The sequence below is a fragment of the Salmo salar genome, chromosome ssa13, assembly GCF_905237065.1.
Source record: "Salmo salar chromosome ssa13, Ssal_v3.1, whole genome shotgun sequence".
NCBI lineage: Eukaryota > Metazoa > Chordata > Actinopteri > Salmoniformes > Salmonidae > Salmo > Salmo salar.
The window spans coordinates 42,723,720-42,866,820 of NC_059454.1; the positions used below are offsets into that span (position 1 = coordinate 42,723,720).

The 143,101-nt window shown below is 43.8% G+C and overlaps 6 protein-coding genes and 1 non-coding gene across 16 annotated transcripts in view; 3 read left to right on the forward strand and 4 right to left on the reverse strand.

Moving 5' to 3' along the window:
* Nucleotides 1-2,772, reverse strand: part of c1ql4a (complement component 1, q subcomponent-like 4) — a 24,918-nt gene extending 22,146 nt beyond the window's left edge. The window contains exons 1-2 of the mRNA XM_014135842.2: nt 2,295-2,772; nt 153-815 (exon numbers count right to left, since the gene is read on the reverse strand). Of these exons, the coding sequence (XP_013991317.1) occupies nt 153-701 (549 nt within the window). The 5' untranslated portion in view covers nt 702-815; nt 2,295-2,772. The remainder of the gene's footprint in view (nt 1-152; nt 816-2,294) is intronic.
* Nucleotides 2,773-28,420: 25,648 nt separating this feature from the next.
* LOC106567033 (proton-transporting V-type ATPase complex assembly regulator TMEM9) lies at nt 28,421-43,908 on the forward strand. Of its 2 annotated transcripts, none has more exons than XM_014135839.2 (6): nt 28,421-28,504; nt 28,892-29,049; nt 31,071-31,162; nt 36,032-36,140; nt 41,733-41,864; nt 42,186-43,908. In XM_014135839.2, exons 2-6 carry the CDS (start codon nt 28,954-28,956, stop codon nt 42,336-42,338), a joined length of 582 nt encoding a protein of 193 aa, XP_013991314.1. In that variant the 5' UTR covers nt 28,421-28,504; nt 28,892-28,953; the 3' UTR covers nt 42,339-43,908. The 2 variants fall into 2 exon arrangements, with proteins under 2 accessions (XP_013991314.1, XP_013991313.1); XM_014135838.2 differs by having other exon boundaries at nt 28,449-28,537.
* A 1,257-nt stretch (nt 43,909-45,165) lies between these two features.
* LOC106567031 (dihydropyridine-sensitive L-type skeletal muscle calcium channel subunit alpha-1) lies at nt 45,166-95,442 on the forward strand. 3 transcript variants are annotated; one of them, XM_014135835.2, is made up of 45 exons: nt 45,166-45,774; nt 48,432-48,537; nt 56,715-56,854; nt 61,738-61,871; nt 62,188-62,340; nt 62,915-63,120; nt 63,676-63,779; nt 64,111-64,256; nt 64,840-64,915; nt 65,203-65,363; nt 67,930-68,155; nt 68,599-68,806; nt 68,889-69,009; nt 69,532-69,646; nt 71,464-71,563; nt 71,957-72,026; nt 74,367-74,499; nt 74,785-74,914; nt 75,619-75,678; nt 75,804-75,910; nt 76,353-76,440; nt 76,563-76,670; nt 79,458-79,510; nt 79,744-79,890; nt 80,440-80,641; nt 80,887-81,045; nt 81,253-81,363; nt 81,520-81,603; nt 82,298-82,345; nt 82,916-82,942; nt 83,069-83,194; nt 83,444-83,509; nt 83,590-83,681; nt 84,122-84,281; nt 84,368-84,495; nt 84,758-84,854; nt 85,044-85,155; nt 85,262-85,363; nt 85,674-85,813; nt 86,307-86,432; nt 90,267-90,481; nt 90,803-90,879; nt 91,208-91,263; nt 91,621-91,758; nt 91,921-95,442. In XM_014135835.2, the coding sequence occupies exons 1-45, from the start codon at nt 45,578-45,580 to the stop codon at nt 92,230-92,232; spliced, it is 5,667 nt and encodes a 1,888-aa protein (XP_013991310.2). In that variant the 5' UTR covers nt 45,166-45,577; the 3' UTR covers nt 92,233-95,442. The 3 variants fall into 3 exon arrangements, with proteins under 3 accessions (XP_013991310.2, XP_013991311.2, XP_013991312.2); XM_014135836.2 differs by having other exon boundaries at nt 85,044-85,146; XM_014135837.2 differs by lacking the exon at nt 82,298-82,345.
* A 637-nt stretch (nt 95,443-96,079) lies between these two features.
* Nucleotides 96,080-112,457, reverse strand: smc1a (structural maintenance of chromosomes 1A). The gene is made up of 23 exons (XM_014135833.2): nt 112,072-112,457; nt 110,548-110,736; nt 110,178-110,290; nt 109,077-109,280; nt 108,628-108,866; nt 108,151-108,409; nt 107,781-107,921; nt 107,487-107,669; nt 107,111-107,218; nt 106,494-106,679; nt 106,151-106,330; nt 104,718-104,864; nt 103,081-103,218; nt 102,614-102,837; nt 101,566-101,707; nt 101,128-101,273; nt 100,707-100,860; nt 99,954-100,064; nt 99,536-99,692; nt 99,240-99,394; nt 98,801-99,022; nt 98,406-98,513; nt 96,080-98,205 (listed from the first exon to the last, which is right to left on the reverse strand). Exons 1-23 carry the CDS (start codon nt 112,178-112,180, stop codon nt 98,125-98,127), a joined length of 3,696 nt encoding a protein of 1,231 aa, XP_013991308.1. The 5' UTR covers nt 112,181-112,457; the 3' UTR covers nt 96,080-98,124.
* A 35-nt stretch (nt 112,458-112,492) lies between these two features.
* On the forward strand, nt 112,493-120,903 carry ribc1 (RIB43A domain with coiled-coils 1). The gene is made up of 8 exons (XM_014135834.2): nt 112,493-112,738; nt 112,831-113,051; nt 113,159-113,382; nt 113,871-113,985; nt 114,282-114,400; nt 119,789-120,031; nt 120,329-120,495; nt 120,723-120,903. The coding sequence occupies exons 2-8, from the start codon at nt 112,853-112,855 to the stop codon at nt 120,802-120,804; spliced, it is 1,149 nt and encodes a 382-aa protein (XP_013991309.1). The 5' UTR covers nt 112,493-112,738; nt 112,831-112,852; the 3' UTR covers nt 120,805-120,903.
* trnar-acg (transfer RNA arginine (anticodon ACG)) lies at nt 115,534-115,606 on the reverse strand. Its single transcript has one exon. It is a non-coding gene; the product is annotated as a tRNA-Arg (tRNA).
* Nucleotides 120,904-123,942: 3,039 nt separating the features above from the next.
* l1cama (L1 cell adhesion molecule, paralog a) overlaps nt 123,943-143,101 on the reverse strand; it is a 79,447-nt gene continuing 60,288 nt past the window's right edge. For 4 of the 7 annotated variants that reach the window (XM_014135828.2, XM_014135831.2, XM_014135826.2 and 1 more), the window contains 13 exons: nt 142,545-142,615; nt 142,117-142,342; nt 141,343-141,458; nt 140,811-141,030; nt 140,329-140,451; nt 139,656-139,832; nt 139,248-139,361; nt 137,689-137,838; nt 136,782-136,913; nt 127,398-127,470; nt 127,213-127,224; nt 126,967-126,978; nt 123,943-126,629 (listed from right to left, as the gene is read on the reverse strand). In XM_014135828.2, the coding sequence (XP_013991303.1) occupies nt 126,356-126,629; nt 126,967-126,978; nt 127,213-127,224; nt 127,398-127,470; nt 136,782-136,913; nt 137,689-137,838; nt 139,248-139,361; nt 139,656-139,832; nt 140,329-140,451; nt 140,811-141,030; nt 141,343-141,458; nt 142,117-142,342; nt 142,545-142,615 (1,700 nt within the window). In that variant the 3' untranslated portion in view covers nt 123,943-126,355. The remainder of the gene's footprint in view (nt 126,630-126,966; nt 126,979-127,212; nt 127,225-127,397; nt 127,471-136,781; nt 136,914-137,688; nt 137,839-139,247; nt 139,362-139,655; nt 139,833-140,328; nt 140,452-140,810; nt 141,031-141,342; nt 141,459-142,116; nt 142,343-142,544; nt 142,616-143,101) is intronic. The other 3 variants (XM_014135830.2, XM_014135829.2, XM_014135832.2) reach the window with 3 other exon arrangements.

Sequence of the window (143,101 nt, forward strand, 5' to 3'; positions counted from 1 at the left end):
TACAGGGGAATGTGATGTGAACTGGAAGTGACCGATGTTGTATAGCAAAGGTGAAAGTGAGTCAATTAGTGACTCTGAGGTAATGGTCAGTGGAGATGTGTTGCTCGGACAAACACACATGCACGCACACGCACACTCTCTATCTCTCCTACCTGTCCGTTCTTCTTCAGGTCGGCCCACATGCTGGTCCCGTCTCCACCCCTCATCAGAACATGGTAGGTGAAGTAGTAAATACCTGGTAGAGGACAGGTGAACTTCCCAGTACTAGGCTCATAGTAGTTCCCTACATTGGTCACCACATCATCAAACTTCAACACCTCGCTGCCCTCATGCTGTTTCCTTAGCCCTGCATAGAAGGCAATCTTAGGGCTGTAGGAGGGGACGTAACCATTAGGTCCAGGGCCGGGAGGCCCCTGTGGGCCTGGCTTGCCTGGTTCCCCAGGGGGCCCTGGGTCTCCTGGAGGACCAGAGATCCCAGGGACCCCGCGGTACCCCATTTTCTTCCTCCCAGGGTAGTCCGGTTGGGGGGACACGGCTGTCAGCTCCTGGCCTGGTTGGGCAGTACTATATGGATCACAGACCATTCTGCAGCTCCCCAGCATCTCATAATGGGTCCCCCCTCCGCCACTTCCTGGGTTAGCTCCTCCACCTTTGGCGGTGTGGACCAATAGGGGGATGGCGATCAGGAGGAGTAGGACCATGGCCACGCCCACGGCGGCTCCGATGACACACTTCCAGCGGCTGAGCCGAGAGGCGGCCAGGGTCAGAAAGTCCTCCTCCCCTTTAGACGGAATGGTGCCGGGTGCCAGGGTGGACTATAGAGAGACAGAATATGAAAGAGTGGAATGAGGGATGGGTGAATGAAAGACTAGAAAGAGTGTATGGAGAGGTTTGGCTGCTGTATGAATGTGGTGCTCTCAGACTAGGACCACAGGCAGCCAATAGAGAGGGTCCGTTGAGACACCATGAGTAGAATGTGGGCGAGAAAAGGAAGATGGCGGACGGAGAGATCAATGACGAAGGGAAGAGAGGAACAACAGGGGACAGCAGGGGATGACGAAGGGAAAGGGGTGGTGAAGGAGCAGGATTCAACTCTTTTAAAATCAGTGTTCAGACAACACTGTGTTGTAGTTGATCTGGACAAAGATCTGGTTTGGATTGTGTTGGATAGGTTATAGAAACCATCATTTATTTCATTAAGCCTCTTTCACCCATTTATTTTCCCAGTTCTTGTCTTCCAGAGGTCTTCTAGTCTCTGCTTTGATCAAATTCCTTCTCTTTTCTGTGCATCAAACATCAACCAAACCCAGCCCAAGAGAGGGTACAATAGTTAACTTATGACATCAGAACTTATCCAGAGCTCAATTTATCGACATCAGGTGCCAAATTTCAGCTAATTATGTACTGCAGTTGGCAAATGTTTTTTTGTTTAATAAACAGTCATTCACAGTCTCTTCTTAGATAGAACACTTCTGCTTTACTTAATGTCCCCGTAAGAAGGACTGCATCTCACCTAATAGAGGCGTCTGCACTAAATGTGTCATGGCTGAGAGGGAAAAGACGGGAAGAGAAGGAAAAAAGAAAGTCGATGTGTTCAGAGTTCCCTTCCTGTCAGAATAATTTTAGTCCTCTGTGTTTAAAGGATGGTAGTGGTATTATAAGGTGTCCTGGTCTAATTGGAGGGTGCCGAGGTAGAGAAACCAATAAAATCTTTATTTTGTGATCCAAGGTATATTCCTCTATTCTAGGACGCACAAAGTCTGTGGAAAGATGAAGGGAAAAAATACATTCATGTAGTGTTTATATTTCTATTCTTTTATATTATCCCATCCAATTAATATAATTATCCAAGCTAAAAATCAGACGCTCCTTGAGGTTTGACACTGACCACTCTCATTTAAAACAACTGGTATTTTCTACATGGAGGACACTGTTTAATTTTCGGTCCTCTTTTCAGATTTGATAAGATAAATGCACAAATAAGGCAATTATTGAAATCGTTTATGAGGTCTTACTAGGTCAAAATCGTACAAAATCTGACAAAATGTAGTTTTATGTTCATCCCAAGCAATCCCTAAATATTTAATTAACAGCATTTTTTTAAGAAATGTAATTCACTTCCAATTATCAAGTAATGTTATTTGTTATATACTTAATCGAATTATTAGTAGCTTATAGGTAGCCTACAGTATTTCTATTCGTTTGTATCACTGTTCAAAACATGTCTCCATGATAAATCTGGGGAACGGACACATGAAATCAAAAAGCATGCACTGCACCGTATTTGAACTCACTCTCTGTCTTCCTACTGTAATGAAACTGGAGTCAAGAAGATTTCTCCGCCAGGCGTCTTTGAATCGAGTCTATCCAGGTACGAATCCTCCCGGTGCGATGAGACTCCGCGAACAACTTCACGTGTCAAATAAATAGCCGAGGGCGCTGGCACTTTTAAGCAGGAGAAGCCCAGGAAGTGAAGAGAAGGAATAAGAAATCACTCCCCACCACCACTTCTACGGTAATTTCCCGTTTCGACTGAGATCAATGCGGTTACTTATGAAGTCCAACATAGATCTCAATAAATTAGGGAAATAACCAACCCGAAGTTGCTAGAAATGTTTTTTTTTTTGTCGCCCTCGTTAGCTTGTCCAAGTTGCTGTTGAGTGTTGAACATTGAGCATCCTTTTGTTTATGAAAACCGAGTTACTTTGAGGGACTGATTTTGTTCTATCTCCAACAAACCGCGTTAAAAAGCTCCCACTCCCTCCCTGTGTAGGCAACACCTGTAAGATCTCTCTCGCTTTCTCTCTCTCTCTCTCTCTCTCTCTCTCTCTCTCTCCCCCTCTTCCTCTCTCTCTATCCTTGTGTTTTTGATTGCAAGCATTTTATTACAAAATATAGCCCTTGGGCTATTATAGGGGAAAATAATGAAATGTCTTTTATATGGAAGCCCATTCCCGCCTCCAATTATTATTTTTTATGTCGAAACTATATAAAAATGTCGAGATACTATCTAAAAATGTCAAGATACTAAGTTCAAAGTTTGAGATACTTTTGTATATAGAGTGTATGTGGACACCCCTTCAAATTAGTGGATTCGGCTATTTCAGCCACACTCCCTTGCTGACAGTTGTATAAAATCGAGCACACAGCCATGCAATCTCCATAGACAAACATTGGCAGTAGACTGGCCCGTACTGAAGAGCTCAGTGACTTTCAACGTGGCAAAGTCATAGGATGCCACCTTTCCAAGTCAGTTCATCAAATTTCTGTCCTGCTAGAGCTTCCCCGGTCAACTGTAAGTGCTGTTATTGTGAAGTGGAAATGTCTAGGAGCAACAACGGCTCAGCCGTGAAGTGGTAGGCCACACAAGCTCACAGAACAAGTGAGCTCGTGCTGAATGCTGAAGCGTGTAGCGTGCTGAGTGCTGAAGCTCGTAGCGCATAAAATTGGCTAGACGATTCTGTGCTTCCATCTTTGTGGCAACAGTTTGGGGAAAGCCCTTTCCTGTTTCAGCATGATAATAACCCTGTGCACAAAGTGAGGTCCATACAGAAATGGTTTGTCGAGATCAATGTGGATTAACTTGACTGGCCTGCATAGAGCCTTGACCTCAACCTCATCAAACACCTTTGGGATGAATTGGAACGCTGACTGGGAGCCAGACCTAATCGCCCAACATCAGTGCCTGACCTCACTAATGCTCTTGTGGCTGAATGGAAGCAAGTCCCCGCTGCAATGTTCCAACAGTGGACACTAAGTTAAAAAAAAACTAGAAAACAACTGCGATGGACAATAGAACTAACCCTGCATAAATCAAGCTCAGCTCTGTTAGTTCTTTTATCCAATCACAGTTGTTTTTTTACAATATGACCTGATTAGAAAAATCTGGCCCCATCATAGCCCATATAAAAGCGTTTTACAGCTGCTTTATTACCATGTCCCACCCTACAGCTAGGGTTCCGAGTTTTACCTGGTTATGTTAACCTACCAGATTAGGGAAAACTCTGGGCCCCAGGAAAACACTCCTGTGGTACCGCCTCTGAAATCACCACAAAATGTTACAAATTAAGAAACATATCCTATAAGTATAAATTCAATTTGTACTTACGTTACTCAACATTTTTACTAACTATCTTGAAATGTTGAGATAGTATCGACATAAAAAAAAATGATGGCAGAGATGGGCTTCCATAGTTTTGAACCATTTTTCTTTTCAAACGGACACAAAATAGATGGGATGAATGGCAATGCTAATGGTTCTATTTTCACCTACCCTGATGAGAGGGGAGGAAGGAAGCAAACAGCTAAAGGATGTTGTATAAAATACCTATAATTTCCCTGCTTGTTAATGCTTCTCTGCAACTACATCACATGTCCTTAACCCACCTGTTGTTACCTGTTGGTAAGACTTCTGTGGCAAAACCATTAAATGGTAGGCACAATCCTGCAAGAAAGAGAGGTAGAAGGAGGAAGGAACAAGGCAAGGATGACTAAGTATAATTATTGTTGTACATATGGGTGAGGAATGTAGAGAAGACACTAAATGTTCCCTAGACTTTTGTCTGAGTGACACACACACACACACACACACACACACACACACACACACACACACACACACACACACACACACACACACACACACACACACACACGCATGCCTAGACTATTGTCTGTCTGTGTGAGTGAGTCGCTTTCCCTCGTTATCAGGCCTCATTAGGAAGAGATACTGAGCCACACAGAGAACTGTTCTTCTCTTACACACACACACACGCATACACCCATACACACAAACACACGCTTTTTTCCAAGATCCATGTTTTTGCTCTCCGTTCTTTTTGTTATCAGGTGTTATTATAGTTATATGATAATAAAATAAATAACTTCAAATAATTGCAATAATAGTCATTTACAGTAACTGCATCTCAATTGCCCAGTTCATTCACTAAACAATTGTGGTCAAAACAGTATAGGGACATAGTTGTAAAATAAATGTATGCATAATTATAAAGGTATTAGTTTATTTAATGGCTTTAATAACTTGTTTTTAAATGCAGGTTTTACCTCTGTATCCTCCGAGACTTGTGTCTCTCTTCATGACAGGCGTAATCACACCTCTGCATGTTTAAAGTTTATTGACTGAGATGGGAGCTGGTGGGAGGCTCTGGGGAAATACATATTGATGATGACTCTTTTTCATCAATTGCCAATCGTTCTACCTCTATCCCTCTTTCTTTAGATATGACCACTGTCATTGGAGCGAGGGAGAAGCCCACCAGAGAGAAAAAAACAGAGATGGTAAAAATTGTGCCTAACAAGCGTTACGCTTTCTCGCTATTAGCCTACTGAATATGTCAAAGTCTAGGAAGTATGACAACGTGAGACTATTAGCCTACTGAATATGTCAAAGTCTAGGAAGTATGACAATGTGAGACTATTAGCCTACTGAATATGTCAAAGTCTAGGAAGTATGACAACGTGAGACTATTAGCCTACTGAATATGTCAAAGTCTAGGAAGTATGACAACGTGAGACTATTAGCCTACTGAATATGTCAAAGTCTAGGAAGTATGACAACGTGAGACTATTAGCCTACTGAATATGTCAAGGTCTAGGAAGTATGACAACGTGAGACTATTAGCCTACTGAATATGTCAAAGTCTAGGAAGTATGACAACGTGAGACTATTAGCCTACTGAATATGTCAAAGTCTAGGAAGTATGACAACGTGAGACTATTAGCCTACTGAATATGTCAAGGTCTAGGAAGTATGACAACGTGAGACTATTAGCCTACTGAATATGTCAAAGTCTAGGAAGTATGACAACGTGAGACTAGATTCGGATGGAACGTTAAGAGAAGGAAAAGGGTGGGTGTGGGGCTAAGATAGATTAGGTTACTAGGGCTCCATGGGGTAATGTTTGAGAACTTAACATGTGCAATACAGTCCTATCCAACACAGGTATGTGTTGTGTTAAATGGTGTGTCAGTCTCATTTTGTGGCTTGGGCAGTCTGCCAGTGCCATTAAAACCATTAGAATGCTAGAACATTACAACATAGTAGAACACTCCTCAGAGCTCTAGAGGCAGTCTCAGTCACCGACAGGACAACAGATAGATAATCATGGCCAGCAGTGAGAGGCAATATAGTCCGAATTGGATTTTTAGGGGCTGTTAAAATATTACTGAGCTCATTAATATTGAAATTTGCATATGTCTCTGAGCTGTCTGTCTCTCTCTCACTCCCTCCTTCTGTCTTTCTCTCTCTCTCTCTCTCTCTCTCTCTCTCTCTCTCTCTCTCTCTCTCTCTCTCTCTCTCTCTCTCTCTCTCTCTACCCTTACTTGTCCTTGTTATATTTGTCACGTTCTGACCAGTAAAGGGGTTATTTGTTATTGTAGTTTGGTCAGGACGTGGCAGGGGGTGTTTGTTTTATGTGGTTCGGGGTTTGTTGGGCTATGTACTTATGTAAGAGGGGTGTTTGTTTTATGTGTTCCGGGTTTTTTGGTCTATGTTCTAGGTTAGTGTTTTTCTATGTTCAGTCTAGTTTTCTACTTTTATGTTTAGGGATTGTTGATTGACCTTCAATTGGAGTCAGCTGTTCCTCGTTGCCTCTGATTGAAGGACCTATGTATAAGGGTGTTTTTGTAATGGGATTTGTGGGTAGTTGTCTCCTGTTTTGTGTCTGTGCACATGACAGGACTGTTTAGTGGCGGTCGTTGTTTTGGGTATGTGATTTGTTTTTTTTTCTCCCTTCTTTTGATTTAATAAAGAAGATGAGTATGCACGTTCCCGCTGCACCTTGGTCTAATCCTTACGACGCCCGTTCCAATATTTGTATTTATTGTGAGAAGAGTTCCTTTTATTTGCGTTATTGAGCAGTGTGCATCCATGCTTCTGGTTGCAGAGGTGTGAACAGGACATTCCATTTACTGTAGCTAGGGTCGGGAGACATTTTGAGTTGTTTGTTTAATAGGCCTCATATATCGTGGTGCAACAAGGAGAATCTCTTTCTCTCTCTCTCCCTCTAACCAAGGATTTAGGCTCAGTCGTTTCTCTCCTCTTTGTCTAAAGAGAAAGAGCAGGAACCTATTTTATGGTCACATAACTCATGGAATATTTCTCACATTTGTCTGTGTGTGTGCTTTCTTGACTACACTACCGTATCACGATTTGAATTTAGCCACTGTGAATTCAAGGCTCGTTTCATATTTAATTGAAGACGATATCAGAACCTCAATTTCAAAGAAGCAGGCCACAGAATGCAATAGTCTTACAACTTGCATTGTAAAGACAAACTATACAAACCTGCTTGACGATACAGCACGAGGTAGATTCCAGCGAGAACGCTCCGCATATTGGATCAGCATCAGTTGGAGTTCCAGTCTGAGGCGATGTACGGATGGTGTTGGAGAGATGGGTGAAGGGGATGGTGGAGTGATAACATCAGAAGGATGGTTGTTGGATCCCCTAGAGGCAGGTCACAGCTGGATGTCTGATGGCCACCACTGCTACTCCCTAGGGTCCCACTCCTCAGCAACACAGCTACCCACAGCTCGACCCACACTACCACTAAACACAGATCCAACTATCTAATCGTCATCCACTGCCAGGGGGACAGATAGCAATCAATCTGGGGGTCATTAGGATACAGAGGATACACCGGCTTCTACAGGGTTGTTTGAGGACAGGCCAGAACGACACACACACATGCACGCACGCACACACACACCGAACGACGGACAGGAGAGAGTTATTACTCAATATAACGATTGTGGGAGCGGGGGTGAGAAAGAAACAGAACGTGGGGCATCTATACTACAAGTGGTTAGTGATAAAAGAAAGTAAGTAAGGAAGGCATGACCTGACCTCCAAATAAAGATGGAGAGGATGTCTTGCCTAACTTTGATATGGTGTTAGTTAGAAATAGGGTCAATAGCTCCCAGGTTGGTATGGCCTCTCAACAATGAGATCAACGGTACGGAAGGAAAGAGAATTCTTAAGGCAGGAAAAGGGAAGGTATACACTTGCCCGCACAGCACGTGTGTGTGTGTGTGTGTGTGTGTGTGTGTACAACATGTTTGTGCTGTGCTGTTCCATTAGACTCTGATTAGAATGCCTGATGCAGAGTGACAGTGTGCAGATTGAGTTGCACAGCCACTCTCATTCTCCCTATTAATAATACCAGCTACACGCCCTGCTCTCTCTCTCTCTCTCTCTCTCTCTCTCTCTCTCTCTCTCTCTCTCTCTCTCTCTCTCTCTCTCTCTCTCTCTCTCTCCCTCCCTACACACTGCCGGCCCAGACCACATTTATTAATCACTATTTGTCACCTGTCCAATGCTCCACCCTCTCTCTCACTTTCACTCTCTCCCTTGGTCTCGGTCTCTCACTCTGTTTTTTTAACTCCTCTTTCTTCAATCGCTCCCTGTCTCCCTCCTGGTCTGTCCAGTTATCCCTTGCTTTCTCCCTCTTCCTCCATTCCAAGCTCTGAGACATGGTCAGGCATACTGAGAGATGTTCCACTCTCTCTCTCTCTCTCTCTCTCTCTCTCTCTCTCTCTCTCTCTCTCTCTCTCTCTCTCTTAAGTCCACATACATTTTTGGTAAAAAAAAAAACTAACTTTTCTATTTAAATAACATAATTTATGGTCGCATTGTCTTTACAAAAAAAGTCTGATGTATAATGAATACTTATATTTCTGACCCACATGATCACACCCCCATCCCTAGTGCCTGTATTATTGTTTGCCATTTGGCCTTAAATTGTACTAATTCGTTTTTCATGGGCACCCATTCTATTTCAATATTTAAATAATAAATCATTTTATTTTTCCATTATGTTAATGATGGCGGATTGATTGATTTCCAGGTTGTTAGTATACGTTTTTCAAGATGAGTGATGAGAAGACAATCGTCCAGCCCATTGGGTGTCTCACTACACCCCCATATGAAACTACACCACCATATACCATGTCTTGAAATATGCAGAAAGACGGAATAAAAGTTTGTTTACGTCGTAAAACTTATGACAGACAACTTTCTAACTCTGCCCATAACTTTTAGATTTTATAGCATTCCCAGAATGCATGGATTATTGAGTCATTCTTAGTTTTACACTTAAGACATGACTCTGCCGTTGTGCTGTAGAATTTGTGAATTTTGTCTCTTGCATAATAAATTCTATACATTAGTTTATACTGGATTAAGCATATATTTTCCTTAACTGTAATTTTGTTAGTTATGCTTCAACATTCCTTCAATCTTGTGCCAACATCAGTTATTTTGAAGTCTTAGTTCCAATAGTTTATATTTATTTCTTAGAGATTGTCAGTTGGATATGCTCTCTGCAAGGTTTTGTATATCTTACCTATCATATGAACATTTTCTGGCTCAAATAAGATACCCTCAGGGAGGACCGACTTTAGAAATCAGTGGAATGTCCGGTTGAATTAGAGTATGATAGCTAAGGAGATGGAGAAAATTCTGGCGTTTGATTGCAAATATGCAGAGGGAGTTGAAAAGAGAACACACAGAAGGCTGTTTATAAAACACCTGTCTCCGGATTACATCTTCAAACTAAGGGCAACCATGGCAGGGAGAAGCATCCATCCATGTAAGATAGTCTAGCTAGCTACATTTTCAGATAGTATACGTTTCTAATTTTGTCAAATAGTAGTTTTCATTTCAAGTTAAAGGTTACTATTAGCTAGCATGTGGATAGCTGTTATTTGTCTACACCCATTCTAAAGAGGGTGTGAACTATGCTGGATGGGTGTAGACAAGGAAGAGCTCTCCAGTAGGTTTACCAAAACATTCAAGACCATTTCCTCAAAAGTGAGGTTACCAGTTTATCAACTTTCAAAGCAGAATTACTTTTCCAATGTTCCTCAACTGTAGTGTATGATATACTGTACAATTTTCTAGCTCTGAGTCTCTACTTTTTGCTACATAAGACCAAATCGAGCCGGTTGGACAAAAATTTATTATTTCAGCTAGAAAGTTGAAAGCTTCCAAAGTTTTTAATAGAAAAGGCCATTCAGGAGCCTCCCGAGTGTCGCAGCGGTGTAAGCCACTGAATCACATGCAATGCTAGAGGCGTTACTACAGACCCGGGTTCATTTCCTGGGCTGTGCCACAACCGACTGTGGCCGGGAATTCCATAGAACGACGCAGTTGGCACAGCGTCGTCCGGGTTAGGGTAGGCTTTGGCTGGTGTGGCTTTACTTGGCTCATTGTGCTTTATCAACTCCTAGTGGCGGGCCGGGTGCCTGCTGACTGACCCCGGCCGCCAGTTGAACGGTGTTTCCTCCGACACATTGGTGCAGCTGGCTTCCGGGTTAAGCTGGCGGTTGTTAAGGAGCGCGGTTAGACGGGTCATGTTTCGGAGGACGCATGACTCCACCTTCGCCTCTTCCGAGCTTTTTGGGGGAGTTGCAGCGATGAGACAAGATCTAAAAAATTACGGAGAAAAAGGGGGTAAAATACAAAAATCAGGATGGTCAAAAGCCTTATCGGCATTAACAGCCATTTTTAATAAATCTATATCTTGTTGCGTGTTTAAAAAAAAAAAAATTGTATTCGTTTTTTGCTGTGGATTTCAATCATATAGAATAATGTATAACCACCCTGATCGTTAGCTACCCACTATTGACATTTTTATGATGCTCATTTTGAAAATCAGTCAAGTTCAAATTAGTCAAATAGGTTAAAAGATTTGGACAAGGAGTGGGCACACTAATAAGGGTTTGGTCTCAGAATGGAATTTAATAGGATAATAATACTGTATTTCGGGAACATTACTTGTAACGGCCGTCGTCATAATGAGACCAAGGTGCAGCGGAGGATGTGTTCATCTTGAAATTTAATGCAAAAATGAACACTTTACAAATGAAACAAAAATGACAGCCGACAGTTCCGTCAGGTACTTACAACTAAACAGAAAGCATTCACCCACAAACCCCAAAGGAAAAACAGGCTGCCTATGTATGACCCTCAATCAGCAACAAACGACTTACACCTGTTCCTGATTGAGAGCCATACACGGCCGAAACAAAGAAAACCACCAACATAGAAAAATAAACCTAGAACGCCCACCCATGTCACACCCTGGCCTAACCAAAAATAGAGAACAAAAAACCCTCTCTATGGCCAGGGCGTTACATTACTAAAAGTTCTGTATGCGTTGTATTTTTTTACTCGATTGATCCCCTCTAAAATGATCTCCCCAGTCACTTAGTTTATCTTTATCATAGAGTAGAAACAACTCTGGTGTATATTTAAAACTGTTCCTCACTACTGTACTCAAGTCGTGGCATAAAGTAGAGGAATTTTGTATGAGCAGTTTTTAATTGGATTCCACAAGCCAAGAGTTCTGACTGGTTTTTGATTGTGAATGCGGGTGAACTCAGATTCAGAGAAGGAACTTCATATGAAGAAGATGAGGCCATGCTTGTATCAAACAGAGCTGATACCCATAGAGCCATTTGAACTCTGCCCACATAATGTGTGTCCCTTGATGTGTTATATGAAGCTTCAAGGGGAACTACAGGAAATCCTAGCATGTTGGATGGAAACAAACAGACAGACAGAAATCCACATGCGCCTCACACCGTCACATGGTGAGGGGGTGAGGGAGAAAAGCCGAGAGAAATGTAAAAACAGAGAAATGAAAGGAGCCATGGAATGAGAGGTCGTGTAAATAGCTGGAGGGAAGGATGGAACTTTGTGTTGGAATTAAAGGATGGGATGTAAGCTTTGGTCTCCAGTGAGACCTGCCAGTAGGTTTAACATGGTTTGGTAGGAGGGTCGATAAACTGACAGCCATTCATGTCCACAGCACAATCCCAATGACTAAACGGCTGATTTATAAAGCTGGAAATATACTGAATACTCTCATTCTATCTGGGGGTTTGAGTAGCACTCTTTAATTATGAACTCAGGAACCAATAGCCTTTGACAATCTTTCACATGTCAAAAAAATGTGTGACACACCTTTTCTATGTCAGCTTCCTCCAAAGCATTGTGGGTAACATGCTAAGCCATCAAAGGTCATTCAGAGGTGTTTGTTTGGTAAAAGCCTGACAGATGAGAGAGGAGAGACAAGCATGCTGTCAGTTCTAATTCTACATGGGGAACCACACCTGGGGAGTGTGGGGGTTTCCCAACATGCCCCTCATTGGGGAGGTGCTGTGTTGAGCCCATAAGCATCCTGGAGCGTCCTGGAGCCCCCTGGAGTGGCAGAGTTTGATCCAGCTGCTCCAGCTGCGGCTCCAAACTGCAGGCATTGAGGTCTGCAGGCAGACAGGTCTCCACCGGGGCTCTCCTCCAAATGCCACAGTGAGTCACCCTCCTCTGCCTCCACAGACAACACAACATTATCAAACCTGGCAGCTCTGAAAGCGCTCCACACCATCCTGCCCTGTGTCCCCTAAAACACTCAGAGGGATACGTGAGAGAGTATTGTGGCTATTAGGGATGGTCTGGAGTAAGGATTTTCTATTCCCATAGGACTTCTTATTCCATATGAAAAGTAACAAGCCTGTTTTGATTAGGAAATACAGCTTTTAGTCACAGAAAGAGACAAGCTACTCACATAAATAAATATAGTGCATTCGGAAAGTATTCAGACCCCTTTACTTTTTCCACATTTTGTTAAATTACAGCCTTATTTTAAACTGGATTAAATAGTTTTTTTTCTCTCATCAATCTACACACAATACCTCGTAATGACAAAGCGAAAACAGGTTTTTAGACATTTTTACAAATGTATTATTATTTTACTTTGGTATATTTTATTTAAGTTAGTATTCAAACCCTTTGCTATGAGACTCGAAATTGAGCTCAGGTCCATCCTGTTTCCACTGATCATCCTTGAGATGTTTCTACAACTTGATTGGAGTCCACCTGTGGTAAATTCAATTGATTGGATATGATTTGGAAAGGCAAACACCTGTCTATATAAGGTCCCACTGTTGTCAGAGAAAAAAACCAAGCCATGTGGTCAAAGCAATTGTCCTTAGAGCTCCGAGACAGGATTGTGTGGAGGCACAGATCGGGGGAACGGGTACCAAAACATTTCTGCAGCATTGAAGGTCCCCAAGAACACAGTGGCCTGCATCATTCTTAAATGGAAGAAGTTTTGAACTACCAAGACTCTTCCTAGAGCTGGCCGCCTGGCCAAACTGAGCAATCGGGGGAGGAGGGCCTTGGTCAGGGAGGTGACCAAGAACCCAATGGTCACTCTGACAGAGCTCCAGAGTTCCTCTGTAGACATAGGAAAACCTACCAGAAGGACAACCATCTATGCAGCACTCCACATATCAGGTATTTATGGTAGAGTGGCGAGACGGAAGCCACTCCTCAGTAAAAAGCACACTCCCGCTTGGAGTTTGCCAAAGGGCACCTAAAGGACTCTCCGACCATGAGAAACAAGATTCTCTGGTCTGATAAAACCAAGATTGAACTCTTTGGCCTGAATGCCAAGCGTCATGTCTGGACGAAACCTGTCACCGTCCCTATGGTGAAGCATGGTGGTGGCAGCATGCTGTGGGGATGTTTTTCAGCTGCAGGGACTTGGCGACTAGTCAGGATCGAGGGAAAGATGAACGGAGCAAAGTACAAAGAGATCCTTGATGAAAATCTTCTCCATAGTGCTCAGGACCTCAGACTGGGGCGAAGGTTCACCTTCCAACAGGACAATGACCCTAAGTGCACAGCCAAGACAACATAGGAGTGGCTTCGGGACAAGTCTGTGTAGCAACGCTCCCCATCTAACTTGACATAGCTTGAGGGGATCTGCAGAGAAGAATGAGAGAAACTCCCCAAATACAGGTGTGCCAAGCTTGTAGCGTCATACCCAAGAAGACTCGAGGCTGTAATTGCTGCCAAAGATGCTTCAACAAAGCACTGAATAAAGGGTCTGAATACTTATGTAAATGTGATATTTCCGGTGTTTTTTATTTTTGATTAATTTGCAAAAATGTCTATAAACCTGTTTTTGCTTTATCATTATGGGGTATTGTGTGTAGATTTATGAGGGGGAAAAACGATTTAATCCAGTTTAGAATAAGGTTATAACGTAACAAAATGTGGAAAAAGTCAAGGGGTCTGAATACTTTCTGAATGCACTGTACAGTAGATATACTCACACGAGTGCACACACAACATTGGGACCAGTCTTTCGCTGAGAGCTGAAAAAGTGCTTGCTGTGAATCAAATGTAAACAAAAAGGGTGATCTGAGACCATAGTTGTCATCTCACAGCTTCAAGAATCAATATAGCCCCACTTTCACACTCTAATCCTCCAGCACGTGTAGAGCGGTTTGGCGGCGGCTGGGACCTGCAGAGCGGTCTGGGAGGGAGAGAGAGGGTACACTCTATCTTCAATGTCCTCTCATCTTTACCAACTGACGTCTTACAATTGTTGTACATTTATTGTAGAGTAAACATAAGCCTAACCCCTTTGCTGCATTTGAATTTTGTTACAATAAAACAAATCTGTTGCCTCTCTCTTATGTTATTCTCTCTCTTCCCACCTCTCTCTCACTCTCTCCTCTCTCTCTCTCTCTCTCTCTCTCTCTCTCTCTCATTTGTAATTCTGTGCAGCCTTTGGCTTTCTTATTAGGAAGCATCTCCTTGGTTGAAATTCATTCCCACTGCCTCTCACTCCTCTGCACCCAAGTAGTACACAGCTTCCCCACCCTGTTTTATTCCATCCATTATGTCTCTCTCACATCCCATCTTTCTCTGTCTTTCTCCCTTATTGACTTCATCAGGTTCTTTCCTAACTGGTGGAAGAGTGAAGGCAGTTTAAAGCAGAGGAAGAGAGACCGAAAGAGGCTGTAGGAGAGAGAGAGACAGAGATAGAAAGATGGTGGGAGAGAGACAGACAGAAAGAGAGCGAGATAGAGGTGCGTTGGGGTGGGTTTAGGGGGAGACACTCCAGTGCTTGGCTGACAAACAGAAGGTCCCTCCAGAGCAGAGCAGATGAGAAGAGAGGAGCGAAAGAAACGGGTGCGAGAAAAGAGAAGGAGGGGAGTTTGATGTGAGCATTCAAACCCCAAACCACCTTCTCTCTCTTTCCCCAACAGAAAGAAAATCTATGGATGCTTTCTTAGTATTCCTCCCATCCCCTACTGAAGCCTCTACGGAAGGAGAACGCAGACCAGCGGATTGCTGGTGAGGCCAGGGCCGGCTCTAGCTTTTTGGAGGCCCTAAGCAAGATTTGGTTTGCCACCTCATGGCAAAAACATTTTGTGGCCCTCCTCTTGACGGGGGAGAGAAAATGTTATGTTTTAAAGTTCATTTCCTGCAATTCTACACATTTTGTCATGGGGCGTAATGAAAACGTTGCTGTTTTAAAGCTAATTCCCTGCAATTCTACACATTTTGTAATGACTTATGCCATGTTAATATGATCTGAGTGAGAATGACTAATATATTTAATAGGGGCTCCTCTGGAGGTCAGGGCCCCTGTGCACAAGACCTTCATGGCCGGTCGGTATTTGGCCATGATTACTACACGTTTAGATAGCTGGCTAGACCAACTACCTATCTAAAAGTTTGGACACACCTACTCATTCAAGTTTTTATTTTTTTTACTATTTTCTACATTGTAGAATAATAGTGAATACATCAAAACTATGAAATAACACACATGGAATCATGTAGTAACCAAAAAAGTGTTCAACAAATCAAAATAGATTTTTGATTCTTCAAAGTAGCCACCCTTTGCCTTGATGACAGCCTTGCACACTCTTGTCATTCTCTCATCCAGCTTCATGAGGAATGCTTTTCCAACATTCTTGAAGGAGTTCCCACATACTGTATGCTGAGCACTTGTTAGCTGCTTTTCCTTCACTGTTCGGTCATCCCAAACCATCTCAATTGAGTTGAGGTCGGGTGATTGTGGAGGCCAGGTAATCTGATGCAGCACTCCATCACTCTCCTTCTTGGTCAAATAGCCCTTACACAGCCTGGAGGTGTGTTTTGGGTCATTGTCCTGTTGACGAACAAATTATAGTCCCACTAAGCGCAAACCAGATGGGATGGTGTATCGCTGCAGAATGCTGTGGTAGCCAAGCTGGTTAAGTGTGCCTTGAATTCTAAATAAATCCCTGACAGTGTCACCAGCAAAGCACCCCCACACCATCACACCTCCTCCTCCATGCCTCACGGTGGGAAGCACATACGCTGAGATCATCCGTTCACCTACTCTGCATCGCACAGTTGGAACCAAAAATCTCCAATTTGGACTCCTCAGACTAAAGGACAGATTTCCACCGGTCTAATATCCATTGCTTGTGTTTCTTGGCCCAAGCAAGTCTCTTCTTCTTATTGGTGTCCTTTAGTAGTGGTTTCCTTGAAGCAATTCGACCATGAAGGCCTGATTCACACAGTCTCCTCTGAAAAGTTGATGTTGAGATGCGTCTGTTACTTGAACTCTGTGAAGCATTTATTTGGGCTGCAATCTGAGGTGCAGTTAACTCTAATGAACCTTATCCTCTGCAGCAGAGGTAACTCTGGGTCTTCCTTTCCTGTGGCAGTCCTCGTGAGAGCCAGTTTCATCATAGCGCTTGACGGTTTTTGCGACTGCACTTGAAGAAACTTTCAATGTTCTTGACATTTTCCAGATTGACTGACCTTCATGTCTTAAAGTAATGATGGTCTGTCGTTTCTCTTTGCTTATTTGAGCTGTTCTTGCCATAATATGGACTTGGTCTTTTACCAAATAGGGCTGTCTTCTGTATACCACCCCTACCTTGTCACAACACAACTGACTGGCTCAAACGCATTAAGATGGACAAAAAAATCCACAAATTAACTTCAACAAGGCACACCTGTTAATTTAAATGCATTCCAGGTGACTACCTCAGAAAGCTGGTTGAGAGAATGCCAAGAGTGTGCAAAGCTGTCATCAAGGCAAAGGGTGGCTACTTTGAAGAATCTAAAATAGAAAATATATTTTGATTTGTGTAACACTTTTTTGGTTACTACTTGATTCCATATGTGTTATATCATAGTTTTGATGTCTTCATTATTATATATATGTATATACAGTGCATTCGGAAATTATTCAGACCCCTTCACTTTTTCCCCATTTTGTTACGTTACAGCCTTATTCTAAAATGGATTAAATAAAACAAATTTCTCTACAATTTACACAATACCTCATAATGACAAAACAAAAACAGGTTTAAAGAAATGTTTGCACATGAATTAAAAACAAAAAACTTAAATATCTTATTTCCATAACTATTCAGACCCTTTGCTATGAGACTTGAAATTGGTGCATCCTGTTTCCATTGATCTTCTTTGAGGTGTTTCTACAACGTGATTGGAGTCCACCTGTGGCAAATTCAATTGATTGGACATTGATTTGGAATGGCACAACCTGTGTCCCACAGTTGACAGTGCATGTCAGAGCAACAACCAAGCCATGAGGTCGAAGGAATTGTCCATAGAGCTCCGAGACAGGATTGTGTCGAGGCACAGATCTGAGGAAGGGTACCAAAATATGTCTGCAGCATTGAAGGTCCCCAAGAACACAGTGGCCTCCATCCTTCTTAAATTGAAGAAGTTTGGAACCACCAAGACTCTTGCTAGAGCTGGCCGCCCGGCCAAACTGAGCAATCGGGGCAGAAGGGCCTTGGTCAGGGAGGTGACCAAGAACCCGATGTTCACTTTGACAAATTATCTAGAGTTCCTCTGTGGAGATGGGAGAACCTTCCAGGCTTTTATGGTAGAATGGCCAGACAGAAGCCACTCCTCAGGAAAAGGCACATGACAGCCCGCTTGTAGTTTGCCAAGAGGCACCGAAAGACTTTCAGACCATGAGAAACAAGATTCCTTGGTCTGAGGATACCAAGATTGAACTCTTTGGTCTGAATGCCAATTATCACGTCTGGAGGAAATCTTGCACCATCCCTACAGTGAAGCATGGTGGTGGCAGCATCATGCTATGGGGATATTTTTCAGCGTCAGGGACTGACAGACTAGTCAGGATCGAGGGAAAGATAAACGGAGCAAAGTACAGCAAGATCCTTGATGCTGGAGCGAAGGTTCCCCTTCCAACAGGACAATGACCCTAAGTACACAATCAAGACAACACAGGAGTGGCTTCGGGACAAGTCTCTGAATGTCCTTGAGTGGCCCAGCCAAAGCACAGACTTGAACCCAATCAAACATCTCTGGAGAGACCTGAAAGTAGCTGTGCAGCGACGCTCCCCATCCAACCTGACAGAGTTTGAGAGGATCTGCAGAGAAGAATGGGAGAAACTCCCCAAATACAGGTGTGCCAAGCTTGTAGCGTCATACCCAAGAAGACTCGAGGCTGTAAATAATCGCTGCAAACGGTGCTTCAACAAAGCACTGAGTAAAGGGTCTGAATACCTGTTTTTGCTTTGTCGTTATGGGGTATTGTGTGTAGATTGATGAGGGAAAAAAACAATTGAATACATTTTAGAATAATGATGTAACCTAACAAAATGTGGAAAAAGTCAAGGGGTCTGAATACTTTCCGATGGCACTGTATATATTGTGTCGGGGGCCCTCTAGCGGCCAGGGGCCCTAAGCAACAGCTTACATCACTTATGCCTGGAACCAGCCCTGGGTGAGGCCCAGGCCAGCTTTGTGTGATGCTGCTGCTGGGTGGTGTGGTTGCGTGCGTGACAGGTGTTTGTTCAGGCCTGACAGAACAGACGGGAAGACTAGCGACTTGAAAGCTCCTCACCAGGGACTTGGGCTGGACAAGTACTCCCTTTGCCTCTCCTTTTCGCTCATCTCACTTTTCACCGGTCCTGCTCTAGTCCTGTATACTCTGTTCTCATGCCAATCAGATCAACATGAACAGTCCGAATCCCATCAACAATTCTGTGATATATTCACTTCTGATTTCCAACACTCGGTTGAAGTGCATGTCATCTATTGTCTTCTTTAGAAGCGCAAATGGCACGGAAATGCTATCCCATCAATCATCTCTACCACTACTACCACTAACCAGACACACAAAATCTTTGTCCGTTCCTCTTCCTCTCCCCCAAATTGTTCCTCGTCTGTTACGTTGGGCCTGGTAGTCATGCTTCCCTGATCATTCCAAAGGTCACAGCTTGTAGCCACTGTCATTACCTGTCACTCTTCTCTCCCTCCCTCCCTCCCTCCGACCCTCCCTCCCTCCATCTCTCCCTCCTGAAGACACTCTCTGTCATGCATTTCGTTCCTTGGCTCTGGAAGACAGATCAAAGTGACATACTTAGTTGGGCTTTGAAGGTTAAGAGAGGAGAGAGTGAGAAGTGATCCAACTACAAAATGAGCAGAGTGTGTGGAGTGTGGACAAGGGAGGGAATGGATAACGCGCGGAGGCAGACAGGAGAGTCAAGGTGATCAAGGTTTGCTCTCAATGGAACCTTGTTAAAGTGTTCCATAAGTGTTTCAGTGTATCAGACAATTACAGTTTTAACTGATGCTCAGTCTATCGGCGTCTAAGGATTCATCATTCTGAAGCAGTTGGAGGAAAATATAGTTGTCGTTCAGCACTAGTCTAGTCAGGGTTCTTTATTGGCCTGAATTGTGTTACTGTGGGAGGAACCAAATGAAAAGGAGGCACTGCAGACAAGTAACTGTCTTTCATATAACCACAGAAACAATCGGAAAACAAAGCTACTTTAACACCCTTTTTTAATTGAAACTAGCTTGATTGAGAGGAGAAGGGAGCAACTTAAAGAGACAGGGATGTGAACACAGGCAGCTGTTGTGTCATTTCATCAACCAGGAGAGGTGAGGTGAGGGGGTAATCATGGCGAAACTTTAATCAGATCAGATCAATTATTCATGTTGAGGGGCCTGGCGACGCGCACGCCCATGCACACAAACGTACACACCAACACACCAACACACACACACACACTCCTGACAGACAGACTGGCTAGAATGAATAATGCAAGCAGCATTTACACTGGGAAGTCCATCTCTGATCCCTGATCAGCCAGTTCAGGGAATGACAATTAGACAGAGAGGAAGTGTCTCCTGATAGGAACAGGATAAAAGACAAAACCCTGAAGTAAATATGCATCTAAAATCAGCATAGACCTACTACACAGTGCCCTACTTTTAACTTTGGTCAAGCAGAAAAGTACTGAGACAAAATGAGTGCGCTAGGGAATAGAATGTCATTTCAGACATTCTGAAAGGTGTGCCGTCATACATAAGTACTTGGAGGGCTTTATGACGTGTCGTTAGCTTACTCTATACACCACAGTGATGAATTAACAGAGAGAGAATAAAACAACATCAGCCACAGTGTTTTTAAAAGCAGTGTATTAAACACGTTAGGACACCTGAGGACGTATCACTCCAAAAAGGCCATTGCAACTACGCTGAACAAAAATATAAACGCAACATGTAAAGTTCACATCCAGCTTGTTCCCCTGCGGGATCGTCTGAGACCAGCCACCCGGACAGCTGATGAAACTGTGGGTTTGCACAACCGAAGAATTTCTGCACAAACGGTCAGAAACTGTCTCAGGGAAGCTCATCTGCGTGCTCGTCATCCTCACCAGGGTCTTGACCTGACTGCAGTTTGGTGTCGTAACCGACTTCAGTGGGCAAATGCTCACCTTTGATGGCCACTTGCAAGCTGGAGACTTGTGCTCTTCATGGATGAATCCTGGAGGAATCCCGTTTTGCTGATGTCAATGTTGTGAACAGAGTGCCTCATGGTGGCAGTGCGGTTATGATACGGGCAGGTATAAATTACGGGCAATGAACACAATTGCATTTTATCAATGTCACTTTCAATGCACAGAGATACCGTGACGAGATCTGTGACCAACAAATGCATATCTGTATTCCCAGTCATGTGAAATCCATAGATTAGGGCCTAATACATTTATTTCAATTGACTGATTACCTTATATAAACTGTATCTCAGTAAACTCTTTGAAATTGTTGCATGTTGCATTTATATTTTTGTTCAGTGTATGAACTTATTGGTGTGAAGGAAGGGAAAAGACAGACAGAGGGGTTGGGGGAGGCAGGAAGAGGGGGAGACTGAAGAGGACGATGAGGCAAGGAAGGAGGGGGAGAAGGGATATACATACAGTGAAAAGGAGAGTGTCATTGTTGGCTGCCACCATTTATCGTTAAATCCCAACCATAAATCACCAAATAATCCCTCATGTCCTCCTCTTCTTCCTGATGCCCTTGGTACCATCACAGCATCAGATCAAACCACTGGGCATTGAGGCACTTGTCCGTTCCACAGTTTGGGCTGTTGTTACATCATTTTTATGTCCAATATTTTGAGGCGCACTGATGATATTTTGTTATTTTCGGTTCTTCCCTTGTTTTATTTTGTGGACCCTTTTGAAAACGTCCTCAAGTTCCTTGGTTGAGAAACACTAATGGCTGCATCAGGGAAGTACACAACATGTCAGGGTACAACAGCAGACAGCGGAAGAAAACAATACATGCTGTACTTTCCCTACAAGGCATCGCTAGTGATCCTGCATGTCAGAGGCTGCATTAACAAGGCAAACACTATCTTGGCATCTCCATGGAAACGTTCCATTGCATTACTGATACCCAATTCACCTGTGTTCTCTTCACATTCCATTAAAGCTTCAGATATTTGAGAGACACAGGAAGAGTATCCTTCTTCCTAAACATTTGACATCTTTACATCTATGTACACATGGTTACAATAAAATATGGATTTAGCCTCACCGATCTATAGTATTTGTCAATATAAATCTTATGAGGATAAAGAGCATGGATGGTTGCATATACACTATGGTAAGGAAGAGGTTTATTGGTATGGTAGTTTCAGGGAAACAACTGACTAACAACGCTTCTAAATGATCATTAAAACACCGAATAATACAGTTAGCATGCATAGTTTATAAATTATAATAACATAAATTGTTATGTTATATAAAGTGTCCAATATGTCACGTTTACGTGCTTTAAATCTGTTGATTGTTTTTGTTGGACAGCACCGTCTGTCCTTGTCATGTCCCGGTCCCAGCTGAGGTGTAGAGGAGAGATGAGCGCTCTGGTCTGATGATGTACGGTGTCTCACTTTGACAATGATAGAAAGGTAGCGCAGGTCAGATGGACGGAGAGAGGGATCAGTTCTCCCCTCTATCCTCTACCTCTCCATGTCTCTCCTGTCATCTCTTGATGATGATCTTTATCTACTCTCCTGAACGGTTTCTAATGTCTCCCTCTCTCCCCCTATCTCTCCCCCCTCTCTCTCTCTCTCTCTCTCTCTCTCTCTCTCTCTCTGTGTGTGTGTTTGTGTGTGGGTGTGTGTGCGTGCGTGCGTGTGTGGGTGGGTGGGTGTTTTTATTACAGGCAGGGATTAGCATCGACTTGGGGGACGTCTATGAAAATGTCATTGTTTAGTTGTGTTTTTGTTTTATGACACTGTTTATACAGTGTGGATGATTGTTAATACCCAATGGGGAGAGAGAGAGAGAGAGGAGAGAGAAAGAGAGAGAGAGAGGAGGAGAAAAAGAGAGAGAGAGAGAGAGTGTGTGTGTGTGTGTGTGTGTGTGTGTGTGTGTGTGTGTGTGTGTGTGTGTGTGTGTGTGTGTGTATGGTCGTTGGGGAGAGATTTCTGTCATCACTTTAGAAGGCTGTGACCCCAGAACACAGGGCACTGAGCTGCTGTTTTATTCAGTCCATGTCTCACCCCTCCGTGATTGCTGGGAGCTGACTGACTGACATTTGCACATGTAAATCGGTTCCGTTCCCCCCCAAAAAACATACGCTGCTTAAGGAAAACATTGGAGGGACCAGGGTCTCTATGTGTGGAAGTGGTGGGATGGTGTGTGTGTGTGTGTGTGTGTGTGTGTGTCTGAGAGAGAGTGTGTTTGTTTGTTTGTTTGTGTGAGTGCGTGTCCTTATGTGTGCACGCACTCACGTCCATCCGCGTGTGTGCACGTTCGTCCGTGCATGTGCGTGTGTCCATCATGTGTCATGGTAGCTCCTAGGGTTTCAAATCCTGCCTGGCTCAATATCCTGCTCTGCTCCAGTGGTCAGTCTCCTCTCTGTCTCCTCACCGAGCATCTCTGTCCCTTAGAGGCAGGCCAGGCTGGAGGAGCTGCCACCTCAACTACTACTCTGCATCTATTTCAGGTGGACTCGCCTCACCTCTCCTCTTGGCGCCACACTCACCAGACACCTCCTCCTCTCCCCCTCCTCCTCTCCCTGGGCTCAGGTGGGTGTGTGATTGACAGCTGTCTTCTCAGTCGAGGCAGGAGAATACCACCAGCTGTCTCGGACTAAACAACAGAACAACAGAACAACAGTAGTTATCAGATTGAGCCAGTGTTTTCTTTTTATCGGCTGTTCATTTGGAATGATTTCTCACTAACACCTCTATAGTGCACGCTTTCCCAGAATTATCCATGGGGCTTCTTACGGTTACAGAGATTCACAGTTTATATAAACCAAAATTAGAGAGTAACTGTACTTCTTCGATCCATTAGGTTTCACAACATCATGTTGTGGCGTCCCCCTGGGTTTGAGGAAGCCTTTAGCATTTTCAATTAAATCTATGATTCAAATGTACAGTACCAGTCAAACGTTTGGACACGCCTACTCATTCAAGGGTTTTTCTTTATTTTTTACTATTTTCTACATTGTAGAATAATAGTGAAGACATCAAAACTATGAAATAACACATTTGAGATTCTTCAAAGTAGCCACCCTTTGCCTTGATGACAGCTTTGCACACTCTTGGCATTCTCTCAACCAGCTTCATGACGTAGTCACCTGGAATGCATTTCCATTAACAGGTGTGCCTTGTTAAAAGTTCATTTGAAGATAGCCCTATTTGTTAAAAGACCAAGTCCATATTATGGCAAGAACAGCTCAAATAAGCAAAGAGAAATGACAGCCCATCATTACTTTAAGACATGAAGGTCAGTGAATCCTAAAAATGTCAAGAACTTCGAAAGTTTCTTCAAGTGCAGTCGCAGAAACCATCAAACGCTATGATGAAACTCGCTCTCATGAGGACCGCCACAGGAAAGGAAGACCCAGAGTTACCTCTGCTGCAGAGGATAAGTTCATTAGAGTTAACTGCACCTCAGATTGCAGCCCAAATAAATGCTTCACAGAGTTCAGGTAACAGACACATCTCAACATCAACTGTTCAGAGGAGACTGTGTGAATCAAGCCTTCATGGTCGAAATGCTGCTAAGAATCCATTACTAACGGACACCAATAAGAAAAAGAGACTTTCTTGGGCCAAGAAACATGATCAACGGACATTACAATTTCAGATTTTTGGTTCCAACTGCCGTGTCTTTGTGAGACGCAGAGTAGGTGAACGGGTGATCTCCGCATGTGTGGTTCCCACCATGAAGCATGGAGGAGGTGGTGTGAGGGTGTGAGGGTGGTTTGCTGGTGACACTGACAGTGATTTATTTAGAATTCAAGGCACACTTAACCAGTTTGGCTACCACAGCATTCTGCAGCCGTACGCCATCCCATCTGATGGGACTATTTGATTTTCAACAGGACAATGATCCAACACACCTCCAGGCTGTGTAAGGGCTATTTGACCAAGAAGGAGAGTGATGGAGTACTGCATCAGATGATCTGGCCTCCACAATCACCCGATCTCACCCCAATTGAGATGGTTTGGGATGAGTTGGACCGCAGAGTGAAGGAAAAGCAGCCAACAAGTGCTCAGCATATGTGGGAACTCCTTCAAGACTGTTGGAAAAGCATTCCAGGTGAAGCTGGTTGAGAGAATGCCAAGAGTGTGCAAAGCTGTCATCAAGGCAAAGGGTGGCTACTGCATAATTCCATATGTGTTATTTCATAGTTTTGATGTCTTCACTATTATTCTACAATGTAGAAAATACTCAAATAAAGAAAAGTAGGTGTGTCCAAACTTTTAGACTGGTACTGTATGAAGTGCTCTGTTAAGTGCTCTATGGTAGAACATTAAGCTTTGAATAAGGTCTAAAGCAGCAGTTGCTAAAATAACTCCATGTTTGATAACCATGGCACTGGCAGCAAATTCAGTCATGCCCAAAACAACCCTACTACTTGATGAAGACAAATGTGCAAACCCAGGTTGGCAGGATTGCTCTCTCGCCGAGCGTGCTCGGCTACAGTTGGGAGGGCGGAACCATAGCGTTGTGATTTATAGTTTTGTGTTGTCCCTGGTCGATGGATCACCACTCTCTGCTGCCTTCTAGCCACCAATGTAATTACAGTGTGTATCTATTAGAATAGAAATGTCAGGAATCCCAAGCACGTACACACGCACACACACATGCACACACACACACACACACACACACAGTCGAGGCACCAACCACCATAATTACCATGTGTGTCTATTAGAATAGTGATAGTCAAACTACCCAAAGCACATCACTGAGAGGAGAGGAGAGGAGAGGAGAGGAGAGGAGAGGAGAGGAGAGGAGAGGAGAGGAGAGGAGAGGAGAGGAGAGGAGAGGAGAGGAGAGGAGAGGAGAGGAGCAAACAGTGGGGAAGTATCACTTACCAGTGTTGTTGCCTTGTTATTCAAACAGTGTACTCTGCAATAACATGATAGAGAGAAAGAGAGGACTCCACAAAAGGAACTACAGAAGACGTAAAGGTAAAGGTCAAAAAAGAAGAATGGTTAGAAGTAGTACTGGAGGGAGTGGGAGAGGTGGAGTGAGGAGTAATGAAATGGTAGAGAAAAAGGTAGGCTACAATATTGTGTTTCTAATTGGAACATTCATTTCACAACAAATCTTAACAGACTTTCTTTTCATTTTGTCAAGCAAGCCTTATATTCCAAATGGATGCACAATATCTAACAGTCCTGAGAATATCTGTGCTTTAATCAGTTGTAAAGGTTACATGAATACGTGCAATCGATTGAATTGGAGGTTCCAAGAACATACAATAGCTGGTCATTAGACATCAAGGCATATTGAAAGCTACTATTCTTCCTCAATGCCTCTGACATCCTACTACAGGGATGAGCCCTATTATAAAGTATACGTATCATGGATGAGCTTATGCCACTGGGTCGTCAGTGACTGTGGACTTGGAACCTTGTAGCATCACCTAGTGGTCAAACTGACTACTTTTTGCAACAACAAAACATGTCCTCAAAAGGTCTTCTTACATTCTATTTAGATGATTGAAATGGAAAGAAGATGTAAACTCGTACTACATTTTTGACGTAAAAATATGAAAATATAATGGTTCTGAGTGTTCTGTTCTAACCTTTCAGGTGATGAAAGGCCAGTGACTGTATGCCTCAGTGGGCAGAGGTCGGTGTCCTTAAACAGACAATTAGCCTTTGGGTGTAAAGACCCTCACTGTGCAGGAGACAGGAAGGGTTACTGCTGAAGAGAAGAGGCTAATAATGGCAGAGCTGGTGAAGCGTAATTTCTCACAGCCCAGTCTGGCGAGAATGACACGTGAAAGCAGGATATTGGTGGGAATTAGGTCTCAATGTTTCGGGGCTGATACCAGGGATGCACCATGATGTCCACTGTACTCAGTACTTACCTAGCACATGTATGACATAGAAAAGGTGGGAAGGGGGTTGCACTCTTGATCTGTATAGCTCCCCAACAATTCAGCTGTATTGAATCTGAAGTGTGCAGCATTATAACCTTTCGTCCTCAGGTCAAGAAGACCCTCCAATAGGTCAAGAGGGAATCACACCATAATTAAAAAAAACACAGATCAGATTCAGGTGGCGAGAAAGAGGATGACAAGCAAAGAATACAGAGTAGCGTTCACACTGATAGCATAGCTCGTTACAGAAGTATCAGTGTCTCAAACTGCCCTTTCAGTTGCTTGTGTGCATTATTGGTGTGTATGGCTTATTAAGGGTAGCCTGGAGTCTAGGGTGGGTAGCTCACTATAGAGATATTCATCTTCGATTTTTTTAAATAATATCTATTTTTTTTCTTCTCCACTCCAGATACAAACGTATACATATGAACAACAATTTACAGACGCACACAAACAATGACTACATCTCATCTGCCCAGATCTACATGATCACACCCCCCCATCCATAGTGCCAGCGTTATTGTTTGCCGCTTGTCCTTAAATTGTACCTATTTGTTTTTCTCGGTCGCCCATTTCAATATATATATTTTTTTCATTAGATTTTTCCATTATGTTAATGATGGCGGATTGATTGATTTCCAATTTGTTAGTATACGGTTTTTTTCAAGATCAGTGATGAGAAGAGAATCAGCCCATCGGGTATCTCACTACACCCCCATATACCATATATTGAAATAGGTAGACAGAAGGATTAAAAGTATGTTTACATTGTAATAGAGTAATACAGCTTTCTAGCCCCACCCATAACTTATTTTGCTCTTTATATCGTTCCCAGAATGCATGGATTATTGAGTCATTCGTTTTACACTTAAGACACGACTCTGCTGTTGTGCTGTAGAATTTGTGAAAAGATTTTAAATCGAAATTTCGTGATATCTTGGTCAGTCCAAAATTACTTTTTAATTCTGTCATAATAAATGAAATAAATGTATTTCCTGTTACCAAGTCATTTATGTTTTTTATGCCTTTAGTTTTCCATGTGGACCAACTTATTAGTGAATTCCAAAAAGCTTTCCAAAGATTGTTCCATAAGGTTGTGTATTTAGGGCATGATATTGGTTCTTGTAAAATACTTTTCGTTTTCTTCCATGTTGTTATAGTGTTCTTAACTATGAAGTTGTTCATGTTCGTAGCTTTTAGCCTTTGAAAATAGACACGTAAAAAGATTCAGGGGTTGAGCATGAGCATCTTCAATATGTACCCATTGTTCCTCTTTAGTGCATTTAACTGTATGTCACAAGTTAAAGCCTTGGGTGGCAGGTTGATACAAATCCAAGTCTGGAAGGTTTAAACCACCCTCAGACTTAGGAAGATGTAAAACTTTCCATTTGATTCCGTGAATTTTATTTGCCCATATAAAGTATGTTATGAACGAGTGTACTTTTTAAAGAGAATGTCTGCGGTGGGGAATTGGTATTACCGAAAATAAATACAAAAACTTTGGCAGCCATGCCATTCTATAGAGTTTCTTCTACCTGTAAGATTTATGGGAAGATGATTCCATTTTATTAGACCTGCTTTCATATTGTTGAGTAATGTAATACAGTTTTCTTTATATATGACTCTATATGATATTGATATGACTACCAGGAAATGGAGCTATTGATCGGGTCAAGAAGAAGAAGCAGGGGTTAACCTTATACTTTCCACCAGAGTGAGAGAGGATACACCTTTTTAGTCAGAGGACACACATTTGTCAATAGATTACACACACTGGACTGAGGCTTTTTCCCAACAGACATCAAATTGCATGCAATGATGTACACAAATTGTATAATGCCAGGGATCCTAATAGGTCACACTTTTGTTTTATTCCAACCCAGTAGGTGGCGATAATGCGCCATTGAAGCTTGTTGCCAACAACGGTTAACACCACGGAAGAAGAAAATCTAAAGTCATCTTGTGGTATGTGCCAAGGAAATAAATAACGTTTCAAAGGTATTTACTAGCTAATAAGTATGTCGCTGGTGTGGTATTTTTTCTGTTTAGTTTGCAACATACACATATACATCAATGGCACGAATGTCTTCGACTTAGCTTCCGTTTTAAGCCCTGTTGACAGCCTGCTAGCTGTTACGTGCTATCAGATTACCGTTGACAGCAGTTGTAAATTAATTTGTTTATTTCAAAATGTAGCCAGAGAGAACATGTGGGAGACAACTTAATGGAATAATATGTAGTATCTAGCTATGTAACTAACAGCTATCCATGTAACTAACAGCTATCCTTGCTAAGACTTGCCATAAAGAGTGTGTTTGTGGGTGCGTGGGTGCCCTCTTCCTCCACATATAGGGTGGTGTTCTTCCTCCGGTCCAGGGTAAGGAGGTTGCTACCTGGCGGGTCTGTCTGTTAGTATGTCGTCCAGGAGAGAACAGAGTTCCAGGTCCCTTTTATTCGGCCTGCTGGTTGTACTGCTCAGTGACGCCATCTCCTTTGCACACGCTAGTAAGGTATATCAATTCCAGGACCATCAACTGTGGTGTGTTCTAGCCGGAGTCCCAGATCCGTTTCTGCTGTCTTGCAAATTCCGTTGCCGGCAACTTTTGAAGAAAGCTTCGAGTGATATTTGCTATTGTGAATTTCATTGCCCAATGGCACAACCCCTAGATGGGGGTCTGGGGGTCCTGTTGTAAAGCTAATTTCCTGCAATTCTACATATTCTGACATGGTTTAGGCCTATGACCAGAGTGGAAGATAATTTATTTTTGGACAACTGTTACTTTGAGTATGCACATTATTTTATTTTATTAAATAATTATTTGTCTGTTTGACACTTTATTCAGACAGTAATTAAATGAGATGGGGAGACAGGAAAATGGGAAGGTTGGATGCAGGGATTGATCCCTGTTCTCAGGTGGAAAGCTGAATGTGACGTGCCGGGGAGTGTTACCACTACACCAAAACTCTGCACAGTAAATACTGATATTAATGGTTAATGCCAGTGGGGAACCAAATCATAAGATTGTATTCTCCTTGTCCATAGACTTCTTTCAAGGTAAGGGCACAAACATTTTGTTATTTGGGTAAACTATCTCTTTAAAATAGGGCTGATAGAAAATCCTGCTTGCTCTCCAGGAGGGTTGGCCACCCCTGATGTTTCCCAAGTGCTGGGTGTTTGAAAATGTTCTTGTTATAACAATTAATTTCTCAAAATCACCCGACCTTCAATAAAAGTCTAATGAATTTCAATATTCAGGAGGTTTATTCCATCTAGTTTAATATCCTTTTCATTGTCTTACTCTGCATAGACGCAATATGTGTTTTATGAGTTGTGAGTCCCCCTAAAATGTCCAAAATGTTATTTGATCCCTGGAGCATATAGGATATAATATCCAGTGACTATTTGTATGACTTAGTCAAAACGGTCCATTGATGGCTGAAAAATACATTATTAATTTTCAAAGACCCAAGTAGGCATATCAGATTTCAAATATGTGATTACACTGGCAAAATAATGACGAAGTGGAATAATAAAATACGTGTGGGGAACAACAGTAGTGTTTTGCTGACAAGCACACTAATTAACCTATATTGTTGCTCATTGTTAAGAATGAGGATTGTTCCACTGATCAGACTAAATAAAGTAAATGGGTAATACGATCTCCTGAAGACAAGATGACATAAATCTACACCCTAACCAAATAATCTTTATATTTATTGTCCCCTCTGTAGCATAAAATCAGGTCACCCTACCGAAATTCCCTGCTAAAACATACTGTAGGTCTGTCTGCTGCTGCCTTTTTGTTGGCACAGCCTAAATGTCAATCACCAAACCAGGGGACAAATGCAAGTGTGGATTTAACACGCTGTCAAAAGGCTGCATTCTGCAATAGGGGCGGGAGCAACAGCAGCCTCATTTTGTTGACATTGTACATGAAACTGCGCTACCGTGCTACTATTTTTTCTAGTTATATATATATGGATAACGTTCTCTCTTTCCATTCAGTTCCACTCTAATCCTGAGGGGCGTTTCTTTAAAACATGCATCCAATCCACTTGATCCCTAACATAACTAGACCAATCCTATGCTTCAATGTTCCGCGGTTCACAGTGCTGTGGCGAGACAGGACGATGATAGAGGTTCCGCTCGTGATGTTAACCTGCAGGCGCAGATGCTCCGATTTCAAAACGATTTGGAGCACAGTTGAAAAGTTAATGCGCTGACTATAATGGACTAATTAGGGAAATAAAAGCAGTACTTTTCAATTACGTGAGATATTAGAGATGTGCCGTGAGAGCGTGAGAAGAGGGTCAAACGCCTGTGTCTCACAGCCAATGCGTAGGATTTGGCAACTCTGCATTGCTGTGATTGCCTATAGCGTTTGGCGTGACAAATGACAATGACAGCAATGGCGTTGACAAGACAGCACAAATAGATCTGGTATAAGCTAGTGTATAGGGCTACTACTGTCATTTCTTTGGTAATGCACATGTCACTGTATAGTAATAAGGAGCTTCTCTATATTCTCAGAGTTTTGAAGATGTGCGCTGCAAGTGTATCTGTCCACCCTACAGGAACATCACCGGACACATCTACAGCAGGAATGTCTCCCAGAAAGATTGGTGAGCGATTTTCTAGTGCATAACATGTGCATGCACATAATGCTGAATTCACAATCTAGTCTTCCAATCTAGGGGTGGTGGATTTCAAGTTCCATACCAAAAAAACCCATCCTAGACCACTTTTACTCCACACACAGAGCTGCATACAAAGCTCTCCCCCGCCCTCCATTTGGCAAATCTGACCACAATTCTATCCTCCTGATTCCTGCTTACAAGTAAAAACTAAAGCAGGAAGTACCAGTGACTCGCTCAATACGTAAGTGGTCAGATGACGCGGATGTTACACTACAGGACTGTTTTGCTAGCACAGACTAGAATATGTTCCGGGATTCATCCAATGGCATTGAGGAATACACCACCTCAGTCATTGGCTTCATCAATAAGTGCATCGACGACGTCGTCCCAACAGTGACTGTACGTACATATCCTAACCAGAAGCCATGGATTACAGGCAGCATCCGCATCGAGCTAAAGACTAGAGCTGCCACTTTCAAGTAGCGGGAGACCAATCTGAACGCTGATAAGAAATCCCTCTATGCCCTCAGACGAACCATCAAACAAGCAAAGCGTCAATACAGGATTAAGATTGAATCCTACTACAACGGCTCTGACACTCGTCAGATGTGGCAGGGCTTGAAAACTATTACGGACTACAAAGGGAAACCCAGACGCGAGCTGCCCAGTGACTCGAGCCTACCAGACGAGCTAAATGCCTTTTATGCTTGATTCGAGGCAAGCAACACTGAAGCATGCACGAGAGCACCAGCTGTTTTGGATGACTGTGTGATAACGCTCTCGGTAGCCGACGTGAACAAAACCTTTAAACAGGTCAACATTTACAAAGCCGCTGGGCCAGACGGATTACCAGGACGTGTACTTAAAGCATGCGCGGAACAGCTGTCAAGTGTCTCCACTGACATTTTCAACCTCTCCCTGACCGAGTCTGTAATACCTACATGTTTCAAGCAAACCACCATTGTCCCTGTGCCCAAGGATGTGAAGGTAACCCGCCTAAATTATTACCACCCCGTGGCACTCATATCGGTAGCCATGAAGTGCTTTGAAAGGCTGGTCATGGCTCACATCAACAGCATCCTCCCGGACACCCTAGACCCACTCCAATTCACATACCGCCCCAACAGATCCACAGACGACGCAATCTCAATCGCACTCCACACTGCCCTTTCCCACCTGGACAAAAGGAACACCTACAGTTGAAGTCGGAAGTTTACATACACCTTAGCCAAATACATTTCACAATAGTAAAAATTCCCTGTCTTAGGTCAGTTAGGATCACACCTTTATTTTAAGAATGTGAAATGTCAGAATAATAGTTGAGAGAATGATTTAGAAGGGCTATATAAATACATTTGATTTGATGGTATCTCTGTGCATTCAAATTGCCATTGATGAAATGCATTTGTGTTCGATGTCCGTAGCTTATGCCTGCCCATACCATAACCCCACCGCCACCATGGGGCACTCTGTTCACAACGTTGACATCAGCAAACAGCTCCCCCCTACACAACGCCATACATGTGGTCTGCGGTTATGAGGCCTGTTGGAGGTACTGCCAAATTCTCTAAAACGACGTTGAAGGTGGCTTATGGTAGAGAAATGTTCTGTCAACAGCTCTGATGGACATTCCTGCAGTCAGCATGCCAATTGCATGCTCCCTCAAATCTTGAGACATGTGTTGTGTCACAAAACAGCACATTTTAGAGTGGCCTTTTATTGTCCCCAGCACAAAGTGCATCTGTGTAATTATCATGCTGTTTAATCAGCTTCTTGATATGCCACACCTGTCAACTGGATGGATTATCTTGGCAAAGGAGAAATGCTCACTAACAGGGATGTAAACAAATTTGTGCACAGAATTAGAGAGAAATACGTTTTTTGTGCATATGGAAAATTTCTAGGATCTTTTATTTCAGCTCATGAAACCAACACCTTACATGTTGCATGTATATTTTTGTACAATGTAGTTCTACACACAGACAGTGCTTTTAACATAGTGTTTTCAACTTACAGTTGAAGTCGGAAGTTTACATACACCTTGGCCAAATACATTTAAACTCAGTTTTTCACAATTCCTGACATTTAATCTTAGCAAAAATTCCCTGTCTTAGGTCAGTTAGGATCACCACTTTATTTTAAGAATGTGAAATGTCAGGATAACAGTAGAAAGAAGGATTTATTTAAGCTTTTATTTCTTTCATCACATTCCCAGTGGGTCAGAAGTTTACATGCACTCAATTAGTATTTGGTAGCATTGCCTTTAAATTGTTTAACTTGGGTCCAACATTTCGGGTAGCCTTCCACAAGCTTCCCACAATAAGTTGGGTGAATTTTGGCCCATTCCTCCTGACAGAGCTGGAGTAACTGAGTCAGGTTTGTACAGTTGTACTCCTTGCTCGCACACGCTTTTTCAGTTCTGCCCACAGATTTTCTATGTGATTGAGGTCAGGGCTTTGTGATGGCCACTCCAATACCTTGACTTTGTTGTCCTTAAGCCATTTTGTCACAACTTTGGAAGTATTCTTGGGGTCATTGTTCATTTGGAAGATCCATTTGTGACCAAGCTTTAACTCCCTGACTGATGTCTTGAGATGTTGCCTCAATATATCCACATAATTTTTCTGCCTCATGATGCCATCTATTTAGTGAAGTGCACCAGTCCCTCCTGCAGCAAAGCACCCCCCCACCATGAAGCTCCCACCCCCGTGCTTCACGGTTGGGATGGTGTTCTCCGGCTTGCAAGCCTCCCCCTTTTTCCTCCAAACATAACGATGGTCATTATGGCCAAACAGTTCTATTTTTGTTTCATCAGACCAGAGGACATTTCTCCAAAAAGTATGATCTTTGTCCCCATGTGCAGTTGCAAACCGTAGTCTGGCTTTCTTATGGCGGTTTTGGAGCAGAGGCTTCTTCCTTGCTGAGCGGCCTTTCAGGTTATGTTGATATTGAACTTTTTTTACTGTGGATATAGATAGTTTTGTACCTGTTTCCTCTAGCATCTTCACAAGGTCCTTTGCTGCTGTTCTGGGATTGATTTTTACTTTTCGCACCAAAGTACGTTCATCTCTAGGAGACAGAACGCGTCTCCTTCCTGAGCGGTATGACGGCTGCGTGGTCCCATGGTGTTTATACTTGTGTACTATTGTTTGTACAGATGAACGTGGTACCTTCAGGCATTTGGAAATTGCTCCCAAGGATGAACCAGACTTGTAGAGGTCTACAATATTTTTTCTGAGGTGTTGGCTGATTTCTTTTGATTTTCCCATGATGTCAAGCAAAGAGGCACTGAGTTTAAAGGTAGGCCTTGAAATACATCCACAGGTACATGTCCAATTCACTCAAATAATGTAAATTAGCCTATCAGAAGCTTCTAAAGCCATGACATTCTTTTCTGGAATTTTCCAAGCTGTTTAAAGGCACAGTCAACTTAATGTATGTAAACTTCTGACCCACTAGAATTGTGATACAGTGAATTATAAGTGAAATAATCTGACTGTAAACAATTGTTGGAAAACTTACTTGTGTCATGCATGAAGTAGATGTCCTAACCGACTTGCCAAAACTATAGTTTGTTAACAAGAAATGTGTGAAGTGGTTGAAAAACGAGTTTTAATGACTCCAACCTAGGTGTATGTAGACTTCTGACTTCAACTGTATGCGAGAATGCTGTTCATCGACTACATCTCAGCGTTCAACACCATAGTGCCCACGAAGCTCATCACTAAGCTAAGGACTCTGGGACTAAACACCTCCCTCTGCAACTGGATCCTGGACTTCCTGACGGGTCGCCCTCGGGTGGTAAGAGGAGGCAACAATATGTCTGCCACGTTGATCCTTAACACTGGGGCCCCTCAGGGGTGTGTACTTATTCCCCTCCTGTATTTCCTGTTCACCCACGACTGCGTGGTCAAACACGACTCCAACACCATCATTAAGTTTGCTGACGACACAACAGTGGTAGGCCTGATCACCGACAACGATGAGACAGCCTATAGGGAGGAGGTCAGAGAACTGTCAGTGTGGTGCCAGGACAACAACCTCTCCCTCAATGTGAGCAACCCCTCAGGAGACTGAAAAGATTTGGCATGGGCCCCCAGATCCTCAAAAGGTTCTACAGCTGCACCATCGAGAGCATCCTGACCGGTTGCATCACCGCCTGGTATGGCAACTGCTCGGCATTTGACCGTAAGGCGCTACAGAGGGTAGTGCGAACGGCCCAGTACATCATTGGGGCCAAGCTTCCTGACATCCAGGACCTATATACCAGGCAGTGTCAGAGGAAAGCCCAAATAATTGTCAAAGACTCCAGTCACCCAAGTTATAGACTGTTTTCTCTGCTACCGCACGGCAAGCGGTACCGGAGCGCCAAGTCTAGGACCAAAAGGCTCCTCAACAGCTTCTACCTCCAAGCCATTAGACTGCTGAACAATTCATAAAAATCGCCACCGGACAATTTACATTGACCCCCCCCCCCTGTACACTGCTGCTGCTTGCTGTTTGTTTGTTACCTATGCATAGTCACTTCGCCCCCACCTACATGTACAGATTACCTCAACTATTGTGTTACTTTTCATTATTACTTTTTATTTTAGCCTACTTGGTAAATGCTTTCTTCTTCTTGAACTGCACTGTTGGTTAAGGACTTGTAAGTAAGCATTTCACGGTAAAGTCTACACTTGTTGTATTCGGCGCATGTGGCAAATAAAGTTTGATTTGATTTAAATGAATATATATTGGTTTGTTGTTTATGGTAGTCATGGAAAGGCTCAACTAAAAATGTAGACTACATCTTGGCCCAGTCCATAATGTCATCTTGGATCCATCATAATATGTTTATTTATCGGTCCCCAGTAAGTGCCTCCATGTGGTGGAGCCCATGCCAGTACCGGGCCATGATGTGGAGGCCTACTGTCTGCTGTGCGAGTGCAAGTATGAGGAACGCAGCAGCAACACCATCAAGGTACCGAGTCTGATCCTTCCACACAGTCCATCAACTGTTATTAACTCATGTTGGGTGTGGTTAAATTCCACGTGCCCATAGGGACAATTTTTGCCTCTTAAATAACTCTCCCGAGGTTAAGGGTCACCGATTGTAACTCAGCTATGGTGGTCTGGAAAGTGACTGCTAAGGACTTACTGTCCGCTTAGCAGATGGTTTATAGCCTTAAGTTATGTTATGGCATGTGCTGTGGCACTGGGAGAATGGAACAGATAAGGAAGCTTTTAGGTTTTTTTTTTGTTTATTTTTTGGGGGTTTATGTTAACCTCTCTGGGCTAGGTATCGTCCCACCTACGCAACAGCCAGTGTAATCCCGTGGCGCGATATTCAAATACCTTAGAAATGCTATTACTTCAATTTCTCAAACATATGACTATTTTACACCATTTTAAAGACAAGACTCTCGTTAATCTAACCACACTGTCCGATTTCAAAAAGGCTTTACAACGAAAGCAAAACATTAGATTATGTCAGCAGAGTACCCAGCCAGAAATAATCAGACACCCATTTTTCAAGCTAGCATATAATGTCACATAAACCCAAACCACAGCTAAATGCAGCACTAACCTTTGATGATCTTACTACAAGACTACAAGACCATGGTGATTGCCTACGGAGCTGTGAAGGGAACGGCACCTCCATACCTTCAGGCTCTGATCAGGCCCTACACCCAAACAAGGGCACTGCGTTCATCCACCACTGGCCTGCTGGCCCCCCTACCTCTGAGGAAGCACAGTTCCCGCTCAGCCCAGTCAAAACTGTTCGCTGCTCTGGCACCCCAATGGTGGAACAAGCTCCCTCACGACGCCAGGACAGCGGAGTCAATCACCACCTTCCGGAGACACCTGAAACCCCACCTCTTTAAGGAATACCTAGGATAGGATAAAGTAATCCTTCTAACCCCCCCCCTTAAAATATTTAGATGCACTATTGTAAAGTGGTTGTTCCACTGGATATCATAAGGTGAATGCACCATTTTGTAAGTCGCTCTGGATAAGAGCGTCTGCTAAATGACTTAAATGTAAATGTAAATGTAATGTAAATGATCTTCATCAGATGACAATCCTAGGACATTATGTTATACATGCATGTTTTGTTCAATCAAGTTCATATTTATATCAAAAAACAGCTTTTTACATTAGCATGTGACGTTCAGAACTAGCATACCCCCCGCAAACTTCCGGTGAATTTACTAAATTACTCACGATAAACGTTCACAAAAAACATAACAATTATTTTAAGAATTATAGATACAGAACTCCTTTATGCACTCGCTATGTCCGATTTTAAAATAGCTTTTCGGTGAAAGCACATTTTGCAATATTCTGAGTAGATAGCCCGGCATCACAGGGCTAGCTATTTAGACACCCACCAAGTTTAGCCCTCACCAAAGTCAGATTTACTATAAGAAAAATGTTATTACCTTTGCTGTTCTTCGTCAGAATGCACTCCCAGGACTTCTACTTCAATAACAAATGTTGGTTTGGTTCAAAATAATCCATAGTTATATCCAAATATCGGCGTTTTGTTCGTGTGTTCAAGACACTATCCGAAAGGGTAAAGAAGGGTGATGCGCCCGACGCGTTTCGTGACAAAAAAATTCTAAATATTCCATTACCGTACTTCGAAGCATGTCAACCGCTGTTTAAAATCAATTTTTATGCCATTTTTCTCGTAAAAAAGCGATAATATTCCAACCGGGAAACCGTGTTTTAGTACAAAGAGAGAGAAAATAAAAACATGGGGTCGCCTCGTGCACGCGCCTCGGTCTCATTGTCCTCTGATAGACCACTTACCAAAGGCGCTAATGTTTTTCAGCCAGGGGCTGCAATGACATCATTCAGCTTTTTCCCGGGTTCTGAGAGCCTATGGGAGCCGTAGGAAGTGTCACGTTACAGCAAAGATCCTAAGTTTTCAATAAAAAGAGTCAAGAAGCCCAAGGAATGGTCAGAGAGGGCACTTCCTGTACAGAATCTTCTCAGGTTTTTGCCTGCCATATGAGTTCTGTTATACTCACAGACACCATTCAAACAGTTTTAGAAACTTTAGGGTGTTTTCTATCCAAAGCCAATAATTATATGCATATTCTAGTTTCTGGGCAGTAGTAATAACCAGATTAAATCGGGTACGTTTTTTATCAGGCCGTACAAAAACTGACCCGCTCCCTTAACAGGTTTTAAGGACTCTCTGGAGAACGTTTCTGTCTTCACCTCCTTTTGTGCACAATTGTTTTATGAAACCTTTGAAATACAGTCGTGGTTCACTTTATGCTTTGAATCCAGCGTTTCCACACCTGAGCAACCAAAGATTCCCAACTGGGGTATAAACTGACAGGGGGTAATGCTAAAGAGGAAATGGTAGAGGAGGATGGTGTTCAAAACCATGACTAAAATAATACATTCACTGACTGTCCATACAGCATATACTGTATGTAAGGCCCGACTCTAATTGTAAATACCAGATTGTACTGAAATGCACGCTTTTTTTATTTACACCTCAATGTTTATCAGTAAAATTCATTACAATTTCATTAAGGTATGTGATGGCCGAATGTTGTGTATTATGGCTGGTTTGCTGGTAACTGATGTTGTGCATTATGGCTGGTTTGCTGGTAACTGATGTTGTACGTTATGGCTGGTTTACTGGTAAATGATGTTGTACGTTATGGCTGGTTTACTGGTAACTGATGTTGTACGTTATGGCTGGTTTACTGGTAACTGTAAGTGTAGTAGAAGGTTCCACTACTCAGACCACGTTACGCTGTGGGTGCCAGAGCGGAGCTTAGTGGTACAGGTTCCCAGGTGGTCATCGAAGTTCAGGTCCTTCTCCCAGATCTCAAACTTCATAAAAGCCCTGGATGCCACATTTAGAAAGTTGAATACGGTACTCCAGGATGGGTTTTGAGTATGCTTGTGCCAGTTTGTCATGCCACCACACCAAACCTTGACATAGGGGTCAGAGCTAATTACCAGTAGGGTCCCCTCTAAGGCCACTAGCATACAGGCCTGATCGTTTGCACCATGGACGCCAGCCAGCATACAGAGAAACAGCAGTCTCAAGGACAGGGAGAGGGAGGAGGCCATGGGGGCGGGGGGGTCAAAAATGTTACCATGACAACAGGATGACCCTACTTAAGCCACGTGGGTCAGAAAAAACCTGAGTCAATTCGCAAACAGTTTTCACTAGTGATGGAGGAAAAAAATGTATTTGGTTACATATCGCAATATTATTTTGCACAATATTATATCAATACTTTGAGTCAAAGTATTGATTTCCCCCTCCCCAAAATGATGATGATAATAATAATAATTTTGCTAGCTAGCGCTAGTTGGCTGTACCTGCGCCAAAACTCCTGTGTTTTTCATCCTATAGCTTGTTTAGAACATCAATAAAATGACAGTATCGAATCACAACACATCGAAAATCTTGAGAATCGCTATACATATCGTATCGTCACCAAAGTTTTGTGATTATATTGTATCACGAGTTCCATTCGCAATTCCCAGCCCTAGTCTTCACAGAGAAGAGTAGATACAAATAAATAAATAAGTCCACTACATTCCTAAAGAAAATATGTACTTTCTACTCAATACATTATCTCTGACACCCAAAAGTACTCGTTACGTTTTGAATGCTTAGCAGCACAGGGAAATGGTCTAATTCACGCACTTATCAAGAGAGAATCTCCATCCCTACTGCATCTAATCTGGCGGACTCATTAAACACAAATGCTTTGTTTGTAAATGATGTCTGAGTGTTGGAGTGTGCCGCTGGCTATCCATACATTTTTTTAAATTGGTTTGGTTAGTATAAGGAATTTGAAATTATTTATACTTTCACTTTTAATACTTAAGTATATTTTAGCAATTACATTTACTTTTGATACTTAAGTATATTTAAAACCAAATACTTTGACCTTTACTCAAGTAGGATTTTACTGGGTGACTTTGCTTTTACTTGTCATTTTTCTATTAAGGTATCTTTACTTTTACTCAAGTATGACAATTGGGTACTTTTCCCACCACGGAATACTCACCTTCGATGGCCACTGGCATGCTGGAGAAGTGTGCTCTTCTACGGATGAATAGACAGCATGTATGGCCTCGTGTGGGCGAGCGGTTTGCTGATGTCAACGTTGTGAACAGAGTGCCCCGTGGACAGCAATTAGAATGCACAGAGATACCGTGACAAGATCCAGAGGGCCACTGTCGTGCCATTCATACGCCGCCATCCATCACCTTATGTTTCAGCATGATAATGCACGGCCTTGTGACGCAAGGATCTGTACACAATTCCTGGAAGCTGAAAATGTCCCAGTTCTTCCATGACCTGCGTACTCACCAGACATGTCACCCATTGAGCATGTGTATGGATCGACAGCGTATTCCAGTTCCCGCCAATATGTGGAGATGTGTCGGGCTGCAAATGGTGGTCACACCACATACTGAATGGTTTTCCGATCCACGCCCCTACCTTTTTTTTAAGGTATCTGTGACCAACAAATGCATGTCTGTATTCCCAGTCATGTAAAATCCATAGATTAGGGCCTAATTTATTTATTTCAATTGACTGATTTCCTTATGAACTGTAACTTTAATCTTTGAAATAGATGAAGGTTGCATTTTATATTTTTATTCATTTTAATTTGGTAACAGAATTTTGAGTTTAATCACTTAATTCCAAATATATATTAGTAAAAGCACTATAACTAATTGGTAGACCTACCTTTACTTTTTATATCTGTGAACTTTCATTATACATCTGAACTTTCATTATTGTTCACCTAATACCTTTTTTGCACTATTGGTTAGAACCTGTAAGTAAGCATTTCACTGTAAGGTCTACACCTGTTGTATTCGGCGCACGTGACAAATAAACTTTGATTTGATTTTGCTCCCTCATGAAGGAGAGAAATTAGAAAATATCTTTGGTAATGGAATTTCAAGCCACAGGGCAATGTTTTTTAAACTTCCACAAGGTAAATAATTTATCCTAAACTAAATATAACTGTTGATATTATTTGGCAGGGGTCTTTAGGTCAACAGTCATGTGTTTTGATGTATTTCTAATACTTATTAAGACTTTTTCTGGTAGATGTTTTCTAAGACCCTTTTCCATCTGACCAGAAATCAAAACCTTTGCATGTTCCTAATATTTAGGATAGAAAATAGCTGCTAAAATGTATATATGCCTTAATTTCAACAACCAAAAATATCTAGACTCTTAACTTTAATTTGACACTAGATTTGACATGCTCCTATGCAGTTCACATGTTGGTGTTCATGGGTCATTTTACTTCTTTTAAAAAAATTTTTTTACATGCCATGCCTTTTTAGATACTGTATTTGCCAATAATGTTTATAATAAATTATATATTTATAATATAGAAATGTGTGAAATATCCCTCTCCCTCTGCTTTTTTTGTAATAATACATATTTTCTTCTCTTTGTATTCCTGCATATGTTTTAATGTTTGTCTTTGCATTTCAGAAAGCAGCCAAAGGCCTTGTCTACCGAACGTTAATCAAAGCTGCATTATATCCTCTGTCCCAGGTGACCATCCTCATCTACCTGTCAGTGGTGGGCTCCCTCCTACTCTACATGTTGTTCCTGCTGCTGGTTGACCCTCTGATCCGTAAACATGACCCCTACATCCAGCCCCTTCACAACGAAGAGGACTCTGAGGTAATACACATTGGCACACACAAATGAATGAGTTACTTTAACTCTTTGAATTTTGGAAGGTCAGCTATATACAGGAGCTCTTTTTCCATTTATCAGTTGTAGAGTGCCAGCTTTGCTCTTCCACACAGTCACCACACAGAGGGATCATAAACTCACATTACCTATCAGTTAAGCTTTGTGCTTTGATGATGATAGTTCTCTCTGATACCACTAAGTTTTGTTGAGGTCAACCGGGGAAGGTCAACAGGTGAAGAACACAGGAGTGTGTGTGACGTCCTGTGTCTGTAACGTCCTGTGCTCTGTCTCTGTCTCCCCTCACAGGACATGCGGCCGCAGCCTGAGGGTGCCAGTGCTGCTCAGGGAGGCAGAAGTAACACGGTACTGGAGAGGGTAGAGGGGGCACAGCAGCGGTGGAAAAAGCAGGTCCAGGAACAGCGCAAGACTGTCTTTGACCGACACAAGATGCTTAGTTAAACCCCAATGGCTGACTTCAGATCAGAGAGTAGTCACCTCCTGAGCTTTGTTCACTGCTGCTATTATACTGTCATTAGCTACTTCGTTATTGTCCAGGATTTCAATTCCTTTGCCATTTCAATACATTCCCAGCACCTTTAGGACAGTTTATGTACAGTAATGCTGTTTGGAATGATGGCTGGCCCAATTGTCCTTTGTTTCCAAAATGATGGTTGTAGTCATGATTCCAAAGCTAAAGAATACAGATGTGATAGATGTGTACCAAATGAGCAGTATAACAAAACAGCATAATGCAAGTTCCATCTTCATCTCTGCATCATACACTGAGTGTACAAAACATTAAGAACACCTGTTCTTTCCATGACACAGACTGACCAGGTGAATCCAGGTGAAAGCTATGATCCCTTATTGATGTCACTTGTTAAATCCACTTCAGTCAGTGTAGATGAAGGGATGGAGACAGTTTTAAAGAAGGATTTTTAAGCCTCGAGACAATTGGGACATCGATTGTGTGTGCGCCATTCAGACGGTGAATGGGCAAGACAAAAGATTTGTGCCTTTAAACGGTAGTAGGTGCCAGGCGCACCAGTTTGTGTCAAAAACTGCAACGCGGCTGGGTTTTTCACACTTAACAGTTTCCCAAAGGACATCCAGCCAACTTGACACATCTGTGGGAAGCATAGGAGTCAACATAGGGGGCAACAACTCAATATTAGGAAAGTGTTCCTAATGTTTGTTATACTCGGTGTATACCGTTAAAGGAAACTGGATATGTTGCAATGACGTCATAAAAAAATAAGCTTGAAAAAATAGGACTGATTCAGAATGTCTTAATATGCTTAAGCTCCTTTAAATATATATATCCAACCCTCATTGTAGCATTGTTGTGTTGTGAAGCTACCTCAGTACCTCAGTTTTATTAAGCCTTGTAATAATGAGTCATGGTTTTGCCGACTTTGTTTTGAGAGACTCTGAAGTGGCGACTTGGGTTTATTGAAACCTCTGAGGTAGCTGAACGTGAATGGCTTGGCTTGTAACGCTCTCTTATAATGTAGTTATTAACTGTAGAATCACTGGTTAACGGGTTTTGGAATTACTGGAATGCCAAATGGCTTCGAATGATTCCAGAGTGGAATATTGCGGTCAGTTGGATTGACTCTCACATTATTAGCGAGGACTGATACTCTGTGCAGGGTGGGGGGGGGGATTTCCATTCACAAGGTGGCGTTTTGCTGGCCTGCTTTTACTCAGATATACATGTTACGGAATGATGAAGATGTCTGTTGAATTATTATTTCTTAATGTATTTTTTAGCTGTTGTATTTAAATGCAGATGCACTCTTTTTTTTTTGAAATTGACGTTGTTTTGAATATAATTTTCATCATGTGAAAATGATCGGCCTGTATGTTGATTTTTTAAGACATCGACTGATACGTTTGAATCGGTTGTTACATTTGTTTATTACAGTTATCATATCTTGCACTGTTGAAAGAATGTCTGTTTGATGTAATTGTCTACATCATGCTTGGAAAACAATAATAAATAAAAAAAATCCCTTGGTTGAGCTTATATTTATCCTGTTGAAGTTATTTGGTGAAATCTGTGTAAAATAGTTTGAAGCCGCTTTTGTCTTCATTCATGATGTCAGAGCCCTTGTTGTCGCTTGCATTGCTTACCGCCTTTTTCTGAAGCCGTAGGCCTCGTCTTCTGTTGTGCTTGTATTACTTATGACCACTAGATGGCAACACATCATTTGGTATTTTATATAGGCCTATCTATGTTAGCTGGGCCTGGGGGGAAAATACTTCAAAGAACATAATTACCAACCGCACATTTTGTTAACAGAACACTTAGCTTAGTCCTTTTTAACAACATTGCAGTAGCTAGAGGACTTGTGATAAGCTGTTTCACAGCCTTTATGATTAACCTTACAAGTTTAAATTAAACGCTTGTGTGTTGTAGTGTTTTTTTTTGTTTGGTATAGGAAGTTACATGTCGTGAATGGTATTCTTTTGATGCAGTTTAGACATGCCACCTGCCCTATCCTGGAGAGGGTTTCTGGTGTCGAGATCAATGTCAAACAGGTAAATATGTTGTGTAACACTTCAGAGAAATCATGACAACATGAAGACTCTTAATCGTCGCTAATTGTCCTATTCCCTATATATCGCACTACTGTTGGCCAGGGCCCTGGTCAAAACTAGCGCACTAAATAGGGAGTGAGGTGGCATTTGGGATGTATCCTTTGTGTTCCTGCCTGCCAACTCACTGTACTGTTCAGATGAAGAATGTTTATACTGTAGACTAGTTTGGGTTGGTACTATGGTATAAACACTCTCCTCCATCTGCACTGTGTCACAGAAGCACAACAAGTCAGCCTGCCCTGGCCGCTGAAGGCAAGAAAGAACATCCACGCCTCTTTTCCTCCCTCTCTCCTCCCTCTTTTCTCTTGTTTTTCATGTGTTCAGACAATGCTGCTACAAGTAGCTCCTTCCTGCCTCCCTCTCTTTCCTCTTCTTCATGTTCACAGATTAGTGTCTTCTTTAGATCTCTAGTCGGTAGGGGGACAACTGCACACTTTCTGTCTCGCTTGGGGACAGGCTGTTTTTTCTGCTGCCCCAGGAGGACTTCCTCTACCCTGACTGATCGTGCTTCCCCCTTCCTTCCTTGTGCACACCGTCCCCCACACCCTCACCCCCCAAAACCCCCTTAGCTTCCCCTACACCCTCCTCAGCCACCTTCCAACCCCCCCACCCCCGCTGTCATTCCCCTGACCCTCCACCTCCAGCCTGTTAGCCATCCCCAAGCATGGCTACAGTCAGTCCGTCGTTAGCGCTCTATATTTAAATCAGGGAGGCGGCCGGGCCAACTGCTGTTCTTCAAGCAGCTCACAGACAACTCCTCTAAGTTTTCCTCTCCTGGTCTGGTGCATTTTTTTCCTCTAACAGGAGCCTGGGCCAAGTGGATAACTCTGTCCTGTCCCTGTTCCTGTGGCTCTGAGAGAGCGAGAGCGAGACAGAGTCAGGAGGACAGAGAGAAGGAGAGAGAGGGAAGAGCACAGAACTGAGGACCTAAGGATTGTGGAAGTTCTGGAACTTAAGTGGGGGCCACAGTGGAGTCACAACACAAAGTTGTGTAGCAGATACAACCGTTTCTGGAATATTTGGTGGTGATTAGAGGAGAGGACGTATCTTTCCAGGATTTAGAAGCTTTGTCCCGGGCGGGACAGTAGGACAGTATGGCAGCCAACGGTGAGCCGGCGATGGCTGCGTTGACATCGTTCATCATGAACGAAGATGAGCTGAAGAGGAAGCAGAGGGAGAAGTTGAAGAAGATGCAGGCGACGGGGGGTAACCCTCGCCCCGCCCGATCCCTCTTCTTCTTCACTCTCACAAACCCCTTCAGAAAAGCCTGCATTAACATCGTAGAGTGGAAGTATCCTTTATGGGACCACACAGTACACAGAAATGCATGCGCACACACACGCATCCTGCGGCGCTCTTTAACACAATCCTGACTCTTGCTCTTTGGTTCTGTTGAAGAAATGTTCCGTGTGACTTATTTAAGTGATAATGCCCGAGAAGCCCGGTGTTTGTTGGATATGTTGGCACGGGTGTTGTTAGACCCGAGACGAAGCCGAGCGTTATACTCTCTGTATGCTCTCTACTCATGTCATGCCTATATTCTCTGCAGAACATTTGTGTGCTTGGTGGTTGAACCTTCTATTCTACAGTATCACTCTCGTTTGGACATTTCAGAGACTTTAAATGTGTTACTTGCCAAATGTTTTTTTTTAGACCAAGTACATATGCAAAACCAATCTGCCTGCTTGCCATGCTAAAAGTGTACGGATAGTTGAACAGGGAACTTCCCAGCTGGTGCATTTAGTTCCCAAGCGCAGCCATGTCTATAATCATCTTTAACATCTCTGTTGAGGAACTGCTGTAGGTGTTAAAACTCTTGTTATGCACCCTGCCTGGGTTGCCCACCCAGAGTCTATGTGAAATATTTAACCCCAGTCTTTTCACTGTCCAGGGTGCTTGTCCACGGGTTAACCCTGCACGATTTAAAAAACCCAACAGTTAATGAAAAGTGTCTGGCTGACTTGGCTGCTTTTATGTGGAAAGAGCATTGTTGAATTGTTAGGGCACAGTTAGCCCATAGATATATATTTTACCAGTATCATATAGTTGAGTACCCATAATATCTACTGTATTATATACGGTGTTGTATATCTACTGTATTATTGGATGCACTTTCAAATTGCCATGTTCTAAGCTGAGGGGCTTTCCCACCCATTCTAGTTATTCTATGTCTATGACAGTTAGCTTGATCCTGAAGACAGGTTGTTGAAGGATGTTTTCCTACTCTGGGGTTTCCACCCTGTTTTCGGATCAGTCTCGCATACTATAGCTGTCTGCTGGTTATACATTGGTAAAAACATTTCATCTAGATTTCATCTAGTATTTGTCGACACTATTTCTCCTGGCCAGAGGCAAAGGCTTGTCTTCAGTTCAGAACTTTTGATGGTGGAGATGGAGATTGTTATTTATTGGATCCACTGCTTGTTTCCATCATAGATTATGGTTTGTAAGATGATTTGCCAATTGACAGGATGTCCTGTTCATAGATTAAAGATAGCACCTACTTTTGTTTTTCTGCAGGCATGTTCTGGCATTGTCAGTTGTTAGGATGAAACATCCTCTGAACGTTCAACCGTAAAAAGAGAGAGATTGATTGTTTACACATCGCTTTGTGCTCACAGAATCCAGGCCTCAGGTACTCAGAGCAGAAGAATGTTCTAGAAATAGAAGGTAAAAATATACACTCTTTACAACACTTGTAAAATTGACTTTTCCTATGTGCCACACACAACGAGACTGACCTTAGTAATTCATCAACATAGGCAAAAATGTAACTTGGGGCTTATTTGAGTTTGTGTTAAGTGTGTTTAAAAGGTTTGATAATATTCTGGGCTGGTGGTCAGTAGTGCAGCTGTCCTGTGGCATCACACTGAGACACTGCTGCTGAGCTGGCAGGGGATTTCTGACATAGCTCCCCTTAGAGGTGGGAATGAGCAGGGTGGGCAGGATTGGCAGATTCATGGTCCGTTTATATTCGTTTTTATTTTCAATTCAGTTTCGTTTTAGTTTTCAGACCTGATTTGCTAGTTTTTATTTAGTTGAAGTTTTATGAAAAACATTTATTTCATTTTTATATTTTTTTAGTTTCAGTTAGGGACAGAAAGCATGCGTGGGAGGCTAGAAGCCATTGGTGTTGTATAGTTTTTGTGTTTTTTGGGATGTCACTTTTTGCCACTGGGGACAGTAATACATAAGATGATGGTTCAGGTCCAACTTTATATGAACAAAGTGATTGATGACGTCACACCATTAATTCCTATGTGAAGACTCAATGGCCAATTTGAAGCTCAGGAAGTCGGTTTTAGTTTGCTAAAATTGTGTACAGTACAGTATGAAGATAGGTAGAAACTGCTTCCCCAATAGAAATCCCGGATCACACTTGTTTTCAAGGCGATGTTCGCTAGCTAAACTCATGCGCAGAAATACGTCATCGGGTCTAACTGTCACCTCGCGTCGAACTACGCATGTGCAGGCTATCAAATCAAAGGCACTAATTTGGTATAAAGTTGTTTTTGACGAAAATGAAAATGTCAGTTTTTCACTTTCACAAAGTTGGAGTAATAACATGTTCAACTACTTAAAAGACATTGGCTCGAATCTGTTGTGCATTTCGATTTAGAGGCTAGCTCAGTGCTGCGCCCTCACTGAGTATCTCAAGTCCAACAGGGTTAATGCAGGCTGCCAGTAGAAACTTAATTACATTTAGAACTTTTTCTGCGTACGATTTTAAAATAATCGGTTCAAGGACATGCAGACGCAAAAAAAATAGGAAATCACTTGACTGTTTTCACCATCAAGGTCTATCTCAGGAAGCATCACAGTGAAATCCACAACAAGAGCATATCTCTCAATAGCTCAATGTTCCCATCTGGTCCAGTCTCATATTTTTCAATATTAGCCCTGTGTGTATCTGCCTGGTTTGTTGTCTTCCTGATCCGTCCTCTCCAGACCCTTTGAGATCATCATCCTGCTGACCATCTTTGCCAACTGTGTGGCCTTGGCTGTGTTCCTACCCATGCCTGAAGACGACAACAACGCTACCAACACCAGCCTGGTGAGAACCTACTGACCTGATCTTCAGTTTGTGTGTGTAAAGCTGTTCTGATTGTAACATAATTATGACATGCACTGATTATACCATACATTAGGAATATCTGCTGGCCCACGTTGACTCCAATGACCCCACAGTTGAGGCTACATTTGGGGTTTTCCCAGTGGAGTGACGTCACGTCAACATGCAGTAAGAGGGTATTTTGTGGCTGATGGCAACTAAGGCATGTTGAACAAGCTGACGGTCATCAGTTGGACAACAACAGCTGTGTCCTTCTATCCTTAGCGTATGACTGGTAGGCTAATACATGGTGCAAATGCTTGAAATCCAAGTAATCTCCTTTGAAACAAACAAAGTGTTTGGTCATAGTCAGTTGGTTTTCTCAGTGCTTTCGCTTTCGAGTCATCGCAAGGTCAGACTGTCCTGTCCAGCAGCTTACCGCTCCAGCTATAGTACATCGGCCCCTTGAGTCCCATCCTCATCCTCAACATGCCTCCAGAGCTAAGACAGTGCTATATGTAGGACAACGTGGAAATATACGGACAAGGAGGCAAGGGAATCAGTGAGAGGGTTTTAGTTTACATGCTGAAAGTCATATTGAGGTTTTTTGTTTTCAGAGTATGAGGTTGAGATTTTGGAGCCTTGGTTTTTGACAGTGTCACACCAACATGGTAAATGAGACCGTGACATTAGTTTGGATATAGTCGCTCATGACAGACTGTTAGCTGGAGAGATTTGTTTCTGGCTTCCAAGATTAGCCAGGATGTGATTTCCGTCCGCATACGCTGGACAACAGCCGCTCATCATCTTAACACCGGTTCGGTATCAACTAGACTGGGTGCCAGTCTGACTTGCTCCCTTACCAGCTCAAATCCATAATGAAATGGACAGGCACCCAGGCTAAGTACCAACAGCACCTAATAAAATATCTGTCGATCAGATATAGTTTTAATAAATTGATCACACTCTACATAGCAGGCGACTCTTAATGTCTCCAACGTTTATCACACTCAGTGACTGTAAGGCAAGACAGGCGTTAGGCAGGTGTTAGCCCTCCCTAGCCTGGTCTGTGGAGCGTCCTAAGGCTTTATATTTAGGCCTGTTCTCATAGGTGTGTGTTGATGTACTGCTGTGGGTGTGGGAGTACGGTGCAGGCCGTAGTTCTGAGTCGGAGGGTTATACTTAACCCCACAACCCAGGAGGTTTTTCCATACACTCACCCCTTAATTTAGGGGATTTCTGAAGGAATATTTGAAAGTGTCTTGAGATAACTAGTCGATGATACTGGAGAGTGGCTATGTGTATAAAGATTGTCTCCGAAGATCAGAGACAGGCTTTCAGATCAGGCACAGAACATGCAATGTAAAATAAATCTAGTTGTTTCAGCTCATTATTTTTAAGTAACTGGTTCTGCAGTTTTTTTTCTCGGCCCAAGTGTTACCTGAATAAACCAAAACATTATTGGCCAAACAAGAGAGAACTATACTGAACAAAAATATAAACGCGACATGCAACAATTTCAACGATTTTACTGAGTTACATTTCATATAAGGAAATCAGTCAATTGAAATAAATTCATTATGTCGTAATCTATGGATTTCACATGACTGGGAATACAGATATGCATCTGATGGTCACAGATACTTAAAAAAAAGGTATGGTTGTGGATCAGAAAACCAGTCAGTATCTGGTGTGACCACCATTTGCCTCATGCAGCATGGCACATCTCCTTCACATAGAGTTGATCAGGCTGTTGATTGTGGCCTGTGGAATGTTATCCCACTCGTCTTCAATGGCTGTGTGAAACTGCTGGATCCAGAGCATCCCAAACATGCTCAATGGGAGACATGTCTGGTGAGTATGCAGGCCATGGAAGAACTGGGCCATTTTCAGCTTCCAGGAATAGGTGTACAGATCCTTGCGACATGGGGCCGTGCATTATCATGCTGAAAAATGAGATGATGGCGGCGGATGAATGGCACGACAGTGGGCCTCAGGATCCTGTCATGGTATCTCCGTGCATTCAAATTGCCATCAATGAAATGCATTTGTGTTCGATGTCCGTAGTTTATGCCTGCCCATACCATAACCCCACCGCCACCATGGGGCACTCTGTTCACAACGTTGACATCAGCAAACAGCTCGCCCCTACACAACGCCATACACGTGGTCTGCGGTTATGAGGCCTGTTGGAGGTACTTCCAAATTCTCTAAAACGACGTTGAAGGTGGCTTATGGTAGAGAAATGTTCTGTCAACAGCTCTGGTGGACATTCCTGCAGTCAGCATGCCAATTGCATGCTCCCTCAAATCTTGAGACATCTTTTGCATTGTGTTGTGTCACAAAACTGCACATTTTAGAGTGGCTTTTTATTGTCCCCAGCACAAGGTGCACCTGTGTAATTATCATGCTGTTTAATCAGCTTCTTGATATGCCACACCTGTCAACTGGATGGATTATCTTGGTAAAGGAGAAATGCTCACTAACAGGGATGTAAACAAATTTGTGCACACAATTTAAGAGAAATAAGCTTTTTGTGCATATGGAACATTTCTAGGATCTTTTATTTCAGCTCATGAAACCATCACCTTATATATTCCATTTATATTTTTGTACAATGTAGTTCTACACACAGACAGTGCTTTTAACATACAATGTTTTCAACTTACAGTTGAAGTCGGAAGTTTACATACACCTTAGCCAAATACATTTAAACTCAGTTTTTCACAATTCCTGACATTTAATCCTAGTCAAAATTCCCTGTCTTACCTAAGTCAGTTAGGATCACCACTTTATTTTAAGAATGTGAAATGTCAGGATAACAGTAGAAAGAAGGATTTATTTCAGCTTTTATTTCTTTCATCACATTCCCAGTGGGTCAGAAGTTTACATGCACTCAATTAGTATTTGGTAGCATTGCCTTTAAATTGTTTAACTTGGGTCAAACGTTTTGGGTGGCCTTCACAAGCTTCCAACAATAAGTTGGGTGAATTTTGGCCCATTCCTCCTGACAGAGCTGGAGTAACTGAGTCAGGTTTGTAGGCCTCCTTGCTTGCACACGCTTTTTCAGTTCTACCCACAGATTTTCTATGGGATTGAGGTCAGGGCTTTGTGATGGCCACTCCAATACCTTGACTTTGTTGTCCTTAAGCCATTTTGTCACAACTTTGGAAGTATCCTTGGGGTCATTGTCCATTTGGAAGACCCATTTGTGACCCAGCTTTAACTTCCTGACTGATGTCTTGATATGTTGATATATATCCACACATAATTTTTCTTCCTCATGATGCTGTCTATTTTGTGAAGTGCACCAGCACCAGTCCCTCCTGCAGCAAAGCACCCCCCCAACATGATGCTGCCACCCCCGTGGGATGGTGTTCTTCGGCTTGCAAGCCTTCCCCCTTTTCCTCCAAACATAACGATGGTCATTATGGCCAAACAGTTCTATTTTTGTTTCATCAGACCGGAGAACATTTCTCCAAAAAGTACGATCTTTGTCCCCATGTGCAGTTGCAAACCGTAGTCTGGCTTTTTTATGGTGGTTTTGGAGCAGTGGCTTCTTCCTTGCTGAGCGGCCTTTCAGCTTATGTCGATATAGGACTCGTTTTACTATGGATATAGATACTTTTGTACCTGTTTCCTCCAGCATCTTCACAAGGTCCTTTGCTGTTGTTCTGGGATTGATTTGGTCCCATGGTGTTTACACTTGCGTACTATTGTTTCGTACAGATGAACATGGTACCTTCAGGCATTTGGAAATTGCTCCCAAGGATGAACCAGACTTGTGGAGGTCTTGGCTGATTTATTTTGATTTTCCCATGATATCAAGCAAAGAGGCAGTGAGTTTGAAGGTAGGCCTTGAAATACATCCACAGGTACACCTCCAATTGACTCAAATTATGTCAATTAGCCTATCAGAAGCTTCTAAAGCCATGACATCATTTTCTGGAATTTTCCAAGCTGTTTAAAGGCATAGTCAACTTAGTGTATGTAAACTTCTGACCCACTGGAATTGTGATACAGTGAATTATAAGTGAAATAATCTGTAAATAATTGTTGGAAAAATGACTTGTGTCATGCACAAAGTAGATGTCCTAACCGACTTGCCAAAACTATAGTTTGTTAACATGAAATTTGTGGAGTTGTTGAAAAACGAGTTTTAATGACTCCAACCTAAGTGTATGTAGACTTCCGACTTTATCTGTACATATTTGACACACGTTGCTATTCATGATTACATTGTGCATGTTCATTTATACAGTAATTAATATTCAACATGTCCTCACCTGGGATTTGAACTCGCAAACTCTTGGTTCACGGCATTCTAATCTTACAGCTAGGCCACCATATCTCAGTCAATGACTGATTTCACCTGTGTTGCTACACTATGCACTTCAAAGTAAATATCAACTCTGCTACAAGTACACTCAAGAGAAACTATTTTATTTATCATAGTGATAAAGGAGTTGCATTAAAACGGAATAATATGCCCCACCAACTTTAAACAACTGTACAGAAAAAAAACTCAAATTACAGAAATAACCAAATGAAATCAATGAAGAGAGACTAGTCAGATTAATTGATAATTGACATTGACATGTTGGCGTAGCTGTAAGATTGGAATGCCTTGAACCAGGAATTTGCGTGTTCAAATCCCAGTTGGTGACAGGTCGAATAATAATTCACATGCATGTCAACATGTGTCAAATATGTACGTTGAAAACGCTGTATGTTTAAATGCACTGTGTGTGTGTGTGTAACCAGTTGCACAGACTTGTTTTAGTTGAGCAAACACATCATTTTTGTTTTTTCAAGTTGGAGCAAAGCTTAGGCCAACAATTTTTGGACCAAAAAGTTGAGTAAACAAAAAACGGCTGTGGAACCAGTTCATAATTATTAGTTGAAACGGTAACACTTTACTTGACACCCAGCGTCATAACACATTATGACACGGTCATACCATGTCATAATATGTCATAACAACTGACATAACTTGTCATAATATGTTATAATGTGGTCATAACACTGTGATGACCCATATATTTACACCTGTTGTGGCATATATTGCGATACTTTATGGCAGTCTATGACCCTGACAGACAGACCTTAGGCACTCCTACTGTATAGAATGTTTAGATGAAACACCCAGTGCACCAACTGCCACTTAGCGCCACATAGCTAGCTAGCGCTCCCAAGTTCAGGAACCCTGTGCCTGGTTCTCCCTAGTTCTGCTTCCTCGTAGTTCGGCAACATGGAAACTAGGTGCCTATGCCATGGTCCTGCGTGTCTCAGTTAGAAGAGCACGACGCTTGCAGCGCCAGGATTGTGTGTTCGACTTCCGCTGGGGTCATCCATATGGAAAGAATTATACAAGCGCTACTGTAAATCGCTTTGAATAAAAGCATCTGCTAAATGGAACTCTGTCATGATCCACGTTCCACCTCCTTTCATCACAACAGAGTAACACTACCATGGCCAATAGTATACTGTTAATGTGTTGTCCATCCATAGGATACACACCCATCTCATCACCCTAGATTACAACCCCAGCATGATCCATTTAACCATTCCTGTCATTAGATCTGATTTGGCATTAGATCTCCTAATGCTTCCCTGATTAATCCTGTATGACTCGTCTCTCAGCTGGCGCTCGGCTGGCTCTCAGCCCACCCACCAGCTCCTCAGTGAGTGAGTCATTCCAAGGATGCAAGGACTGAAACAGGAGCTGGGCTCTGAAGAAGCAACCCCACTCCCCCCCTGGTCGTCAGAAGTAGGCGTATAAGACCGGGGTTCAAGTACTATTGCTTCTGGTCTGAGGCCCACCCTCCCTGGTTGTTAGAAGAAGTGTGTGGACGTGCATTCACAGTCAGCATCACCTCATGGACGCACAGCACTGTCACTGGAAACACTCAGTCAGATACTTATACATACTGTCCTACTGTGTCATTCACTTTAAAGTGTGTGTGTGTGTGTGTGTGTGTGTGTGTGTGTGTGTGTGTGTGTGTGTGTGTGTGTGTGTGTGTGTGTGTGTGTGTGTGTGTGTGTGTGTGTGTGTGTGTGTGTGTGTGTGTGTGTGTGTGTGTATACACTACATGACCAAAAGTGGACACCTTTTCATTGAACATCTCATTCCAAAATCATGGGCATTAATATGGAGTTGGTCCCACCTTTGCTGCTTTAACATCCTCCACTCTTCTGTGAAGGCTTTCCACTAGATGTTGGAACATTGTTTCTGGGACTTGCTTCCATTCAGCCACAAGAGCATTAGTGAGGTCGGGCACTGAAGTTGGGCAATTAGGCCTGGCTCGCATTCGGCGTTCTAATTCATCCCAAAGGTGTTTGATGGGGTTGAGGTCAGGGCTCTATGCAGGCCAGTCAAGTTCTTCCACACCGATCTCGACAAACCATTTCTGTATGGACCTCGCTTTGTGCACGGGGGCATTGTCATGCTGAAACAGGAAAGGGCCTTCCCCAAACTGTTGCCACAAAGGTGGAAGCACCGAATCGTCTAGAATGTCATTGTATGCTGTAGCGTTAAGATTTCCCTTCACTGGAACTAAGGGGCCTAGACCAAACCATGAAAAACAGCCCCAGACCATTATTCCTCCTCCAACAAACTTCACAGTTGGCACTATGCATTCTGGGAGGAAGTTTCATTCTGTAGAAGGACGCTGGCTATTGAAGTAATTTTACCGATCAGATCTACAGTACATGCAAATAGTTAATCTGAATATTGACTACTAATAAGTATAAGCAGTGAGTAACGATGAGTAACTCTGAGCCAACTGCATTGCTGCTATATACAAGACTTTTCACTTTTCACTAATTCCATTATTTAACCTTTATTTAACCAGGAAGTTCCATTTGAGGTCAGAAGAGCTCTTTCTCAATGGAGACCTGGCCAAACTGTAACTCAAGCAGGGTTTAGTTCTGTGACTGTTCTTCACTGCACAGACATACCAGCCATATGTAAATACAGTGTGGAAAACATTTAGAATAGATATTTTAATCCATCCAATCGGTTTGTTTCAGTCAGGGGAACCAGGAAATAACTGAACTCCCCCGAAGTGATTTGTGAAGGTGAGAATTGGCAACACAGAGATGTAGGCCTAAACGTAGTCTCCGAAAAGTAGCTGTCGTAAATATAGTCTGTCACGGTGCAGTTGGGGCGGCAGGGTAGCCTAGTGGTTAGAGCATTGGACTAGTAATCGAAAGGTTACAAGTTCGAATCCCCGAGCTGACAAGGTACAAATCTGTCGTTCTACCCCTGAACTAGGCAGTTCCTAGGCTGTCATTGAAAATAAGAATTTGTTCTTAACTGACCTGCCTAGTTAAATAAAGGTAAAATTTTAAAATAAACAGTTCCTCTGCCTATCTGTTCTAGTGACCGCCAGTGTGTGTGTATAGAGACAGAGGGACACCCTACATGGTGCTGTTATGTGTGTGTTTGCCTGCTCTTCCTGACACTATCAATGCTAGAGCTAATACCACAGGGAATCAAATGTTTATCTGACTTATCGTCTGTAGCATTATCAGCTCAAATGAATGATGAGTCAAAGAACATTATCTGTGTCCTTAATAACCTTTGGCTACAAAACATCATACTTTTCCTCTGCGTTCTGTTTATGTGAGAGCTAGTATGTTAGTATGTGAGCCTGTGTGTGTGTGTAGCTGACAAAGGTCAGACATTTGAACTACAATGGCGTCCAGTCTCACCCTACGTCCCTCTTACTGAGTCAGCGTCATCCCTTTAAACCCTGTCTAGGCTCTGCCTAATCAGAGCTGTCGTGAGAGAACAAGCTGACAAATCTAATACCATTAAAGCCCGTTTGATTCTACAGCAGCCGATTGTGTCAAAGGTTTCAGTGACCCCAATCATTTGGGGGTCACTGAAAATATCACAGAGTGGGCCTTGAAATGCCTTTTATCCTCTATTAAACTACCTGCCGTCGATAGGTCTTTTCTGGCAGATGGGCTCTTTGCTTTTCTAAAATGAAAGATGTTAGACCAGGGAGTTGGGTATCAAATCTGATCCCAGCCTGGTGTGTGTGTATGTTGTGCGTGAGCTTTACAACTGCAAATTGGAACAAATTCTCTTGTCTCTTTTCTAATGGATAAATAAACATGACGAGTTTTGTAAAGGGTCTCATTGCCAAGGTTTTCGTGTCTTTCTCTTTCAGGAGAGTCTGGAGTATATCTTCCTGGTGATCTTTACGTTAGAGTGCTTTCTGAAGATAATAGCGTACGGCTTTGTATTCCACGAGGGAGCCTATCTACGGAATGCTTGGAACTTACTGGACTTCGTCATTGTCTTCATGGGGTAAGACATGACCTATGGGAGGGCTCCGTATGGAAGCCAATCAATCAAGCTAGCACAGTATGGTTTGGTTCTGCACAACAGCGTATTACAGTCACATTCAGTTTTATGCTAGTAGATTATGAAGGGGGCATACAATGCATTACAACCACACCACAATGCATTACAACCACACCACAATGCATTACAACCACAGCACAATGTATTACAACCACACCACAATGCATTACAACCACACCACAATGTATTACAACCACACCACAATGCATTACAACCACACCACAATGCATTACAACCACACCACAATGCATTACAACCACACCACAATGTATTACAACCACACCACAATGCATTACAACCACACCACAATGCATTACAACCACACCACAATGCATTACAACCACACCACAATGCATTACAACCACACCACAATGCATTACAACCACACCACAATGCATTACAACCACACCACAATGTATTACAACCACACCACAATGCATTACAACCACACCACAATGCATTACAACCACACCACAATGCATTACAACCACACCACAATGTATTACAACCACACCACAATGCATTACAACCACACCACAATGTATTACAATCACACCACAATGTATTACAACCACACCACAATTTATTACAACCACACCACAATGCATTACAACCACACCACAATGCATTACAACCACACCACAATGCATTACAACCACACCACAATGCATTACAACCACACCACAATGCATTACAACCACACCACAATGTATTACAACCACACCACAATGCATTACAACCACACCACAATGCATTACAACCACACCACAATGCATTACAACCACACCACAATGCATTACAACCACACCACAATGTATTACAACCACACCACAATGTATTACAACCACACCACAATGCATTACAACCACACCACAATGTATTACAACCACACCACAATGCATTACAACCACACCACAATGCATTACAACCACACCACAATGCATTACAACCACACCACAATGCATTACAACCACACCACAATGCATTACAACCACACCACAATGCATTACAACCATTACATTTACATTTAAGTCATTTAGCAGACGCTCTTATCCAGAGCGACTTACAAATTGGTGCATTCACCTTATGATATCCAGTGGAACAACCACTTTACAATAATGCATCTAAATCTTTTAAGGGGGGGGGGTTAGAAGGATTACTTTATCCTATCCCAGGTATTCCTTAAAGAGGTGGGGTTTCAGGTGTCTCCGGAAGGTGGTGATTGACTCCGCTGTCCTGGCGTCGTGAGGGAGCTTGTTCCACCATTGGGGTGCCAGAGCAGCGAACAGTTTTGACTGGGCTGAGCGGGAACTGTGCTTCCTCAGAGGTAGGGGGGCCAGCAGGCCAGAGGTGGATGAACGCCCTTGTTTGGGTGTAGGGCCTGATCAGAGCCTAAAGGTATGGAGGTGCCGTTCCCATCACAGCTCCGTAGGCAAGCACCATGGTCTTATAGCGGATGCGAGCTTCAACTGGAAGCCAGTGGAGAGAGCGGAGGAGCGGGGTGACGTGAGAGAACTTGGGAAGGTTGAACACCAGACGGGCTGCGGCGTTCTGGATGAGTTGTAGGGGTTTAATGGCACAGGCAGGGAGCCCAGCCAACAGCGAGTTGCAGTAATCCAGACGGGAGATGACAAGTGCCTGGATTAGGACCTGCGCCGCTTCCTGTGTGAGGCAGGGTCGTACTCTGCGAATGTTGTAGAGCATGAACCTACAGGATCGGGTCACCGCCTTGATGTTAGTGGAGAACGACAGGGTGTTGTCCAGGATCACGCCAAGGTTCTTAGCACTCTGGGAGGAGGACACAAGGGAGTTGTCAACCGTGATGGCGAGATCATGGAACGGGCAGTCCTTCCCCGGGAGGAAGAGCAGCTCCGTCTTGCCGAGGTTCAGCTTGAGGTGGTGATCCGTCATCCACACTGATATGTCTGACAGACATGCAGAGATGCGATTCGCCGCCTGGTTATCAGAAGGGGGAAAGGAGAAGATTAATTGTGTGTCGTCTGCATAGCAATGATAGGAGAGACCATGTGAGGATATGACAGAGCCAAGTGACTTGGTGTATAGCGAGAATAGGAGAGGGCCTAGAACAGAGCCCTGGGGGACACCAGTGGTGAGAGCGCGTGGTGCGGAGACAGATTCTCGCCACGCCACCTGGTAGGAGCGACCTGTCAGGTAGGACGCAATCCAAGCATGGGCCGCGCCGGAGATGCCCAACTCGGAGAGGGTGGAGAGGAGGATCTGATGGTTCACAGTATCAAAGGCAGCAGATAGGTCTAGAAGGATGAGAGCAGAGGAGAGAGAGTTAGCTTTAGCAGTGCGGAGAGCCTCCGTGACACAGAGAAGAGCAGTCTCAGTTGAATGCCCAGTCTTGAAACCTGACTGATTAGGATCAAGAAGGTCATTCTGAGAGAGATAGCAGGAGAGCTGGCCAAGGACAGCACGTTCAAGAGTTTTGGAGAGAAAAGAAAGAAGGGATACTGGTCTGTAGTTGTTGACATCGGAGGGATCGAGTGTAGGTTTTTTCAGAAGGGGTGCAACTCTCGCTCTCTTGAAGACAGAAGGGACGTAGCCAGCGGTCAAGGATGAGTTGATGAGTGAGGTGAGGTAGGGGAGAAGGTCTCCGGAAATGGTCTGGAGAAGAGAGGAGGGGATAGGGTCAAGTGGGCAGGTTGTTGGGCGGCCGGCCGTCACAAGACACGAGATTTCATCTGGAGAGAGAGGGGAGAAAGAGGAGAAAGCACAGGGTAGGGCAGTGTGAGCAGGACCAGCGGTGTCGTTTGACTTAGGAAACGAGGATCGGATATCGTCAACCTTCTTTTCAAAATGGTTGACGAAGTCATCTGCAGAGAGGGAGGAGGGGGGGAGGGGGAGGAGGATTCAGGAGGGAGGAGAAGGTAGCAAAGAGCTTCCTAGGGTTAGAGGCAGATGCTTGGAATGGTAGAAAGTGGCTTTAGCAGCAGAGACAGAAGAGGAGAATGTAGAGAGGAGCGAGTGAAAGGATGCCAGGTCCACAGGGAGGCGAGTTTTCCTCCATTTCCGCTCGGCTGCCCGGAGCCCTGTTCTGTGAGCTCGCAGTGAGTCGTCGAGCCACGGAGCAGGAGGGGAGGACCGAGCCGGCCTGGAGGATAGAGGACAGAGAAAATCAAAGGATGCAGAAAGGGAGGAGAGGAGGGTTGAGGAGGCAGAATCAGGAGATAGGTTGGAGAAGGTTTGAGTAGAGGGAAGAGATGATAGGATGGAAGAGGAGAGAGTAGCGGGAGAGAGAGAGCGAAGGTTGGGACGGCGCAATACCATCCGAGTAGGGGCAGAGTGAGAAGTGTTGGATGAGAGCGAGAGGGAAAAGGATACAAGGTAGTGGTCGGAGATTTGGAGGGGAGTTGCAATGAGATTAGTGGAAGAACAGCATCTAGTAAAGATGAGGTCAAGCGTATTGCCTGCCTTGTGAGTAGGGGGGGAAGGTGAGAGGGTGAGGTCAAAAGAGGAGAGGAGTGGAAAGAAGGAGGCAGAGAGGAATGAGTCAAAGGTAGACGTGGGGAGGTTAAAGTCACCCAGAACTGTGAGAGGTGAGCCATCCTCAGGAAAGGAACTTATCAAGGCGTCAAGCTCATTGATGAACTCTCCAAGGGAACCTGGAGGGCGATAAATGATAAGGATGTTAAGCTTGAAAGGGCTGGTAACTGTGACAGCATGGAATTCAAATGAGGAGATAGACAGATGGGTCAGGGGAGAAAGAGAGAATGTCCACTTGGGAGAGATGAGGATTCCAGTGCCACCACCCCGCTGGCTCGATGCTCTAGGGGTATGCGAGAACACGTGGGCAGACGAGGAGAGAGCAGTAGGAGTAGCAGTGTTATCTGTGGTAATCCATGTTTCCGTCAGCGCCAGGAAGTCTAGGGACTGGAGGGTAGCATAGGCTGAGATGAACTCAGCCTTGTTGGCCGCAGACCGGCAGTTCCAGAGGCTGCCGGAGACCTGGAACTCCACGTGGGTCGTGCGCGCTGGGACCACCAGGTTAGAGTGGCAGCGGCCACGCGGTGTGAAGCGTTTGTATGGCCTGTGCAGAGGGGAGAGAACAGGGATAGACAGACACATAGTTGACAAGCTACAGAAGTGTTGTTTCTTGTATTATTGTCTCTTGTGTCTTTAGAGAACTGTTACACTTTGATATCCTTTTTCTTCTGTCCTGATTTTCTCTTTCTTTTCTTCTGTTAACTAGATATTCTTTGTTGTTCTTCGTTAGCTAGCTAGCTTCTTCCAAAAGAGTCCCTAGCAACTGCTTAGCAACTGGTAAACAATTCAGCTAGCTAAGATAACTACAATTTTATGAAAAATAGTTAAAAAATAGTTATTTTTCAAAAGCCTATCTTCTTTGTTTGAACCACACCACAATGTATTACAACCACACCACAATGTATTACAACCACACCACAATGCATTACAACCACACCACAATGTATTACAACCACACCACAATGCATTACAACCACACCACAATGCATTACAACCACACCACAATGTATTACAACCACACCACAATGCATTACAACCACACCACAATGCATTACAACCACACCACAATGCATTACAACCACACCACAATGCATTACAACCACACCACAATGCATTATGCTTGACTTTAGTTGGCTTCAGGTTAAAGTGTTACAGAGAAAGTCGATTGTTTAGTATCTCTGTGGTGTTCAGTTAGTTGCATGCCACTCTATAATGTCCTATGTAGCTGTTATAAAGGCTTTATGAATGCGTACGTAGTGAGCCTACAGTAAAAGTGTCACCAGTTACTAATTCTGTCTGTTGTTTTTCTCCTGCAGCCTCTTCACCATCGCCCTGGACACCATCAACTATCTAGCAGGCATTCACATGGAGAAGGGAGGAGGGTTAGATATGAAGGCCCTCAGAGCATTCAGGGTGCTCAGGCCCCTACGTCTCGTAACTGGAGTCCCCAGTAAGGACCAACGCATCACGCAAACATGCACGCGCACACACGCCCGCACATTGTTTGATGCTTCAGTTGTTTGATTCTCCAGTGGAGCGTTTCGACCCAAAGGTTCTTCGTCAGCCTTCGAGTAACATTCACAGTGGGTAGTAGTGGGTCACACTGTCATCTCATTCCGTTATGTTTTACAATATTGTTTCTTCAGGTTTTAGCTTAGCGCACATTTCTGTTTCTTTAACACACCATTGACCCTCGCTAACATGTCTGTTTTTGTAATATGAAATAGTACTGAGGTAGTGAGCTCCTCTCTGTTGTTCCCCTCCAGGCCTGCAGGTGGTGATGAACTCTATCCTGAAGGCAATGCTGCCCCTGCTGCACATTGGCCTGCTGGTCTTCTTCATGGTCACCATCTACGCCATCGTAGGTCTGGAGCTCTTCAAGTGTAAGATGCACAAGACCTGCTACTGGACCGGCACAGGTAAACAAAAAGTAGTAGATAGTAAAGAGTATGTGAAGAGTATTTGAGGTAAGTCACTGACATTGAGGACAAACAACTATGACAACCAGGTAATATTTGGACAACCAGGTAATATTTGGACAACCAGGTAATATTTAGACAACCAGGTAATATTTGGACAACCAGGTAATATTTGGACAACCAGGTAATATTTAGACAACCAGGTAATATTTGGACAACCAGGTAGCTCTACTCTCCTCTTTGGATGGAGGTCTGAGTTGTAAACAAGGCACCACTAACCTGGTCGCTGATGTGTTACTGCTGTATAGCCAGCTATTATAATATGTTGTCGGCCATAGGAGTTTTTGGTATACAGCACATACTGATCACGTCACCACACACAAACGTCTTTCACAGTGAAAATGTTGTTGTGTCGCTCTCTGTCCTTTCCTCCAAAATTTTGGAATTGGAATTGGGTTTTTCTGAATTGATTGGAATTGAAATCGAATTGACCCTAACCCTGGTCACCACACATCAACATCTTTCACAATCAAACATTTGGTTGTCTCTCTCTCTCTCTCTCTCTCTCCTCCAGACATCATGGCTACATTAGAGAACGAGAGGCCCGCCCCCTGTGCCCAGGCCGGTAACGGGCGCCGCTGCCTCCTCAACGGGACAGAATGTCGTTCAGGCTGGGCGGGGCCAAACTTCGGCATCACCCACTTTGATAACTTTGGTTTCGCCATGCTCACCGTCTTCCAGTCTATCACTATGGAGGGCTGGACCGATGTGCTCTACTGGGTCAGTCTCTCCTCCCTATGAGAAGCATCTGACTGCAGACTCACAGCAGGGTCCTGTGGCGTGCCATTACCTGAGAGGACCGTACATCTAGGCACTTCACAGGACATGAGATGCTGTCAGAATCCGGCTGCGATTCCGCAGACAGCTTATTTTGCCTCCCAATAACGTAATTAAAAGCAGTGTATTAGAATAGATGACCCATCCAGCTTCGTCGTGGTGTAGCAAACAACCTACTGTATTACAGTAGTGACGCTGTAGTTGGTAGTAATGTTGTTCTGTCCTTCAGGTGAATGATGGCCCTGGCTCTACTTTGTGACTGTATGACAACTCTGTCCTGGGGACCCCAAGAGGTGCACGTTTTGGTTTATGTCCTAGCACTACCCAGTTGATTCCAATAATCAACATGTCATCAAATTTGATTATTTGAATCAGCTGGGTAGTGCTATGGGATCCAAAATGTGCCCCCCTTGGGGTCCCCAGGACCGAGTTTGGGAAACACTTGTGTATTATGTTGTAGTGACGTTGTAGCAATGCAGTCGTGATGTTCTCCTGCAGGTGAACGATGCCATAGGGAACGAGTGGCCCTGGCTCTACTTCGTGACTCTGATCCTAATTGGATCCTTCTTCGTGCTCAATCTGGTCCTGGGTGTTCTCAGTGGGTATGATCATGTCCTCTACTCTACTCTACGCTTTTAGAAAAAAGGTGCTATCTGGAACCTAAAACGGCTCATTGGCTGTCCCCATAGGAGAACCCTTTTGTAGAACCCTTGGTTCCACATAGAACCCTTTTGGGTTCCACGTAGAACCCTTTCTACAGAAGGTTCTACATGGAACCCAAAAGGGTTCTCCTATTTGGACAGCCGAAGAACCCTTTTGGAACCCTTTTTTTCTAAGAGTATACTGTTCTTCTAGTTATCTTGAATGGTGTATTTAATCAGAAATGTCTCTTATTTTCAACACAACCTTTTTTGTCCTCTTCCCTACACCCAGAGAGTTCACTAAGGAGAGAGAGAAGGCTAAGTCCCGAGGGGAGTTCCAGAAGTTGAGGGAGACCCAGCAGCTGGATGAGGACCTGAAGGGTTACATGGAATGGATTACTCAGGCTGAGGTCCTAGACAACGACCAGGAGGGGAAAGGTAGCTGCTGACACTGTCCAGTTGTACATTGACTCTTGAGGGTGCCCCACATCTCTTGGAGGTGTCTGACGTCTAAATTGTTATAGGGTGTCTGATTTGTTCTGGGGGTTCCTAGGGATTTGAGCAACATTGCATTTTTACATTTGAGTCATTTAGCAGACACTCTTATCCAGAGCGACTTACAAATGAGTGGATTCATCTTAAGATAGCTAGGTGAAACAACTACATATCACGGTCACTGTAAGTACATTTTCCCTCAATAAAGTAGTTAACAGCAAAGTCAGTGATAGTCAGAAAAGGCAAGTGGGGGGGGGGGGGTGCGCCGGGGGGATTTATTTAAGATACACTTCAAAGAGGTAGAGTTTCAGACATTTTCAGAAGATGGGTAGGGACTCTGCTGTTTTGATGTTAAGGGGAAGCTTGTTCCACCATTGGGGTGCCAGGACAGAGAAGAGCTTTGACTGGGCTGAGTGGGAGCTGACCCTCTGTAGGGGTTGGAGGGCCAAGAGACAAGAGGTGGGTTGGGGTGTAGGGTGTCTTAATGTATACAAGTCCCCCTAATATTCTGTTTATTCTTGGCCAGGACTCCTGCCTTTGACGGAGGCAGACACAGACAGTCTGATAGGGATGGAGGGTGAGAGCCGGGTGATGTACTATTAGTGAGTACGAAGATAAAAACATAAGTGATACATCATTTAAATGTAGTATTATTTTTTACTGATCATAGACACGGTGACTGACTTCAGACCATCCTCTCCTTCCTCGCTCTCCCTCATTCTCTCACTCTCTCATCTCTCTCTCCCTCATTCTCTCCCTCTCTCCTCTCTCTGTCTCCCTCCCTTTTCTCCCTCCCTCTCTCTCTCTCTCCTCCTCTCCTCTCTCCCCCTCTCGTCTCTCATTTCTCCTCCCTCTTTCCTCTCTCTCCCTCTCAACCCTCTCTCCCCAGTCGTCTGGCTCGTCGCTGGAACCGGTACTTCAGGATGAAGTGTCTCGTCTATGTAAAATCAAAGACATTTTATTGGTCTGTGATTCTGGTGGTCTTCCTGAATACTATTGCCATCGCTAGTGAACATCACCACCAGTCAGACATGCTTACTACTGTACAAGGTACACACACACACACACACACACACACATATACACGCATGCATGCAGGCATTCACAAACATACACACACTCATACACACACTACTATATAAGGTCTGTTTTACGCTCTCACTGAAGCTGCCGTTGACTAGTAAATCTAGAAAGCATGTTCTGCATGGGCCCGATTCAGAGTAAAGATAAGCTGCCACAACTCAGGCTTTCGCTTAAATCATTCATTGATGTCAATAAGATACTTGCACAAAAATGTTGTGTTACGCAGAGCTCAGGTCAGAATATTGACACATAAGCCACACTAGTGTATTGTATCTCGTTTCTGCTATGTCTTTATCTCTTTATATATACTATGACCTCTTTTACTTTTACTCACTGATATATGGTGACTTTTTTTAGTTTACTAATGCTACCCCCATAGACAGAACTTGAGCCTCTAGTACAGAAATAGCAGCTCCCAGTAGAAACCATAAACTACATCAAACGTCCTGCTGTCTCAGGGTCAGTTCTTAGCACCCTGTCTTGCCGATAATGAATGCGGGGGGTTTTACGCACATCCAAAATAATAACAGGAACAGGACAAAAAGAAGATCCAATATATATATATATATACACTGCTCAAAAAAATAAAGGGAACACTTAAACAACACAATGTAACTCCAAGTCAATCACACTTCTGTGAAATCAAACTGTCCACTTAGGAAGCAACACTGATTGACAATAAATTTCACATGCTGTTGTGCAAATGGAATAGACAACAGGTGGAAATTATAGGCAATTAGCAAGACACCCCCAATAAAGGAGTGGTTCTGCAGGTGGGGACCACAGACCACTTCTCAGTTCCTATGCTTCCTGGCTGATGTTTTGGTCACTTTTGAATGCTGGCGGTGCTTTCACTCTAGTGGTAGCATGAGACGGAGTTTACAACCCACACAAGTGGCTCAGGTAGTGCAGCTCATCCAGGATGGCACATCAATGCGAGCTGTGGCAAGAAGGTTTGCTGTGTCTGTCAGCGTAGTGTCCAGAGCATGGAGGCGCTACCAGGAGACAGGCCAGTACATCAGGAGACGTGGAGGAGGCCGTAGGAGGGCAACAACCCAGCAGCAGGACCGCTACCTCCGCCTTTGTGCAAGGAGGAGCAGGAGGAGCACTGCCAGAGCCCTGCAAAATGACCTCCAGCAGGCCACAAATGTGCATGTGTCTGCTCAAACGGTCAGAAACAGACTCTATGAGGGTGGTATGAGGGCCCGACATCCACAGGTGGGGGTTGTGCTTACAGCCCAACACCGTGCAGGACGTTTGGCATTTGCCAGAGAACACCAAGATTGGCAAATTCGCCACTGGCGCCCTGTGCTCTTCACAGATGAAAGCAGGTTCACACTGAGCACGTGACAGACGTGACAGAGTCTGGAGACACCGTGGAGAACGTTCTGCTGCCTGCAACATCCTCCAGCATGACCGGTTTGGCAGTGGGTCAGTCATGGTGTGGGGTGGCATTTCTTTGGGGGGCCGCACAGCCCTCCATGTGCTCGCCAGAGGTAGCCTGACTGCCATTAGGCACCGAGATGAGATCCTCAGACTCCTTGTGAGATCATATGCTGGTGCGGTTGGCCCTGGGTTCCTCCTAATGCAAGACAATGCTAGACCTCATGTGGCTGGAGTGTGTCAGCAGTTCCTGCAAGAGGAAGGCATTGATGCTATGGACTGGCCCGCCCGTTCCCCAGACCTGAATCCAATTGAGCACATCTGGGACATCATGTCTCACTCCATCCACCAACGCCACGTTGCACCACAGACTGTCCAGGAGTTGGTGGATGCTTTAGTCCAGGTCTGGGAGGAGATCCCTCAGGAGACCATCCGCCACCTCATCAGGAGCATGCCCAGGCGTTGTAGGGAAGTCATACAGGCACGTGGAGGCCACACACACTACTGAGCCTCATTTTGACTTGTTGTAAGGACATTACATCAAAGTTGGATCAGCCTGTAGTGTGGTTTTCCACTTTAATTTTGAGTGTGACTCCAAATCCAGACCTCCATGGGTTGATAAATTGGATTTCCATTGGTTATTTTTGTGTGATTTTGTTGTCAGCACATTCAACTATGTAAAGAAAAAAGTATTTAATAAGATTATTTCTTTCATTCAGATCTAGGATGTGTTGTTTAAGTGTTCCCTTTATTTTTTTGAGCAGTATATATAGAATAATTGCCTGGCAACCCAGACTCCTTGATCCGGCCAAATGTTATATCACGCCCACGGACGTTATTCCGACTTGCATGAAAAAGACGGCTGGAATGGCCGGAAAGGAATCAATGGAAACGGTATCAAGCACATCACACATATGGAAACCACATGTTTGACTCCGTTCCATGAATTCCATTCCAGCCATTATAATGAGCCCATCCTCCTATAGCTCTTCCCACCAGCCTCCACTGACTTAGCTGTGTTATTCTCTCTGGTGTCAGATAGTGCCAACAAGGATCAGTTCTTAGGGGCCTGTCTTGCCTATCCCTGATTTCTTATCGGTTCCCTCTTGCATATCCCTTTGTCCTCATTGGTTCCTGTGTCCTTTCTCAGATAATGCCAACAAGGTGCTGCTGACCCTGTTTGCGCTGGAGATGTTTGTGAAGATGTACGCTCTGGGCCTGCCTCAATACTTCTTGTCCCTGTTCAACCGCTTCGACTGCTTCGTGGTGAGCGTGGGCATCCTCGAGATCATCCTGGTCACTGCTGACATCATGTCCCCTCTCGGCATCTCTGTCCTCCGCTGCATCCGCCTGCTGAGACTGCTCAAGGTCACCAAGTAAGTCGCCTCACTGGAAGAGCATTTATTGACCAAACGTTTGCTATTCTTGCGAGCCTTATCAAATCCCGAGCTAGCTAGCTAGCCTTCCATCAGAGAGATTTAACATTTGGTGACACAGCTGTTGCTATGATTTTGGGGTTTGTTCTCCGGTGTCCCACAATCACTGAGCGGCATCTCTGTGCTTTCTAAGTTTAATAAGTCAACGATAAAACAGCACTTGTCAAGCATTGCATTTGAAATGACGAGATCACCGATATGATATCAGTAATATAGTCATAGTCAATGTAATCAAACATTTGATATAGTCTAGTATTTCTACGGTGGCCCTAAGGGGCAAAGCAGCTTTTTATTTTCGTGAGCGCACTGTCAGTAAACGTTTCACCTAAGTACCACCGTACAGTATATCTCTGATAACAGCCCACTACTCTCTCCTCTCTCAGGTATTGGACCTCCCTCAGTAACCTGGTTGCCTCCCTGTTAAACTCAGTCCGTTCCATCGCCTCGCTGCTCCTCCTCCTCTTCCTCTTCATCGTCATTTTCTCCCTGCTGGGCATGCAGGTGTTCGGGGGGAAGTTCAACTTCCCAGACCAGGAGATCAGACGCAGTAACTTTGACAACTTCCCCCAGGCTCTCATCAGTGTCTTCCAGGTATTGTGCTTTCTATTGTAGCGTGATGTGTTGACTGACTGGCCGGACGGACGGATTGAACGACTTCCTCCTCTTCATTCAGGTTCTGACAGGGGAGGACTGGAACTCCATCATGTATAATGGTATCATGGCTTACGGTGGACCAGTCTTCCCTGGCATCCTAGTCAGCATCTACTTCATCATCCTCTTCACCTGTGGAAACTGTATCCTTCACTTCACCAGTACATTTAAAAAAAGGTTTTGAATATTTATTGAGGAAATGGAATGGATGTGAGGGGATTCAGGCGGAGACTGAGATGAATCCAACGGCTGTAGATGAAGGATCCAGGGGGTGGACTCTGTAGTGTTTGAGTCTTGGGTTATCCTCATCCTCAGGCCGTGGTAGGCTGCTGTGGTGATGGCAGAACCCCTCAGGAGATCGGTTGTCACTCGTTACCACAGCCACAAAGTCAAAATTGGCTATATCATAAAGATGGGTGAAAACAAAATATAACTTTAGTCTTAACGTAAGGTTCGGCATAAGGTTAGCAGTGTGGTTACTGGCCAACTCGATTAACATTTTTGTTACCGTCTGTCAGGATAGAATAGTTTGTGACGTGTTTGGTTACAGAATAGCGCTTGTTTTATGGGATGTAAATAATTGTATAATAACTAGGCTAGACTGTGGCATAGCTAAGAGCAGGCCCAAGTACAAGGCTGTTGTTTCCTGAGTGCTGTGTGAACAGACATCCTCCTCAACGTGTTCCTGGCCATCGCTGTTGACAACCTGGCAGAAGCCGAGAGCCTGACGGCCGCCCAGAAAGACAAAGCAGAGGAGAGGAAGAGGCGGAAACTGCTCAGGTAAACACAACAACCCTCCTTTGACTCAACACACTCTTGTTTGGCACCACTGCAGAAAGAGCTAAATACATTTAAGATGTTAGTGGTGCTTGACTTGGACTGAAATAGGTGCCAGTACTCATTTTGGGTGCCGGCACCGTTTATACACTGCTCCAAAAAATAAAGGGAACACTAAAATAACACATCCTAGATCTGAATGAATTAAATAATCTTATTAAATACTTTTTTCTTTACATAGTTGAATGTGCTGACAACGAAATCACACAAAAATAATCAATGGAAATCCAATTTATCAACCCATGGAGGCCTGGATTTGGAGTCACACTCAAAATGAAAGTGGAAAACGAGGTGACGAGGTGGCAGATGGTCTCCTGAGGGATCTCCTCCCAGACCTGGACTAAAGCATCCGCCAACTCCTGGACAGTCTGTGGTGCAACGTGGTGTTGGTGGATGGAGCGAGACATGATGTCCCAGATGTGCTCAATTGGATTCAGGTCTGGGGAACGGGCGGGCCAGTCCATAGCATCAATGCCTTCCTCTTGCAGGAACTGCTGACACACTCCAGCCACATGAGGTCTAGCATTGTCTTGCATTAGGAGGAACCCAGGGCCAACTGCACCAGCATATGGTCTCACAAGGGGTCTGAGGATCTCATCTCGGTGCCTAATGGCAGTCAGGCTACCTCTGGCGAGCACATGGAGGGCTGTGCGGCCCCCCAAAGAAATGCCACCCCACACCATGACTGACCCACCGCCAAACCGGTCATTCTGGAGGATGTTGCAGGCAACAGAACGTTCTCCACGGCGTCTCCAGACTGTCACATCTGTCACATGCTCAGTGTGAACCTGCTTTCATCTGTGAAGAGCACAGGGGTGCCAGTGGCGAATTTGCCAATCTTGGTGTTCTCTGGCAAATGCCAAACGTCCTGCACGGTGTTGGGCTGTAAGCACAACCCCCACCTGTGGACGTCGGGCCCTCATACCACCCTCATGGAGTCTGTTTCTGACCGTTTGAGCAGACACATGCACATTTGTGGCCTGCTGGAGGTCATTTTGCAGGGCTCTGGCAGTGCTCCTCCTGCTCCTCCTTGCACAAAGGCGGAGGTAGCGGTCCTGCTGCTGGGTTGTTGTCCTCCTACGGCCTCCTCCACGTCTCCTGATGTACTGGCCTGTCTCCTGGTAGCGCCTCCATGCTCTGGACACTACGCTGACAGACACAGCAAACCTTCTTGCCACAGCTCGCATTGATGTGCCATCCTGGATGAGCTGCACTACCTGAGCCACTTGTGTGGGTTGTAAACTCCGTCTCATGCTACCACTAGAGTGAAAGCACCGCCAGCATTCAAAAGTGACCAAAACATCAGCCAGGAAGCATAGGAACTGAGAAGTGGTCTGTGGTCCCCACCTGCAGAACCACTCCTTTATTGGGGGTGTCTTGCTAATTGCCTATAATTTCCACCTGTTGTCTATTCCATTTGCACAACAGCATGTGAAATTTATTGTCAATCAGTGTTGCTTCCTAAGTGGACAGTTTGATTTCACAGAAGTGTGAATGACTTGGAGTTACATTGTGTTGTTTAAGTGTTCCCTTTATTTTTTTGAGCAGTATATATAGGTGCAGGAGCGCCACAATACTTTTGAGCTAATATTCTATAGGAGGTGCGGGAACTCAAGAAGAACAAAATCTGAGGTGTCGGTACACAGTTGCGGTGAACTCCTGCCCATGTCAAGTACTGGATGTTAGCTGCTGTTAGCTATACATCCTTTATTACAACTAAATGTTCCCCTATTCTCCCTCTCTCCACCTGTTCCTAACAGGGCCAACATGTCAGACAAGGCTGATGAGGAGAAGGTTCTGCTGGCTAAGAAACTGGCTGAACAGAGGATTAAGATAGAGGGGATTCCCACCACTGCTAAGGTTAGTACTACTGACTCAAGAATCCTCTATCTGTACCTGGCAGGTTAGTGTAAGAGGTTAACTAACCCTAGCATTAAGAAGCTGGCTGGACAGAGAACTAAGATAGAGTGGATTCCCACCACCGCTACGGTCAGTCAGTAAAGAGGGCTACTGAGCCAACAGAATCTAACACCACATCTCTTGGTGCTGGGTTACATTTCACTATTTCAGTCCTGAACCAGGTGTTGAGATAGCACTGATTGCCTACTGTATACTGTGCCATTAAGCTGTCAATGAGCTGATGCTGGGTCAATGTGTGGTATTTAGTTAGATGTGTCTCTTGTATTCTGAATCTCTATGTTTTTAGCTGTTTATAAACCCATCTCATTATATATCCATTGTTTTCAATTCCAGCTGAAAGTTGATGAGTTTGAATCCAACGTGAAGGAAGTGAAGGATCCCTTCCCCTCGGCAGACTTCCCAGGTAGGTGGTAGGCACTGTCTGAGCCAGCCCTAGGCCAGGCAAGGCTTCAGGAATTATCCCAGCATACACTGCTGTACTATCATCTGAATTTCACTTCTGCTAATCGAACGGTTACAAAAAAAGAAGCAGTTGAATCTAATAGTCGAATGCTAATTGCAGTAGGAAAGCTACTGCTTGATGTTGACGTGAGTACATTGGATTGAATGACTATCAGTGCGGCTCTCCTAGCCGCGGTACAGTCAGTATAAGAATAGCCCCACCTAATTATTATTAGCCGCTCATCCCAAAGATCATCATCTTTTAAGTCCCAGTCTATTCTTACACACTGTCCACTGCCTTATAAAGGCTGTACTACCAGACATGTTTTTGTTGTTATCCAGCCATTTTCCTGGAATCATCAGAAATATGAGTTGTCTGAGGTTGTTGTGCTCATCCTCGACAGAGCTCAAGGTCCTAAACGATATCATAACCGCCATCGATAAGAGACAATACTGTGCAGCCGTATTCATCGACCTGGCCAAGGCTTTCCACTCTGTCAATCACCACATTCTTATCGGCAGACTCAACAGCCTTGGTTTCTCAAATGATTGCCTCGCCTGGTTCACCAACTTCTTCTCTGATAGAGTTCAGTGTGTCAAATTGGAGGGCCTGTTGTCCGGACCTCTGGCTGTCTCTATGGGGGTGCCACAGGTTTCAATTCTCGGGCCGACTCTCATCTCTGTATACATCAATGATGTCGCTCTTGCTGCTGGTGATTCTCTGATCCACCTCTACGCAGACGACACCATTCTGTATACTTCTGGCCCTTCTTTGGACACTGTTTTAACTAACCTCCAGATGAGCTTCAATGCCATACAACTCTCCTTCCGTGGCCTCCAACTGCTCTTAAATGCAAGTAAAACTAAATGCATGCTCTTCAACCGATCGCTGCCCGCACCTGCCCGCCCATCCAGTATCACTACTCTGGACAGTTCTGACTTAGAATATGTGGACAACTACAAATACCTAGGTGTCTGGTTAGACTGTAAACTTTCCTTCCAGACTCACATGAAGCATCTCCAATCCAACATTAAATCTAGAATCGGCATCCTATTTCGCAACAAAGCCTCCTTCACTCATGCTGCCAAACATACCCTCGTAAAACTGACCATCCTACCGATCCTCGACTTCGGCGATGTAATTTACAAAATAGCCTCCAACGCTCTACTCAACAAATTGGATGCAGTCTATCACAGAGCCATCCGTTTTGTCACCAAAGCCCCATATACTACCCACCACTGCAACCTGTACGCTCTCGTTGGCTGGCCCTCGCTTCATACTCGTCGCCAAACCCACTGGCTCCAGGTCATCTACAAGTCTTTGCTAGGTAAAGCCCCGCCTTATCTCAGCTCACTAGTCACCATAGCAGCACCCACCCGTAGCACGCGCTCCAGCAGGTATATTTCACTGGCCACCCCCAAAGCCAATTCCTCCTTTGGCCGCCTTTCCTTCCAGTTCTCTGCTGCCAATGACTGGAATGAACTGCAAAAATCACTCAAGCTCATATCTCCCTCATTAACTTTAAGCACCAGCTGTCAGTGCAGCTCACAGATCACTGCACCTGTACATAGCCCATCTGTAAATAGCCCATCCTGTACATAGCCCATCCAACTACCTCATCCCCATACTGTATTTATTTATTTATTTATCTTGCTCCTTTGCACCCCAGTATCTCTACTTGCACATTCATCTTCTGCACATCTATCACTCCAGTGTTTAATTGCTATGTTGTAATTACTTTTCCACCATGGCCTGTTTATTGCCTTACCTCCCTTATCTTACCTCATTTGCACACAATGTATATAGACTTTTTTCTACTGTATTATTGACTGTATGTTTGTTTATTCCATGTGTAACTCTGTGTTGTTGTATGTGTCGAACTGATTTGCTTTATCTTGGCCAGGTCGCAGTTGTAAATGAGAACTTGTTCTCAACTAGCCTACCTGGTTAAATAAAGGTTAAATAAAAAAAAATAAAAAGAGCGCACAGGACATCCACCCTTTTATCCCTGCTACTGTAGCCTGATCCCAGATTTGTTTGTGCTGTCTTGCCAACTTCATTGTCACGCCACTAACCATAGGAGTTGGCAAGACAGCACAAACAGACTTGGAATCAGACTATTGCTACAGTATGTCTTATGTTTATGAACTTAAAACAAATATCTGGTTATAAATTGAATGACTTTAATAAAAGAAAAAGGATAGCACACCATAAAAAAACCTGTCAATTTACAATTTACTGTATAATAATTGAATGACTGCCAACTACCAACTGTCCTATCCACGACGCCTTCTGTTCTAGGTGATGACGAGGAGGAGGAGCCTGCTATCCCTGAGAGCCCACGGCCTCGACCAATGGCTGACCTCCAGCTGAAAGAGGAAGAGGTTCCTATGCCTGAGACCTACTCCTTCTTTATCTTCGGACCGGAGAACAAGTGAGTCGCACAGATCAACACATTCCCTATTCAATTCAATTCAGGCCATCTACGTTCAGTGGGGTGTATCTGACGTAGAGTCTTATTAGACAGCTATTAAAAAATCCTGTTTCAATAATAAATTGGCCTCGTGTTCCCGTCGGATGTTACAATAACTATGTAAGTTGAGGATGTTGTCTTTTCTTTGTGTGTGTGTGTGTGTGTGTGTGTGTGTGTGTGTGTGTGTGTGTGTGTGTGTGTGTGTGTGTGTGTGTGTGTGTGTGTGTGTGTTCCCTCCGTGGTCAGGTTTCGTAAGCTGTGTCATAGGATCGTCAATGCCACCCCCTTCACCAACTTCATCCTGCTCTTCATCCTCCTCAGTAGTATATCACTGGCCGCTGAGGATCCCATAGACCCCAAGTCATTCAGGAATAAGGTGCTCAGGCTATGTTCCATTAGGAAGTCTAAGTGTAGACCATTTACCCACTGGTCAAAATATGTGTTTTTGATTGGACACCCTACTAAGTGGTGTCTTCTAATGTGTTCCAGTCAGACACATCAAATAAAATAACGTTTGAAATAAAGTGCATTCAAAATGAAACATCAATAAACATTCCATAAAAGGACAAACAGTGTAAAGCAAGGGTTCTCAAACTTTTTCGGGCCGGGGACCCTTTTTGTGATAGCAAATTAATCAGGTTTCCTCGTAATCGGAACACGACTCGAGTTAGTAAAACTCTTTGGGTGCTATTGTTATCTATGACTATGTTTTTTAAAGGCCAATGTCTCGGCATTGGAGAGGAAATTGTGCTGTTTTCAAGCTAATTTCCCTCAAATCTACACATTTTATCCCTGTGATTATCCCAGGCCCATGTTGCCCAGGGTAAAGAACATACATTGTAGATGAATACTATTGCATTGTATTGTATTACACAATTTAAACTTATTCCACGGATCCCTTGGCCAAAAGTTCTTTAATCTGTTGTTAGTAATATTCATCAAAATATATATATATTGAGATCTGGCTGCGGACCCCCTGCAGTTCCTTGGACTCCCCTTTGAGAACCCCTGGTGTAAAGTACGCTATGTGAATGACTTCACTATGTGATGATAACTCGACCAACCCTCTCTTTTCTGCAGGTCTTGGCTTATGCTGACATTGTCTTCACCACTGTGTTCACCATTGAGATTGTGCTGAAGGTAAAGTGGTCTAGATTCCTATTGGATGAAATGGTATAATATTTAGGACGTTAACCTGGTGACAGCTCGTGTATGTTAACCCAAGTGTCCCCCCCCGTCCCCGTCCCCCCCGTCCCCCCTCCCAGATGACGGTGTATGGAGCCTTCCTGCATCCAGGCTCTTTCTGCCGTAACTCCTTCAACATGCTGGACCTGCTGGTGGTGGGCGTGTCTCTGTTGTCCATGGGAATGGAGTGAGTGTTGCTATCCTGATGGGAGATAGTAAATATATAGTGTTACTGTATTATTCCTGTGGATATTCACAGAGTTTATGAAACATTGCTCTTTGCATGACATAGACTGACCAGGTGAATCCAGGTGATAGCTATGATCCCTCGTTGATGTCACCTGTTAAATTCACTTCAATCCGCGTGGAACGCTTTCGACACCTTGTAGAGTACATGCCCCGACGAATTGAGGCTGTTCAGAAAAAAAGGGGTTGCAACTCAGTAGTAGGAAGGTGTTCGTAAGGTTTTGTACACTCGGTGTAGTTCTCGATGTCTTGAGTTGCGCCGTAGAGATGCAATAGAGCGCTGTAGAGATACACGTGTACACGCGTGACGTCATTTCCACCAGCTTCGCCTGCTGGGAAGAGCACATTGTGAAGGCTGTTGTGTGTCTGCTGTCGGACTCTAGGTCCAGTGCCATCTCAGTGGTGAAAATTCTCAGGGTGTTGAGGGTGCTGAGGCCTCTAAGGGCTATCAACAGAGCCAAGGGCCTGAAGGTACTGTACACACACACACACACACACACACACACACACACACACACACACACACGTATTTCTATACAAATGCATTGCCACACAGCTGGTGATCTGACCTGTATGTGTAACCTTTTTTACAGCATGTTGTCCAGTGTGTGTTTGTAGCCATCAAAACCATCGGCAACATCGTCCTGGTCACCATGCTGCTAGACTTCATATTCTCCTGCATAGGGGTCCAGCTCTTCAAGGTACGGTTCAAACTGTATGGTGTAGCTATATGCAGAAGCTCACATATGACACAGAACAGCAAGGTCCTAGACAGCTCAGTGGCTTTATTATGATTTATAATATGCTAGACTGCATAGGGGTCCAGCTCCTCAATGTGAGATTGAATAATGTATGTTCAGTAGTAGGTAGATGACATAACACTTGAGGTCATAGCCAGCTCAGTGGTTGTGGTTGGGGCTAGGGTTGAACGGGGATGTGGACATGAAGCTAGGGTTAGGGTTGTGGTTGGGGCTAGGGTTGAACGGGGATGTAGACATGAAGCTAGGGTTATGGTTGTGGTTGGGGCTAGAGTTGAACGGGGATGTGGACATGAAGCTAGGGTTAGGGTTGTGGTTGGGGCTAGGGTTGAACGGGGATGTAGACATGAAGCTAGGGTTAGGGTTGTGGTTGGGGCTAGGGTTGAACGGGGATGTGGACATGAAGCTAGGGTTAGGGTTGTGGTTGGGGTTAGGGTTGAACGGGGATGTGGACATGAAGCTAGGGTTAGGGTTGTGGTTGGGGCTAGGGTTGAACGGGGATGTGGACATGAAGCTAGGGTTAGGGTTGTGGTTGGGGCTAGGGTTGAACGAGGATGTGGATATGAAGCTAGGGTTAGGGTTGTGGTTGGGGCTAGGGTTGAACGGGGATGTGGACATAAACTAGGGTTAGGGTTGTGGTTGGGGTTAGCGTTGAACGGGGATGTGGACATGAAGCTAGGGTTATGGTTGTGGTTGGGGTTAGGATGAACGGGGATGTGGACATGAAGCTAGGGTTAGGGTTGTGGTTGGGGCTAGGGTTGAACGGGGATGTGGACATGAAGCTAGGGTTAGGGTTGTGGTTGGGGTTAGGGATGAACGGGGATGTGGACATGAAGCTAGGGTTAGGGTTGTGGTTGGGGCTAGGGTTGAACGGGGATGTGGACATGAAGCTAGGGTTAGGGTTGTGGTTGGGGCTAGAGTTGAACGGGGATGTGGACATGAAGCTAGAGTTAGGGTTGTGGTTGGGGCTAGGGTTGAACGGGATGTGGACATGAAGCTAGGGTTAGCGTTGTGGTTGGGGTTAGGGTTGAACGGGGATGTGGACATGAAGCTAGGGTTAGGGTTGTGGTTGGGGTTAGGGTTAGGGTTGAACGGGGATGTGGACATGAAGCTAGGGTTAGGGTTGTGGTTGGGGCTAGGGTTGAACGGGGATGTGGACATGAAGCTAGGGTTAGGGTTGTGGTTGGGGCTAGGGATGAACGGGGATGTGGACATGAAGCTAGGGTTAGGGTTGTGGTTGGGGCTAGGGTTGAACGGGGATGTGGACATGAAGCTAGGGTTAGGGTTGTGGTTGGGGCTAGGGTTGAACGGGGATGTGGACATGAAGCTAGGGTTAGGGTTGTGGTTGGGGCTAGGGTTGAACGGGGATGTGGACATGAAGCTAGGGTTAGGGTTGTGGTTGGGGCTAGGGTTGAACGGGGATGTAGACATGAAGCTAGGGTTATGGTTGTGGTTGGGGCTAGGGTTGAACGGGGATGTGGACATGAAGCTAGGGTTATGGTTGTGGTTGGGGTTAGGGTTGAACGGGGATGTGGACATGAAGCTAGGGTTAGGGTTGTGGTTGGGGTTAGGGTTGAACGGGGATGTGGACATGAAGCTAGGGTTAGGGTTGTGGTTGGGGTTAGGGTTGAACGGGGATGTAGACATGAAGCTAGGGTTATGGTTGTGGTTGGGGTTAGGATGAACGGGGATGTGGACATGAAGCTAGGGTTAGGGTTGTGGTTGGGGTTAGGGTAGAACGGGGATGTGGACATGAAGCTAGGGTTAGGGTTGTGGTTGGGGCTAGGGTTGAACGGGGATGTGGACATGAAGCTAGGGTTAGGGTTGTGGTTGGGGCTAGGGTTGAACGGGGATGTGGACATGAAGCTAGGGTTAGGGTTGTGGTTGGGGCTAGGGTTGAACGGGGATGTGGACATGAAGCTAGGGTTAGGGTTGTGGTTGGGGCTAGGGTTGAACGGGGATGTGGACATGAAGCTAGGGTTATGGTTGTGGTTGGGGCTAGGGTTGAACGGGGATGTAGACATGAAGCTAGGGTTAGGGTTGTGGTTGGGGCTAGAGTTGAACGGGGATGTAGACATGAAGCTAGGGTTAGGGTTGTGGTTGGGGCTAGGGTTGAACGGGGATGTAGACATGAAGCTAGGGTTAGGGTTGTGGTTGGGGCTAGGGTTGAACGGGGATGTGGACATGAAGCTAGGGTTATGGTTGTGGTTGGGGCTAGAGTTGAACGGGGATGTGGACATGAAGCTAGGGTTAGGGTTGTGGTTGGGGCTAGGGTTGAACGGGGATGTGGACATGAAGCTAGGGTTAGGGTTGTGGTTGGGGCTAGGGTTGAACGGGGATGTAGACATGAAGCTAGGGTTATGGTTGTGGTTGGGGCTAGAGTTGAACGGGGATGTGGACATGAAGCTAGGGTTAGGGTTGTGGTTGGGGCTAGAGTTGAACGGGGATGTGGACATGAAGCTAGGGTTAGGGTTGTGGTTGGGGCTAGAGTTGAACGGGGATGTGGACATGAAGCTAGGGTTAGGGTTGTGGTTGGGGCTAGGGTTGAACGGGGATGTGGACATGAAGCTAGGGTTAGGGTTGTGGTTGAGGTTAGGGTTAGGATTGTGGTTAAGGGTTAGGGTTGCTAGTAATCATATTTCAAATGACTCTAAATACGTAGTGGAAACTGGAAAGGTTGTGTATTACTTTATGTAACTTAGCTCATGATTCTGTTGTGCTCTCCTCCAGGGTAAATTCTACACTTGCTCAGACCCCTCCAAAATGACAGAGGTCACGTGCCGGTAAGACAGCTTTATTATCAGTCTCTTTAACAGTCCCTTATTCATTCCATTGGGCATTATCTGGCAAAAAAAAATGAGTTCCTCCCTTTTCTCCAACCCCATCCTCTCCTCCCATCCTCCTCTCCCTCTTTCTCGCTTCCTTCCCTTCCTTCTCCGCCCTCCCTTTCTCTCTCAATTCAATCCAACTTCATTGACATAACACTGATGATCTAATAATACATCTGTCCCCCCAGGGGTATGTTCCTGAAGCACCAGGAGAACAGTCTTCAGGAGATGGTGTTGGCCTCCAGGGAGTGGATCAACAGTGACTTTAACTTTGACAACGTCCTCAACGGCATGCTGGCTCTGTTTACCGTGTCCACGTTCGAAGGGTGGCCACAGTGAGTTACCCAGCCTGGAAGGCGAACTGGCTGAATCAGGGTTGGGGCTCAATTCCATTTCAACTCCAATTCAGGAACTGAAACGGAAATTCCAATTCTCCATGAGGGTTTTCTGTGAAGAACATTTCGAAATTGGAATTACAGTTCACTTCCTGAATTGATAGAGTTTAAATGGAATTGACCACAACTCTCGTACGAGTGTCACCGTTTCACTGTTGTTTCACTGTCTTCATTGTATTGAATGGTTCCAGGCTAGATCAGTGAAGTGAAACCATAGTGAGACTGAGCGATATTCAGTTTGGATTTCAGACTAGGTACTGCAAGACATATAGCCATTATTAAATGAATCCCTCTTTCATGTTCTTCTAACAAGGAAAGTGTTTTTTTACTCTCTTTTCTCTCTCGCTCCTTTTATTGCTCCCTCTTTTTCTCTCTCTCTTTCCTTCCTTCCTTCCTTCCTTCCTTCCTTCCTTCCTTCCTTCCTTCCTTCCTTCCTTCCTTCCTTCCTTCCTTCCTTCCTTCCTTCCTTCCCTCCCTCCCCTCTCTCAGGCTGTTGTATAAAGCCATAGACTCAGACAGGGAGGATATGGGCCCAGTCTACAACAACCGTGTGGATATCTCCATCTTTTTCATCGTCTACCTCATCCTCATCGCCTTCTTCATGATGAACATCTTCGTCGGCTTCGTCATCGTAACCTTTCAGGAGCAGGGAGAGTCTGAGTATAAGAACTGTGAGCTCGACAAGAACCAGGTAAGCTGGCTAAGCATAGTGATGTGTTCTTAACGCTTTGTGATCGACAGCCTGAAAGAGTCACAGAGTATTCTTATCTGCAAGTACTCTCTTTGAGATCTGTGTGCTTGACAGAAATGTCCATGTAAATATTCCATGCGCTGCTTAATGCATGATTTACGCAAAAATCCAAGTTACGTCATTTGGCCTGTTACTATTGAACAGATACTGGGCTTTACTGCCTTACTTTACTTCTCTCTCCTCAGCGTCAGTGTGTGCAGTATGCTCTGAAGGCCAAGCCTCTGCGGTGTTATATCCCTAAGAACCACTATCAGTACAACGTGTGGTACATAGTCACCTCCTGCTACTTTGAGTACGCCATGTTCTTCCTCATCATGCTCAACACACTGTGTCTCGGCATGCAGGTAAATCTAGAACACATCCATTCTATTCCATTCGTGCTCAACGCATCTGGCTGCGTTTACACAGCCAGCCCAATTCTGATCTTTTTTTCCCACTAATTGGTGCTTTGTCTCTTTGTTCCTAATGGCAGATATTTTGGAGGTATTGTGTAGTCAAAATGCTGTTATGCTATTTCCTCAATGGGTTTGTTGTGTATTTCCACCATGCAGCACTGTGACCAGTCAGCCCATGTGACCAAGCTGTCTGACACTCTGAACATGATCTTCACTGTCCTCTTCACGGTGGAGATGATCCTAAAACTCATTGCCTTCAAAGCTAAGGTAGGGTTAGGCGCAGGCCCAGACCCAGACCCAGACTCTGGGCTGGCAGGAATGTTTACTATAGAATGTTTAGTGGGTCTTTTTAAGTATGCTGGAGGTTCTTCCTTTTCCAAAATAGTTTTTTCTCCATGCCCCTGTGTAATCTGTGTATCCCAGGGCTACTTTGGAGACCCGTGGAACGTGTTTGACTTCCTCATCGTCATCGGCAGTGTTGTCGATGTCGTCCTGAGTGAGGTCGATGTGAGTACACAGAACAACGGCAGCCATGTTTGTACACCTATGCAAGTGATAGTAGATACTGGCCGTGTTCAGTAGCAAAACGTCTTGCAACAATAAATGTTTCAGAATGTTTTCTCCCAACGGAGCATGAACCTGGTGTGATCTTTTATAAGACGTTCCCATGCAATGTGATTGTGTTTATTCAACGTATTCATAACTGTGACCCAGAAACACAAACTCCTCGCTCCACAGCGGCAGGTTGTGGGAAGCAGCACTAGTTCACAGCAGGACCTGGTTAGTGCCACTGTCAGACACACGCCCCTCCACGCCCCACATGATCTCCACTCCCTGCCATTGGAATGTCTGTGTTACATGTTGATTTAATATTGCGCCAAGGACTAATATTCTATCATCGGTATCATCTCGTCCGGTTGAGTTCAGTGAAGTGAGGCTATGACAGGAAACACATTAGCATTTTGAAGCATTAATGAACATCACCTTGTTTTCATGTCTTTATTTTCCCCTCTGCTTTCACTTGGCGAAGCACCATGTTTCGTTTGTTTCTGTCTTCATCCAACACGCACTCCTGTGTTTTCTCCCCTCTGAACCGTCACCCATAAACATCTCCAGTGATCCCTCACCTCCATCCACCTGTCTAACCCACCATTTCCCCCCTCCTCCTCCTCTCCTCCCTCTCTCTCTCCCCTCTCTCCAGGCTGCCTTGGCCTCTAGTGGAGGACTGTACTGTCTCCACGGCTGTGCTGTAAATATCACTTTACACTGCATCTGCATCTGCATGGGCCTTCTTGCTGTGTGCTGAGCACTGTGAGCACTACTCTAGTTGTCCGTTACTGTGCCTGTGAGGCCCTAGCTAGATGCGTCCTTACAGAGAGATAGCGGACCCAGCGGACCCAGACCCATCTTGTTGCGCTAGGAGCTAATCAGACATTGGGTTAGACATTGCTTACCATAGAATTGTATCTAGGATTTGGTCAGTATTGTCTTGACTTGGTTTGTTACTGTATGGCTCTTCTCTGAACATGTCTAACGCTAACTAACTGATTTAATGTCATCAACACATTAAGTACTGATGTTTGTGTCTACATTTATAATAGGCCTTGAAGTTTATTTTGTATTTGGCATGCTGAATGTATCTATTAATAACTGTGTACCATAACTTTCCCCTCCTGAAGTTTTGTAGAAATGAACATACATTTATGCTAAATCTATAAACAAATTACAGTAATGTGTCCATTTACTAATTCATAGAAATATCCACTAACACAACAATAGTGTCTGCAGCTAATATGATCTGTCTCTGATTGTATTTCAGCAGACAAACCCTATGCAGGCCATTGCGGTAAGACGGTATTTTTGTTGTTGTATTGTTTTCAATTACAAATGTATTAGTCTGACAAAGTTACTCTGTAATTATACCATTGATATGAATGAATGAAAATGAACATGTGTTTTTATTCACCTAAAGGATTCTGAGAATGCCAGAGTGTCCATCACATTCTTCCGTCTATTCCGTGTGATGCGTTTGGTTAAACTACTAAACAGGTCAGAGGGCATCCGTAACCTGCTGTGGACCTTCATCAAGTCCTTCCAGGTCAGTAACCGTCAGTGTTTCCCTGACCTCAATTTACAGGCTTCCTCACATTCCTTCGTAAACAGCAGAGTGATGAGCAAAACTTGGGGTAGGGAAACACGAGACCCAAATGGAAGGTCGGGTCCAACTGGTGGTTCTGGAGCCAATTCCTACTGGGTTGCAGCAACCATGTATGGAACTGATGGTAGTTTAAGTAAATATGACTGGATATCACTGGTTGGGATGACTCAGTGTGTGTTTGTTCTGCAGGCTCTACCCTACGTGGCTCTTCTGATCGTCATGCTCTTCTTCATCTACGCAGTCATCGGGATGCAGGTCAACTTTTAGGAGTCAACTGAATATTTTTAAGTGCATACACACTATGGGTCCACTTACCCTTGAGTCTTCCCTTTCAGGTGTTTGGAAAGATAGCCTTAGTGGATGGCACACAGATCAACCGCAACAACAATTTCCAGACGTTCCCCCAAGCTGTCCTGCTGCTATTCCGGTGAGTCAATCAGTCAGAGCGAGAGAGTGGATGAGTCAGTCAGTCAGAGCGAGAGAGTGGATGAGTCAGTCAGTCAGAGCGAGAGAGTGGATGAGTCAGTCAGTCAGAGCGAGAGAGTGGATGAGTCAGTCTTGATTTTAAAAAAGAAATATTTAACCTTTATTTAACGAGTCAGTCAGAGGTAAGGTCAGAGTTCACACATACTGTATATCCACCACTGAGTTGCCTGTGTGTCTATGGGAGGGTGCAACAGAACTTTCAGATAGAAATATGCTGTGTAAAAACACCACCTTTGATGTAATGATTTGGCCTATTGAATACACTAGTTGTGCTACAGGAGAGGCGTGGCAGGAAGAGATGCTGGCTAGTATGTACGGGAAGTTGTATTGTCCTATGGTCAGGTGTAACTGAATCCGATGCCCTCTGTATTCTCCCAACAGTTGTGCGACAGGGGAGGCGTGGCAGGAAGTGATGGTGGCCAGTATGTACGGCAAGAAGTGTGACCCCAAGTCTGACTTCCTACCTGGGGAGGAGTACACCTGTGGAGCCAGCTTCGCTGTCTTCTACTTTATGTCCTTCTATATGCTGTGTGCCTTCCTGGTGAGTAGTCCTTTCTCCTCTCCTCTCTTCTCTTCTCCTCCAGGAAGTATGTTGTTGTCTTAAGTTATCTTTCTCTCCCATCTCAGATCATCAACTTATTCGTGGCTGTGATCATGGACAACTTTGACTACCTGACACGTGATTGGTCCATCCTGGGTCCTCATCATCTGGATGAGTTCAAGAAGATCTGGGCCGAGTACGACCCGGATGCCACGTGAGTTATCTCTGAACCCAGATCCAAATTTTGCATGAGCTGGTCAGCTATTTATGTCACTAAAGAGACCAGTTCTAAGTCAATAATGCAGGGACAATGCCCCATGGCATTCCCTTTAAATCCACAATAAGTTCATGTTGGTAGGAGTTTCACATGGTATCTGTATGTAGTTGATGCTGTAAGTCTTGGTACCCAAAACTAATATATAGCTCCTCTCTCTAAGTCAATGTGCCTAAGTGTATTTTGTCCCCCTGTCCTGCAGGGGGCGTATAAAACATCTGGACGTGGTAACACTACTGCGAAGGATCCAGCCTCCGCTAGGCTTTGGGAAATTCTGTCCGCATCGCTCAGCCTGCAAGGTAAGTCATGTTATTTGGATGAAATGGATTGCCATTTAAATGGGTACCATTGCCATGTACATGTACAACTACGCCACAAGAGCACGACCACCTGTGCTGACGGATGTGGTTCGGTGCCTGATGGTGTGTACAGTACATCTTCTCACTGGTGTCCACTCTCTCTCGTTCCCCTCTTCCCCCTGACAACAGCGTTTAATATCCATGAACATGCCCCTGAACAGCGATGGCACAGTCACCTTCAATGCCACCCTGTTTGCCCTGGTCAGGACTGCCCTCAAGATAAAGACTGAAGGTGTCGAAGGTGTCTTGTCTCTAGCACTGCGCCCGTCTCACACCATAAATAATATTCCATGTTTATGTTTGTCTTTTTATGTAATACTTTGCTTTTCCTGTCTTGTGTTGACTAGGTAACTTTGAGCAGGCTAATGAAGAGTTGAGAGCCATTATAAAGAAGATCTGGAAACGCACCAGTATGAAACTGCTGGACCAGGTCATCCCACCAATCGGAGGTGAGCATTTCACTGTGACCCCTACATGAACCCTACCTAACTGAAAGGTCATGTACAAAAGCCCCTAGAATGGAGCAGCATGCTAAGATGAACCCTGGTCAGCAAAGTTGATCTGATCTGTTGACTCTTTCAAACATCTTTCCCAGGTGACTTTTCATCTAGCTACCTATACCTATTTTCATGGTCCTTCGAGACGGATTGTGTTTACCAGGGGTGTTGTGACGGATTTCCGTCCACCACGACGTAGGCAATTGCCTCCAGTTAGCTCTGTTTGGGTTTTGACACTTTGTTTTATTGGGATCTGTCCTAGATGACGAGGTGACGGTGGGAAAGTTCTACGCCACCTTCCTGATCCAGGATCATTTCCGTAAGTTTATGAAGCGTCAAGAGGAGTACTATGGCTACCGGCCCACCAAGAAGAGTGCTAATGGGAGTGCTCCAGAGATGCAGGTGAGGCCCTCCACAGTATTGTATAGCAGGTTTGGGGTCAATTCAGGAATTAAACTGAATTTCCAATTCAACAATTGAAGAAAGTGCATCTATTTCTAATGACTTCTCAATAAACTGAAAAGGAGAAACGATTTATTTAAAGCGTTTTTCTATTTAGAATTGAAAATTCAAATCACTTCCTGAATTGAGTGAATTCAATTCCAATTGACACCGACCAACGCTCGTTTGGATGTACACCTTTCTGCACACCATCTTTAGGCCTCAAAATCATCCTCTGCTTGTGTCGAACATCTCAACCACTACTTTAATCTCTACCTCTCTTTCTCTTTTACCCTCCATGTTTATTTCTCTCATCCTCTCTTGCATCTTCTCTCCCTTTGTTTCTCTCCTCACCTTGGTCGTCTGGAATTCTTCCTTATTGTTCTCACCCTCTCTCTTTTCTCTGCCTCTTCCTCTGTTTGTCCCTCTCCCATTTCCTACCTCTCCTCCCCAGGCTGGTCTGAGGAGTATAGAGGAGGAGGCAGCTCCAGAGCTCCACAGGGCCATCTCAGGAGACCTGCTGAATGAGGAGGAGATGGAGAGAGCCATGGAGGAAGCTCTGGAGGAAGGCATCTACAGGGTGAGTCACCGACGGACCACTTTCCTTTAGTTTAGCACATTTTATTATCCCATATGGGGAAGTAAATATGGTTCCAACACGCCGTAAACAAAAAGGACGTTAAAAACAATATCATACCGTACTGTTTATATACAGTGCATTCGGAAAGTATTCAGATCCCTTGATTTTTTTACACATTTTGTTACGTTACAGCCTTATTCTAAAATGGATTAAATCATTTTTCCCCCTCATCAATCTACACACAATACCCATAATGACAAAAAACAGGTTATTAGATATTTTTGCAAAACAATGAACTGAAATATCACATTTCCGTAAGTATTCAGACCCTTTACTCAGTAGTTTGTTGAAGCACCTTTGGCAGTGATTACAGCCTCGAGTCGTCTTGGGTATGACACTACAAGCTTGGCACACCTGTATTTGGGGAGTTTCTCCCATTCTTCTCTGCAGATCCTCTCAAGCTCTGTTAGGTTGGATGGGGAGCATCGCTGCACAGCTATTTTCAGGTCTCTCCAGAGATGTTCGATTGGGTTCAAGTCCGGGCTCTTGCTGGGCCACTCAAGGACATTCAAAGACTTGTCCCGAAGCCACTCCTGCATTGTCTTGGCTGTGTGCTTATGGTCGTTGTCCTGTTGGAAAGTGAACATTCGCCCCAGTCTGAGGTCCTGAGCGCTCTGGAGCAGGTTTTCATCAAGGATCGCTGTACTTTGCTCCATTCATCTTTCCCTCTATCCTGACTAGTCTCCCAGTCCCTGCCGCTGAAAAATTGGTGCCAGATTTCCTCCAGACGTGATGCTTGGCATTTAGGCCAAAGAGTTCAATTTTGGTTTCATCAGACTGGAGAATCTTGTTTCTCATGGTCTTAGAGTCCTTTAGGTGCCTTTTTGCAAACTCCACGCGGGCTGTCATGTGCCTTTTACTGAGGAGTGGCTTCCGTCTGACCACTCTACCATAAAGGCCCAATTGGTGGAGTGCTGCAGAGATGGTTGTCCTTCTGGAAGGTTATCCCATCTCCAAGGAGGAACTCTAGAGCTCTGTCAGAGTGACCATTGGGTTATTGGTCGCCTCTCTGACCAAGGCCCTTCTCCGCCAAATGCTCAGTTTGGCCGGGCGGCCAGCTCTAGGAAGAATCTTGGTGGTTCCAAACTTCTTCCATTTAAGAATGATTGAGGCCACTGTGTTCTTGGGGACCTTCAATGCTGCAGACATTTTTTGGTACCCTTCCCCAGATCTGTGCCTCGACACAATCTTGTCTCTGAGCTCTACGGACAATTCCTTTGACCTCATGGCTTGGTTTTAGCTCGGACTGCGTGAATCAGGTCTTCATGGTCAAATTGCTGCAAAGAAACCACTACTAAAGGACACCAATAAGAAGAAGAGACTTGCTTGGGCTAAGAACATGAGCAATGGACATTAGACCGGTGGAAATCTGTCCTTTGACAATTTTTGGTTCCAACCGCCGTGTCTTTGTGAGACACAGAGTAGGTTAACGAATGATCTCCGCATGTGTGGTTCCCACCGTGATGCATGGAGGAGGAGGTGTGGTGGTGCTTTGCTGGTGGCACTGTCAGTGATTTATTTAGAATTCAAGGCACACTTAACCAGCATGGCTACCACAGCATTCTGTAGTGATGCGCCATCCCATCTGGTTTGCGCTTTGTGCAACTATCATTTGTTTTTCTACAGTACAATGACCCAAAACACCTCCAGGCTGTGTAAGGGCTATTTGACCAAGGAGAGTGACTGCTGCATCAGATTACCTGGCCTCCAGAATCACCCGATCTCAACCCAATTGAGATTGTTTGAGATGAGTTGGACCGCAGAATGATGGAAAAGCAGCCAACAAGTGCTCAGCATATGTGGGAACTCCTTCAAGACAGTTGGAAAAGCATTCCTCATGAAGCTGGTTGAGAGAATGCCAAGAGTGTGCAAAGCTGTCAAGGCAAAGGGTAGCTACTTTGAAGAATCTCAAATATAAAATATTTGGATACTACATGATTCCATATGTGTTATTTCATAGTGTTGATGTCTTCACTATTATTCTACAATGTAGAAAACAGTAAAAAAAGAAAGAAAGAAAACCCTTAAATGTGAAAATAAAAAAAAACATTACGGAGTATTGTGTGTAGATTGATGAGAGAATTTTTTTTAGAATAAGGCTGTTACGTAATAAAGGGGTCTGAATACTTTCCGAATGCTCTGAACATATATTATATTTCATTTAGCCTGTCACAGTCTTTATCTTTAATCAGAGCAGGATAGAATAACATAAACTCAGCAAAAAAAAAGAAACGTCCCTTTTTCAGGACCCTGTCTTTCAAAGATAATTCGTAAAAATCCAAATAACTTCACAGATCTTCATTGTAAAGGGTTTAAACACTGTTTCCCATGCTTGTTCAATGAACCATAAACAATTAATGAACATGCACCTGTGGAATGGTCGTTAAGACACTAACAGATTACAGACGGTAGGCAATTAAGATCACAGTTATGAAAACTTAGGACACTAAAGAGGCCTTTCTACTGACTCTGGAAAACACCAAAAGGAAGATGCCCCGGGTCCCTGCTCATCTGCGTGAACGTGACGTGTCTTAGGCATGCTGCAAGGAGGCATGAGGACTGCAGATGTGTCCAGTGCAATAAAGTGCAATGTCCATACTGTGAGACGCCTAAGACAGCGCTACAGGGAGACAGGATGGACAGCTGATCATCTTCGCAGTGGCAGACCACGTGTAACAACACCTGCACAGGATCGGTACATCCGAACATCACACCTGCCGGACAGGTACAGGATGGCAACAACAACTGCCCGAGTTACACCAGGAACGCACAATCCCTCCATCAGTGCTCAGACTGTCCACAATAGGCTGAGAGAGGCTGGACTGAGGGCTTGTAGGCCTGTTGTAAGGCAGGTCCTCACCAGACATCACCGGCAACAACGTCGCCTATGGGCATAAACCCACCGTCGCTGGACCAGACAGGACTGGCAAAAAAAAGTGCTCTTCACTGACGAGTCGCGGTTTTGTCTCACCAAGGGTTATGGTAGGATTCGCGTTTATCGTCAAAGGAATGGGCGTTACACCAAGGCCTGTGCTCTGGAGCGGAATCGATTTGGAGGTGGAGGGTCCGTCATGGTCTGGGGCGGTGTGTCACAGTATCATCGGACTGAGCTTGTTGTCATTGCAGGCAATCTCAACGCTGTGCGTTACAGGGAAGACATCCTCCTCCCTCATGTGGTACCCTTCCTGCAGGCTGATCCTGACATGACCCTCCAGCATGACAATGCCACCAGCCATACTGTTCGTTCTGTGCGTGATTTCCTGCAAGAAAGGAATGTCAGTGTTCTGCCATGGCCAGCTAAGAGCCCGGATATTAATCCCATCGAGCACGTCTGGGACCTGTTGGATCAGAGGGTGAGGGCGAGGGCCATTCCCTCCAGAAATGTCCGAGAACTTGCAGGTGCCTTGGTGGACGAGTGGGGTAAACATCTCACAGCAAGAACTGGCAAATCTTGTGCAGTCCATGAGGAGGAGATGCACTGCAGTACTTAATGCAGCTGGTGGCCACACCAGATAGTCCTGACTGTTACTTTTGATTTTGACCCCCCCCCCCCTTGTTCAGGGACACATTATTACATTTCTGTTAGTCACATGTCTGTGGAAATTGTTCAGTTTATGTCTCAGTTGTTGAATCTTGTTATGTTCATACAAATATGTACACATGTTAAGTTTGCTGAAAATAAACGCATTTGACAGTGAGAGGACGTTTCTTTTTTTGCTGAGTTTAGATGTGCCCGGTTTGTTTTAACCACAGTGTTTGTGTTTGGTTGTCCAGCGCCAGGGCGGTCTGTTTGGGGACTATTCAGATCCGTTCTCCACAGAGACCAGCAGTGTCCTGCCCTCCCACATGGCTAGCCAGCGTCCCCTACAGCTATCAGAGAACCGCCCCGAGGAGGCTGAGTCGCCCCTCAGTCGCTCAGACTCTGTCTTTCTCCCCAATACAGAGTTCTTTCCCCTGACCCCCACCAAACACAACAGCAACAACAACGCGTGAGTAACGTCGTCTCCAGGCTAATTGAGTACTGTTACTGACCTCAACCAAACACAACAGCAACAACAATCTATGAGTAGAGTGCTGCTGCGTCACCAAAACTGCATTTGCTGCCACAGAAACGAATGAATGGAGGCCCAAGATTAATAAGCACTTTGAGAACCTGGAAAAGCACTGTATGAATCCAATCAATCAATGATCTACTTCTGCAAATGCCCAAATTCAGCACAATTTGGGTGATACGGTACACTTTGCTTGCTGGTATGTATAAGATACATGGCTTACCTGATTATATATAGATTTTTTTTTAACGTTTATAGGTTTTCTTATGAGAGAAAGGAGAGTCCGAAAGTGAGCAGGCACCATTCCAGAGTGGACACAGAGCGCAGCTCTCCAGGTCAGTTCAACATCAGCCTAGGCCGGGATTATTCTGCGTAAGAGCCGCGTTACAGCGTGCTTGACAGTCAAAGGTCATCTCCACTTGAGCTGACATGCACAGTGTTTACTATGAATGTGATCTCCGCGAAAAATGCCTTGAAAAGCCACATTGTCAGCTGTCTAGTGCGCTACGCTAGGAATTGAATCCCGGCCCTAGTCACCTAAATCAATCCTATTATCTGCTGATCATCATCACCCTGCATTATATTTGACATACTGTTGGATACTCTTTAGTCATTCTTGTGTCCTACAATAAATAACTGTGTTCTTCTGTCTGTCTCCTGTAGATAGCAGACACTTCTCTGAGATCAGTGAGAAACCAATCAGAACAGACATCACTCAGGTAACATAGTACAGATCAGATTGAAGACCCCAAACAACCCATTTAAACACTAAATGCCATAGACCAGGGATGGGCAACTCCAGTCCTCGCGGGCCTGAGTGGTGTCACGCGGGTTCTCCATCCCGAGCAAACACCGCTGATTACACTAATTGCATTCTAAACTGAAGATCATGATTAGCTAAATATTGGAGTCAGGCGTGTTAGCTGTGGCTGGGGGAAAAAGTGTAACACCAATCAGGACCCTGAGGACTGGAGTTGCCCATCCCTGTCATAGACGAAACGGATTGAATTTAGCTGAGTCATGATTCTATTGTTCTATGAATGTCCTAACTGTAAGTGTTGTCTTTGTTGTTGCAGTTCCCCTACGACCTCAAATACGGTGAGAGCCAGTCTCTTCCCAGCTGTCCCCAAGCTAAAGGGGAGGCTACAGAGGAAGATGAAGGGGCCACGGGAGGCTCTGTGTCTGCACCTGCCGCTGACCAGCTGATCAAAGAGGTACGTTGATACTGATTAACAGATTGTTGTAGAAACAAGAGTATAAAGTTATTTAAACTGCATATGTAAATCCATGTTTTCCTCTGTGCCAGGTTCCTCCCTGAGACCCTATGTTTTTAACAGTAAACATCATATCAATGTACGTATCATGTCCTCCGTCAGGTCTTAGTGGTTGGTGGTCTTGGCGACCTGGCCAATGACGATTCGTTTGTGGCGGTGACTCGTAATGAAATGGCTGAGGCGATGCCCATGTCCCACTTTGAAGACGTGGCCCTGGGCCTCCTCAACGGGCGCAGTGGCCGCGCAACCTCCGCCACGAGGAAGAAGAGCCCAATCCCTGTGCCCCCTTCCGCACCCGACCGGCCCTCTAGGTCTTCAGAACTGAAACCGAAACCCCAGGAGCAGAGAAAGAAGCGCCCCTTCCCACCCTTTAAACAACACCTGAAGGTGGAAGAGGCAGACACCAAAGTGTAGAGAGTCTGTCATCGGAGTGCCCATGATGACAGTGGCATTATCTTGTGACATGATATGACTCTTGACTTGACAAGGCTGTGTTGTAGTTGGTGACATCACACACTCCCAGCATTAACAAATCCTGATTGGTTGCCATGGAGATGAGATCAATCCACTAACCATAGTTTCCAATGGAGACTGGAGAAAATAGGCCCTCTAACTAGGGTTCATGGCCGATAAACTAATCTCTCGCTGGTTGGCTGTTCAGGTTTTAACATGTTATTCCACTGTGGTTGATTCTTGTCAATTCTGATTCAATTCTTGAATCAGATTCATGATTCTTATGGAAAACTAACCGACAAAGGAAAAGGAATATTCTGCTACAGTAATACATTTTAATCTTCTCAGTTCCGCCATATTTATTTCAACAAATTAAAAAAGAACTTATCACAGAGTGCACAGGTTCATGAACCTCTTTCTTTGTTATACTGTTTGTTGACATAATAATCTATTCCATAGAGTGGTTAGACAGAACAACTATGTCCCGTCTGCTGTGTTTCTTACTAAAACCCTAACTAAGGCCCTGTACACACTGCAGGATAGCATTTTTTGTCATGAATCTTGTTCTGGAGGCAGCGCTGCACTGGTCACTAGCGAGCATTAAAAAAATCTATTTTTAAACTTAACCCTAACCTTAAATTAAGACCAAAAAAGCCCATTTTGACTTTGCAGCTGGCCTATCTAAGGGGAAATCGCTCCATTCTGCCTCCAGGACAAGACACATGACAATAAACGTCAACATGCGCACACACGCAACTTGTACACGTATTGTGTGCATGGTGACAGATGGTGCTTTCAAGACAAATGGGAACTCTGGAAAAAAACGAAGTAAAATCATGACGTCAGTGATCTTCAGGTCGGAAAGTCAGAGCTCTAGAAAGATGCCTGAGTTTCCGACTTGGAATTCCGAGTTGGACTCCCTGTCGGAGCACTTTTTTTCCCAGTTGTCTTGAAGGTGCTGAAGTCTGAGATTTCTGAGTTACCAGTTGTTTTGAATGCAGCAAAAGTCTGTGAGTGGAGACAGGGGTGTCCCGGCAAGGGCTGAAGGGGAAAAAAGGAGTTGAGAAAGAAAGGATGCCATTTTGGATCACCTGTGAGTGCGTTTCAGTGAGTTTCTATGTATCTGGGACAACTGCAACTGTTGCGTTTGAACGGTTTAGTTCAATCTTTTGAAAATAGTCTCTCCTGTTAAAACATCCAGGATGCAAGGAAAGGCTTAGTACACACTCAGGTTGTACACCTGATGCACAACACATTTGACACAATGGTTGTGATACATCAAATAGTTTTGATGAAGCCTCACCATAGAGATAGAGGACTCTGCATGGATATCACCCGTTTTTAGCATGGACAGTGCTATTGAGGGCTTCCACCATTTTATAGTGGTTAACTGGGTGGGGACTCCCATGAGTTTGGAGCAATCAGTCACTGAAGAACATGAACTACTTTAAAATGGAGATAGCCTCAATAGCACTACTGTCACAGACACAAAGATGAGTCTATCTCTATGAGCCTCACTGTTTGTGTTCATAAAGGCGACGTCCTTCATTTATATTGTTAAAGGGAGGACTTGCCATCTTTTTACTTTATTTACACTTGTCTTCATTTAATCGAGACTTGTAAAACACAGTTTCCTTTGCTCAACCTCCTCCCACTGTGGGTTTGGGCACTTTTTTAAGAGGAAGTTTCTTTTCTTTTATTTTAAATGTGTTGGACATTTCTTTGTACTTTTAATTTATTAGTTATTATTGTTTTATCAATGTTTGAATACTCACTGAAATAGGTGTATAGGGGAGAGTGGGGTAAGTGGAGCAAATGTTTCATTCAGCATCACTCTGTAAAGGGAAATATATTATTTCTAACAAAAGGTATCTACATATATTTCAGGATGCTGCGCATCCCCTGAAATAATCAGAATTCATGTCAAAATTAGTTTTGAAAACATAGTTTGTTCCAAAAACAAGTGGTCTCTTGGCACAACTTACCCCAGGTTAAGCCACCAACACATTTCTGTACTGAATGAAATATTACCACTACCTATTTAAAACCATGTCTATCTTTATTTCCAAACACAATGACAATCACTGTTTGTCTTTTAATCAAATTTTACCCCAAGCTTAACGCCTAACAACCACTTTGTACTTTCTTTTTAACATATCCCAATGATAATGCTTTGCATTATGCTCGGGAAGAAAACACATGCTCACTTACCCCAAGACAAACATTTTGGTTTAGATACAAGCATCATGAAACCTCAAATTCATTTGACTTGTTGAAAATTCCGTTTTTTGGTCCCAACTTGCTTACCACTTTTTACATGTGGTTTCTTCCTTCACAGACTCCATAAAATGACATTTTCCTAAATATTTGGTCAAATTATACATTTTGTTTGGTGTTTCCTAGAAACAAGGGAGGCTCAACTTACCACACTCTTCCCTACTAGTATTTAGCACTTATCTAACAGATCACATTGTAGTTCATGAAGATATGAGTATTTAATATAAACCAGAGATTTTGTTAAATGAGATTCATATGTATTAATGACCGGAGGTTGAAAGTAAGAAAAAAAATGTAATAAAGGCGATTCAGGATTTTAAGTAATGCTGAAGTTAGATTTGATTAATGCAAGAGTTGTTAGTCATATCAGCATACCTGGTGTATGGTGGAGTTAGCATGAAGGCCCACATAGGGGATTAACTGGTTTTGTACAAAACAACTTTGCACATTTTTTGTCTGGGGAAGGATCTCAAAAGTATTTTGCTTAATTCCTTGTGAGCTCTTTCCTCACCTTCTCCTGAAAATGTAAGTTGTAAGCAAGGAGAGCATTGGAGAAGATCTGATGTTTTGAGGATGCAAAGAAAGACCGAATCAAGGAAAATACCTTTGAGATTCACCCCAGGTCATTTTTAAGTTGTCTTAAAGGAGTTATTTTTCACTTCATCATCCTCTTGTTGGCCATTTCTGCCTTAGTAACCATTTTGTCTTTAAAAAGATAATGCTGCGTAAATCAGACTTTAAGTAGTGGGTGGGACAGCTTCTAACCCTGCTATAACAAGTTTACACAAGTATACCCATCTTCTAATATGTGCCTTTCAACAAAATGTTTTTTTTTCTTCATGTCAGTCAGATGGAGCTTACAATGGCAAAACAAATAAAACATCCATTACTTTGGTTTACTTGATTCTTTTGTAATGTGCAGTGCTTGACTTGGACTGAAATAGGTGCCAGTACTGTTTATATTTAGGTGCAGGAACCCCACAATACTTTTGAGCTAATATTCTATAAGAGGAACAGGAGCTCAAGCAGTAGAACATTTGAGATGCCAGTACTCAGCTCTGGTGAACTCCTTCCCAAGTCAAGCACTGGTTATCTGCAAAAATAAAATGTACAAAAGGAATAAGTACCATGAGAATGGCTGAGACATGGCTGGCTGTTTACAGTGTAACAGGTGAGTTTGCTCAAATGGTGCTGAAAAACGTGATATGACAAATGTAATGGTTAGCCTCTAGAGGGAGCCTCAGGGAAAGACTTGTCAAATTTGAATAATCGCTCCTTTATACTAGTGCTGGGAGAAAACTGAGGCAATACTTTGACATGTCAAAGCATACATACACTCCGTTCACCCTTATGGACCGGAAAGTCCTTCAGCAAAACACATATACATACTCACGGGATGAATAAAAGTTATAAAAACACAAATTGTACAAATATAGGCAGATATCTACAAAACACAGGTACTGAACACTAAACCTAAAGTTATGAAAGGGTTCAACCTACTTCTACCAGAAATACACAATTAGAATACAAGTTCAAATAGTATATTTTATTAACTATAAAGAATCAATACAATGTCAATGGAATAAACATGTCTTATGCAAAACTGACCCTTAAAATGGATAATTACATTTCCCATTGGCCCTGGACAGATTTAAAAAAGAGGCAGGGGGATACTTTTAAAGCAGACTCCATCCCCAAGTCAATAGGGCTAAACTTATAAACCTTCCTCACCTTCATAAATTTACCCTGGCTTTAGTGATACAATTCATAAAGATTGGATAAGAACATGCACCTAACATAATATTACCAACAAAGAATTGCTTTTCATCACTCTAGTATTAGAAAGTCATGTTCACCAGTTGTTCCCCTCTTCAGAGGAAGCAGGAAATCTAACAAGCTGGTCAAATTAGATGGATATTCCTAATGGAGTTTCATGATCTCATCACAGTTTATATCCAATAAGATAAACAGTTGTGATTTACCTTTTAGTAATTAGGTCATGGTTAGGGTTTAAAAAAAAAAAAAGATTTGTTAACTTCCCTCAAATTCCCAGTTGGAGGATTCCTGAATGTTCCCTCCTGATTCCAGGTATCTTCCAACAGGGTTTTCTGGGACACCAGGGAATTTGGGGAAAGGCTCAGAGCCTGTCTGGTAAAACTAAAAGGTGGCTTGGTAGCCTCGATCTAAACCGAATTGTTTCGTTTCAATTCACGTATATTTTAGGGTTGCACCATTCACGCATGGTAACGAAAACTTTATTTAGGCCATAAGGTCCTACTTGTCTCACGTCTCCCCTTCAACTTCATCAAACTCCACAGTTTCTCCATATCCAACACCGCGATGGTATTTCCTATAGGCCGTTTTACTTTATGGTTGTCCGGTGTACAAAGATGTCTTCTTATGTGTCATTCCTGTTGGTGAAACCAACTGTGGCCATTACTGACTTGATCTTGCCAAAAGGTAGAGAAATAATAACCGTAGCCATTGCTGACATTGAGCCACATCTTGAAGAAAGTGAAACAAGCAGAAAATTCTGTTTGGATACAGGCTAGTTAGACGTGGGGATTTCAAATGCTCAGATGACATCTGACTGGGAATGAAGTGGCCACCTAATGGGACCTACGGGTCTTCCAATCCTGACACAATTCAGACAAACAAGTAGCACAATAAGTGAAAAACAAAAAAAACACAACAAAAAAACCGGCTGAACACAAAAGAGAAAATAGGAGAATTTCAGATACTTCCATTACATAGACCAGTGAAATAACAGAAAGCAAGAATTTGAAGAAAGGGAAAGAGATTAGTAGAAAACATTTATGAGACCAAAAAAAATAGAAAAAGAAAAGCATAATGGTTACATGTAATACATTATCATTGTCAGCAGGTTTCTACCGTTTGAGGGACAAAGCCTGATACAAACACACAAATTGTCAACAAGGCATGATTTCCAAATAATTTTACAATTTTTTTCTAAGCCTCATATAAATCATTCTAAAAATGTTCTAAAGCCTCATATAACCTTGTCCTGAAATACAATACTCATATGGTTCCAAATTAACAACCGAATTAAAAGATTCAATTGTATAAATGCACATTATATTCAAGGGGAAACTTTCTAGAAATAACAACTTTCAGCTGCTGTAACTTGTCTCACCCCTCCCGCTCCATTCAGAAAAAGCACACATTTTCTAATCCTAATATACTCCAAAAATACAGAAATTAGTTAAAAAAAACATGATAGCAAACAACATCTATTAGCCAATGGATGTCTGATCCACAATACAACCAACACACTACAGAACACATTATTAGCTACATTTGCCATCCATAGACACGAGCGATTTGGGTCATATTCATTAGGCAGAAACAGGTAGGGACTAGTTGGACTTGTATAATAAGAAACACAAAAATTCTGTTCTCAGTTACAAAATGTTCTAAAACATTTTCGGTTGCCTGCAACTAATGAATATGACCCTGGTTCAGTTGGTTAACCAGAACGTCAAAATGCCAATGAGTTCAAAGGTATGCCTGTCGTTTTGTTCCTCTCCTCTGTGTGATGTCCTGCTTGTTGGGGTTCTACTCATTGGGGTTGGGGTTGGCGTCAGGGTACACAGACAGGTCAAAGGTCAGCACTTTGCTGATGACGCAATCTCCTTGCTGTGGGGTGGGGGAGTGACGCTGTCAGTTTTACCCTTATCTCAGAAAACAGTTAGCATACATTGCTACATTCATTCTATTATCCAAAATGTGAGAGAAAAATGTCAAGACAGTCTTATAGTAATGTTTTATGTGAAAGCGAAGCATTACAAGGATTTATGGATAGCTGTGTTGCATCTTGTGTTGTGTTGCGTCTGTACCTCTGGATAGACCCCGATGAGAGAGTCAGCCTTGGTGTAGAACTCTTCCTTTAGAGAGATCACTATGGCCTGAGTGTTCACTGACTGGTCTTTGATGTAGTTGGCCACCTGCATAGATGGACAGTATTAGACATAACAGCATGGTCATGACATAACAAGGAGTGATGTCGTTAGTCATCTGGATAACATGGATCGACAACACATTAGACATCTCCAACCTATCCCTACAATATATAGTGCACTACTTTAATTAGTGCACTTACATCAAGAATAGGGTGCCATTTTAGACTGATAGTGGTTATAGTGAGATTTCAGGACAATGACATCGTAAACACATATGGGTATTTCATGCCATTAATAACGATAGTTCATGCAGCAGGGTTTTAGACACAGACCTTGCCAATGTTGGTGTTGTCCAGCGCAGCATCAATCTCATCCAGGACGAAGAATGGGGCGGGCTTGTAGCTGTGTATGGCGAACAGCAGAGCCAGGGCGGCTACAGTCTTCTCCCCTCCAGAGAGGTTGTCCATGGGTCTGAACCGCTTACCAGGGGCAACACAGTTATAGTTGATCCCATCCAGGTAAGGCTCCTCGGGGTTCTCCGGCCCAAGGAAGGCCTGGGATGAAGGAACACACCATCAACACACAGACAAAAGCTTTGTTCAAATCGAAAGGGGTGCAGTCAAACAGACCATTGACTTCATATGGAATGACCCCTATGTTAATGCAAATACCACATAATACAGTTTGTAGCTGGTTTTACTTGGTGGAACACGGTTCAGACTGTTTGTGCATGGTACAGTACTACTATGGAGTATTGCTGAGGGACAGTACCTGGGCAGAGCTGTTGCGTGACAGGGCTTTGTAGATCTCGTCGATGTTGGTGGATACAGCCTCAAAACAGGCGTTGAAGCGGTCAAACCTCTCCTTCTTGATCTGCTCAAACGCCTGCTTGGCCTTCTTGGCTCGCTTACGGGCCGCCTCAAACTCTGGAATACACAATAGAGCATCACGAACACATTACGCAAAGGAAGATGCATTCTTTCCTGTTTCGGTAACATTTGATACCATCTCTCTTGGCGAATGTAAGTTAGTCCATGTCTTCAGACTCATTCATCTCTCCTCCGTACCGTCGCTGGTCTCCTGGAACTTGTCCCTGACAGACTCTAGTTTCTCCATGGCCTTCATGTTGGGGGCGCTGATCCTCTGTAGTATGGACTGCTGCTCGTTGAGACGTTGCTGCAGCGTGTGCATCTCTGCCTTGATCTCATCCTCCGCCAGCGCGTCCTGAGAAACAGCAGACAAATATGTTAGGCGACTCATATCCTCAGACTCACGCTACATTTCAAACTCACGCCAAAAAAAAAAAAAAAAACAATCGCTGGGTATTGAATCATGGCTGAAATAGACAATTTACACGTACAGTCCCCCCACAGTCGATGGGGGAGATGAACTGCGTCCCAATTCTGCACACGTCTCCCAAAGTATGCACTTGGACAAATCCCAGACATAGCCTTAGTATGCAGTATGCACGGGTGGATTTCTTACCTTGAGGTCTTCAGACAGGATGCTGTAATCAATCTCTATGAGAGCCTCTTTAGCCAGGACAGTACTGGACGTTCTCTGACTGCTGCTGGACTCCTCCTGCTGGGAGCTCCCCTACACACAGAGAGAAACAAAAAGAGAATTACTTAACACATATATAAATAAGAGCAAACTAGAATGCTATTTAGCCCTAAACAGACCACTGTAGACTGACCCAAACTTAAGGAAAGCTTTGACGATGTACAGACTCAGTGATCATTGCCTTTTTATAGGGGAAGGCCACCTTAGGTTATGTGCACACCGCCTACAAAAGGAGGTGGAAACTGAGCTGCACTTCCTAACCTCCTGCCAAATGTTTGACCATAGAGACACATATTTCCCTCAGATTACACAGACCCACAAAGAATGAAACAAACCCAATTTTGATAAACTCCCATATCAGCAGCAAGATCTGTGACCTGTTGTCACAAGAAAAGGGCAACCAGTGAAGAACACCCTTGTAAATACAACCCATTTATTTTCCCTTTTGTACTTTAACTACTTGAACATAATATGACATTTGAAATGTCTTTATTTTTTTTGTGAGTGTAATGTTTTTATTGTTGATTATCTATTTCACTTGCTTTGGCAATGTAAACATATGTTCCCCGTGGAGAGAGCGAGCATGTCAGAGAGAGGGAGAATGTGAGAGAGAGGGAGAGAGAAAAAAGGTAGAAAGCTGGACAAACAGAGTGGGAGAGAAAGAGTGTTAAGTACCTCTCCCTGGCCGATGTCGTCCATGGTCCCAGAGCGTAGCGGCAGTCTGATGTCCTGCATCTTACAGGCCTGCAGCAGGTTGTGGCGATCGCTGCGTTTCTGCTCCAGCTTGGTCTCGATGGCCGTCACTTCCTTCTGCAGCTGGGTCAGCTCCCTGAGGGATTAACACGCATCGGTCAAACAATACCGCCGCAAACTGCAACGCTACAATACTAGTAACCATCTTTCCGGGTCAGCTCCCTAAGGTAAACACAAACACACAATTGTTGAACACAAACAAAAAAGCAAACGGTTATTTTTATTTTTTTTGTATCACATACAAGAATAATGTAGTAAGTAAGAAATATGTGCCTTTCAGAAATGGGCAGAAAAAGAGGATGAGAGTTTGTGTGCGCGCACGCGTCGATGGTTTGAGACTCACTTGTTGGCGCCTCCCAGTTTCTTGCGTATCTCCTCCATGTTGTGGTTCTTGTCGTTGACCTCGGACTTCTTGGTGAGGTGCTGGTTCTTCAGGTCCTGCAGCTGGGCCATGGTCTCGTCGATGATCTTCATGTGGCGGTGCTCCTCCTGGGAAAGAGACACAGGGAGGAAAAAAAAAGGTCAAAAACATCCAATCTCACCTAACAAAGAGAGTACACATTTGATTAACGCCATTGGTCTAAGAATTTAGACTACGTGCCGAGTCTCCTCCCTTCACCCGAGGCGTGCACACTCCTCGTCATGGATATAAAAGCTTCGGATTGGTGGACGGGTGGTTGGACGGAGTTTCCGCCATTGTTAAATCCATGAGTGGGAGTGTGCAACTAACTGCACATTTCAAGACTTAGTTCGGAAGCCGTTTATGTTAATCTCTCTTTACCTTCTTGAGTCGCTCTATCTCCGCCTCGTCCTTCTTGACGGTCTGCTCCCACATCATGACCTTCTCCTTGTCCTCTTTCAGCTGGTTTTTCTCATAGTCCAGCTGGATGCCCAGACGAGTCTTCTGGGTTTCAAACTCCAGCCTAAAGGTCACACAGACACAAAATGGATGCCGTTAGGTTAACACACTCAAAGAAACCGTGTCCCTCTCAAGGTCCCTCCCCTCAGACCTTTGCGTTTTAAGAAACAGGTGAGAGGATGTTAGGAATCAAAGGAAGATGAATTGAGGAAAAGCCTAAGAGACAGACAAAATGGCTGACTACAGCGCACAGAAACAGGTTCACATTCACAATGCCTATTCCCCCTCAGGAGACTGAAAAGATTTGGCATGTGTCCTCATATCCTCAAAAAGTTCTACAGCTGCACCATCAAAAGCATCCTGACTGGTTGCGTCACCGCCTGGTATGGCAACTGCTCGGCTTCCGACCGCAAGGCGCTACATAGTGTAGTGCGTGCGGCCCAGTAAATCACTGGGGCCAAGATTCCTGCCATCCAGTACCTCTATACCAGGTGGTGTCAGAAAGAGGCCTTAAAAATTACCAAAGACTCCAGCCACCCTAGTCATAGACTGTTCTCTCCGCTACTGCACAGCAAGCGGTACCTGAGCGCCAAGTCTAGGTCCAAAAGGCTTAACAGCTAATCGTACTATTTGCATTGACCCCCCCCCCACTGTTTATTATCTACGCATAGTCACTTTACCCCTACCTACATGTACCCCTACCTACATGTACATATTACCTCAACTAACCTGTACCCCCGCACATTTACTCAGTACCGGTACCCTCTATATGTAGCCTTATTTTATTGTTGACCTTTTATTTTTTACTTTAGTTTATTTTGCAAATATTTTCTTAACTCTTCTTGAACTGCACTGTTGGTAAAGGGCTTGTAAGTAAGCATTTCATGGTAAGGTCTACACTTGTTGCATTCGGCGCATGTGACAAATAAAGTTTGATTTGACATTGACACAATGGAGGTGAGTGACTTACCGTTTCTTGGCGATCTCGTTCTGTCTCTTCACCTTCTCCTCCTCGAACTCTCTGATGTTCCTGACCCCAATCTCCTTACAGAACTCGATAAACACCTCATCTTCCACAACGTTCATCCGGTCTCTCAAATTATTCACCTCCTTTTCACGGGATTGGATGATCCTCTTGATGTCGTTGATGCGAGGGCCGAAGTTAGCCAGCTCACTCTCCAGCTTGGATTTCTCCTACAGGTGATGGGAAAAGGACTTCAAGCTAGTCCAATGAAATCACAACAGTGTGTCTACGGGGTTCTAGAAACCCTACTGACACACATTGTGCAGTAAAAACCTCTATTGAGGACTTTAAATGACCCATAGATCACCACATCACATAAAAAGGCCACATGCAGCTCCAGAGCCACAAGTTGCAGACCCTTGGTTTAAGGCTACCGCTAAACGAACAGACACTGTGTTGCTACACGTCCATACCTGCATGTTGAGGGAGAGGTGTCGGGTCTTGGTCTGTTCCAGGTCACTCTGGGAGTATTTGAGTCTCATCTGGAGGCCGTGGGCCTGAGACTGAACCTGGCGCAGCTCTGCCTCCTTCCTCTTAGCCTTCATTTGCTCCTACACCCACAGAGAGAGAGAGAGATGCCCCATTGTTATTGTAGTCCTGTTCCTTTCAGAGAAGCATCATTGTTATCGTAGTGCTTGTGTTCAGTTATCAGCCTTGACAACATTCTAATAGATACATTAGGCTGCTTATCCAACTGCAGCTTGATAACGGCTAAGTAAAATAGGTTTTACGGTACTTAAGTTTCATATTAATATATGTTATAAGTATGGTAATATGTTATGAGCAATATTCCCTCTAAGCTCCCCCAGGACTACTAAATATCAGCCCGCGTAGAGAAGCACGAGATTAAAACTCAAGAAACTTGAGTGAAGTTCAGTTAACTCTATTAACATTTCCCTTTCATGTGGGAATTGTGATCGAATCAACACAATATTATCCACTTTCAATTCAACATAGCGAGATTTTTTTTTACTAATTATGCAAGACTTAATATGCAAAACTAACTATGCAAGAGATTTTGTTATAGACAGAACGCATCGGAGTAGGATTCTATTGCAATGACAAGCACGACTCAGCCCAGTACTCTACATGGTGCGCCATAACCAATCATAGCTGCAGTAAACCTATATGCAAATAGACCATTGCCATATATGGATCTGTGCCATTCACTTAGAACTGGGCTGTGTTTACAGCATGAGTGGTCGTGAGTAGATGTGCTTGTTTCTTTTTTTTTTTTTTTTTTATCAAAACGAGCGCTTCATGTAGCCACGTGTACACATTTGTTCATATCTGTTAGTGGTTAGTGAGTTATTAGCCCAATTATAGATCAGTCAGCAAGGGGGGAGTGATTGCTTCCTACAAGAGCACAATGTGTATTTCTAGAAATCTTTGAAAAGCGAGTCAGGTAAAGAGCTTTTTTGTCTTAAAGGGGCAGTATTGTATTCTGAGACAGCGAGTAGCATAATTTGTCTGATTCTCTGTAATTATGGTATGGGAATGACACATTGTATATTTTGTAAAGTGGTTTCTTACAAACACAACAACCTTTTCAGTCACTCCCTTGTCTGAAGGTGCTCAGAAACAGGTAAACAGGTTAATGTCAAGCCCTGCATGTTTTTTCACATTGGCTGCTACTGTAGGCTGAATGATAGAACAGCTATTTCCATGTTAAAATGTTATGGGATGGGTTATGGATTTCTCTATTGTTTTTGATGGTAGGCCACTCTGGTAGACCTACATTATTATAAAATAGCCACAGTAACCTACTTGACCAGTGTTAAAACTAACTTAAAGCAGGTACACCCTCAGTGTTCACAGTAAACGCGCCAGACGTCACACCGAATTGTCAACATTCAAGTTTGTGATCAGCAGACCTGAAATCTGCCCATGGCCAGAAAAAAAAAACAGAGGGAACATTGGTTATGAGGTAGGATGCTCCAAATCCCAATGGGATGTGTGACTGGTTTACCTTGAACGCCATAACATGTTATGATGATGCTGATGATGCTGACGATGCTCAAGACCCCAAGTGGCCAGAGTGACTGTTTACCTTGAGTTCCTCAGTGAGTTTCTCCTTCTTGTCCTTGAGTTTGTCCACGGCCTTCTCATCCCAGCGCCTGGCCTTAGCCTTCAGATCACTAGCGCCCCCAGAGATCACACCGGACTTCTGGAACAGAGTACCGTCCAGGGCCACTGTCTGGAGAGGGAGGTAAAGGGAAAGAGAGGAGTGCACGGATGAAGGGAGAGAGGGGTGGACAGTAATTTGCACGTCTTTCACTCAAGGTGTGTGTGCACCTTGTGTCTGTGCTTTCTACTAGCGTCTTGTTTTTCCACTTAAATTAACTAGGCTACTTTTCAATTTGCTGGTCAGAAAGGGGGAAAAAAAGTCTGCTGAGCCTTCTCCCGCTAGAATGAACGATATGCATCTTCTAGCAATCTATTGATAGGATAGGCGCCTGTCAGTCACAAACTGAGCGATGGCAGGGAAACACTGCTAGTTTGACAGTCTGCCGTCTGTCCTGCCTCTCGGTACCTGGGTGGGTGTGTGTGTGTGTGTGTGTGTGTGTGTGTGTGTGCGCTATGGTTGCAGTCTAATTTCTTTACACGGGGAGCGAGAGCATGAATTTGCATGTCCCATATAATGTGGTAACGACGAGTCTAAATCGACTTAGTCCATTGTTTTCTGACACCATTTATTTTCTTTAGCGTGCAGGGTCCGACATTAACGACGGCCCGGGGACAGTACAAACATGTGCCGGGCCAAGCTAAACGTTCTGATCCGTTGAGTCAGCCTCATTGCTTTTTTATTTTTAAAAATGATGCAGCCTAGGCCTACTGGTTGTATGAATTTGGGATCTATCGTCCTACCAGTGTCCCAGAGTTTGGTTGGAATAGGCTGGTTCTTTCTTGCACAAAACGACAAAGCTGACCAATAGAATAGGTTAACTTTTCTACCATGGGGGACAGTAGATTGACAGACTAGTGATTTTGCTGTTCATTGCCTGTATTGTTGGCTGAGGAAAAGCAAAATGTGGACAGTTATTCTAACTTCTTCAAATGCGCATCGGAATTCGGTAAGGACGCGCGCCGTTGCGTCCTCAAGTTGCATGTTTGGTGAAGATGAATTACCATGATCTAAATGTGATTTGTCATTCTGAGCACTGTAGTTGGACACCCTAATCAGGTTACGCACCCAATGCATATGGATCCAGTAAACAGAAACCCTGTATAGTACAACAGCTGATGAAACTAACCCCGTAAAAGTACGGGGGGGAGAAATATATAGTGTTTTTTCCTGATAGTTAATGGTAGAAAATACAATCTAGCATTAGAATGTACCAGAGGCCAACAAAATAGAGAATTTCATTTCCGGGGGAAGTCTGGCTGGCTACTTTTTGTATTTGGCTGGCTACTCCATGTGCTTGTTGAAAACACTATGGTGTGTGTGTGTATGCATCAGTGTGCGTGCGGTTTTTCTCCTACCTTGTGTCTGTAGGGTCCTCCAAAGGCGATGCGTCGAGCGTCCTCTACGTTCTCACAGACCAGTGCGTTACCACAGGCGTACTGCAGGGCCTTCTTAATGTGAGGCGGCTCGTAGCGGATCACATCGATCACCAGCTTGGCTCCACGCAGCTCACGCAGCTTCTCATCTGTAGGCTTCACCTGGAGACACACAGAGACACGGACAGTTAAGACTGACACAAACACAGAGCCGTAGACCAATAGACCGGACCGATACAGGTCTGTGTTCACATGGACATAATGCCATCGTGGAGTCCCATGTAAGTGACCAGTCCCGTTAAACTTAGTCTTCCCCAGTGTGTACCTCCAGATAGTCGAGGGGCAGGAAGGTCTCCGGCTCTCCTCTCTGCTCCTTGATGTACTGGATGCAGTCTCTGCCGGTCTTCTCCGAGTCCACGATGATGGCGTCCATGTTCTTGCCCAGCACCTTGGTCACGGCGATCTGAAACTTCTTCTGAGTGGGCTGACACAGGTCGATCAGACGGCCGTACTGCAGGGAAGAGGGAGAGAGAGTTGGAATATGTCAAAAACATTTCACGGCCACGTCAATATTCTGAGGGAAGAAACATGTCTAGAACACAAGAACAGTGAGCAGTTGCGGGGGAGAGTAAAACAGAGAAGGAAGAGGGCATCCGAGTGACAAGCATAGACAGCTTACTCTTTGGTCGTCCTATTGCTTACTCTGCCTCCAGTCCCCAGTCCTGCCACAGATCCGGGATAGAGTTCGCTGCTCTCCATGATCTCTGCTTTGTCTGGTAGCCTCTAGCCTTTACAGCTAACTGTGTGCTAACTATGCTAGCTGCAGCCTCCAGTAATTTTAGCACAGATCCAGCGTAGAATCTCCTAATACTCTGTGGTTGCCCTATGCCAACTGTCATCCCCCAGCCCAAACTCTGTATCTGTAGGTGCCCGCAGTCTTACCACAGATCCGGGATACAGTCTCTTGATGCTCTCCATGATCTCTGCTTTGCGTGCCTGCCTGCTGTTCTCCTGTCTGTCAATCCTGGCGTCGCCCAGCTGCTCCATCACCTAGGGAACAGAGATAAGATGTCAGTCAAATGTCCTCAGGCAATGTCGACTGATATGACATGGTCCTGGGACTTGCCATTTGCTACCAATCTACATAGCAGCAAACCCCACAGGAGACAGGCAAAACTGAAAATGTATCGGTTTTTTTCTCTCTTCTGATACAGTTATCATGTAATGTCAACACAAAATGTTTTAACTTTCCCAGTGCGTTTCAGAATCAACCAACAGCTTGGATTGGTTGATTGACATACAGATAGTGTTCCAGTACCTGGTTGAGTTCCAGGTTGATCTCGTCGATCCTCTTCTTGGCCCCCTCTACTTCCTCAGTCAGCTCCTCCTCCATTCTCTTCTGTTCATCCAGAGACTGCTTGCTGGTGGTAATGTAGTCCTCCAGCTTCTCAATACGCTTCTGGTTCTCCTCTATCTCGCGGAACTTCTGCTTGATCTTGGCCTGCAGACGTAACATACTAATAACGTTAATCTCTCTTTCAGTCAGTCACCTTTTTACATTGCGTGCCCCGACGAGCACAACCCTGTATTCCGTACCATCCTTATCCTTTACCTCAGTCTCCACTTTCTTCCTTTCCTCAAGGTCAAGCCGGTCCTGGTCGGCCTTCTGGTCTCTGTTGAACTTCTCCAGCTCCTGGGCCAGAGTGGCCGCCCGCTTACTGGCCTCCTCCTTCAGGCGGTGGTAGGCCTTCACCTGGGGAGTGGGAGGGAGGTGGTGAGTGTTAAATATTCACCTACATATTTGAGCGATAGTAAGTCTGGCTAACCTGGGATACGAACCACCGACCTTCCCATACATCCCTCACTGAGGCAACACTGCTGCCTGATAGTCCGCTGTAACCTTTCATAGAATCCCCGTCTATCTCCCTGTGACCATTCACATTTAACTTAGAACACCCTCATGACCGTTCATAGGCTCCAACCTGGTTTTCCTCCAGTGTGAGGTCCTGTCCCTGGCTCTGGGCCTCCTCCTCCATTCGGTCGTCGAACTCCTGCCGGGCCATCTCCACGGCGCCCTGTTCTTTCTCCAACTCATCCATGTCCCCCTTCCTCTTCTTGTATAGCTTCTGTGCGTTCTGGAGGGACTTCTTGGCTGCCTCCAGTTTTTTGATCTTGTGGGAGGTATTCTCTTTGGCCTTGATGTACTGCGGACGCTTTTGGTTCAGTTCAGCATCCTTCTCCCTGTAGGAGGAAGAGGGAGTGGAAAAGGTTAAGATATTAAATCGTTAACTTCCAAAATGGCAACAACTCCACCTGGTCTATCAAATCAATTCTTAGGCTCTTCTTCACAGTCTGTCCCCATTTCCCCTTGCTCCCTCCCTACGCACTTGACCTCCTCTACAGTCGGCTGGTCTCTCAATCCTCCCCAGCTCTTTCTCCCTCCCTCCCTCCCTACTCACTTTATCTCTTTCTCCACTGTCTGCTGGTCTCTCATCATCCGTCCCAGCTCTTTCTTCTTCTCCTTCAGTTCCTCCTCCACGTGGTCCATCTTCTTGCGGTCCTTGTCGATCTCCTTGTTGCGGTGCGACAGCTCGCGGTTCAGCTTGTCGATCTCGGCGTCGTTGTGGTACAGCTTGAACAGCTGCATCTGGACGTGGGCCTTCACCACCTCGTCCTTCAGACGCTGGTAACGCTCAGCCTGGAGAGGGGTAGGGAGAAGGTGTGAATGATACTTGAAAACTACAAAGGTTTGCAAATTGTGGGATAAATTTTTTTTTTTATAATAATAATGTTTTTTGTAATGGGGTCTATCAATCTGTCTCAATATTACCTTCTACCTATAGATGGGAAGTGTGAGTGAGCTCTCGTGAGAAAAGAAGGATGCTATCAGACTGGCTGTCTTCCATACCTCCTCTTTCTCCTGCTTGGCCTCTTTGCGTTCAGCGGCGATGTTCTTCTTGCGGTGGTAGTTAAATTGTGTGTCCTCCTCAGCCTTCACCATCTCCTTCTTCCTACGGTCGTACTCCTGAGCCAGCTCCCCAGACCGGGAGATCTCCTCAAACAGAGCAGTACGCTCCTTAGGGTTCTTCATGGCTATTGACTCCACTGCACCCTGATTGGGGAATACATAGAGGTCAGAGGTTACGAACACAGTGTTACACGGGGTAAGCGAGGTCCATGGGCGAACAGTCTCAAGGGTTCTCTCACCAAGAGAGCTCTCATCTATATTATTCGTAGCGGTCTATTTACCACCACAAACCGACGCTGGCACTAACACTCAACGAGCTGTATAAGGCCATAAGCAAACAAGGAAATGTTCACCCAGAAGCAGCGCTTCTAGTGGCTGGGGACTTTAATGCAGGCAAACTTCAATCCGTTTTACCTCATTTCTACCAGCTATAAGTTATACAGCTGCACCAACGAGAGCATCCTGACCGGTTGCATCACCGCCTTCTACCCCCAAGCCATAAGACTGCTGAACAACTAATCAAAATGGCCACCCAGACTATCTACATTGACCTCTCCCCTTTATTTTTACACTGCTGCTACTCGCTGTTTATTATCTATGCATAGTCACTTTACCTCGACTATCCTGTAACCCCACACAGTCACTCGGTACCGGTACCCCCTGTACATAGCCTTGTTATTGTTACGTGTATTACTTTTGGATTTATTTGATTTTTCTTTTACTTTAGTTTATTTAGTAAATATTTTAGCAACTATTTCTTGAACCGCATTGTTGGTTAAGGGATTGTAAGTAAGCATTTCATTGTAAGGCCTGTTGTATTCGGCGCATGTGACAAATAACATTAGATTCACTTTTAAGGAAGCTCTACACATATTCTGCTCAAATATGCTAATTGTTTGCATGTGCGTATGTAATGTACATTTTGTATGAAGAAAGAACAAGAAAATCTGTCTACTTACGCAAAAGAAAAATGTAGATATATATTTTTTTTGCATGCGACTATTAACGTGTGTGTATGTTACTGTTTGAATCAGTTCTCACCTGGAAGACGAGGAAGTTCCTGGCCTTGATGAGGATTCCTAGTTTCTCCAGCTCCTCGCTGTACTCTGCCAGATTCACCACCTTACTGTTGATACGGTACTCTGACGACGAGCCTGACACACAGAGAAGATTTGTGATAGTTATGGCAATCCAACAAAAGATCAGAAAACCAAGGGTCTGTCCAAAATGGCACCCTATTCCCTATATAGTGCACTACTTTTGACCAGGACCCAAAGGTACTGCACTATGTAGGGATTTGAGTGCCATTTCAGACTCTGCCCAACACCACAAATTGGACAAGCAAACATTAAGGGAAGCATCACAGCCACACAGTTTATCACATCTGGATGTGGAGAAAGCTGTGGCATACCAATGATGATTCTGGTGAAGGTGCGCTCTTCCCCACTGTCCTCATGGTACACCATGCTCACAAAGGCTCTGTTGGCTGCTGGCTTCCCCACGGGAGCTCCATGGATCAGGTCCTTCAGAGTCTTCACACGCAGGTTGCTGGTCTTCTCAGCCAGCACAAAGCTGATGGCGTCCATGAGGTTGGACTTGCCTGGGAGGGAGAGAATATGAATGGGAATCAATGGCGTCAGCGAATGAACTACTCAAGTCATGCAAATATTGTTTACTTGGAAAAGGACATAAACTAACTTAGGACCAGGATAGGTTGATACCTAATCAGCTGCACAACTGAATGCATTCAACCGAAATTTGTCTTCCGATTGCACTCACCCCCTCTGAATCAGAGAGGTGCGGGGGCTGCCTTAAATCGACATTGACGTGATCGGCGCACGGGACTACATTAAACTGTTGATCTAGCTAATGTGTATTAGATCAACTACCTGCAAGGTCTCATTCAAAGTCACCCGAGGGCACGACAAAACCTATTCCCCCTCAGGAGACTGAAAAGATTTGGCATGGGTCCTCAGATCTTCAAAAGGTTTTACAGCTGCACCATCGAGAGCATCCTGACGGGTTGCATCACTGCCTGGTATGGCAACTGCTTGGCCTCCGACCGCAAGGCACTACAGAGGGTAGTGCGTACGTCCCAGTGCATCACTGGGGTCAAGCTTCTTGCCATCCAAGACCTCTATACCAGGCAGTGTCAGAGGAAGGCCCTAAAAATTGTCAAAGACTCCAGCCACCCTAGTCATAGACTGTTCTGGCAAGCGGTACCGGAGCGCAAAGTCTAGGTCCAAGAGGCTCCTAAATAGCTTCTACCCCCAAGCCATAAGACTCCTGAACAGCTAATTAAATGGCTACCCAGACTATTTGCATTGCTGCCCCCCCCTGCCCACACACACACACACACACACACACTCTCTCTGTTATTATCTATGCATAGTCACTTTAATAACTCTACCTACATGTACATATTACCTCGACACCGGTGCCCCCGCACACTGACTCTGTACCGGTACCCCCTGTATATAACCCCGCTATTGTTATTTACTGTCGCTCTAATAATGTGTTATTCTTATCTCTTAATTTTTTGGTTGTTGGTATTTTCTTAATTGCATTGTTGGTTAAGGGCTTATAAGTAAGCATTTCCCTGTAAGGTTGTATTCGGCGCATGTGACAAATACAATTTAATTTGTCAGTGAGGAAAACGTTTATCATAGTAAAAGGTTTTGGACCCGTGGCTAACTAGATACAGTTATAACAACAACAACAACAACAACAATGTAGCTAATATTCAATAGAAAGCAAGTGTTCATATGCTGTCGTTATCGACAAAGTAACAAGTACAGCCGCCCATGCATGCATTGATGCAAATAGTCAACCCGGCTAAACTAGCATTAGCTAGCAATCTAGCTAGGACTAGCAGTACAGTAATGTTAGCATTAGCTAGATAGCCTACTTGCAATGTTGATTGGCCACTACTTACCGGATCCATTGGGTCCAATAATCGCGGTAAACTTGTGAAAGGGCCCGATGATTTGCCTGCCCTTGTAAGATTTGAAGTTTTCGATCTCTATTAGTTTCAAATAACCCATTTTGATCAGATCTCTTGTGCGGAAACAGAAGAATGAATATGTGTTGTTGTGCTAGCAGCTAATGTCGCTAATGCTAGCTAGCTTTTGAACTCAAACGAGAAACATGCAAGCAAATTGTAAACACTTAAAAAATAAAAAATAAGCTAAAGTTGCATAATTGGTTGGTGTGCCCGGCTAACTAACTCGATTAGCTTGCAAGCTAGCTTTCAAAATGTACGACTGCAACAACAATGCGCCATTTTACAGTCCTCCTACTCGAGTTGAGACCTCTGAGCGCGCGCGTAAGTGAATTAGTTCTCGCGAGATGTTGCTGTTACAACGTATCCAAAAGCGCCACAAAGCTACTGTTTATTTTTCACATTTAACAAAATAGCATTGTAATGACACTCACTGGTGTCATTATTATTACAGTGAAACTGATATGGTCAATCGTGTCATCTAAATACTTTTTTGTTGCACATTTAGTTCGCTGGTGTTGCCATGGTGATTTGTATCGTCTAAACAAAAGGCGAGTGAAGAAGGTGACCTTTGCATGATGATAATTGCACCTGTTTTTTGGTACGTTTTGGTAAAGTTTTCATGTTATTAGGAATGTTTAATCGCCAAAGCAAAAAAATCATTGTCTTGTTAAACTTTTATGCTTACTATAGATACACCAAACCTAGAAGAGTCATGTATAAAGTGGATTTGCCGGTGGACAACTCCGCGGATGTGGCAGTGGAACGCCGACGGGCCGCAGAGGCTGCGCGCCAGGCTCGCATTTTCAACACCAGACACCGAGTGATGGGTCTGGATCTCAAAGCACTGGAGCAACAGGTGGTGGAGAACAAAGAACGGGAGGAGATGGCGGGTCAGCGAGAGAGGGCTTTCGGTAAGCACAAGGCAAGGGGACAAGTTGAAGTTTTAGAGGAGGAACTTAGGAAGAACCAAATTTGAAAGCATTTTACCATAAATTGCCTATGTGTTTTTTTTTTTCAGACATGTTGAGAGTGACTCAAGATGAAGTGTTGATGAAACAGCAGCAGGAGGAAGAGGAGAGGAGAGCAGAGTTAAACAGAGACCTCATCCAGTACCGGGCCATCCGACAGCGGGCAGAAGACACCCGGGATGCTGATCTCAATGTTCACCGGCAGGGGGCGCTCGGGTTGTCCATTCCCATCCCAGAGTCTGAGCTGGGGCCTGCCAGTATGCAAGTGTTCCAGGTATCACAGATGACACTATTATAAGCAACAAGATATCAAAGTGTTAAATAGGGAAATATGTTGGAATGAATGAATAATGGAAATACATATCTCCTGACCTGGATTTTAGCTAATTTTCTTTTGAAGCATTTTACTTATTTACTGATTGTGTGTTTTCATGGACATTTACATTTTAGCAGACGCTCTTATCCAGAGCGACATACAGTAGTGAATGCATACATTTCATACATTTGCTGTGCTGGCCCCCCGTGGGAATCAAACCCACAACCCTGGTGTTGCAAATACCATGCTCTACCAACTGAGCTACAGGGAAGGCTGCATTGCTGTATTGTATGTATGTATGTATTGTATGTATGTATGTATGTATGTATGTATGTATGTATGTATGTATGTATGTATGTATGTATGTATGTATGTATGTATGTATGTATGTGTGTGTATGCGTGTGTGTCTTTTTCTTCTGCTTCTGTTTTGTATGCTGTACTCAGGGAGAAGGCATTGGGGACAATGACAAGAGGAGAGCTCAGATGGAGCAGACAGAGAGAGCACTACGAGCACAGAGAGAACAGAGTGAGAAACTGCACAAGGAGAAGAAACTCAAAGGTGAAACAGACACACAGCTATCATACACACTATGCACAACTGCACTGTACACACCTACACTACACATCACCCGCACAAATAACACAACACGCTCTCATATGCATAACTACACCCTAAAACATTAGCATCTTCCATCAACGCCACCTGAGAATAGGCACTGTGACCGTGGGAGTGTATGAGTGGTGTTTGTGCAGGATGACAAGGCATTTGGATGATTTAAGGACACTATCTAAACTAAATGTGTGTGTCTGTGTGTGTGTGTGTGTGTGTGTGTGTGTGTGTGTGTGTGTGTGCAGAGCTACTGAAAGGCAAGGAGCTGGTACAGCAGGACCTGAGGGCTGTTCAGTTAGACGCTCTGGAAGAGGAGTGTAAGAGGGCTGGCCGCATCGCTCTCAACAACTACAACCATGCTCAGGTACACACAGTCTCAAGCACGCCACCAGCCAAGGATGCACTGATGAGACTGGGAGCTGTGACATGTACTCAGACAGTATATCTTTTTTTAATTACAAAGCTAATTGAAGACATTAAGAGATGCGTACACACACAGGGGAGATGACAAGCACATTAGAGGCGCTAAGCAACCTGCACGGGGAGTAAACTGCTTTGCGCTCACCCACGACCACACAAACTGCTTTGATGTATGCGTGGGCAGATAGTCTCCTTTCTAAAAAAGCTTTTTCCCTCGTCTCATTTGCCTGACTTGACTTGATATTAATAGATTCTCCCCAGTGCTAGGCATCATTATAAATGGTTCTGGTCACACTGGTTTTCATGTCAATGTGGTTTGTATTCGTTTAATCACTTTGGTACTATTTTCAGAAGTATGTGGTACATTTTCATAACTCTAAGCACAACACTCCAAACTGGTCACACATGTAACGGAGCCAATCTTTCATTCAAAACCTGTCATTGTGCATTCATTTGGATTGTAAACATCTCTCACCACACAAGCATTGATTCAAAACACAAGTTTATTGTGAAATGTAATGAGAACATTGGTTTAATCACTAAAACACAACATAATGATGTGTTTTCAATTTAGTCATTTTAAATACCAGTTAATCCAATAGCAAAACAATGCAAGATATGTGTTTCAAATCACCCATAGAAGTGCTGAAAATATGCTACAGTACTGTAAATTACAGTTTCCACATTTGGCAATGCACTTCTATTACCCAGCAAAATTGATAGAAAATCTATAATTTCCATAATATCTATCCAATGTGTAATCAAAGGTGTGATCAATGAAGACATCCTCTACAGTCAATCATGCAAAGAAATATATATTTTTCAAATATATTAGCAAAAAAGGTATACTGTCTTTAATCAAATGTAAGAAATGAAATGAACCTAATTAAATTTTAGTCATTTAGCAGACCCTCTTATCCAGAGCGACTTACAGTAGTGAATGCATACATTTCATGCATTTTTTAGTACTGGCCCCCCGTGGGAATCAAACCCACAACCCTGGCATTGCACACACCATGCTGGCGTTGCAAACACCATGCTCTACCAACTGAGCCACAGGGAAGACAAATATATTTTCGAGCCAGCCAGGAGTCGAACCTAGAATCTTCTGATCCGTAGTCAGACACGTTATCCATTGCGCCACTGGCCCCATAATGAAAATAAAACAATGTTTAGCACGCATTAATTTGCATCACGCCTGTCTTAAGCATTTGGCCATAAATTCTCATCCACATCACAGTGAATGTCATTGTTCATGCACCGCGGGAAAAACCTTTTGGCATGGAGAATCCAAGCTTGACATTGGTCTGCATTGATGTCGTCACATGCCTCATCCATGGCCAGGAGAGTGGCGCGCTCATGGGGATGGCGATCGTACACCTTCCACCTCCATGCTGAATAAAATCAATAGGGATGAGGAAAGGAGAGTATGGGGGCAGGTATAGGTTCACGAATCAGGGATGGGCCCGAAACCATGCCTGAACCACCTCTGCATGGTGGAACCTGACATAATCCCACACAATGACATGGGTGACCCTTCACCTTAACAGGCCTGCTCAATTTCATTGAGAAACACATTGAGGTGAGCAGCGTTGTAGGATCCTAGTAATGGCCTACGTCCTACCACACCATCTTCAGAGATAGCTGCGCACATGGAGATGTTTCCCCCACGTCGTCCAGGCATTTGGACGGTCGCCCGTTGGCTGATGAGTTTTGGCCAGATTGAAGCCTGCTCCGTCAACAAAGATATACTTGTGATGGTTCACAGCAGCATCAAGCACCATCACCCTCAAAAAATATATTTTGGTTAGTTATTTTTTACATATTGTGATATTGTGAAGTAGCATGCGCATTAATAGGAACAGTAATGCAGTATATAGTGCTGTACCTGAACATACTCGGCCCGCAGTTGTTTCACCCGGTCGTTGTTTCTCTCATAAGGTACCATGTAAATGTGTTTCATAGATACCTGGTGCCTCTTCAAAAGGCGGGCGATTGTTGGTAGGCTGATGGATGCCACATTGGCAAAGGTGTCATCGTTCTCCTCAATGGCCTGCTTTATTTTGGACAGCTTTATGTCATTCCTGGCCCTCACCATTTCCACCACTGCCCACTCCTGCTGGTCAGACAGCACACGGCCACGGGCACCACCATGGGGTGTTCTGTCAATTATGAGGGTAGAACAGAGTATACTGTCAATAGATCATACTGTAAGAATACTGTAACATGTGTTGTGAATTTACATGCATTACAATGTAATTGACTAAATGTAATGGTAAAGCATGGTGCATATCCTGCAGTTTTCTTGGCGAAATGTTCTCATGATCGAATTGACAGTTGATCTTTTCATATTGGGGTGAACTAGTCTGGCAACCTCTGCCATGGCAAGGCCTCAGTTTACCACGTGCCTCCCTCTCTCTGATGTCCACCTCTTTGACGGGGCCCATGCCCACCTCTTTGACTTCTGACGGGGCCCATGCCCACCTCTCTGTTGGGGCCCCTGGTCCATGAGCTCTTTGGTTTCTTCCTCCCCCTTGCTGTCGTCTATACTGCTCCATATTGAAAGAAATTGCAAGTGTTTTTAATATGGTAACCACTATGTGAACTCAATTAGCAATAACGACTAGTCATTATGTATGGTTATCATGTATCATACATGTCATTTAGATGTTTCTACTTTACAAACACACCTTCTATCTGTAGTTCTCAAAATCTATTTATAGTAGACAGACCAGTTTAAAATCTCTAGGTTTACCAAACGGTTAAGTGATTAACCATTAAGCGGTTGGATTAAGTGATGGTCAAATGTATTTAAACAAATGAAGAAGAGAATCATATGAAAAGTATTGTGAGCATTGCATTGTGACAGGCCGTTACTTTATATGAAATGTATTTCTAGATGAAACACTGATTAGGTTTGGTGGAAAAGTTACTGTGTGATTGTGTGTGTGGTACTTAGTCAATTGAAAAGGTGCTTGAAGTTGAGGGGGAAAAAAACTGCCTTTTTGATGGTCTGTTTAGATTTTTGTACAAAGAGTTGTGAAATTTTACCACATACTTGTGAAAATAAAGCAGAAAAACTGTAATAACCCTTTATACACCGTAGCTTAGCTACACTTCAGACAGACAGTGTGGTTCAGACAGAGATATCTCCAGAGCCCTTTTAGCAGGTAGCCTCTTAGGAGGTAATTGACTGTCTCCAGATAGACATGAAGGCCCTTGCTCTCTCTAGGACCAAATGAACCGTAACCATAGAAATTAGGTTGAACAGTAAAGGTTCGATTCAACCTGTATCGCGGAAGTACAGCACTATAGCGTAATTGAAAAGTAAATGTAATTTCAGATTGAGCCGACATATGCAGAGCTTACCGTGAATGCAGTCTCCGTAAACGCAGGAACATTGCCTTTAAATTACAGACACGCTATAGTGCTGAACTTCCACGATACAGAATTAATCAAGTCCTAAATATACACTGAGTGTACAAAACATTCCTAATATTGAGTTGCACCCCCTTTTGCCCTTAGAACAGCCTCAATTCGTTGGGGCATGGACTCTATAAGTTGTCGAAAGCGTTCAACAGGGATGCTGGCCCGTGTTGACTCAAATGCTCCCACAGTTGTGTCAAGTTGGCTGGATGTCCTCTTGGTAGTGGACCATCCTTGATAGGCACAGGAAACTGTTGAGTGTGAAAAACCCAGTAACATTTTCTTACGTGACAGCCTTATTCTAAAATTGATTAAATAGTTGTTTTTCCTCATCAATCTTCACACAATACCCCATAATGACAAAGCAAAAACAGTTTTTAGTTGACAAAAAAAATATCACATTTACATAAGTATTCATACCATTTACTCAGTACTTTGTTGAAGCACCTTTGGCAGTGATTACAGCCTCAAGTCTTCTTGGTTATGACGCTACAAGCTTGGCCCACCTGTATTTGAGGAGTTTCTCCCATTCTTCTTTGCAGATCCTCTCAAGCTCTGTCAGATTGGATGGGGAGCATCACTGCATAGCTATTTTCAGGTCTCTCCAGAGATATTTGATCGGCTGGGCCACTCAGGGACATTCAGAGACTTGTCCCGAAGCCACTCCTGCATTGTCTTGGCTGTGTGCTTATGGTCATTGTCCTGTTGGAAGGTGAATCTTCGCCCCAGTCTGAGGTCCTGAGCGCTCTGGAGCAAGTTTTCATCATGGGTCTCTCTGTACTTTGCTCCGTTCATCTTTCCCTCGATCCTGACTAGTCTCCCAGTCCCTGCTGCTGAAAAACATCCCCAGAGCATGATGCTGCCACCACCATGCTTCACCATAGAGAAGGTGAGTTCAATCTTGGTTTCATCAGACCAGCGAATCTTGTTTCTCATGGTCTGAGAGTCCTTCAGGTGCCTTTTGGCAAACTCCAAGTGGGCTGTCATGTGCCTTTTACTGAGGAGTGGCTTCCGTCTTGCCATTCTACCATAAAAGCCTGTTTGGTGGAGTGCTGCAGAGATGGTTGTCCTTCTGGAAAGCTCTCCCATCTCCACAGAGGAACTCTGGAGCTCTGTCAGAGTGACTATCGGGTTCTTGGTCACCTCCCTGACCAAAGCCCTTCTCCCCCAATTTCTATGTTTGGCCGGGCGGCCAGCTCTAGGCAGAGTGTCGGTGGTTCCAAACTTCTTCTATTTAAGAATGATGGAGGCCACTGTGTTCTTGGGGACCTTCAATGCTGCAGACATTTTTTAGTACCATTCCCCAGATCTGTGCCTCTACACAATCCTGTTTCGGAGCTCTACGGACAATTCCTTTGACCTCATGGCTTGGTTTTTGCTCTGACATGCACTGTCAACTGTGGGACCTTATATAAACAGGTGTTTGCCTTTCCAAATCAGGTCCAATCAATTGAATTTACCACACGAGAAATCCAATCAAGCTGTAGAAACATCTCAAGGATGATCATTGGAAACAGGATGCACCTGAGCTCAATTTCAAGTCTCATAGCAAAGGGTCTGAATACTTATGTAAATAAGGTATCTTTTTTTTTTTTTTATAAATTCGCAAAAACATAAAAACCTGTTTTCGCTTTGTCATTATGGGGCATTGTGTGTAGATTGATGAGGATTATATTTTTAAAAAATCAATTTTAGAGTAAGGCTGTAACACAACAAAATGTGGGAAAAGTCAGGGGTTCTGAAAACGTGCCGAATGCACTGTATCAGTGGTTGGGTGCACCTTCTACCTACTCCCCAGATCTTGTGACAGTGACCCTTAACTCTCTCGTCTCTTAGGAGGTCATGGAACTTTTGGTCTAACGTCTTACCCTTGAACTCTAAACCTATCTATGACCCCCACCCACAGGCTGCAGAGTGTGTAGAAAAAGAGAGGAAGGAGCGCATGAGGAAGGAGGGCAAGGAGATGGCGGAGGTGTGGCACATGGTGACATCGGACATCCTAACGGAATGTCCCAAGGCTGCGGAGAGACAAGTAGACGGAGGCCCAGTGGGCGGGCCCAGGGTGCTGACGGACAGGTGGAGGGGGATGAGCCCCGTCCAGCTGAGCGCCATCCGCAGGCAGAGAGAGGAACAGCGCCTAGAGGGAAAGGTAATGATAACGACTTTAATTTTAGTGCAAGTCTTGTGCAAATTTTCCATTGACACCAATACATATTTTAAAGTCAAATCAGTTCAAAATCTGCATTCAGCTTAAAGAGAACACATTCATTCATGATTGTTGTGATTATATAATAAAGATTGTTTTATCTCTATGGTGGTGATAGGCAATCACTATTGTTGATTGCTTATTGAAGAAGCAATCTCATCATGAACCTCTCCTTCGATCTTCACCCTCAGGCTTATGATCATATTTCTCATACTTCCCCAATTTTCTCAAATCATTTAGAGGCTGAGGGAGATTGAGAAGCAGAGAGACGCTGCCTGGGACTTCCAGCGCATGGTGCAGACCCGAGAGGATGAAGAGGAGGAGAGGAAAGCGATGGAGCTGAAGAAGGAGAAGAGGATTGAGATGGACCGATACAATGAACAGCTGGCCAGAGATCAGCGCGAACAGTAAGCACACAAACCACACTCAGACACATCAATCTTTACATTCTTTCTTTACAGATACTGGGCGAGACACGTCATGGCACATAACCGCACAAACACTTTACTGTCAAAGTATAAACAGATACTATACACGGTGAAAGAATTGAAAGTCCCAGTTTTCACATAAAAATAGACATTTTAATTGTGAAACAGACATTGACAGTGTATTTTCTCCATCTCATCTCCACCAGTCAGCAGTACCTGTCCAAGACACTGTACACCAACAGACCCACGGCCCGGTACTTTACTCAGTTCAGCAGCAGCTCACGCTGAGATGACCAACACAAACTCACCGCACAATACTGGATCTCAGATTTAGACGATATGCACAACACAACAAGCAAATAAAGTTTATGATATAGTCATACTTTACACGTTATTGTTGTCTTTTATCCCTAAGATTTAGTCACTAGGTCAAATGTTGCAGTCTTCTGCAACTTATCACAGGAGGGGTATTTTCGCTGTATAATGGACTGTCTATCTAGCTTTTCTTTTATGTTTCATGCATAGTAGGGATTCATATCTAATTTCTCTGATCTTTTGAGGATAAAACGTGCACGTCACCATCTTTAGACATTGACGCTATGAGTGATTCTAATGACGACACAACGATGACACCTCTTTTGGTTCCGATTAGTCCAAGGTTCTTTATTTAATTCATTGTCACATATTTAGTTACAAGTGGCTGATTCATAATGCAGATCGTTACAATGTCATTGGACCCATAACATATAGTACAACACCACTCCACACAGTGACCCACTCCCTAACCAACCCTCTACCCGCTCCACTTCCGTCTCAACCAATTAGCAGGAGCACACTAGCCTGGTCACAGATCTGGTTGTGCTGTCTTGCCAACTCCTATGACTTTAGCATGATATTGACCATAGGAGTTGGCTATTCAGCACAAACAGATCTGGGACCAGACTACCAATACACTACTGTACCCACCAATCCCCCAGTTCCATTGTGCTAATGGGACCCCAAACACACCACACAGAGGGACTCCCCCCACACAGAGGGACCAAACATACCACACAGAGGGACTCGGTCTCCCCTCAGGCAGTGAAATACACAGTATCCGTCCCCTCCATCCCTCCCTCCTATCCCTCCACCATGACTGTAAATTCATACATTTCGTACCCTAATGAAGCTGATACAGTCATTCTCTTCTATATGCAATTAAAATTCACTTTTTATTTTAAATTTATGTTGTAAGTATAAAAAATGGAAATGAAAGTAACAGAGGGGAAAGTAAGAAATGCTAGCACTAAACCTGGCTTAGACGATCCCCTCACTGACCACATGAAAACCAAAGCAGAGATAGCTAGAAAGGCAGGCAGTAGAGTGAGTATCTGTGTGTTCAATTGTTCACTTATTCCCCAACTCATTCAAAGCTATCACTTGCCCTGACACTACTGACATCACACCATGACAAGCACAGATGGTTAGCAGCGAGATAGGCTGCGTCTCAAATGGCACTCTATAGTGCACTACTTATGACCAGGGCCCATATTTATAACCCTGAACACCAGGCCCGTATGGCTCTGGTCATAAGTAGTGCACTACATAGGGAATACGATGCCATTTGAGACACAATCCATAGTCGTGAGAGAATAATTGGCATATTATTTCATTTTATCATAATATTATCATTCTGTATGAAAATAGATTTCTGAAATGGAAATGTTTTTGTCCTGAGTGTGTCTGTAACAGCAAACTACAGGGAGCTGAGCTCACTCAAACCTCTCATTAGGTCAGACTCACTGGCTTGCGTCTCAATTGGCACCCTATTCCCTATATAGTGTACACATCCACTGTATAAGGAATAGGGTGCCAATGCGGATGCACCTATTGCCTTTCTGCCAAGCCAGAGAAAATCCCGTTTCTCTATCCCATTTCCCTGGGACTCACTGAACAGTAACAGTGAATGATAGCTTGGATTGCAGTCAGACCTGGGTTCAAATAGTATTTGTTTTTTCTCAACTACTTAAGCTGTAGTTCTGGAACAATGGACCCAATAGAGTGGCCCCAAAAGTGCAAACCTGTTGTCTCCGCCCATCTTGCAATCCAGGCAGGCTCAATCAAACTCCCCTCTGAAAGAAAATGAAACCTATTTGAACCCGGGTCTGTCTCTGGGTAGACTGTAGGCTAGTTTGAGTGGGGTGAGCAGTGAGGGCAGAGCCAGCACATTGCATATACTCCCTGTGGTGCTTCATCACAAGCTAGCTCACTGCCTCCCTCCCTCCCGTCCTTATCATCACATGGCCTCAGCACGGTGAGTGTCCGAAATGGCACCCTATTCCCTAAAAAGTACATTATTTTGACCAGGGCACAGGGTACCATTTGGGACACAAAAATAGACTCTCTCAACACAGATACTCACTGTACTGTAATGCTTAAAGGGACACAAAAAAATGAAGGTGAAGTGCCCCTTACAAGCCAGGAAAACTTGATGGACATGATGACTATTAACATAAGTTTAACCTCAGCTTTCAATAGGTTGGTATTGATTCTACTGTATATTCTAAAACAACAAAAGCTACTGATGTAATCTCGGCATACAGAACCAAATTTCACGTGCGCACTTCTACTACTATTGATGTAAAATGTGTTTTTCTTTTTTTGTTTGTTTTTTTTATCTTGTTTTGCAACATTTAAGGAATGGTGGGAGGATATATATTTTTTTGCCTTTTTGTTTCTATTTTGCTTATCTATGAACTATTTTTCTAAAACAGTCAAATCACTGTAATTCGTTGTCAGTACAGGAAAATATGAATTCATAGGTTCATTACAAAAAAATACAATAAAACTACTTGCAACATTTGAAGTAAACTTAAGACAGAGTTTTAAAACCCACACACTTGTATCAAACAAACTCATTGCTAAATAACACAATCTTTTGGGTTGTATTTACATTCAGAGTGACATTTAAAAAGCTCTCTGTTTCTAGTCTCTTTCTTCTCTTTTATCCGTACCAATACCTCTGTCCTCCTTATCTCTAAATGCTTATGTCATGATTCTTGCCATTGTCTAATTCGAAAAGAAAGGCTTTTGGCATGTAAATATTATTTCTACCCACGTCTACAAAGAATGCAATCTACACGTTAGATGCACAAAGCAACCAATCTACACGTTAGATGCAAAAAGCAACCAATCTATACGTCTGCCTATCATCCCAATCTGTCAATCAGGTAATCCTGTTTTGGATTGACAGCGTGCATTGTTCAGGGCATGAAAGGAATATTGAACATATCTGTGTGTGTGTGTGTGTGTGTGTATGTGTGCGTGTGTGTGTATTTCACTCCCTGCTAACTGTAAATATGTAGAAATACTGCTTCCTACCACACATTACAGTGTGCAATAGTATTATGTTATACTATGACATGAAGAGGTATGGGAAAGATAACGTTTAACAGCGGACATAGTTTAATACACCGTAGAAAGAGACACAGATAGAACAAATACAGAAAGCTAGTACACAAAGAGGTCTACACATAAATTACATTATCATACCAATAATGACATCACACTTGTGGTGAAAAGGCGAGAGTAAAGTAGAATAGACTAGAGTAAGCATGTAATCTGGTGCTCTGTATAGAGGGCCAGTAGGCACTGGAACTCATAATGAACATGTACATACATACTGTATCTATAATACTGTATATGGCTAGATAGATAGATGTAATGCACAAAAATACACCGATTTGCTTAATGCTATACAGCATTTTCACCCAATTCATTTACTATGAAAACCTGGCTAGGGTAAAATTATGATTATCTTGATTTATGTAGAAATATGTAGAAAAAAAAATCTAAATATAAATCACCTCATATATGCAAATGATCTATAAAACAATATATTCTTTAAAAAAAATGAGAAAATACAAAGCAAAACAATGTTGACTTTTTGTATTCAAAAAGTTAGTAGAAAAATAAATTAATCATAAAAAAATTATGTTGGCAACTGTCAAAGACATAAAAAAGTGTATGTAGAGATTGAAATCATGGCAAATAATATAAAAAGGTGAAAGTAATAAAGATCTATAAGACTTGCCATTTGTAACCAACATTAGCTTGCGCTGTCTGTATCCTCCCACAAGCCTCTGTCTGTCAAGCATTCCCTCCCCATGTATCCACATCTTCCCTTCATGTCTGTGTACCATCATACCTGAAATTACATTGGCTTCTCTTCCTAGCATCGTTTTTATAATTCGGTCTCTCCCAGTCCAATATGTCACAATGATTTGATAGAGGGTGAGAGAGAAAGAGTGGGGGAGTCACGAGATATGAAGGTCTGTCACTCAGGTATGTTGTAAACTACATAGAGAAAGACGGGTCATAGGACATCTTTAGGCTGAGGTGGGTCTGTCTGTCTGTCTGTCTGTTTGTCACGTCAGTCGGCCTGTCTTATCAAGAAGGACACTCCTTTGGTCAAATAGTCCAGTCTGTCAGATGGAGAGATAACATAAGGGGTGAGTGGGGTAAGTTGAGCCAAAGGGGTAAGTTGAGCCGCCTTTGTTTCTAGGAAACCACACACAAAATGTATCATTTGACCAAATATTTAGGAAGCGGTCACAATTCCATTGAGTCTGTGAATGATGAAAGCACATGGAAAAAGTGGTAAGCAAGTTAGGTCCCCAAAAATTATTTTCGCCAAGTCAAATTAATTTGTGTTAGAGGTTTCATGATGCTTCCGTCTAAACCAAAGTAGATATTTTAAAGCTGGTTTTATACATAATTTGGGGTTTCTATAAGATTCAATATGAGGTCCTAAACCTAGCATGAAAGTGCATCCTTGTTGCTATGTGGGCTAATATAGTCAAAATGTTTGCCTTGTGGTAAGTTGAGCCAATGGCCATGTAGTAAGATGAGCCATGGTTCAACCAATGGCAAGTTGAGCAAATTGAAGTGTTTTCTTCCCAGGCATAATGCAAGGCCTATGTTAAAAGTGTTAAAAATAGTACAAAGTGTTTGTTAGGTGTTAAGCCTGTGTTAAAATATGCTTAAGTGGGCTAAATCAGGGTCACACAGAGTGTCTCTTGTGAGCAGCAACCCACATTGAAACAAAGTATACACCTCACACACATGGTTCTGAGCTTACAAAAAAGAAGACACCTGTACCATGTCAGATATAGAGTTGAAATGTATTACATTTTGAGTTGTTTTGTCGCAGAAATTGAAATTATGTGAACTATTCAAATTTTTGTAACCAGGAAATAGCGGAGCAATTTCTGCATAGTGCATCTGTTAAATTACTAAAAGACAAAAAAGCTATTGTGGTTGTGTGGAATTGGGTTTGGGAAATACATTTTAAAAGGTAGTGGTAATATTTCAGTACAGAAATTTGTAAGCAGCTTAATTTACACTGTCCCATGGCGCAACATATCCAATACCCGGGGTAAGTTGTGGTGAGAGACCACTTTTTCTGGACAAGCTGTTTTCCAAACTCTCATGTTAATTAATTTTGATTATTTCCAGGGAGACACATCCTGAAATATATGTAGATATCTTTGTTAGAAAGAATGCTATAGTTCCAATGACTGGGTGATTCTGAATGTAAAACATGGCTCAACTTACCCCACTCTCCCCTATTGAACAACAGATGTATCTAAATGGTCAGTAGTATATTGATCATATAGTCAGTGAGCTTATCGATGGAACAGTCAGTCGAGTAGATAAACCCATGTATTATAGATAACTAGAAGGGTTAGGGCATGTTTGTATCGTTGGCATATTGTTGTTGACAGATATGTTTTGGTCTGACAGACAGTCCTGTTGCCTTAGTAACCTTAAATCTAAAATGGCGGCCTTTTACTTTTCTCTAATCTAAGATGGCCGCCGAGTTGGGCAGGCCGTTGTTGGTGGGTGTTGGGGTGGTGGCGGTGGGGTTGAGGGGGGAGCTGTCCTGCAGTGTACCCGGGTCCGGGGTGGGTTCGCTAGGCCGGCTGTACTGGCTGACCAGGGAATCCTCCATGTTCACCTCGGTGACAGCACTGCTGCCGTTGTTGTAGCCATCCAGGTTGTCCTCACTGGTACACAGCTTGCTCTCATCACACAGAGATGGCTGGCTGGCTGTCCGCTTCTCCTCGTTATCGCTATAGGATGGATGGATGGAAAGAGATGGAGAGAGGGAGGGGGAGAGAGAAAGAGACGGGGTAGGGAGGGAGAGGCAGAAAGATAGAGAGCGAGAGAGAGAGATGGGTGAAGAAAAGACAGAGATAGAGGAGGTGGTAGGTAGAGGGAGAGATTGTCACTATCTGTGGATGGTTGACATACCAAGGTCCTGTATTGTATCACGTTGCCACAGGAGGGATATTGGGTAGGGATATTGGGCAAAAGGAGAGGAGAAATAGGAGAGCCTCTACAAGAAACATTCACTATTTAAAATAAGTAGCAGAGGCTGCATGCACAGTAGAGCACCTTACAGCATACCTTTCTAGAGATCTGGCAAAGCAGGGGCAAGCATTAGGGGAAAGAGGGTCGGCATAATGAACACAAGATGTTGGGATAAAAACATACTACTATCTTTTCAATCAGGGAATCCAAGCGATCATGTTGATTTCGACATGACATTTAAAACATGCAATTTTGGAGGATAATGACTTGCATTGGGTTTAAGGTAAGCTTTTGGTGACAGCAACCAGGTAAACAAAGCCAAAACATGGATTGCTGTCTTACCTTTTCCAAAGTCTGCTTACAGGGTAAGGAAACCAATATGTCATTTTGTAACTTGGGTGAATTATCCTTTTAACTTTGTGCTAATATGAAATGATTAAATGATCAGCAGGCTTGAGTTAGTAAAGATATATTAATAAATGATCAATGTATAACAATCAATATATAATCGGATTAGACAGACCAACCTGTACTCTCCGAATGTTTCATCCTTCATAGGGCGCGCCTCAGAGTCTACCTGACCCTCCTCCTTATCCTTGACTGAGAGAGAGATTATTGCATTTCAGTATCTGTTCATTAATCAGTAGAAGCTCCTCTAAGCTAGTAGCTGGCTGAGGGTTTGGTAATGACAGATACTGGCTAGGCAGTGAACTAGCACTCAGGAGGACATGTGTTGTGGTTTTGTAGAGCTACCTGGTCTGCAACATATAATTTCTTTGACTGATACTGTATATGTGAACTTCTAAGCCTATTCTTAATGATATTGGGCTGGTTGCTGGTAGGGGAAACTTGCTGAATGATCAACTATTTACAGAAAAATTATTCCTCAATGCTTTGCTAGCAATAGACAAGAAATCCACAGGGGCTGACAGATCGGATCCTGGTTTGGTTAAGTGTGCAGCGCCCATTATGGTTGGCTCAATAACCCTTTCGTTTTTTATACATTGTTATCAGGAAATATTCCAAATGTATGGAAATCAGCTCTTGTGCTGCCACTCCATTAGGACAAGATAATAGTGATCTTAATCACTGTCGCCCCATTTCAGGGCTTCCTTGTCTTGCTACGATTCTCAAATCCTTGGTAAATGTACAACTTTGCTCTCTTTTATCTTAGAAATGTATTTTGAATGTAAATCAATCAGGCCTGAGCATAGCACTATTACAACAACCACTTTAGTTGTCAATGCTTTAGACGCTAAACTGAAATGTGCTGCTTGTGGCTCAGTTGGTAGAGCATGGCACTTGCAACGCCAGGGTTGTGGGTTTCATTCCCACGGGGGACCAGTACAAATGAAAATGTATCCACTCACTACAGTAAGTCACTCTGGATAAGAGTGTCTCCTAAATGACTAAAATGTAAAAAATGCTTTGTTTGTGGACCTGTCAAAAGCTTTTGATACTGTTGATCATGCTATTTCATTGAATAAGTTGTCCTCGATGCGCCTGAGCTCTGATGCCTTCATGATTATCTTGGTGACGAAACTCAGGCTATCGTGATGGATAGGGTTAAGTCTGAATTTCTTGAAGTACATAAATGAACACTATTTATATAAACACCATTGGTCAATCTGTAAAAACGGAACTTCATCTACATGCGGAAGATACTATTATGTATGCTGTTGCTCCTGTGAGGGAAAATGTAGTTGTTTGAAGAGATAGCACTGAATTGTACACAGCATCTCCTCTCCCTCTATCTTGGTTCGGGCAGGTGACTGTGACCACCTCCTCAGACCAATTGCTAGTACACCCGGGAACATTGTCCCGGGAACCAAAAGGGATATCTCAGTTTCAAGGTCTCAGCTTGGAGAGAAGAAGCCTTGTGATGTATTGGTCGGTCAGATACAGGAACCAAACGTTAAGGATGAATTAATTATGAATAAGCTAAATCATGCAAATATAACTTGTCTGTGTAAGCAGTATATAAGAGAACTAATGGGACTGCCCCGGCGGAGCTCCTAACCGACATGTACTATGGTGCATTAAGTTTGCTGGAATCTCTCCAGCTTGCTGATAACAAATGCTGATTCATTTAAGCTTGACTTTGAGTCCCTTTGTGGTCATTTCCACTACAATTTGGCGTCACAGTGAACTAGATGATTGATTCCCTGCTGCGGAGCTTTCCAGTGAGGGTCTGCGAGGAAAACCGATGGCGCATTTTATAAAGCGTGAGGGAAATTCCCGTCTGACCAAAAGACGACGAGGACCTGCTCAGATCAGACCCTTACTGCGAGCTGCCCAGGAGGAGACACATCATCCGTTAACAATTGAGGGACATGTCAACTGATTTCAGTAAGTAAATTTAAATTAATTTGTATAAAAATAATGCAAAAATAATAAAACCAATAAAACTAAACATAAAAATAAAATGACGTTTATGTGGTCTGGGACCACTAGACGTTTATGTGGCCTGGGACTGCTAGAAAGGTACCATGGTCTCTGGGAGACTAGAGTAGTCTGGGACTACTGAGTGAGGGTAGAGAAGCCTCACCGACAGCTGTCTACAGGCATTTCTGGGAAATGTCTGTGGTCTGGGACTTTGAGTCCCTTGTGGTAATTTCCATGACACCCCGACTGTTGATCTGGCAATGTCAAAACTAAAGTCATATTTTATAGCTATGCAGGAATCCCTTGTTTTAAAACTTGAGGCTAAAACGGGAAAACTCTCGTAAGAATGTTTCAGATGAACTAAATGTTCACTCATTAGATGGTTCTCCAATCAAATGTGTTCCTGCATATTCAGTTGAAGTCGGAAGTTTACATACACCTTAGCCAAATACATTTAAACTCTGTTTTTCACAATTCCTGACATTTAATCCGAGTAAAAATTCCCTGTCTTTGGTCAGTTAGGATCACCACTTTATTTGAAGAATGTGAAATGTCAGAATAATAGCAGAGAGACTGATTTATTTCAGCTTTTATTTCTTTCATCACATTCCCAGTGGGTCAGAAGTTTTACATACACTCAATTTGGTAGATTTGCCTTTAAATTGTTTAACTTGGATCAAACGTTTCAGGTAGCCTTCCACAAGCTTCCCACAAGAAGTTGGGTGAATTTTGGCCCATTCCTCCTGACAGAGCTTGTGTAACTGAGTCAAGTTTGTAGGCCTCCTTGCTCACACATGCTTTTTCAGTTCTGCCCACAAACTTTCTATAGGATTGAGGTCTGGGCTTTGTGATAGCCACTCCAATACCTTGACTTTGTTGTCCTTAAGCCATTTTGCTACAACTTTGATAGTATGCTTGGGGTCATTGTCTATTTGGAAGACCCATTTGCGACCAAGCTTTAACTTCCTGACTGATGTCTTGAGATGTTGCTTCAATATATCCACATAATTTTCCATCCTCATGATGCCATATATTTTGTGAAGTGCACCAGTCCCTCCTGCAGCAAAGCACCCCACAACATGATGCTGCCACCCCCGTGCTTCACGGTTGAGATGGTGTTCTTCGGCTTGCAAGCCTCCCCCTTTTCTACCCCAAACATAACGATGGTCATTATGGCCAAACAGTTCTATTTATGTTTCATCAGACCAGAGTACATTTCTCCAAAAAGTATGATCTTTGTCCCCATGTGCAGTTGCAAACCGTAGTCTGGCTTTTTTTATGGCGGTTTTGGAGCAGTGGCTTCTTCCTTGCTGAGTGGCCTTTCAGGTTATGTTTATATAGGACTCGTCTTACTGTGGATATAGATACTTTTGTACCTGTTTCCTCCAGCATCTTTACAAGGTCCTTTGCTGTTGTTCTGGGATTGATTTGCACTTTTCGCACCAAAGTACGTTCATCTCTAGGAGACAGAACGCGTCTCCTTCCTGAGCGGTATGACGGCTACGTGGTCCCATGGTGTTTATACTTGCGTACTATTGTTTGTACAGATGAACGTGGTACCTACAGGCGTTTGGAAATTGCTCCCAAGGATGAACCAGACTTGTGGAGGTCCACCATTTTTTTTCTGAGGACTTGGCTGACTTCTTTTGATTTTCCCATGATGTCAAGCAAAGAGGCAGTGAGTTTGAAAGTAGGCCTTGAAATACATCCACAGGTACACCTCTAATTGACTCAAATGATGTCAATTAGCCTATCAGAAGCTTCTAAAGCCATGACATCATTTTCTGGAATTTTCCAAGCTGTTTAAAAGGCATAGTCAACTTAATGTATGTAAACTTCTGACCCACTAGAATTGTGATACAGTTGGTTTGTAAACAATTGTTGGAAAATCAGTTGTGTCATGCACAAAATAGATGTCCTAACCGACTTGCCAAAACTATAGTTTGTTAACAAGAAATTTGTGGAATGGTTGAAAAACGAGTTTTAATGAAGTGTATCCTAAGTGTATGTGTATGTAAACTTCCGACTTCAACTGTATATACTTAGGCATTTGGATTGATATGGATTTAACATTTAAAAACCATATAGATGAGCTGGTTAAGAAGATAGGATTGAAAGTTTGCTTTTTCAGTAGGAAGCAGATTATTCAGTCAACTTTTTGATCTGTTCTTGATTATTGTGATATTATTTATCAAAGTGCAGCTGCTACTACTCTTAAGCCTTTGGATGCCATCTACCATAGTGCCCTTCATTTTTGTTACAGGCCACAGTTTTGATACTCATCACTGTATCCTGTATCAAAAGATTGGCTGGATTTCACTAATAACCTGTAGATCTCTACATTACTCCCTTTTTTGTTTACAAGTCCCTACTTCATAAACTTCCATCTTATCTAACTTTGCTGTTGAAGTATTTAACCTGAGTTGCCTCGTTCTCAACATTTCGTCACTGTCAAAATAAAGGTTAAATAAAATAATAGAAAAATAACATTTCTTACAAACTGCCTGACAGGTATGGTTTCTCACAAACAATCGAGTATATGTAGTATTTTAGAACGTCCTATTCCTATATATGAGACTTGTTACAAACTACATTCTACAGTATACAGTGCATTCAGAAAGTATTCAGACCCCTTGATGTTTTTTAGAAAATAATATATATATATTATTTTCTAAAAAACAGTTTTTTTTCTGTGTCATTATGGGGTATTGTGTGTAAATTGATGAGGGACAAAAACAATTGAATCTATTTTAGAATAAGGCTCATATATATATATATATATATATATACACTGCTCAAAAAAATTAAGGGAACACTTAAACAACACAATGTAACTCCAAGTCAATCACACTTCTGTGAAATCAAACTGTCCACTTAGGAAGCAACACTGATTGACAATAAATTTCACATGGAATAGACAACAGGTGGAAATTACAGGCAATTAGCAAGACACCCCCAATAAAGGAGTGGTTCTGCAGGTGGGGACCACAGACCACTTCTCAGTTCTTATGCTTCCTGGCTGATGTTTTGGTCACTTTTGAATGCTGGCGGTGCTTTCATTCTAGTGGTAGCATGAGACGGAGTCTACAACCCACACAAGTGGCTCAGGTAGTGCAGCTCATCCAGGATGGCACATCAATGCGAGCTGTGGCAAGAAGGTTTGCTGTGTCTGTCAGCGTAGTGTCCAGAGCATGGAGGCGCTACCAGGAGACAGGCCAGTACATCAGGAGACGTGGAGGAGGCCGTAGGAGGGCAACAACCCAGCAGCAGGACCGCTACCTCCGCCTTTGTGCAAGGAGGAGCAGGAGGAGCACTGCCAGACCCCTGCAAAATGACCTCCAGCAGGCCACAAATGTGCACGTGTCTGCTCAAACGGTCAGAAACAGACTCCATGAGGGTGGTATGAGGGCCCGACGTCCACAGGTGGGGGTTGTGCTTACAGCCCAACACCGTGCAGGACATTTGGCATTTGCCAGAGAACACCAAGATTGGCAAATTCGCCACTGGCGCCCTGTGCTCTTCACAGATGAAAGCAGGTTCACACTGAGCACATGTGACAGACGTGACAGAGTCTGGAGACGCCGTGGAGAACGTTCTGCTGCCTGCAACATCCTCCAGCATGACCGGTTTGGCGGTGGGTCAGTCATGGTGTGGGGTGGCATTTCTTTGGGGGGCCGCACAGCCCTCCATGTGCTCGCCAGAGGTAGCCTGACTGCAATTAGGTACCGAGATGAGATCCTCAGACCCCTTGTGAGACCATATGCTGGTGCGGTTGGCCCTGGGTTCCTCCTAATGCAAGACAATGCTAGACCTCATGTGGCTGGAGTGTGTCAGCAGTTCCTGCAAGAGGAAGGCATTGATGCTATGGACTGGCCCGCCCGTTCCCCAGACCTGAATCCAATTGAGCACATCTGGGACATCATGTCTCGCTCCATCCACCAACGCCACGTTGCACCACAGACTGTCCAGGAGTTGGCGGATGCTTTAGTCCAGGTCTGGGAGGAGATCCCTCAGGAGACCATCCGCCACCTCATCAGGAGCATGCCCAGGCGTTGTAGGGAGGTCATGCAGGCACGTGGAGGCCACACACACTACTGAGCCTCATTTTGACTTGTTTTAAGGACATTACATCAAAGTTGGATCAGCCTGTAGTGTGGTTTTCCACTTTAATTTTGAGTGTGACTCCAAATCTAGACCTCCATGGGTTGATAAATTGGATTTTCATTGATTATTTTTGTGTGATTTTGTTGTCAGCACATTCAACTATGTAAAGAAAAAAGTATTTAATAAGATCATTTCTTTCTTTCTCTGCAGATCCTTTCAAGCTCTGTCAGGTTGTACAGGGAGCCTCACTGCACAGCTATTTTCAGGTCTCACCAGAGATGTTTGATTGGGTTTAAGTCCGGTCTCTGGCTGGGCCACTCCAGGACAGTCAGAGGTTTGTCCCGAAGCCATTCCAGCGTTTTCTTGGCTGTGTGCTTAGGGTCCTGAGCGCTCTGGAACAGGTTTTCATCAAGGATCTCTCTGTACTTTGCTCTGTTCATCTTTCCCTCGATTCTGACTAGACTCCCAGTCCCTGCTGCTGAAACTTCCCCACAGCATGATGTTGCCACCACCATGCTTCACCGTAGGGATGGTGCCAGGTTTCCATTAGACGTGACATTGGCATTGAGGCCAAAGAGTTCAATCTTGGTTTCATCAGACCAGAGAATCTTGTTTCTCATGGTCTGAGAGTCCATTAGGTGCCTTTTGATAAACTCCAAGTGGGCTGTCATGTGCCTTTTACTGAGAAGTGGCTTCCGTCTGGCCACTCTACCATAAAGGCCTGATTGGTGGAGTGCTGCAGAGATGGTTGTCCTTCTGGAAGATTGTCCCATCTACAAAGAGGAACTCTAGAGCTCTGTCACAGTGACCATCGGGTTCTTGGTCACCTCCCTGACCAAGGCCCTTCTCCCCCAATTGCTCAGTTTGGCCGGGCGGAAAGCCAGTTTCAAACCTCCGCCATTTAAGAATGATGGAGGCCACTGTATTCTTGGGGACCTTCAATGCTGCAGAAATGTTTTGGTACCCTTTCCCAGAACTGTGCTTCGACACAATCCTGTCTCGGAGCTCTACAGACAATTCCTTTGACTTCATGGCTTGGTTTTTGCTCTGACATGCACTGTCAACTGTGGGACCTTACATAAACAGGTGTGTGCCTTTCCAAATCATGTCCAATCAATTGAAATTAACACAGGTGTACTTCAATGAAGTTGTAGAAACATTTCAAGGATGATCAATGGAAACAGGATGCACCTGAGCTCAATTTCGAGTCTCAGAATAATTAACCTCTACGGGATAGGAGTCCCTATACCGGGACGGTTGAGCTAACGTGCACTAATGTGATTAGCATGACAGTTGTAAGTAACAGCAAACTTTCCAGGACATAGACATGTCTTATATGGGCAGAAAGCTTACGTTCTTGTTAATCTAACTGCACTGTCCAAATTACAGTAGCTATTACAGTGAAAAAATACCATGCTGTTGTTTGAGGAGAGTGTACAACAACAAAAAACGTATCACGGCAACTGGTTTGATACATTCACCTCTGAAGGTAAATAATGTACTTACATTCAGTAATCTTGCTCTGATTTGTCATCCTAGGGATCTCAGAGATAAAATGTAGCATAGTTTTGTTTGATAAAATCCATTTTTATGGATTAGGTGGATTAGGTTCTACAGTTTGAACCCCTGCTGTCTCTGGCTCCACACCCACCCCGCCCGGCCATCTAGATGTGTGAAAGTTAGTAAATAAGCTAATGACCCATCATGTAAGAATTTCTTGGGAGTGTGTAAACGTACATTTTGTATTACCATATACTTTTTGTATGTTCTCTATAGTTATGTACTTCAGAATGTATCAATTGACCAATTCGGCAAATTTGGACAGACTTGAGATAAAATATTGTCCAGTATTGCAATGCTTCACTGGATCAATCTGAAACTTTTCACACCCACTGCTGCCATCTAGTGGCCAAAATCTAAATTGCGTCTAAACTGCAATATTATATTATGGCCTTTCTCTTGCTTTTCAAAGATGAAAAAAATAAATAAATGAAAACGCATGTTTTTTCTTTGTATTATCTTTTACCAGATCTAATGTGTTATATTCTCCTACATTAATTTTATATTTACACAAACTTCAAAGTGTTTCCTTTCAAATGTTATCAAGAATATGCATATCCTTGCTTCAAGTCCTGAGCTACAGGCAGTTAGATTTGGGTATGTCATTTTAGGTGAAAATTGAAAAAAGCCTGATCCTTAATCAGGCTAGGGTCATTTTTTCTCAATTTCCGCCTGACTGACGTGCCCAAAGTACACTCCCTGTTGCTCAGGCCCTGAAGCCAGGATATGCATATAATTGGTACCATTGGAAAGAAGACACTTTGAAGTTTGTAGAAATGTTAAAATAATGTAGGAGACTATAACACAATAGATATGGTAGGAGAAAATCCAAAGAAAAACCAACCAGAATTTTTTTTTTTTTTTAAGAGCCCATGCTCTTACAATGGAAAGTATCGGGAAATAGTTAAATCTAGCTCCCAGTATGCAATTCCTATGGCTTCCACTGGGTGTCAGCACTCAATGTTCAAGGTTTCAGGATTTGTTTCTTCCAAAACTAGTAAGAATAATGAGTTTTACTACAGGGACACAGTCTTGGAAATGTGTGTATGCGCGCGATGAAGAGAAGATGCACCTGCTAATATCGTTTTCCTATTGAACATACTTTTTCCGTAGGAAATATTATAGTTTGATTATATTTTAGGGTATCTGAGTAGTCAATAGAAATGTATTTTGACTTGCTTTAACAAAGTTTAGCGGTAGATTTTTGGATTCCTTTCTCTGCATGTTGAACGAGTGGATTACTCAAGTCGATGGTGCCAACTAAACTGACATTTTGGGATATAAAGAAGGATTTTATCGAACAAAATGACACTACATGTTATAGTTGGGACCCTTTGGATGACAAATCATAGGAAGATTTTCAAAAAGTACGTGAATATTTAATCGCTATTTGTGAATTTATAAAACCTGTGCTGGTGGAAAAATATTTTTATGTAGGGCACCGTCCTCAAACAATCGCATGGCATGCTTTCGCTGTAATGGCTACTGTAAATCGGACAGTGCAGTTAGATTAACAAGAATTTAAGCTTTCAACTGTTATAAGACACTTGTACGTAGCGGGACCCCTAGCCCTAAGAAGTTTTTAAGAGGATTTATGTAAATAAGGTATGTTTTAGATTTTTTTTAGAAATGAGCAAAAATGTAAAAAAAATCTGTTTTCACTTTGTCATTGTGGGGTATTGTGTGTAGATTGATGAGGAAAAACATTTATTTAATCAAATTTAGAAAAAGGCTGTAATGTAAAAAAACGTGGAAAAAGTCAAGGGGTCTGAATACTTTCCGAATGCCCTGTATGTAGTTCGTTAGACCTGACGTGGTTTGTCTGGTATTTGTCTGGTGCATGTTGCTATATTTAGACCTACCTGAATACTTTCCCCCCTTGCTCCTCTTGATGAAGCAGAGGATGAGCAGTACCAGCAGCAACAGCACGATGACGCTCACGAGCCCAATGAACCAGCCCTGAGTAGCAAAGCCTGTCTGCACATCCACCACTCCTACACAGAGAAAGAGAGCGAGAGAGAGAGAGAGAGAGAGAGAGAAAAGAGAGAGCGAGAGAGCAGGGAGGGTGGGATCGGAGAGAGAGGGATGGGGGATGAAAGAAAGGATGAAAGGATGAAAGGAAGAGAAGAGATTAAGAAGAGAGAGAGTGGATCTGGAGCTTACACACGGGGGCTCAGTCGACACACACACACACACACACACACACACACACACACACACACACACACACACACACACATACACATACACACACAGACTTAACCTAACAGACATTACACTAGAGATGTAGGCAACACAGTCCAATGCCCCAAACAAATACCACTAATGGAGCATTTCATTTAGCGGTGTAAGCTTTGCCATTTAGTCTCGTTCATCTAGGACATTGAAACAAAAAATCACTTCACACCGATAGAGCTGCAGCAGTGGGCCCAGAGGAGGGTGTGTGTGTGTCAGGGGAGGCTGGTGGGAGGAGCTATAGGAGGACGGGCTCATAGTAATGGCTGAGAAATGCATGGAACGGTGTCAAACACATCAAACATGGAAACCACGTTTGACTCCGTTCCATTGATTCCATTCCAGCCATTACGATGAGCCTGTCCTTCTATAGCTCCTCCCATTAGCCCCCTCTGGTGTGCCTGCCTGCATCATTGTGTGTGTGTTTTCTTACTACCTGCTCCCTCGGTTCTGATCTCAGAAGGTGTTATTGTTGAAAGTGAATCATGTGTGCGGTGTGTATCTAGGTGTGTGTGTGTGCTGCTGTAGGTCTACCTGCTCCCTCGGTCCTGATCTCCGTCTCCCAGAAGGTGTTGTTGCTGAAGGTAAATCTGAGCCGGTACTGTGATCCTGGGGTTAGACCCTTCAGCTGGTAGAATGGCTGGGACGAGTTCAGCTTCTCAGACTGCTTCCACTTTCCACCGCCTGGAGACAAAATAAACCATTTATTTGTTTATTCTATTCCTTCTATGTATTTATTCAGTAAAAAATGAGAGGGTGGTTCACACATGTAAATAGACAAAATATATACACCGCCATTCAAAAGTGTCACTAAGAAATGTCCTTGTTTTTGAAAGAAATGCAAAAAAAATTGTCCATTAAAATAACATCAAAATGATCAGAAATACAGTGTAGACATTGTTAATGTTGTAAATGACTATTGTAGCTGGAAACGGCAGATTTTTGATGGAATATCTACATAGGCGTACAGAGGCCCATTATCAGCAACCATCGCTCCTGTGTTCCAATGGCACGTTGTGTTAGCTAAATTAAGTTTATAATTTTAAAAGGCTAATTGGTCATTAGAAAACCATTTTGCAATTATGTTAGCACAGCTGACAACTGTTGTTCTGATTAAAGAAGCAATATAACTGGCCTTCTTTAGACTAGTTCTGGAGTATCTGGAGCATCAGGATTTGTGGGTTCGATTACAGGCTCACAATGGCCAGAAACAAATAACTTTTTTTGAAACTCATCAGTCTATTCTTGTTCTGAGAAATGAAGGCTATTCCATATGAGAAATTGCCAAGAAACTGAAGATCTCGTACAACGCTGTGTACTACTCCCTTCACAGACCAGAGCAAACTGGCTCTATCCAGAATAGAAAGAGGAGTGGGAGGCCCCGGTGCACAACTGAGCAAGAGGACAAGTACATTAGTGTCTAGTTTGAGAAACAGACGCTTCACAAGTCCTCAACTGGCAGCTTCATTAAATAGTACCCGCAAAACACCAGTCTCAATGTCAACAGTGAAGAGGCGACTCTGGGATGCTGGCCTTCTTGGCAGAGTTCCTCTGTCCAGTGTCTGTGTTCTTTTGCCCATCTTAATCTTTTCTTTTTATTGGCCAGTCTGAGATATGGCTTTTTCTTTGCAACTCTGACTAGAGGCCAGCATCTCGGAGTCGCCTCTTCACTGTTGACGTTGAGACTGGTGTTTTGCGGGTACTTTTTAATGAAGCTGCCAGTTGAGGACTTGTGAGGAGGGAGGACGGGCTCATGGTAAAGGCTGAAATGGAATACATGGAACGGTATCAAACACATCAAACATATGGAAACCACGTTTGACTCCGTTCCATTTATCCCATTCCAGCCAATACAATGAGCCCGTCCTTCTATAGTTTCTCAAACTAAACACTCTAATGTACTTGTCCTCTTGCTCAGTTGTGCACCAGGGCCTCCCACTCCTCTTTCTATTCTGGTTTGGGGTCACATTTCTAAGTGACCCCAAACTTTTGAAAGGTAGTGTATATATTTTTTTCTTGCTTTCAGACAGGGGAGTGAAAAAAATGACAAATGTGTTTGGTTTTCCCACACTGTTGGTCGGCTGGTAGCTTACTGTTCTTGTTGAGGTACTGGACCTGGAAGCCCACACTCCTGTGTCTCTGGCCTGGCACCCAGCTCAGGTTAACAGACTTCTCACCTACAGACAAGCTGATGTTGGACGGAGGAGCTGGAATGGGTTGAGAAGGAGTAATTATAATCTCTCTTACCCTCCTTCACAATTTCAAATGATCCGTTTTGCACCAACAAACGGAACCTCATCCTGATAGTGTTAACCAACTCAGTGTAATAATATTTCTTAACCCCTAATACTCCACAATGTAACTACATTGTGATAAACACACCAGTAAACAGAATGTTTTAATGTCTGTTTTTATGTGTGTGAAGCCGATGACAAAATTCCACATTGCATGGACAATAAAGAAGAAAAATGGATCTAATTCTAATCCTCCTGCAGTTCTACCTCCGTCCAGCGTGGTGGCGCCCTCCCTTGTAATGGGTTCGCCATCCCCGGCCGAGGTGCGCCCCCTCAGGTAGAAGCGGTAACGGCTCTTGGGGTCCAGCTGCTTCAGGGTCAGTTTGGTCAGCGTGTGGTCGTCTATGGTTTCCACCTGCACCGGGCTGTCATCACTCTCCACGACTACAAAAAGAGATAGAGGAACAGTCAATCAATCACGGGCCATCAATTATGTTATAGGTTTGTCTCTGATTTAGAGTCGCATGCGGTCTCAGAGTGGGAAAATGTATGTCGGGGGAGAGACTACCTTGGACTTAATCTATAACATTTGAAGTTTGCCCCTGAATTAGACTTAGGGATGTTGATTTAGCATTGATGCTCTGAGTCTGAAGTATGGATGGCTAATTATTGATTGATTGATTGATTGATTGATTGATTGATTGATTGATAGTATTACCAATAACCATCTCCAGTAGTGACTGGTGATACATCAACAATATGTCAGTGTCACCGATGTTCGGTGAGAAGATGGCTATTGACTCGTCAAGAAGCATTATTGTCTTTTACAAGACAGAGAAGCATATATAATGAAGGAGTAGATGGAGGTATAGGTACCATAGACGACAAAGATAGAAAGATATATAGAAAGAGGGAGAGGTGAAGAAAGAAAGATACCCACTCTGTTGATACTGCAGCAGGTATCCTTTGAGAACCCCGTTGGGCTGAGCAGGGGGGGTCCAGTGAAGAGTCATCTCTGTCTCTGCCGGGCTTTCCAGGTGGAGAGACATGGGGGGGCCAGGAGCTGAGAGGGACACAGACAGGCTTGATTATATATGCTTCCACTGCAGTGCACACTATCTTTATCTGTCTCTATTACTCACGCATCAAAGCCCATTCTTGTATTTAGTTTAAGTATCTCTTTTTGTGATCTTTTCATCCCCCACAAATGTAATGGCACTTTGCTTTATTTGACCTTTTTTCTATTTCATCTATCCATTCTTTCCCATCTCCCTCCCTCATCTCTCCTTCTGCTCCATTTACCTCTCGCTCAAAATGCCACCCTCCCCTCCTCTCCTTCCACCACCTCCCTTCCACCTCCCCCTCACTCTCCTTTCCTTCACCCCACCCACTCTCTTTATCACTCTCCCTTCTTTCTCTCACCTCCCTCGTCGGTACTGAAGGACAAGGGGGGGTCGGAGCGGGGCCCCTCTCCCTTGCTGTTGAACACAGTGACAGTGAGGGCGTAGTGGGAGTAGGGTCTAAGGCCCCCAAGGACCCTCTTCTCCTCGTTGGCCCCTGTCTCCACCACCATGCTGCTCTCTGGCTCTCTGGCCCTCCGGCCCCGGTGGTGGCCCCTGGAGCCGAATCTTTTCAGATGGATCTGGTGGATAGAAGGAGTTATAATGGGTTAATAATGCTCTATGTAGCTTTATGTTGCTATAATGTTGTGTTCATGATGTGTGATGTGTGTGGCCCCGGTTAGTGGCACCTAGAGCCAAACCTCGTCAGTAAGATCCAGGAGGGAAGAGGTTCTAATGGGTTATAAGGCTCTATGTAACCGTAATGTAATGTTTATGATGTTTATCTGACACACATAGTAGGGAAGAGGTTACAGGGGTCACAGGTGAAAATGAGAAAAACGTAACCACTGAGTGCCAGAGCTGGACACAAACAATGAATGACCTGCAAGTACCTTGTATCCCAGTAGGTGTCCTCTGACAGTATCTCTGTCCACTGCTGCCCATGTTACCCTGATGGCTGTACTGTTGAGCAGCACAACACCCACATCCATAGGAGCCTCCAGGGGGACTGGAGGGGGAGGGAGGAGGGAGGGAGGGAGGGAGGGAGGGAGGGAGGGAGGGAGGGAGGGAGGGAGGGAGGGAGGGAGGGAGGGAGGGAGAGAGAGCCATTATCTTTCTCAGCATAATCACTTGAATGCTTATTATTGTACTGTTTACCAGTAGGCCTAAACACAATAGACTAATTGATAGTCATTAGAGGGAGATAAAGAGGAGAGACAGAACAAGAGAGAGAACAAGAACAGGAAAGAGAGGGAGAGAAAAAGAGGACAGAGAGAGGCTTGATTAGATATTACACTGAGTGTAATGTTTACTGTTCATTTTTATTGTTTATTTCACTTTTCTATATTATCTACTTCACTTGCTTTGGCAATGTTAACATATGTTTCCCATGCCAGTAAAGCCCCTTGAATTGAATTGAATTGAGAGAGCGACAGAAAGAGAGAGTAGGGGATAGAGGGAGAGGGAGAGGAAGAGGGAGAGAGAAAGACAGAGAGGAGAAAGAGAACAGAGAAAGAGGAAGAGACAGAAAGAGAGAAGATAAAGAGATATATAGAGAGTCTGTGAGAGAGTCAGAGAGAGTGATAAAGAAAGAAAGATAGAGAAGGGAGAGAGAGAAAGAAAGAGAGATCATTAAAGAAAGACAGAATTCTAAAACAACATCTCACCATTCTCTCCAGAGTAGCCAATGACAGGGTCTGGCTCAGGTCCCTCCCCTTTCTGATTGACAGCCTGTACTTTGATCTCGAAGGCTGAGAAGTTGCCCACTTCAGTAACGATGTACGGTGGCTCAGTGGTGACATTAGAGTGCCAGGTGGGGCCGTCACCTACTACCCTCCTCCAGAACACCTTGTAGTGGAACTCCGGTCCGTTGAACACTCGCCTGTCCATTTCCTGTGACAGAGTGACAGACCGGGACAGGAGCCAATCAGAATGTGAGTACACACAATCCCCTTTTGGGATGAGCTTCAGGTACACAAGTTTAGCCTACCATTTCCTGCCTTTTCAACGTTTTTCTCACATTCTTTTTTAATGAACACATTTTCCAGTTTCGGTGGAACATTCATGTAAAAGGTGGCAGAACAGTCAAACGTACCTCCCATGTGATGACCAGGGTGTCTGGGTCTATAGACTCACTCCTCACATCCTCAGGGTTGTTGTCTGGAGCTGTGGAGGGGGGAAAGGGGTGGAATCCCAAATCAGATATGCAGAGTTGGGTAGGTTACTTTCTAAATATAATCCATTACAGTTACTAGTTACCTGTCCAACATTGGAATCAGTAACTTAATTTTTGGATTACCCCAAATCTGATTACTTTCAGTTACTTTTGGATTGCTTCCCCCTTAAGAGGCATTAGAAGAAGACAAAAAAAGGATTCATCAAACGCATTTGGTGTGTCATTATAGTGGTCTCTGTCTTGAGGTCAGACTCGCTCAGGTGGAACAAACATAAACGTGCGTCTTTTTTCAATGCAGAATTGAATGTCATTGAGAAAAAAATCTGCCATTATGTATTTTTTTTGCAAACATACTTTCTTTTTTTAAAAGTAATCCATGAAGTAATCATCTAGTTTTTCAAAAGTATCTGTAATCTGATTACAATGTTTTTGCTGGTAACGTAACCGATTACAGTTCGTTTTTTGTAATCAGATTA

What these genes read in the sequence shown, in the direction of transcription:
- LOC106567031 (XM_014135835.2), top strand. Translation starts at nt 45,578, where the DNA reads ATGGCAGCCAACGGTGAGCCGGCGATGGCTGCGTTGACATCGTTCATC. An exon ending in ACAGAGCCAAGGGCCTGAAG is followed by an intron (nt 76,441 to 76,562) that starts GTACTGTACACA and finishes CCTTTTTTACAG; the next exon opens with CATGTTGTCCAGTGTGTGTT. An exon ending in CGCATCGCTCAGCCTGCAAG is followed by an intron (nt 84,855 to 85,043) that starts GTAAGTCATGTT and finishes CCCTGACAACAG; the next exon opens with CGTTTAATATCCATGAACAT.
- smc1a (XM_014135833.2), bottom strand. Translation starts at nt 112,180, where the DNA reads ATGGGTTATTTGAAACTAATAGAGATCGAAAACTTCAAATCTTACAAG. An exon ending in TATTGGACCCAATGGATCCG is followed by an intron (nt 110,737 to 112,071) that starts GTAAGTAGTGGC and finishes TCTCCCTCCCAG; the next exon opens with GCAAGTCCAACCTCATGGAC. An exon ending in GGAAGAAAGTGGAGACTGAG is followed by an intron (nt 107,670 to 107,780) that starts GTAAAGGATAAG and finishes TTACGTCTGCAG; the next exon opens with GCCAAGATCAAGCAGAAGTT.
- ribc1 (XM_014135834.2), top strand. Translation starts at nt 112,853, where the DNA reads ATGTATAAAGTGGATTTGCCGGTGGACAACTCCGCGGATGTGGCAGTG. An exon ending in CCAGTATGCAAGTGTTCCAG is followed by an intron (nt 113,383 to 113,870) that starts GTATCACAGATG and finishes TGCTGTACTCAG; the next exon opens with GGAGAAGGCATTGGGGACAA. An exon ending in ACAACTACAACCATGCTCAG is followed by an intron (nt 114,401 to 119,788) that starts GTACACACAGTC and finishes CCCCACCCACAG; the next exon opens with GCTGCAGAGTGTGTAGAAAA.
- LOC106567033 (XM_014135839.2), top strand. Translation starts at nt 28,954, where the DNA reads ATGTCGTCCAGGAGAGAACAGAGTTCCAGGTCCCTTTTATTCGGCCTG. An exon ending in AATGTCTCCCAGAAAGATTG is followed by an intron (nt 31,163 to 36,031) that starts GTGAGCGATTTT and finishes ATCGGTCCCCAG; the next exon opens with TAAGTGCCTCCATGTGGTGG. An exon ending in GCAGCAGCAACACCATCAAG is followed by an intron (nt 36,141 to 41,732) that starts GTACCGAGTCTG and finishes CCTCTGTCCCAG; the next exon opens with GTGACCATCCTCATCTACCT.